The sequence below is a fragment of the Ambystoma mexicanum genome, chromosome 7p (genome assembly GCF_040938575.1).
Source record: "Ambystoma mexicanum isolate Mex_15411 chromosome 7p, UKY_AmexF1_1, whole genome shotgun sequence".
Taxonomy (NCBI): Eukaryota; Metazoa; Chordata; class Amphibia; order Caudata; family Ambystomatidae; genus Ambystoma; species Ambystoma mexicanum.
This window is the reverse complement of record NC_090939.1, coordinates 717712908-717857086: the sequence shown is the minus strand read 5'-3', so window position 1 is coordinate 717857086 and position 144179 is coordinate 717712908. Positions and strand designations below refer to the sequence as shown.

Here is a 144179-nt window from a genome sequence, read left to right as displayed (position 1 = left end):
TTTGGTACTGCAGGTATCATGAGTACTTATTCACTTTTCAGAAGAAGCCCCCCGGTCATTGCTATGGCCATCAGCCCCCTCCTTTGATGACTGTTTTTGTGCTGTACAAAGCTTCCCTATTTGTTCAGCTAACATTTTCACTTGGGCCTTAAGGCACTGGAACCTTTCCATCTCTCTAGAATCCTCTCTCTGTGGCCTAGATCGATATTGGTTGCTTTCTCCCTGATTGGATCTATTCTGATACCTCTCAGGTGAGTGATTTCTATTGGGATAGTTTCTGAGCTCTTGATTCATTTGTGGAGGGGAGCGGGGTGCACCCATCCTTTGGTTGTAGTCCCCTGGTGGGGAATCATTGTACTGACGTGGAGTATAATTCATGTTCTGTCTCATGTCCTGTCTTTCATGTTGTGGGTACTGGCCCCTATGTTGATTCCCATTATCAGCAAATCCACATATCGGGGTCTATCCTGATTACCATATATCATGGTGTTGGGATCAAATTTGCTCTGTGTCCCCAATATCTGGTAGGGACCATCATTTCTTTCATCTTGATTTTGTCTCTGATTATGGTTCATACCTGACATATCAGGCCGGGGCCTATCTCCAAAATACCTAGGACTGATCTAGCTCTCCCTATTACTAGGATCATGTGATTGAAACATTGGTGCAGAGTGTGATGACCTTTGTTGATTAACCCTTTGTTCAGGTGCTGAATTATTTTTACCTGGACTTTGAGCAGATTCAAGGGACATCTTGGCTGACCTGATTTCCATCAATGTTGCTGAGGGTTCTTTAGATTTAGGTCTAGTATCTTTCATGTTATCACTTTCTCTACCCTGACCATAAAGTACCTCATATAGTTTTGTGCTTTGATGCACAATCCACGCAAGGGACTTGTCACGATCAAATTCACGAACCAATTAGGATATGATGTCTTTCTGTAGCCCATAGAAGTAGGCGGTTTTAAATTCATTAGAATTGGGGTCAAAAGATACATCAAAGCGAGAAAATGCTCTTTTTAAGTCTTGTAAAAACTGGCGATGGGATGTATTAGGCCCAGCAGTAAGTGTGTAAGCAACTTTCTTTGTCTCCTGTAATGACTGGAAAGGAGAAAAATGACGCCTAATTTCTTTTTCAAACTCCACCCATGTCAAATTCTGCTGTTCATTTAATCCCCTTATGATGCTGGCCGTCGGAGCATCTAAAGTTAAATGAAAATATTGTCTGTACTGTTCCTTAGGTATCTGGAGTGCTTTAAAAATGTCATGAACCGCTTCTAAGTGATCCTCAATGCAGCATTTCCCTCCTTTTTTAAATGGTTTGATCAGAGCTTTAATAGATTTCATTATTTTTATGGGGCTACTTGTTGCAATGCTTGGAATTGCACTACTTGGTGACTCAATCCTGGTTCCAGGTGTATGGGATTGGTGGCGGTCCCCAATGGGAGTATCAAATCCCCCAAGGGCGCTGCAACCAAGTTCAGTCACTGGAGCACTAGCTCTTTGGGCAGAACTAGAATTCACCTCCACTCCATTGAATGTAGTACCCTGCCGCCTCTCCTGGGACCTGGAAGGCACATTTGCTGTTCTAAGTCTTTGCACTTTTTAAGGAGCCTGTGTGCTTCATTTTGCAGATAGTTGTTTTCATCACTCATTTTATTTATTACATCCTGCATGTCGCACATTTGCATTTGGAATTCATTGAATTCTTTGTTTCTCTTGTCTCTTTCTTGAATCATTTTAACCATTTCTTGCTCTGCACCTTGGAGATCACTTTCTTTTTCAAAACTTTCTTTTTGTAAAATCTGCATTTCTGAAACAATGTCATCTTTATCCTGTCTAATGTGATCCACTAAGGCTTTTAAGTGTACCAATTCTTGCTCACTGTCTTCAAACTGTTTCTTGCTTTTGGACAACTGAATATCAAAATCTCTACATTTTAATTGCATGTCTTTCTGACATCCTTCTAATTCTGTTCTTAACATCTCCTCTTTTTTACTTGCCCCATCTAAGTCAGTCTTTAACCTGTTAATTAGCTGGGTATCATTTTCTTGCATTCACAGGGTCCTATTCAAAATAAACCATATTTTGGCGCATAGCCGTATTAAACAGTCTTTCTCTGCACTTTTATTGGCTGCATTCAATAACCTTGTAAGGCAGACCTGAATTATGCTGCCTTCTGCAAAAATATTGTCTAGTTTTTCTTTCTGCACCTCACTCTGAATGCGGTCATGCCATTCTGAGGTACTGTTTGATGACCACGTCCCAAGTGCAAACAACTTTGCCTCTAAATATCGCACTAGGTCTGAGAATGTGGTTTCCCTTTGTGACATTCTGAAATTCGTTTTTGGTAACACACTGTTATTATGAAATGGGTTCCCTTTAATGTACAGATGGCAGTGTGAGACACACTTGCCACGCCCAGTAGTTGCTCTATGATCACTTTCCCGGCCTGCAATGCACCATAAATATGTTGGGTATTTTGTATAGATTTGGGGTCTAGCTGTATTTTCTTACCGCCAAAACGAAAATAATTCAGTAATAATCACTCTTTGCATTCAGATTAGATTTGGTATATAGTTATTGGTGGTATTTCTGGTGAGCATAATTCCTTTGTTTTATATGTGGCCCCAATATCCAGAACCCCTTATTTTTGCTTAGTTTGTTCGTGTGATCACTAGAGAGGCCTCAGGCTTACATTTCAGGAACACCACATTTTCAATTGGAGTGCCACCATGGGCTGTCCTCACTGACTTATCTACGGCAGCAAGCTAACATGTGGTATTCATCACCAACTTATCTACATCGGTGAACTATGTCCAGGGCCTCTCTTTCTGCTGACTCATGTACCTCCAGCAGCAGGCTATTTCATTATATTATTATTATGTTCCGTTCAGAAAACACACACTTTTATACTGAATGGAATCGTGCACACAGCTACCGCCAAGTCTTATTTTTAGCTCCCTTAAAAATGACAATTGCACTGTCTAAACATCTCCCCATATTATCAGTACTGTAATGGTAGATGCACAAAGAAAGGAGAAAAATAAAACACACTACCCGTCTGCTTTCAGATATTTTTGTGTATTATAAAAATTGCATTTCAACACGATCTTACTCTTTTTACAGAAATAAATGGAAATTGCACAGTAACAACCTTATCTGTAACAAAATGAGAAGAGAGCGGCGACAACATATTCAATTTGCAACATAAAACATGTTGATAAAACACTGGAGTTCCCTCTTCCACTCTGACTGAATAGTTTCGCACACATACACACTGCCCCCACACTCTGTAATATAATTACCAAGCCTGTCCAGCATGTGAAATTCTTCGGCTGGTCGCCTTCTGGAAGTGGTTCAATTAATTCTTCTTAAATCACCCCAGCAAGGACGAGCATCTGCCGTCACTCAAACCGGGGCTTATTGACTGGAATTCCCAGTCTCTGCAGCAGTGCACTGGTATCTGGTTTTTCAATCAGGAAACTCCCCAGCCACCAGCCAGGTCTTTCTCCGAGCTGTGTAAAAATGTCTTCTCCCTCTCTTCTTCCCTGAGGTTCATTAGAAAAGCTCTGTTACAGCCTACCAAATGAGTTCAACCAATGAAATTCATCCATGTCCTACCCTCCTTCTCTTGAACAATGGCTTGGCTTATACAGTTGCAACTGTAACTAAACTGATTTCCTGCTTATTCGAGTCTTTGCTTTCTGCAAATACTGTGGACAGAGCACAGATAGAAGCAAAGAAAAAAAATCTGGATGCGCGTTTAAAATGACTTTCAGAGCCTATCATTTTCCATCTCATTTTGCACTGGAGAACACATTATATTATTAATGAGTTAGAATCATTAGTATTGTTAATGAGGTTAGTTCATTAATCCTCAAATGTGTCTCCTGCAACAGAGGAATTTCAGGTGAGAAAAAAAAACATATGCTTTTAACTGTGAAAAAAAAGTATTTGCATTTTAGATGTAGAAATCGTTTTTGACCGAATAGCCTGTTTTCATTTACATGTCCATGTCACACTGGCAACACATGTCTTGCTGTACCGCATTATAGCAATGCACCAACCCATGCAGTGGTGCTGCATGAAAAAAATTGCTAAATAATCTTACAGTGTAAAAGCCTTAATATTGTATTTTCTGATTCCACAGATGGCGCCCGAATAGGGACCCTCAAGATTGACTTTGTCTCGTTGAAGGTTGGCTCGGCTATCGGACCGGGATCGGACGGTGTCAACAAAAAGGCCCCTCTGGACGAGAAGCGAATTCCTCGACAGAACAGCATGATCCGATCCCTGAACTTTGAGCTGTAGCCCGAGACGACGTCTTGACGAGGGTCCATATATCGAGGTGGGTAAATTTGCCGAAATCACCAGACACGTCGGTCCTTAGATTGTCCGTAGTAACTCGAGTAAAGAGTAGAGAAAAACATATGCGTCGACATATGACGAATGCCGAAAAAGCACTGTTATATGATCAAAATAAACAATTGGAATCAGTTAGGAACACGGACAGAGCGTTTCAATTAGGCATTCAGAAAATGTACCCTTCGAAAGATTTTCACACGTCCGATGAATTGATTAACAAATTTTTGCATGAACGAAGGCCCGATGCCTCTGCGCCACCCCCGTACGACCCTCCTTCTGGTGCTTTGCCTCTTTCTGTCGTTATTCCTCCTCCTATAGTCCCCCCGGTCCTTCCTATTGTTCTTCCTGTTGTTCCTCCAGTCGTCACTCCTTTGCCTGGCCCCTTGCCTCCACCTATTGACATTCAGAATGTGCCTACTCTTCCTCTTCCAAGTGATTCCGCATCGCTTGTAGTAGACCAGGGAGCGGGATCAAGGGTTGTGACTCGTAATACTGTGTCCCCAGATAAAAAGAATGAATTGATTGCTCGGGCTAAACATTGTATGGAGAACGGTGAACAAGCTGATGTTTTTTCTACACTCAAAAATCTAAAAAGTATTCCTGAGAAAAATGTTTTTATTGAAGGGTTAGGAATTCATTTAAGCCTAATGTGGAATAGATTAAACGATGTAGATCTCCCACAAGGGTTACGGGATTTGAACACCTTAGCGTTGTCTAGGGATACTGCGGAGAAAGTACATGAGCATGTCAAGAGGATTTTTGTGTATAGGAAGGAGTTAGAAGAGTTACAGAATGAAGATGCAGATGGTGATAGTTTTAGCGCTATATTCTTACAGAAACGGTTTTCTCCTCGCCGTGAATTGGTAGGTGAGGAAGCGCAAATTTGTACAAAGGATGCGATAAGATGGATTTCGGATATGTCGATAACTCCAGATGAAGTTTATGACACGTATAGTCAGTATACGTTAGAAATGCAAAAGAAAGTGATACAGGTTATGGTAGAATACCTGGAGGATAAATGTGTAAAAAAAAAGATTTGTTGTCCCGCAGAATTGTTGGGTGTTTATAAGAGAGCCTTTTCGATTGATACCTCTTCGATGGCCTTAGCGCTTGATTTGGCTCTGTTGCTTAGTAAGCGTTCGGAGCTACCTACTTCTCAGTTGCCTATGAGAGAGGTCCCTCCGACATTTGAGATTGCGGCCGATGCTGCACGAGGTATAGTCGCTGTGGACATTCCTGCACATTATGTATCGCAGTTTGTTCACGTCCCTTTCTCGAGACAGGAAGTGAACACCATAAAGCAATCTATTCCTGATATAAGAAAGAATCTGACGGGGTTCTATAAAGAAATGGAGTCAGTCTTACAATCATCGGTATTCACCTTACGCAATATTGATTCATTATTTCCCGTACTCCTGCCAGTTGATTTGTGGAAACAGATTAGGACTGTAGATTATGTACCTGGGTTAGGAGATACATGGGATAATATGGTTAGGCTCGAGAGAGGAAAACCAGCTGGCGAGAGACCGCCTCAAGTGATATTAACTTTGCCTGATAGGATTATTGTAAAATTGAAAACCATAGTTCCTGAAAAAAGAATTATTTGGGACAAGCTTACGGCCTGTGTCCAAGGAAAGTACGAGGGTGCTACCAAGTTCTTCAATCGGTTCGAACAGGTATTTTCAGATTTCAGTGGACAAGACTTAGGCACAGAGTCAGGGAAAAGGCTGTTTGTCGACAAATTTGTACGTGGATTGCTGCCTGACATCCAGTTACAGATTATGTCCTCCGAAAGCGCTTGGCAGGCGAAGTCTCAATCAGAAGTACTGCACAGGGCTCAGTACTATGAAAATCGTGTAAATAATGAAAAGGAAAAACTTGAAAAAAGAAAGGGTGACCTGAAAACAAAAGTACTATTACAACAGATTGTTAGAAGCCCTTGAGGGGGTAATACGCAATTTAGAGGTCAATACGTTCTACAGGGAAGTACGCCACTGGCTCCGGTAACCATTAACCAGTGTGCCTATTGTCGACAGGAAGGTCACTAGCGCGCACAATGTCCGACCTTGCAGCAAAGGTCATTTGGGAACATGGGTAGAAGATCCAGAGGTCGCCCTGGTGTAGGGGGCCCTGGCAGAGGCCAGTTTGCGCCTCAATCATTCTTCACAGGATAAACAAGTATCGAGTGTGGATAATAGAAACATTTTTGATCATCCTTCTGCCGCGTACCTCTCTGAAGAACTTCCTTTTGATGACATTCTGTTTCGTTAGGATTGCCCGAAGCAGGATTTGGAACCAACGCCTATTCCCATTCATCAGAAAGGTCCCTACGTTGAGATGGCGGTGGGAAATAGGAAGCATCTATTTTTAGTAGATACGGGAGCACAAAAGTGTTCCATTGACCATTCACGGGTTCCAAACATTCCCCTGTCAGGGAAATCCAACGTTTCCGTAGGGTTTTCAGGTACGCCTGTAGTTTGTCCAGTCTCTTTGCCGGTACCGATAACAGTGGGTCCTTTCATGGAGCAGTGTCCATTTCTACTTACTACAAACTGTGGAGAGAATTTGCTGGGGTTAAATTTGTTGAAGGAATTGAATGCAGTAATACATTGCTCCCCGGATGGAGTTCGGTTAACAATTTCACCTCAGCAATCACTCGCCTCTCAGTTCTTGACTCGACCTTTACCGCCAGAATTCAGTAACATTCCGGAATGCTTATGGGCAATTGATGATAATGATGTGGGCATTCTTCAAATTGAACCTGTTAAAATTTTTCTGAAACATGGAGTAAAACTGCCTCGCATTCCACAATATAAAATCTCAGTTGAAGGCGAACAAGCTTTGAAATGTATAGTTTTTGACTTTACACATCGTGGAGTAATTGAGGAAATTACAAGTAGTTTGTGTAACAGCCTGATTTTGCCAGTATACAAAAGAGGTGATAATGCGATTCCTTTTCGGTTTATAATTGATTTGCGTGCTATTAACAAAATTGTGGCTCCTCAATTTCCCATTGTATCTGATGTAACTACGATACTAACTATGATTCCGGCTTCTACCACTCACTTTAGCATTGTTGACCTCAAAAATGCATTTTTCAGTATTCCTATACACAAGGATAGTAGGTATTTGTTCGCGTTTACCCTAGGTGGACGCTCGTTCACATTCACTCGTGCACCACCAGGGTACACTGAGAGTCCGAGTATTTATAGTAGAGCATTGAAAGAGCAACTCGATACTCTCGAGTTGCCTACTACTTGCATGTTACTACAGTATGTAGATCTCCTCTTGGCTGCTGATTCTGAAAGTGCCTGTAAAGAAGGCACCATGTTGTTGTTTTGTTATATAGCAAAACATGGCCATAAAGCTTCACTCAAAAAATTCCAATATTGTTGTCAGGAGGTCGCCTATTTAGGCTATCTCCTGTCAAAGGAGGGGAGAAGGTTGACACCTGAACGAATAAAAACTATTTCTGGCATGTTTGTCCCAAATACGCAGAAGGAAGTTAGAGCCCTGATAGGTATGGCTTCTTGTAGATTGTGTTTCCCTAACATTTCGTTAACGATTAAACCAATGCTGGCTTTGACAAAGAAGGGCATTTCTTTGCCATTGCCATGGACTTTGGAACACCAGACAGCATTTGATTTACTCAAAACCGGGCTGTGTTCGGCACCGGTTTTAGGAACTCCAAATTATGAAACGGCCTTTGTGTTGTATGTGCATGAACGTGATGGATGTGCTTTGGCTGTGTTAATGCAGGAACATGGAGGGAAGAATTGGCCGTGCGGCTATTTCTCATCCGTCCTTGATCCTGTTGCATGCGCTTTGCCGAGATGTTTGAGAACTGTCGCTGCTGCTGCGTCTGTAAAACAGAGCGAGGGAATGGTCCTGGGTCATGCGTTAACCCTAATGGTACTTCACTCTGTGGTTGTTCTATTAAATAGAACTCAAACGCAACACCTTACTTCTGCACGATTGACAAGATACAAATTGATCTTGTTTGCTCCCCACATACAAATTCAGAGGTGTTGTGTATTAAATCCGGCTGAACTTTTACCTGTCCCGCAAGATACTGTTGATGGTGACGAAACGTCACACGATTGCCTTTAGACTACAGAACAAGAGACTAAAGGTAGAATCGATTTGAAAGATACGCCTTTGAATAGCCCACAAGGAGAGCTATTTTGTGATGGCTCTTGTTTCAAACTTCCGAATGATACATCCACAGCTGCTTATGCCGTCACTACCTTAAGCACGATTGTGGAAACCAAAAGAATTATGCATAATTCCGCGCAGGCTGCAGAAATTATAGCATTAACTCGAGTTTGTGAACTTTCTGAAGGGCTTACAGTAAATATATATACCGACAGTCAGTATACCTTTGGGGTAGTTCACAACTTCGGTAGACTTGGGAAAGAACGATGTTTCTTGACCTCACATGGCACAAAAATACGGCACAACCCTTTAATAGTGCGATTACTTTCAGCGCTCGCACTCCCTGTTCAGTTAGCCATTGTAAAATGTACAGCACATCAGAAGGTTACAGATGATGTAGGAAAAGGGAATGCTTTCGCTGATCAGATAGCTAAACAAACTGCCACTGATTTTAGTTCAGAAATGTATGCTGTAAGGGAAACTGTAAATGTCTGCACCTTTGGTGAAAGTATTGATTCTATAAAAGACATTCAAGCAGATGCTACTGTAGAGGAGACCAAGAAATGGGTTGAGGGTGCAGGGAGATTGGATGGTGATGGGTGTTGGGTGGACAATGTTGAAGGAAAATGGTTACTCCCTGACGCCTATATTACAATGATGGTCATTATGGCTCATGGTCCGACCCATGTCTGTGCGCGTAAATTGACTAAAATGTTACACATTGTATGGGCCAATGATAAAATCTTCAAAATTGCGGAGTGCTTTGTCCAAGGGTGCATGGTCTGTTTGCAGCACAATGTAGGAAAAGGTACCTCGACTCCTACAGGAAGTTTCGCTCCACCTTCTGTTCCTTTTGAGGTCATCCACTTTGATTTTATTGAGATGGAACGTTGCAACAATCTTAAATACTTGTTGGTTGTCATTTGTGCATTTAGCAAGTGGGTTGAAGCCTTCCCTGTTAGAGATGCAACGGCCATAACCACAACAAAGACTCTGTTGAAAGAGTTCTTTCCTAGGTTCGGGCTGCCGAGAGTCATCTGGTCGGATAATGGGCCACACTTTATCGCTGCTGTAATCCTACAAATATGTGAAGGATTGCAGATTGATAAACGGTTCCATTCGGCCAGACATGCCCAAAGTGCCGGATTAGTGGAAAGGCATAACGGCATTATAAAGAACAAGCTCGCTAAGATGTGTGCTGGCACCAAGTTAAAATGGCCGGACGCCTTACCGATTGTGTTGCTGTCGATGAGAACAACCCCTCAAACAAGGACTGGTCTCTCTCCCTTTGAGGTGGTGATGGGGAGGCCTGCTAATATTTGGGGTATGCCAAAGAGTCGCTCATTGCAGGATGTAGAGAATGTGCTTCTTTCAGATTACTGTAACCAGTTGACTAAAAATCTATTTTCAATTTATCACCAGGTGCGAGAGGCATTACCTGTACGGTACAAAGGTCCCGGTCACAGTCTACGACCGGGGGACTGGATCCTCACGAAAGTTTTTGAAAGGTCGTCTTGCCTTGCACCTCGGTGGAGGGGTCCCTACCAGGTCCTGCTAGTCACCCAGACTGCGGTGCGGGTAGCAGGGCGGAAGAACTCGATACATGCAACGCACACCAAACGGATCCCGCAGCCCGTGCCATACGATACAGAAGACACAGAATCCCTTTCCAATGCTGTAACCAACGTGCCCGAAACAGCAACAACCAACAAGAGAGTATCGGAGACCGTTCCAGAATTCGTAAGGCCAGACAAAACGGCCATCTTGTTTCCGCACTCTCCAACAGTGGTACTTCCGGATCATCCATTTTCTGATCACATTTCCGTTCACTCGCCACCTCCAGTGGAAAGTGATGACACACTGCTTTCTGATCCTTCAGCACCGGAAATTGTGAAATATAATTTACGTCCTAGAAGATATACGTACGGCACGGTTTGACTGTGCGATTGGAGAAATCATTTGAGGGCTTGCATTTTAGCCCGACTATACGAAAGGATTCTGTTGGCTAAGGGTTGTGGGAAAGACATTAAGAAGACGCGCGACTGGAGTCGCCAGCAAACAAACAATTGTTGTTTTTTCGATTGAAGACTATGATGCCTGCACCCGCTACCGCTCGTACCGAACTTTTAGATAAATATATGACTAGCAGAGACAATGAGCAAGCGTGTAAGGGGACCCCGAAAATGTATTGTTGCCTTTTTGTAATAATAACTGGGTTTTTAGTAACTACTGGTTTTGGGTTGTGGTACCTGGAGGAAGCATATCCGCTAGAGGACTTTTTACCTGTTGAAAATGTATCTGTTATACCCACTCCTTCCGTGCAATTGCATACCTTGTCACCTAGAGATTCTTCGCATAGACGGAACTATCAGAATAATACTCTTTTGTTAATAATGAATGCCACTCATGCAATTTTTAATAGGACCAACTGCTGGATCTGCTCGCATTTACCGCAACATGGGGATAAGGGGCTAGGTTGGTACATTCATCCTTTACCTTTGACAACTGCTTGTTATGCTTCTCTTAGAGCACTATTCTTTGGCCGTTGGAATGACAGCATCTCAGGGAACTTTGAAGGTACAAATTTGAATAGTTTTGAATAACGTGTTTTGATGCCCCTGGGATGCTTGCTTTTTGCAAATAGGAGTAAGCCAAACGTTGCTTCTGTTAGGCCCTCTGATAGATTGTCTCGTCCTTTTCAGTCTTTGATCTCTTTCAAAATGGCTCCTATAGGCAATAAGGATGCCACGCCTCCATCTTATTCTGTTAACCATAGCCCCAATTCAGTTTCCTTCTGCATACAGAGGAATGTAACACGGTCAATGGGTGATTTTAGAAGTTGCACCAATGTTGCAAATTTGACTAGTGAGAACAGACCTCTGTATGTAGGTGAACCTGTCTATTTTGTTTGCGGTAATGTGCCATTTCCATGGTTGCCCAGGGATTGGCAAGGAACTTGCTATTTAGGGATTCTATTACCTGGGGTATTTATTGCCAGTACTGCAGAATTTTCGAAGGCTCGTCCCCGACGAGATGTGAAGGGGGACACTCCAACACGAACTCTAGGAGACATAATGAAATCCTTTGTGCCATTTTTTGGGCAAATTATGAATTCAGAAGATATCAGGGGACTAGCGAGAGTACTGGAGAGAACCATCAACCGGACCACTGACATACTCTAAAATATGACGTTAGAACAGAAAGCGATAAGATTAGTAGCTCTTCAGAACCGGATGGCATTAGATGTCATTCTGGCTGAGCGTGGAGGAGTATGTAAATTAGTGGGGTCCGCTTGCTGCATTTACGTACCAGACTCCTCCTCTCCAACGATCTTTAGGGCGATCCAAAATCTACATGTTCTTAGTTCAGAAGTGCATGTTCCTGAGGGAAACTGGGAACTTAGTGCATGGTTTTGGGATCTCCTACGGTCGTGGGGATGGAAATTGCTTTCGGCCTTGCTGATTATCTTGGGTAGTTTACTGTTCCTTTGTTGTTGTATATAGTGTCTCCCTGGTATATGTTCGGTATTAGGGGGATGTTTCGCGCAAGCAACAAGTGTATTAGGGCATAAAATACATGCCCCAGATAAGGTTTCCAAGGAGTACGTGTTGAAAGAAACTCTAGTGTCTGACCTAATGGCAATAGATATGTCTGATAATGATTTGGGGTGTATAGACGTTGAAATGTGGAGTTAGTCGTAAAGTGATCAGAAGTAGTTTAGCGCTTGGCATAGGCCAAAAGGAGGGTTTGTCAAAAACTGATATAATATTGTTTCGTCCTCATTGTATATGTTGGCCTATGCCCAGTCGCTTTGTGAGGAAATCCGCATCGCAAGGTCGTGACCTTAAGTTAATCAAGCCTCCATTTTAGGTTAAAACTGCCATTTTGGTTCGTCGTGCAAAGTCACCCTGTGGCCTAAAATGGCGGACCTGTGTTCTCTTGTTCTTACTTTAACCTCTTCAACCTCTGTAGGTGAGTTAATGTCCACCCTGCCTGCAGGCTACATGTTAGGGTCATGTAGACCTTGTCCTTTGTTGACCTCGGGATCAGGGGATTCTTTGAATCGATGATGTTAACCTACAAGTATACAAGAACGATAATGCTATTTAAAACATCATACGCGAAACATCTGTTTGACCTGCATTGAAGCGAATGTGTAAAGAGTGTAAAGTTAAACCCAGAGAACAATAGTATTTGTTAGTAAATGTATTATGAAGTAAATCACATGCACGAGATATGTAAATTAGGAATGAACCTGGCGCGAACCCTAGCCCAGTACATGATTAACTCGTAAGAGGCTGGACATCGTTACGAAGAAACTGTATAAATATGCTGATGTCCAGCTAGCAATTCCTGTTCACTGCTCACATTGAACCTGCTGGTGTTCTCCGTGGTGTACTGACGGCCAAATAGCTATTTGTGTACTTTGTTTTGTAAACTGTTCAGTGTTGCAATAAAGATTCTGGGAATCTTTACAAGCCAGTGCTGGTGTATTTCTCTTTGCATGGTGTAAAAGCCTTAATATTGTATTTTCTGATTCCACACAGGGTTAGCGCGGTCCTTTGCGCCGTATTGGGAATTTCAGTGGCTTTTCCTTGCGGAAGGGGCGTTCTTGGGGGTGCAACTGGCGCTGCGGGATGTTCGCTGCGCCACGGCTCCAAATGGCTTGTGAAATCCATGAATATGCGGTGCGCCAGAATGCTGTTTAGCGCACATGGCTGGCGCACACTCCCTCTCGTGCACTGTGCCGAATTCTATGAATTACCCCCTTCATGTTTTACTGCCATTGAGGGCAAAGTCAAGATGAGTTCTCTTACATGGTGGTGCTAGGGGTTGGGCAAGCATCTGTGCAGTTGCAATAACATATTTTCTTCTTGTGGCAGAAGAGTTTTACTGGCATTGAGGGCAAAGCCGACAAGAGAATGCTGTTTTATGGGGATACTGTGCGTAATAGTATTGGCCACGCACAGTGTTGGATGGTACATTTGGGTATGAAGACTTAGGATCAGCCCCCTTGTTTCGACGATATGTGAAAGATTTAAGGTTTAACTAAAACACACACCTAGTGCAGTGCTCAGCGGGCCTCTGCAGCAGTATGATCTTCATTGCACATGTGTGGTGGTCCAGTCCTATCTGGAGTGTGGCGCAACAATGCTTTATTGCCTGAGCTTCTGTGTTCTGTGTGGGCTTAGCATGGCTTGCAGGGGGTCCCACATTTTGTGTTATGCACACTGAATATAGCGTTATTTGAACTTTTGGAAAAACGAATGATGGTACACAAAGGTAGTATTGGTTGAAGGCGACGATAATTTAAACGTTTTTAGTTTTTCCCTACCATCACCAGCTTAAGAGCTAATTATTTGAAAGGACAATCGGTCCTAACTGGAGCCTAAGAAAATAGGGGCAGTTACCTCCCAGAAACGCTGGGTTGCTAGACAAGTTTGCGTATCTTTCCACACAAGGCAGCCAACAGCCAAAGGTCTCATCATAGTGTGGCGTCCCTAAAAATAGACACCCCGTAGTGTTGAGTTATTGGCATGAGGCCACACGATGACGTCATGTCCAATATCCCAAAGTGTTCTTGTCAGAAGACACGACATATCAAACGCAGATAATGCATTAATTGGCTGTGGAGGGAATGTGTTAATTGGTGATCCGAAACAGACAAGGGCGTGTACTTGTTATCATGAATTTGTTGGATCATTTTTTAAATTTGTTTCATTGTAGAAACGAAATACCCTGTTCCAGTGAAACCCTGACACTCCATACGTTCCAATGAAGCTTGAACTATAAAATATATACGTTGCAGGAGCTACTGTTTGCAGTGGGATGGGTTCCTTTTATATTTATTTTGCCAACCAACAGGATCAACACAATTGACCTTGGCCCGTTTGATGGGTCCGTGGTTAGAGAGTCGGAAATTTATGTCTATTAATTATCCCCTGCTAGTTAATTGTCAGCATCGATTAAAGCCCCGTCAGCATGAGATGATATTCCCGTGGGGCACAATAATTGTATACTGTACAACGCCTAAGTGCTAAAACGTAACAGAGCCATTGTCAGTGATATGCCTCATCAAACTTTTATATTGTACAAGAAGATTCGCATCAAGAGGAGCATTCATGAAACAGAGGCGCGAGCTACAGGTCACCGCCAGGTGGCGCTGCATGAACTCTAATTTTATATTCCCAGGTTTTCACATGGAGCACTTACAGAGATGGCGTCTCTCTATCAAAATATGCACAAAGAAAATATAGAAACCCCAGGTTATACACATGTATGTCCATAGATATTCAGTAAATAAACAGGTGTTGCCATTGCACTGCACCTCTTTATTACCAAATATTGTTGACGTTTTCATAGCCGTAGGCTACACCTTGGAAAACCTGCACGCCTCTACTGCGTACTACAGCCATACACATCAGAATATATATATATACATATATATATATATATTCAGTAAAAAAAACTTGTTAAAGGGACATTATGGTTAAGTTGCGCTACTAAAAACCTATGAAATTCAGTAAAAAACTTTGTTAAAGGGATGTTATGGTTCTAAGTAAAACCGAAAAACACCTGAAATTCGCCAGTTATGGTAAGTTAAACAACCATAACCCACGCCACCACTGTGCACTGCTAAGACTAACACCCAGGACATCAAAGATGACATCACAAATGTCATTGATGACATCACTGATGACATCACATGTCTGGCTCCCCCTTTATTCCTTTACTGACATATCTACGGCACATGGTTTTCTTCAGTAGCTGATAGGAAATAACAATTGAAAAAGTACTATATTTGTAGAGTTATCCCTCACGTATGTTCTTACAGTAATTCTCTTAGGGTCCAGTCATATCATATGAAACATATACATAAGGGAAGACACAGGCTTGAAAGACAGCAATGGTTTCTGTGCATGAAGATAATCAGTAGGGTTAGCCGCACTTTCTGATAGTTTTTTTTTATTACTATACTTTCCCTGCATATATTCATATTTGTATACATTGTACTCACACTACTTTCTTTAGGGTGCAGTCACATTATGTGATACATAGGGTAAGTTGCACCTTTGAAACAGAATAATCATTTATCTACAAAAAGATAATTAGTTAGGTTATGAACACTTTCTGCTACTGCTATTGTTTTTTTGCTTATTTCACTTTCCATGTATATACTCATATTTGTATGTGTTGTTATTTATTTGTGTTTTGTCTGTAGTAAGTAGGTTTTATTAGCTACCTATTACATGTGTAACAGTATGCAAAACTGTAATAAGAAAGTAGTTATCATTTCAGTATTGAATATCGCAAAATTATGTATATTACACTTCCATCATGTATGCTGCTCACAATGCGTATGTTTCTACATGAGTACTTTAGTATACTTGATAGAATTTATAATAGAATGTATTTATATCAATGTATTGATTAATGCACTAAGTAGCTCATGATATTTATTCAAATGATCCTCGACACTTTTTTGTGAACATTATAATAAGTATGCATTGCACAGACTTTTTATGAAAAGTAAATGCACATGTGATGTCATCAGTGATGTCATCGATGACATTTGTGATGTCATCTTTTATGTCCTGGGTGTTAGTCTTAGCAGTGCACAGTGGTGGCGCGAGTTATGGTTGTTTAATTTACCATAACTGGTGAATTTCAGGGGTTATTCGGTTTTACTTGGAACCATAACGTCCCTTTAACCAAGTTTTTTTACTGAATTTCATAGGTTTTTAGTAGCGCAACTTAACCATAACGTTCCTTTAACAAAGTTTTTTTACTGAATTTCATAGGTTATTAGTAGCACAGCTTAACAATAATATCCCTGACTTTATGTACATGTAACATGGAACATACTGCACCCCCTCTACTGAATTTGATGTTCGCAAACTCTTCCTATGTCCACGGACAGACGCGGACAACAGCAGCACTACCCAAAAAGTCTGGGGGGTATCTTTAATTGTTATATCATAACATATAAGCACTGCACACATTCACAAACCATCAAACATTCACATTATATGTAGTAATAAATAAGAAGTGTAACCCATATATATAACAGATCAACCATTCATTTAGATACAATATGTTCTAAAATGGAATATACCAAAAGAAGAAAGATAGGCTTCCAACATGATTACCTCACAGAAACTCCACAACCAAGAGCAACAGCAGATCTACAGAACAGTAGGAACACACCTTACCAGAAGCTAGTAAGTGTACTTCATTTTACTCATATATTTCTAAAATGCCTGTATTAGATACAAAAAAAGTGATATAATTTTTTTTTCCTCACAGAAATGTCTAGTACTCTGGAATGGCTAGAGGAGCATTTCCCACGTGAGGAAATGTCTGAAGATAGTGAACCTAATGGTAGACACTTTTCTATATAAACCAATTAATAAATATGACTTTATATACATTTAACATATACATTTTTTTGCACAGACCATACAAACATTCAAAATAGTAAACGAAAAGAAATATTGGATAAGACTCTCCAGCCGATGGAAGAAAACATTGACATACTCATGGAAAATTTCAACAATTTAAAAAACCTTGTGGAGGATCACTTGAAAGAAAAAAACTAGATACCATTGTCCCACATGTACCTGTCCCCCTCACCATATCCCAGTCAATTATCCCCAAACCCTCTCCATGAACAAAAACGTTTTGATGAGACTTCCATCCCTTCTTTACCTCATATGAATCCTCTTGAAACCCCCAATTCTCCTGTGTTTGTCTCAGTTTCTGCTTCACCTTCTCTGTCATAAATTTAACATCCATATATAATAAAGTAAAAGTATTATATTGTGTCCTAATTCATTTCTAGTTTTTTTTAAAAAAAAGCATTTGAGGTATCCGCGGACAGCGTGGGTGTCCGGAATGTCCATAAAGAAACGAAAATGGGGGCGTCCTAAGTACACTATACCTGTCCGTACTGTTCACATGCAAGTTGAAACTGTTCTAAGAACACACCTGGTGTGCGGGATGTCCGTAATTAATCAAAATGGAGGTGTCCTAAGGACACAATACCTGTCCGAACTGTTCACTAGCAAGTTGAAACTGTTCCAAGAATACACGAGATGTCTGGGATATCCGGAATTAACCAAAATGGAGATGTTCTAAGAACATTATGCCTATCCGTAATGTTCGGAAGGAAGTCCAAACTGTTCTACGAACACATTCGGTGTCCGGGATGTCCGCAATCAAACTAACCCACGCGGTGTCCTGAAAAGTTCATTAATAAACAAAATGGGGGTGTCCTGAGGACGCTAGACCTGTCTGTGCTGTTCGTAGGCAGGTTGAAACTGTTCTAAGAACACATCAAGTGTCTCGGGATGTTCGTAAATAAACAAAATGGGGGTGTCCTCAGGATGCTATGCCTGTCCGTATTGTTCGCAGGCGAGTTGAAACTGTTCTAAGAACACAGGCAGTATCCTGAAATGTTCGTAAATAAACAAAATGGGGTGTCCTGAGGACACTATACCTGTCCGTACTGTTCGTAGGCAGGTTGAAACTGTTCTAACAACACATCAAGTGTCCCGGAATGTTCGCAAATAAACAAAATGGGATGTCCTGAGGACGCTATGCCTGTCCGTATTGTTCGCAAGCGAGTTGAAACTATTCTAAGAACACACGCGGTGTCCTAAAATATTTGTAAATAAACAAAATGGGGGTGTCCTGAGGACGCTATGCCTGTCCGTATTGTTCGCAAGCGGATTGAAACTGTTCTAAGAACAAACACCTGTCCGTAACTGTTCGTTTTGCTTGTGTCGCACTTTTAATTAGTTTCAGGGCCCGAACAGTGTCCGTAGAACACCAACACGCATGCGCAAAATAGTTTCAGTGCATTTGGTTTCCTGCGGACACCCGTTCCCTTCGCGGACATGTTCGTGAAGCCATCATGTGACCGCGCCCACGCTGAGCGTGTGTTCTGACTGTGGACACTGTCCCAGACAGTAATCCTGACTTTCTACATACTTTTTGGGACTTTTTGAACCTTTTTTTGGTGTTCGATCTGTCCGCGGACAGCGCGGGTTTCCGCGAAGCGTGCCCATGCACCCCTATAAAAGGCCACACCCCAGAGCTCATCCTCATTGTGTTTCTGGCTATCTTACAGATCACAGTACATTTTTGCTTCCAATTTTCCAGATTTATTTCTGAAACCTGATGGCATCCATGGCTGCACTACTGCCACCTGGTGCTACATCTGCCTCAGCCCCACCCCCACCCCCTCCACCACCACTACCTCCCGAAGGGCCTGAAGAGGGGAACAGGAGTGAGGATGCAGAGGAGGATAAGAGGATGAGGAGAATGAGGTAGTGGAAGTCCCTACTACCAGCACTCACCGTGAGTCTTGGGTGTGGCGGTTATTTACCATTCATGGTAAGGTACCTAAGGCGCATGCGAACAAAGTCACCTGCAACCAGTGCAAAATGGTACGGAGTCACGGGAGGCCTGGTTCGTACAGCTTTGGTACGACTACTATGAAGTGACACCTAAGGTCGTTCCACGGTGGGGCCGTTCGCAAGGTTGTACCTTGCGAGGAGCATAGTAGGTTGACTTCCTCTACTACATTCTCAGTTTCCGATCCTGTCACCACAAGGAACACTCCTGTGGGACAGCGCATTCCTCCAGCTGCCTCACAGGCCATTCGCAATGCTGATGACCCTTACCTTTCGAGGGTCACAGTTGTGTGTATGTACTGCGACGCAGTACTCTGCAGGGGGGAGAGACTTCGAAGTGCTTTTGAGACTCTGGTCTCAGAGCACGAGAAGACCTGCTCACTCCCTAAGTAAGGCCCACCCTACATCTTCCTCTCTCCACCCACCCTTTCTTATCCCCATGGTTGGTGTACCCCCTTTACCCTCCTTTTCCGTCCTCTCCTAGTGTGTCAAAATGGGATGTCCTGAGGACGCTATGCCTGTCCGTATTGTTCGCAAGCGAGTTGAAACTATTCTAAGAACACACGCGGTGTCCTAAAATATTTGTAAATAAACAAAATGGGGGTGTCCTGAGGACGCTATGCCTGTCCGTATTGTTCGCAAGCGGATTGAAACTGTTCTAAGAACAAACACCTGTCCATAACTGTTCATTTTGCTTGTGTCGCACTGTTAATTAGTTTCAGGGCCCGAACAGTGTCAGTAGAACACCAACACGCATGCGCAAAATAGTTTCAGTGCATTTGGTGTCCTGCGGACACCCGTTCCCTTCGCGGACATGTTCGTGAAGCCATCATGTGACCGCGCCCACGCTGAGCGTGTGTTCTGACTGCGGACACTGTCCCAGACAGTAATCCTGACTTTCTACATACTTTTTGGGACTTTTTGAACCTTTTTTTGGTGTTCGATCTGTCCGCGGACAGCGCGGGTTTCCGCGAAGCTTGCACAAGCACCCCTATATAAGGCCACACCCCAGAGCTCATCCTCATTGTGTTTCTGGCTATCTTACAGATCACAGTACATTTTTGCTTCCAATTTTCCAGATTTATTTCTGAAACCTGATGGCATCCATGGCTGCACTACTGCCACCTGGTGCTACATCTGCCTCAGCACCACCCCCACCCCCTCCACCACCACTACCTCCCGAAGGGCCTGAAGAGGGGAACAGGAGTGAGGATGCAGAGGAGGATAAGAGGATGAGGAGAATGAGGTAGTGGAAGTCCCTACTACCAGCACTCACCGTGAGTCTTGGGTGTGGCGGTTATTTACCATTCATGGTAAGGTACCTAAGGCGCATGCGAACAAAGTCACCTGCAACCAGTGCAAAATGGTACTGAGTCACGGGAGGCCTGGTTCGTACAGCTTTGGTACGACTACTATGAAGTGACACCTAAGGTCGTTCCACGGTGGGGCCGTTCGCAAGGTTGTACCTTGCGAGGAGCATAGTAGGTTGACTTCCTCTACTACATTCTCAGTTTCCGATCCTGTCACCACAAGGAACACTCCTGTGGGACAGCGCATTCCTCCAGCTGCCTCACAGGCCATTCGCAATGCTGATGACCCGTACCTTTCGAGGGTCACAGTTGTGTGTATGTACTGCGACGCAGGACTCTGCAGGGGGGAGAGACTTCGAAGTGCTTTTGAGACTCTGGTCTCAGAGCACGAGAAGACCTGCTCACTCCCTAAGTAAGGCCCACCCTACATCTTCCTCTCTCCACCCACCCTTTCTTATCCCCATGGTTGGTGTACCCCCTTTACCCTCCTTTTCCGTCCTCTCCTAGTGTGTCGTGTGTAAAAAAACAAAAAAATATATAAAACAACAAAAATAAAAAAAAAGGCTCTTTTCAGAGCCGCCTTTCACAGTTTAAAAATAGAAGTGGAAAATAAATGGAGCAGGGCCTTGTGTATTTTTTAGAAGTCCGCGGACAGTTCACGGACATCTAAAATTTTGGGGTGCTGCCCTATCATAACCATTGCACTTTTGTCTGGGAGGAAGTGGTGGCTCTGAAAAGAGCCTTTTGGTGGTGTTTGTGTTTGAAAAACTTGAAATGTCAACACCTAGTACAAAATGGATGTCTGTAATTCCAAAAAAGGTCGAAATGCATTTTTTACATTTCTCAGAAAAATCTGATTTCTAGCATAAGTAAGATGGACTCCATCTCTGCGAAAAATATATGTGCTACGAAACATAATATTTTCATTGTGAAAAGAGGACATGCCAACATCTCTTAGAAAGGCACAAACAGCCTTATTGACATTGCACCTCTCTTTCTCCATTTGTGGACCAAATGAAGAAGAATGCAGCCACATTTGTCTCTGCGCAATCCAAGAAAAAATTACTTGAGAATTTAGAAACATGTCCATGACCTTCCCAAGTCCTTCTTTCATTGCAAATTGCAAAGAAATTCCAGACACATGTCCTAAACTATTCCCTCCACAATGAATGTTCATTATGTCTGGATGATGCCCTGTCTCCAAAGTAGCACAGAGAGGTAGCAAGTCCAACCACTTTATTCCACGTACTCCATGCCAGTGCACTTCCACATGTGGGAATCCAAGATCTACAGCTACTCCACAGCTTTCTGCATGCACCTTCAACCAATGTATCCACGAGACTCCCAAAATCCAAACAATATGTTTTCTGAAACACACAGCCATAGCTATCTGTTCTTCTCTCAGGAAAAAGAGTATCTGAAAAATTCTCTCCTGGCACAACACACCCACTGAACTTTACTAACCAATCCCTTGCTCTGCTCATTCTCATTTGCATGCCTCCCCACCCCAAAATCCCCGTATGTAACACGCGATGTCCGCGTACTACCGCCATGTCCGAGGACATATCGTAACATGGACAGCACTTGTACCATTTCCACTTCACTCTCTGTGCCATTCCTTCATTGGATATAGCTAAGCAGTCACACGACCATCCACCAATCACATCCAAGACCTCTGCATCTAACTCCATCATCATAGATCAGCACTTCAAATGTACTGTTAATCACTCTGAGTACAAGTGTCATATCATTGGAAAGCACCAACTACAAGAAATACTGTAAAAGTCTCCAAGATTTCTACTTGCAGCTCCATGCATATCCATATGCATGAACACAAACTTCAGGTATGCATATTTTCTGTATAGTACATGTACAATTCTTATACATTCATATAAACAGATTAACTGACTTTTAACTTGTATAACCTATAAAATGAACTTACTGTCATTTTTCCCATCTGCTATAATCAACTGTCACTTCCAAACCTATCTGTTATTTAATTTCTTTTTACACACACATTTGCAAAGCATGTTGAACATATTTAAAGTAAAATATAAAGACTGCACATAGTCAAACAAAATTGCATGCACACACTATGTTCAAATATCAAACAACAATATTTGTACAAAAATATAAAAATCTAAATTAACATCAGTGCTATAAACACACAAAATTACTAATTTGTTTCCTTTACAATTGCAGTGAAGACCGCTCCCCTGAAAAGCAGCAGCAGAATTTGAAGTACAAACACCAACTAAGAAGAAACAAGTTAAATACCACCATAATATTTTTACTATTACTCAAACACACTGTGGAGTTAATTCATGCTATTTCTGCGCCTAAAAACAGAGATTGTGCACCATTTTCGACAAACAAATGACATAACTCAGCCCCTAGAATTTTAATATTATACAACAAACAACTGTTTTAATTCTATACCATTAGATTTACTATCTGTGCTTCTCCTCACCACTAGCTTACTTTCTACTGTAATCTGAACCCCAGTTTAGTAGCACATAAATTCAAGAAATTCCCAACTAGTTGTAGTTGCCCAATGCACAATCACACACCATCACATACATCTTTATCATCATACTCAGACACTCATGCACACAGCACACATACATTGCAGAACACCCCAACCCATACCTTCTTCATTTTTTTTAACAGACCCTAAAGAATGCCTTCCAAAAATCAAGTCCGTAGAAAGCAACGCAGAAGTAGAGCAAATAAAAATAGAAGTGTCCAAAATAAGCATCCATCTCTAGCAGAATTTGTACAAAAAGTTCAAACAAAAACAGATAATACAGGCATTTAGCGAAACAAAACAAGCTTCAAGTACAGAAACTTTGCCTCCTCTATCAAAATGTAAAACGAAACACAAAACGATTAACAAGAATTCAGCTAACAGTACTTTTAAAACTGTTCCTATAAATCTTGATATAGTACCAAGTAAGCATACCAAAAAAAGTATTTTAGCAAAAATGTTCCGCCACAGAGTCCTTCAAAATCTTATAAAAACAGGAGAGAAATCATGCACAACCCTTAAAACTCACCGTAGGAAATTAATCTTAGAAGCTTTGATAGACAGTGCAATCCTTCTCAAAAGAAAGTTATTTATTTTAGTGTTAAAATGAAACCACTAACAAAACTAATGACTAAATTACAAAAAAGACTTCTCATTAACGAAATGTCAACAAAAATAACTTCTTAAATATCTGTGGAGGTGAGTGGAGTCATACTTCAAGCACAGAACCATATTTTAATGAAGAAGCATACAAACAAAAGCAAACAAATACAATTGCCAAACGTAGCAGTGGACGAGGTTATGAAAAAGTTAATAATACCATAATGGAACAAGAAATACTGCTTACAAAAATATCCCCAGAAAACTTAGAATTATCTCTCAATTCAACTGAACCAGAAAGTCGAGTATACAAATGGCCATGCACGTCAATGTGCAACATTCCCAAAAAATCTTTCAAGTCCTTATGCCAATTCCTCAATCAGTATGTGAAAGGCAAAGACAAAATCAAAATTAAACTATTGCAAAATATGGATACACATATCCATATGCCATTCATTGGCCTGCATTTCAGGACCTACTTGCAAAACCACCTTCCATCATATCAAAATGATATCAGAACATCATTCAACTATAAGAAATCTAGCCTATAAACTGTACTATGCTAAAAGTCCTGCTTTAGCACTAGCCAATTTAAATAACATTCTTCTACATGGTACAGCAAAAGACCTACTTGAAAAAATCGACAATATCCAGAAAAAATATTTTGGAAGTGAAAGCCACTTACAGAATGAAATAGCTTTACAACAAATTAGCAACAATTCTATGCATGGCAACCTTCTACTACACACATACAAAAAAGAAATACTGAAATTTAAAAGTACATCCGCTGAAGTACCAAACCATGTGTGTGTATGTTGCCGCAGAACGTTTTATAAAAGTAACACAAAAACTGTAGACCTAACGTACAAAATAGAAGACAATGAAGATTCTAAATGGTTTGAATTAGCTCTCTACCTTATAGCAGAAAACAAATACGAAATAACTGACCCCTTAATACTTTGCAGTTAGTGCACTATAAAACTTGACAACAACCAAACTCATTCCCGTGCTATCACAAATAATTTGGAATTATTCCCACTACCAAAACCCCTACAAAAACTCAATTTATATGAGAGCATCATAATTCAAACAGTGCACCCCTTTCAAGCAATAATACGCCTTCAACCAAAAACAGCAAAATTACCTCCCTCTGAATTAGCGAAAGGCATTTGTGGCAAAGTAGTGTATTTACCATTAGATCTAAAACAAAATGTGCACACTCTGGGAGTGCAACCTCCAATGGAGCAATCTTTAATTATCTTAGTAAATGGTGTACCTACAAAAGACAAAAAAAATGTGGCAACAACTGGTAGATATACATAAAGTTAGACAAGCCTTGCAATATCTAAAAGACAATAATGAATACTACAAAGAAATTAATATTGAAGAAAACCTGAAGGAAACCACTGAAATAATTCAAGAGTCACCAGAAACTAGTCAATTTGAGCTTCTAGATCCTGCTACAGTATCCAATACTTTAGACCATTATACAATTCATCCATTGCACTCTAATGATACCGTAGAAGATGCACTAGAAACATACCAAATGCGACAAACAAAAGGATCACCAATCAGCATATGGGAAAAAAGTATAGAAGCACGTGCTTTTCCTCTACTCTTTCCTACTGGCAAAGGAGGAAGGTACAATGATAGACCTATTTAAATAACAGCATCACAATACTGCTCGTTACGGATGTATTCTGAAGATCCCAGATTTAGACAAAATGTGGAATACATATTCCACCTACTCTTTGAAAGTGAACTAGCAACTCTATGTTACGGAGTTGCACACACATTAAAATCAGGAACCCACTTTCAAAATATGTCAGCTACACAACTATTACAAAAGTGCAAGAAAAAGATGAGGTCTTACAATCAAGTATTACAAATCTATTAGCAAACATGCGTGGTACTAAAGAGTACTGGTTCCGACATCATGGAGATGTTCTTTGTATGATAAGAAACCTTGGCCCACCCACTTGGCTTGTTACATTAAGTTGTGCAGAATATGCATGGGAAGATTTACATGATTTCCTACGCATATCAAACAAAAACAAAACAAACATAGATATACTAACACCTGGAGAACTTTATTTGTAATAATAAAACTGTTCCTCCCCTCGGAGAAGTGCATCACTTCTTTTGGAGAGAAGAATACCAAGCCAGAGGAGCACCACATATCCACATGCTTCTGTGGATTAAAGATGCTCCTAAATTAGGTCAAGACAATGATGCCACTGTGTTACAGTTTATCGAAAAATATGTCACTTGTGAAATTCCATCAAAAGCAACAAATAGTGATCTTCATGCACACATTTTCAAAGACACAAATGTGGCAAATATTGTCATCGCAAATACAAAACAAAGGGAACTACTACACCAAATGCTGCTTTGGTTTCCCTAGACCAGTTACAAAAACAGGTCAAGTGAACAACTTCATGTCTTCAGTTAGACATACTGTTAAAGGTAAATCACCTAAAAATACATATTACATAAAAAGAACAGAAGAAGAAAAATATATCAATGATTACAATGCAATCATTGCCCTCTTATGGAATGCAAACATAGATGTGCAGTACATTGCAGACAATTCCACCGCAGTTGCACGATATGTTACAGCATACTTAACCAAAGCAGAACTTCAAGACCTCTGGAATGACCTGTCATCAGACAAAACACTGTCTCAGAAATTATACAGCTATGCTCTCCCATAGAGAATGTGGCTCCTATGAAGCAGCAGATCATTTAACCGGTACTGCTTTGTATGGAAAATCTGAAAATATAGTATGGCTAAGTCTTGGTCCTGCTAAATCTAGAAAAAGAGTTCTGAAATCATACGATGACATAGAAACAATAGCCAAAAATTATCCCAACAGCCAAGACATTTTGAAAAACAATTTGCTGGACACATACTACCCAAACAGAAGTACCACTTTGGAAACCATGTGTCTATACCACTTAGCCCAAAACTTCACATACAAAAATAATATAAAACCCGATGAAAAGAAAGGTAGATACAGAGTGACAAATTGTGAAGGCAGCTTAGTAAAACTCACCAGACCAAATTTAATTAATCATATCAAATTGTCATTAAAGACTCCTCAACATAAAGAACTATATTACATGTCCCTGTGACAACTCTTTAAACCATGGAAAAAAGAAAAAGAAATACTAGATAACTATGACTCCTACGAAGATGCTTTCAAAGCAAATGAAAGCATTATAACTGATGTAAACTTTACACACTACAAAACAATGTTGCACAATGAACAGCAACATGAAGAAGAACTCCAGGCCCAACAAGATAAGGACACTCCTGACAGTAGTCAACCTTCTGTAACAGGAAGCCAAGATCACTGGGACAGCCACTAATAGCAAATGAGGCAGAATTAGCTATGACGGAAGTAGAAAACACTATGTGTCAGTATGAAGATAAAGAAGACTTAACTATACTACAATCAAAACTAAACAATGAGCAGCGTAGCATTTTTCAAGAAGTAACAAAAGAAATTGCACATGGTGTACAACATGAAAATAAAGAATGCACCTGCCAAAATTATAAACCTATACTACTGTACGTCAGTGGTGAAGCTGGTTCTGGCAAAACATTCTTAATCAAAATCATCAGCAAATTCCTTCAACAATTGACAAACAACAAACTGTCAGCCATTTTCACTGCCCCCACAGGTTTATCTGCCTACAACATAGGCGGTGTCACTTTACACCGATTACTACTCCTGCCAGTAGAACACCAAAACAAATTAGACTATTACAAACCTTCTACAGAAGCTGCAATGGAACTACGCACAGTATTAAAGCAAATGAAAATGCTACTAATAGATGAAGTGAGCATAGCCTCCAACCTAATGTTGGCTTTGTTTCACCTCAGATTACAAGAAGTACTCAAAACAAACTACGAACAGCTCTTCGGAGGAAAACACATTATTGTTTTCGGAGATCTTCAATTGACACCATTGAAAGGTGAGCCTATTTTTAAAACCTTAGGACACAAACTCTGCTGTAAAACTGTTGTCAGCATAGGAAATGTCAACCTTTGGCAACATTTCCAATACAGAGAATTAACAGAAAACATGCGGCAATCTGCAGATCTCACTTATGCCAACATCTTAAAAAGTATTAGAGTTGGTATACTATCTCAAAAAGCACAAGCAATATTGAAAACCTGGCACATTCATGCACTTCATGGCAATAATGCATGTGCTATTAGCGCCACAGACAAACCAGACGTACATGGTATGACACTACCCATGTGTGAGCAAGCAACAACAAGACTAAATAGTTTAGAAAATTCAATCTCCAACACAGCTGGATTGGAAAAAATATTAAAATTATCCTTAAATTGTAGAGTAATGCTTAAACGTAACCTTGACGTGGATCAAGGACTAGTTAATGGAACACTGGGTACAGTTGTTGGCTTTCAAACATACCCACGTGACAACAACATTCCGTTTGTCAATATTCTCTTTGACAAACTTTCAGAAGTGAAAAGGATAGGATGCTCAACAGCTCGATTCCTTCTCTTCAAAGACATGTATTTATGCAGAGAACAATTTTCTCTAACTCTTGCATACGCAGTCACCATTCATACATCACAAGGTCTTACCCTAGACAAAGCATTGATAGATATTGGTAACACAGTCTTTAAAGAAGGCATGACCTATGTAGCAGTATCACGCTTACGTACACCTGATGGTCAATTTCTAATCAACTTTGATGCAAGTAAAGTAAACGCTGATATTCCTTGCATTTTAGAATACAATAGACTTTGTTCACTAAACACCCCATCTAAAAACATATCCTGTTCCACAAAAAGTAAAACGTTGTAAAAGAAAACTAAATCAAACAGAAATGCACCAGGATGTCACTGCAAATCCTTCAAAGAGAGTAAAAGAAACTAATACTTCATCAAGTACCACAAACAAAAAAGAACCTATTAGGGAAAGCAAACCAGGTACTTCTTCAAAGAAGGAAGACAAACTCCAGAAAAAGCACTCAGATACAGAACTACCTGGTTCATTTAAACTTTCAAATATAAGTGGTATAAGTTGCTACGCAAATGTAGCAATGAATATTCTATTTCAATTACCACCAATTGTTGACAACATTTACTTACACAGTACAGACCAATTGTGTTTGCAAATGTTAGTACTTCATAGAAACGCAACAAACAATCCTAACAATACCTATAGTGTTCATGGAATAAGACAACAATTGGACTACTGTGCTGGAATGGTGAAATTCACTATAAACTCACAGGAAGATCCACAATAATTTCTAATGTACTTACTACCAGTACAGGAAAACAAAAACATACCTATAAATGAAATCTTCCAGATTTCATACATGTGGAAACATACATGCACAACTGCAACAATGTGACACAAGAACAAATCCCTAATGAACTCTTCGTGTATGTATCAATACCTAATTGTCAATCCGTTCCATTTCATGCAAACCATGGTAGATTATGTAGTACCTGCAATTCGGATAATCGCTCCACCTTACTAATACAAACACATAGTAAATACGTAATACTAATGCTTCTACGTTACAATGCAGATGGTACCAAAAACAACTGCAAGTGGACTGGATTCACACATGGTCAAGTATCACTTGGTAAGAAAACCTTCACAACAATAGGTATAATCTACCACACAGGAGCCACAACCAATGCAGGTCACTATACTGCATATATAAAAAAAAATGTGGATGGTTCGAATGTAATGATAGTACCATTACTCTAAAGCAGAGATTACCAGCAAACCTTACAAACGCTTTTTTATTCTTCTTAAAACCAAAATGTATTAACTAATCTGTACTTAAACATTAACAAAACTTCTATTAAAAAGTTATAAACTGTTTGACTATGCCAACAGCTATCTAACTGCCCCAAGATTCTACAACAACTAAACAGATAAATGAATACCACTAAATGATATCAAACAATAAACAGTTAGAATACACCAACTGGTATCTAACTGCCCCAAGATTTTACAATATCCAAACAGATAAATCAATACCACTTCATTATAACAAAAAATAGACAGTTAGAATTTGATAACAGGTATCTAACTGCCCCAAAAATCTGCAACAAGCTAACATATAGAACATTAGCCAGAAACAACAAGTGAACACCGAAAACAAACAAGCAAATAGACTGTAGCATAACAAAAAAAGGGTTTTTTTTTAATCCAACATGGATTTTTTTTCTCCAACAGACTCAATGATTTTAGCAACAAACACAGAAACTGAGCAAATTACACAGTACACTGGTTTGTAATCTACTAAATATGAGGGTAAAAAAAATGTTGATTATTCAATGTTATAAGTCGTTACAAAATACCAATACTAACATGATCTTTTCTTTTATCGCAGAAATTAACAAGAAATATATGTACTCCAGTTACTAAACCAAACAGTAAGTATATCATAATAAGTACAACCATTACAGCAAATCACACCCATAGTGACCTATAACTTCAGTGCTTATAAATGTGGTCTTGGCCATGCACCCAAGACTCTAGGCCCTGGCCACAACCACCGCAGCATAACACACCCATAGTAGCTTATAACTTCAGAGCTTATACATTTGGTCTTGTCCATGCATCCAAGACTCTAGACCCTGCCCACAACCACCACAGCATATCACACTCATACCGGCGTATAACTTCATTGCTTATAAATTTGTTCTTGGGTCCCAAAGTTATAAGCCACTATGTGTGTGATATGCTGCGGTGGTTGTGGCCTGGGCATAGAGTCTTGGGTGCATGGCCGTATGACCCAAGACTCTATGCCCTGGCCACAACCACTGCAGCATATCACACCCATAGAGTCAAACATTTTAACTATGCCATATGGGCACTTTTAATGTCCGCAAACATTATGAGTGTCCTTAGAACATTTTCAACTTGCCTGTGAACAGTACGGACAGGTATAGCATCCTAAGTACACCCCCATTTCGTATATTTATGAACATTTCAGAACACCGCGTGTGTTCTTAGAACAGTTTCAACTTGCCTGCAAACAATACGGACAGGCATAGCGTCCTCATGACACACCCATTTCGTTTATTTATGAACATTTCAGGACACCGCGTGTGTTCTTAAGACAGTCTCAGCTTGCTTGCGAACAATATGGACAGGTCTAGAATCCTCAGAAAACCCCCATTTTGTTTATTTACGAACATCCCAGGACACTTGATGTGTTATTAGAACAATTTTAACTTGCCTACGAACAGTATGGACAGGTATAGCGTCCTCAGGACACCCCATTTTGTTTATTTACAAACATCCCAGGACACATGTTCTTAGAACAATTTCAACTTCCCTGCGAACAATATGGACAGCGTCCTCAGGACACCCCCATTTCGTTTATTTACGAAAATTTCAGGACACGACCTGTATTCTTAGAACAGTTTCAACTTGCCTGCGAACAAAACGGGCAATCATAGCGTCCTCAGGACACACCCATTTCGTTTATTTACGAACATTTCAGGACACCACTTGTGTTCTTAGGACAGTTTCAGCTTGCTTGAGAACAATACGGACAGGTCTACCGTCCTCAGAACACCCCCATTTCATTTATTTACGAACATCCTGGGACACATGATGTGTTGTTAGAACAGTTTCAACTTGCCTACAAACAGTACGAACAGGTATATCGTCCTCAGGACACCCCCATTTTGTTTATTTCCGAACATTTCAGGACACCCGTGTTGTCCGCGGTCAGAACGAACACAACAGGGGTGCCTGCCACCTAAATAAATACAACATTTAACCCATCTCTTACTCCCCCAACCTCCCCAAACAGTCTTACACGCCAACACAATTCACTAAATAATATTTTTCCACCAAGTTTCACCGCGCTGTCCGTGGATGTCCGTGAATGCAAGATGGCGGGCGTGCCCATGAAATCTGACGCACCACATGCTCTCAACCACCCAATCAGCGAACACGTCCAATGTCCGCAGACACGACGTGCCTCGCCCAGCCAATCAGGACTCTGTCCATGGAGCGAACAGGGAAGTGTGTCCGCGGACCCAACATAGATATCACACATTTTTTGTGACCTACTTTTTGGTCATTTTAAAAAAAACTACACAGATTTTCACCAAATTTACAAAAGCACGCTTTCAGGACCAAGCCGCTGCTCCTGGTCCAAATTTGGTGAAAATCCGTCCTGCGGTTTGGGCTGTAGCCGTGAGCAAAGTTTTTTCCCCATTCAGTCTATGGGAAAAAAAGAAGTTTTGGGGCCCACCCTATAACTTTGCCCCCCCTGGACCAAACCTCACCAAACTTTGCAAGAAGTGACCCATGTACTTTCTTTGCAAAGTTTGGTGAGGATTCGTCCAGGGAGAGCGAAGTTATAAGCAACCCAAAAAGGGCTCTTCCTATGGAAACAGCAACTTAACCATAACTACACAGCCACTACTGTGTAGTGTAATATATATATTACACGGCCACGGTAGAGGGTGTGTAGTTATGGTTAAGTTGCTAATCCCATAGGAAGAACACTTTTTGGGCGGCTTATAACTTTGCTCCCCCTGGACGAATCCTCACCAAACTTTAGAAAAAAAGTATATGGCCCACTCTGAATTTATTTGCAAAGTGTGGTGAGGTTTGGTCCAGGGGGGGTAAAGTTATAGGGGGGTCCCAAAATGTATTTTTTTCCCATAGACATATATATACATATTTTTGTTTTTTTTTGTTTTTATTTGTTTGGCTTATAATATCAACCTTTCAAATGATCAATCATAGGTTAATAATGCAAGTGAACATACATATTTACAACAATTATAATCATCACAGTTCTCATACTACAACTAGGGAAACTATGTCCTACAAGTTGGAACGAAAACTGAAACGATAGCTAAAATAGTTCATGGTTTGTGATTTTTAGAAAATGCAATAATGTGCTTTGAACAGAACATGTGTTATTATTATCCACATTAAACATTCTTTCAAACAGTGTATATTCAGTTTAGATGGCAAAATTAGGAATTGATTGGCAAAATTGATTCAAGAAAATGAACTAATGCAATTTTCATTGCAAGTCTGTGTCTAGTAAAAATCTGTTGCCATACACTCTCAAGATCCAATGAACGATATATACAGAGTGTATTTTTGAAATAGAGGTGATGTTTTGCTATCAATGCAGGGCAAATCATTATTAAATGTTGTAACGTTTCTTTTTGCGTCACATTAGAGCAAAATCGACAGTAGTTCTGATCTGTCGGTATTTGGCCTTTTCTGGCTAAGATGTCATTGGTATGCCATAGATTTAGCCTGAACCATAGATATTCACTCCGAATTTGAGGTGATGGACATTTAACTAGCTAATCTGCCCTTACGCCAAATCGTTTACAACCAAACATAGCAATATTGAAATCTTTATAGATATCACATTTCTCTTGGTTGCGGATCCAATCTTGTTCAAAGAGTTTAGTCTTAGCACGATTTGGATTTGCTAATAAGAGATCCATAGCTATGGATGCATCTGAGAGAACGTTCAAAATATGGGTGCGCCATTTACAAGGAAAATGAGATTTAGATTTCAAAAGATGGTATTCTGTTATGCTCAAAATGTTATTTGCATCAAACCCTAACATACATTTATGCAATAGTAGAGACATTTTCCATAAAATGTGAACATACAAAGACAAAGAGCCCAGTTCATAATCTATTAGCGGTAGAGGGGTGCATTGTGGCAATTTGAGAACTTGTCTCCAGAATCGACCTTCAATGAGATCCCAACTTTTTTGTTCCGTTACTAATCTTGTGCCATAAAGACGAATCAGCACTACCTTTTGTTTAAAGATCATCATAACATGGGTGCAGGAACATTTTCCATATTTATGAATTAGTATTTTCGTTCGAGAGACTAGAGTACATAGTTTAAAATCTAGGAGCTTAAGATCTAGGCCATGCTCATAGATGGCATTAGACATTGACTGGTTAAATGGTATACCCAATATTTATATTGGGACACTACTAATAGTTCAGAATCTTGCAGTAGCCATTTGTACTTAGGGGTTTTCTTCTTTATACTTCTGTTACAAATCATTATGTGCGTTTTAACTGTTTTTATTTAGGTTGTTCTCTTGTGCATATATGGCAAGTCGATCAAGTAGACTTTGTAAACTTTTAGGTGTCTGAGACATAAGAACGAGGTCATCTGCTTAAAGCAACCATATAACCTGCTGTAAACTCAATTTCGGCGCATCATGTATGATGTTTGAAAAATGGTCACCCATGTTCAGGATAAGCAGGTTAATCAAGATAGAGGCCAGAAGGCAGCCCTGTTTTAAACCTCGCTTGGTTGGTATACATGAGGAAAGTAATCCTCCAAATGTTAGTCTCACTTGTAATGTAGTGTTGGTATGAAGATGTTTTATTAATGAAATCAGTGAGTCAGGGCATTGCTAATGGGTTAGTTTGTCAGATAGTAGCTGGCAATCAATGGAATCAAAGGCCACCTGGAAATCAACAAAAGCCAGATATGAGGGCTGTTTCGGTGTGGCATACTGAGATTTAAGCATATTTAGTATGACCATATTAAGTGACGTACCCATGCCAGCTACAAAACCCGATTGAAATGGGTCTCTCATTTGGGTTTGCAAAGACCATGCATTTAAATCCCTCAAAATGATTCGACTAAAAATCTTATCGGGGGCATCCAGGAGGGCAATTGGTCTGTAACTGGATGGTACAGTTCTGTCCCCCTTTTTGTAAACGGGTAAGATAATTGAATGTTTCCATGATTGCGTAAGAAGTTGTGTGTTATTTACATGAGTAAAGATGTTATATAAAATCTCAGCCCAAATCTCGGTATGTTGTTTCAACAAGAGATTTGAGAGCCCATCAGGGCCTGGAGCTCGGGAACACCACGCTCTATTTATGAAGTATAGACTATCTTCTTTGTCAAAACTGAGATGAAATTTTGTAATTACTGGAGAGACACTGAAGTGTGTTGTTGCATCTGGAAGAGCACATAGTTGCATGAAATATGTTATCCAATCACATTCTTTTACTCTTTGTGATTGTAGTGCAACTTGATGTCCTGCCGAAACCTGGTTAATGGCTGACCATATTTCTGATGTATTTTTGTTTTGCAAGGCTCCTAACATCTTGGCCTCATCTGCCTGATAAATACGGGATGTTCTATCTCGCAGCCAATTTTTATATCTGGTTGTTAATTGGGAACAACAGCACAAACATCAACTGGTAAACTTAAGGCCTTGGGTTTTTCTTGATGAAACAGTGTTTTCCGCTCTTTTATGTGTTGGTTAAAGACATGTAATTTTGGTTTGTTATTTGAATTGAGAGAGGTAACAGAGATAGCAGGTTGAAAAAGCTGCATCAAGTCATAGTATACAATTTCTTGATGTCAGATGGTTACTCAATGATTTCCGGGAAGTGGCTGACCAACGTAATCTATTCCAGTAGGGATTAAGTGTTAAGTATCCTTGCGTTTGATTGTTTATGATAGTGGGTTGAGGATGTTCCTTATGCCAAGTCATAGTAAGCATGTCATGATCACTCAAATCTGTTATTTGTGAAATAAGAGCAGAATCAACATACACATAACCATAATCAATATTAGCAGTTTCATGACTTCTATGCCATGTAGGTTTGGGTGGAATGTCTGCTGAGAATGTTCCGTTCAATATTTGCAAATTGCGAGTTTCAACAAAATGATGCCATTTAGTCAATCCCTCACTGGATTTGGGAGAAGCAGTTTGTAAACAATGCAAATTCAAATCCCCAGCTAATATAATTTTCGAGATGGTTGGGTCAAGAACAATAAGATCCATCAAAGAATTTAGATCTTTAAAGAAAAGTTCATCTGATATACCCACAGGATTCCAGTAAAGATTGAGTAAGGCATATGTAGTACAGAGGTAGCAAAGTTTTGTCATTTGCATAAAAGCATTAGGTGAGGCCCAGGCCTCAAGCATCAAATGCGAGCTCAGTTTAGCAGCATGCTTGATTGGCCTCAATAAGATTAACATCATAATTATCCCATATGGGTACAGAAGTAAGCCATGTCTCCTGCATAAATACAACATCAAAAGTGCCAATTTCAGTGGAACAATTGTTTATCAGATGTTTAAAACTGCGAGGGTTCCAACTAATTAGGGTAACTAGCCCAGTTGTAAGAGAATGATCTAGTTAATGCTGGTTGGTATTGCATTTACATGCACATTTTGTTCCTAGCTGATCCGGGTTAACATGATGCGGCTGCGATGGTGCTATATGAGTAGGGTCTGATGATGAGATAGAGGATGTAATGTGTGAATCATTATTAATAGACATACCAGCTGATAACAGGAAACCCATACCATAAAGCGGAGTTTTTGCGAGCCATATAGTGTTTTGGACAAGTCGTGATTTCATCCAAATTTTAACTGAATTTAAGTTTTTTTCATGAGTGAATTGAACCAATTCTATGTCTGAAGATACAATCTTCTAATGCCGGAACGTCAGAAAATATTTCCATAATCAATTGTCAAATTATCTCGTAATGTGTATATGGAAGGGGGCGACAACATAAAATCAAGGAAAATGGAGCTGGGCGTTTGAATGTCAATTTAGATTGGGTTTTTGATGTAATGGGAATATGCTGGCTTGTATCAGGCTTTGTTGGCAAGGGACTCCCGTTAGAGTTGATGTTTGTCAAAGCAGTTTCTATAAGACGCAATATTTCAGGTGCAAGAGAAAACAATGGGGTAGCTTGTCCTTTAACAGACATAGACAATGGTTTGGGGGGTTTTACAAGCACTGGAACGTTGTGGGCAGATCAACACTCAAGGTAGAGGAAGGAACTCTCTGAAGAGATGGACAACCGGAGCCTAAAAGACTGGCTAGGTGTGGCTGCATAACGGAAAATTGGGTTTTTTGAACTTCTGTCTGGGATCCCGTACTTTGGTTCACAGGTTGCACAACTGGGGCTCTAGCCACAGAGAGGTAAATATATTTTTGGGATGGACGAGCAGCAATGTATGCATCTATCGGTCTTCTAATTTCATGACGATGATGTTCATCAACTGGCTGATCAGGTTCTTTGGCAAAAGACGCAACTTTTGTAGAGTCACAGTTTATTTGTGTATGGTTTGATTAAACTTTTTCAGCACGGATTGATTCAGATACTGCTGCAACTAGATCATCTAGGGGAGCATATGGTAATATATCTATGCTAGATCTGCAGGTAATGTTTTTTTTGGCATGAGCTTGTAGAGCACACTTTTTAGTCACAGCTTTACAGGTTAGCGTTAGGGCTCTCACTGATTGATTAATCGATTTGATGAATTGTTTAGTTTTTGTTGATGATTTTTTTGTAAAAATTTGAGGTTTTTGGTTTTTTTCGATTGTTGATTGGCTGCTGGTACAAGGTTACCTCTTGGAATGGCCGAATCATGTATGCACTTTTTTGTGCGAGCTGACAATATATCCTCGTCAGTGTTGGGACTATTTACCAAAGTGAAACTCTGAGGGTCAATATTTTCTTTGTGAATAATAGGCAGGATTTGTGGTAACACTGCATCAACAAGTTCACATATGCCAGTCATATCAGGAATCAGATCTTGCACTCCTGTGAAAACGATGGTTTGGCATGCTTTAGTTATCATAACAGGTCACGGTCGTATGAAGTCGGAATAAGCACGGGCCTCGGAGCTCAACATTTTGTGAGTATTCTCTTGCCATGATAACATTTTTTTCTATTTGTTCATTCTGTAAAGAAAGCTTTCTATCAAGAGTTTCAAATAATGTGGCCATCAAAGGTATGGCAAGATTCATTGCATTAAGGGTTATTTCTAATAATTTAGGAGAGGATTTAAGTTGACTGTGGGATTTCATGCCTACAGAAGACTCACGTAAGTGGCGCGGAGTGGGGGCAGAGTATGACACTGCCAAGGACGAATTTGGCTGGCTTGAATCAAGAAAAAGATTAGGTGACCCAGAAAGATTTTAAAAGGACACAGGAGCTGAGAAGCACAAGCTGTTTGACTCCAAATCAATCACGGCCATATCACTAGTTTCGGGTTGTATCTGATCAACAGTCTCAAAATGGTTTGGAGCAGACAAAGCATTACGCAAGAAGACACGATCAGTTAATGAAACATTTGTATCCTGGTTCACTTGAGAAGAGGTTGCGATTGGTAGCTCCAAAGATGTTGGATTTGTAGGTAAGGAGGTCACATTAAGCGAAGGGTTCTTCGAGCAGAGAGATGTGTTTTCAGCAGGCAACAAACTTGTAGGTAAAACTGATGAATCAGAAGTCGAGCTGGCTAGAGTAGCCACCTGAATGTCCGTTATGACAGTTGTTGGACTAATGTTCGTATCCGACTCCTGATAATAGGAGCATATGTCTATGTTTGTGACAGATTTAGACAATGTTGCAGTTGATTTCTTCATAGAACGCGATGTTGGAGTGGAACATGTTGATTTATGATATCTTTTTCTTACCGATGCAGCAGGTGATTTGAGAAGTGCAATAAAGGGATGAGGCGAACACGGGTAAGTAAACTAAAGCGTAAGCTTTATTTCAAGCAGGCCCGCACAGGAGCGTCCTTCAAACACAATGCCCACCAACCGTCTCTGCTCTGCCTCACGCCCTTCCATATTAGAATGTCAACACAGCGAGAGGCAGAGATAGACGAGGCAGGCACGAGACAGAGAGTTCACTAATAAACATCCCTACATATCTCCCCCCTTATAACAGGAACAACTAAACAACAGAAAGTTATCTTATTACATATTTCCAACTTTTACCAACTTGTTTAACAATAATAAATTTAAAGATAAATTCAATGTACATAGTCACCCAACGAACCTGTTTTTTTACTTATTCTTCCTTTTGAGGTGACACTCTTGCTTTCATTACACATTCTGGCCTCTCCACTCGTGTTCACAAGAATGACATTCTGACAGTCCCCATCCCCAATCTTGGACTGATCATTCAAATTATTACAGCCATTTCCATCACCATCCATAAATTGATGTTCCTCACTTGCTTTCGCCAACCTTCCCTTCGACCATACTTCACCTCCTTCCATCACAACTACTCCATCTCTAACAGCAGATATCCTCTTTGGTCCCAGAAATTTACTCTCTGTACACTTTTCCACAAACCTAGGATTCTTTACAAACACTTCCTCTCCTACACTCCATTCACGTGCTTTCACCTTCTTCCTCATATCAAAATGCTCTTTGTTCCTCATCTGTCCTTCTTCAATCATCCTCATTATCTCTTCCCTATTAACTTTAACTGTTTTTGCTAACCCCAGCCAACCTGGACACACCTTAGTGCCAGGTTCTCTTCTTTTAAGAGATACAAATGGAGCTACACCATTTATGGAATGTGGAGTAGTCACATAACTCCATGTTATGTGTTTCAAAACTTATTTCCATGGTTGTCCTCTATTCAATGCCATCTGAATACCACCTTTCAAGAACCTGTTCACTCTTTCTACCAAGCCATTTGCCCTGGGATGGTATAATTCTGTTTTTGTGTGTCTTATACCATAGCTTGACAATGTTTTCATTCTCGCTGACACAAACTACACTCCATTATCTGTTACCAATTCAGAAGGAACACCCTCTCTCGTAAAAACTCCCTCCAAAAATTGTATTAAATCACTCGCAGTCACTTCCTTCACCGATCCCCACTCAATCCATTTAGAATGGTAGACCACTAGTACCAGCAGATATTTGCAATTTTCCCCCAGACCTGCAATAGGCCCCATGATGTCAACAGCCAATTTCATCCACGGTTGACTTGGAACAATGTTTGAAATCATTGGTGTTTCACATACTATTTTACACTTATCGCTGGATTGGCACATCACACAATTTTTTACTTTCCTTTCTGCCATTTTGTCCAATCCTGGCCACCAATAGCTTTGCCTCAACTTTCTTTTCATAGCTCCCTCACCCCGATGACCCTGGTGAGCCAGGTCTATCAAGATGCTCCTTATTCCTTCCGGTGGAACACAAAACTGTCCTCTCCACAACTTATCATTCAACCAATACAGCTCATCTTTAACTTCCCACCATACCTGAAAGTTTTTATCTAAAGTTTTCTTATCTGGCCACCCTTCCACAGTCCACAGTTTCAACAACTTCATGTCCTCATCTTTTTGCTCTTCTTGTAACCAAACTTTCTGTGTTACTGCACTCTCAACATCTGCCACTACCCCTTCATCCAAGACATCCGCCACTACCCCTTCATCCAAAACATCCTCAACTTCTTCCTCCCTTTCTGCAGGTAATCTGGACAAATAATCGGCCACTACATTCTTCTTCCGAGGCAGGTAGCTCACCTCAAAATTGTACATCTGTAAACCTAATCCCTGTTAGGCAGAAACCTGTGCAGTTCCCTTAGGGACCACTGCAAAAGATTTAGGACTACAGGTGGTTGGCACTAAACCCAATTGGTAGCAGTCTGTAACACCCAGATTTACCTGGTAGCTGTGGCTGAGCAGTCAGACTTCTCTCAAGATGATTTAGGCAGTATATAGAGTATACACAATAGGTACAGAGATACAGTAGCACAAGCAAACACTGACCAGAGCTTTGGTGTAAAAGTATATAATTATTTATTTAAAGACACACTTGTAAATTACACTAGCACTCAAAGAGGTAAGTCATTTCAACACACAGTCACTATTATATATATACAACCCTGATTACTTATTAGACAAGTCTTAATGAGAAACACCACTTATTTTCAGATAGAGGTGAGTGCTTAACATAAGATGGCACTCTAATAAGTTATAGAAAACGGGAGGGAAAAGGCAAAGTTATGAAAGCACACAAATTTCAATACTTTTCAAAGAACCACAGTGAGGCAGGTTAGGCAAAGTCTACTGGAGAGCAAGGAAGTTCAAATGCCAGGCCCACTCTTAGAGAGAACAAGCGAAATGTGTCCAGGATCACACAGTGGGGTTATGCCCAAAGAGTCTTTGTAGATAGTCCATAAAAGATTGAGATCAAGTCAGGAAAAGTTAGTTAACAGGCCCCAGGCTAACCCAGGTTAGAAAATCGAGGATTTACTGTCACCCCGAACGATCTGTCGCAAGGGAAGCCAGGCGGGACACAGTACCTGAAAATGGAAAGAACGCTCCAGTGGGGGCAGTTGTTCCTGGCAGTGAGTGCAAGTCGGTATTCTGTCCAGAGGAAGAGGAGGTCTCGATGTGGAGGAAAGCTGAAGGTAGTTGCACTGCCAGGGAAGAAACCAGCCGTGGAGTTTCCCGGTTACAAGGTACTACCCTTTTCTTCGCGGTAGTGGTAAACCGTAGTATTCCGGTTGCCGGGGTGCTTGGCACTGGTAAGGCGGCCACGAGATGGTCCAGGAAGGTGAAAAGACGGGCAAACTGGTTATCCCCACCAGTCAAAGGAAGAAGACTCTCCGGGCTGGAGATCTCCTCTGTCGTCGGGAAAAGTGGTGAGACGGTTCAGCAGGGCTCCACCGGCGGTGTCGTCATCTGCTGGTCGGCTTGGCTTCTCCCTCCTTGGATTCTTTAGGTCCTGTGGCGACTTCTGAAGTTACAGTCTCCAAAGCCCTGCTTTTATGCAGAAAACCCCCATTCATTCAGCCTAGCTGTCACTCAAACATGCTAAGTGGTGAGCCGGGCGGCTACCACTTGGGCCATTCACACAAGAGTGTGACTTGAGTTGCCGAGGCAACTCAGTCCAGGGTGCCTAAACCCCCTCCCACATCCCCTGTGGTACCCAGACAGAGTGGCACCACTTTTGGAGGCTTCTGTGGAGAAGACCGCCAAAAAGTGGAACAAAGGGCTCGACTTGGGTTGGAGTCACAGAAGCGAACACAAACGCCATTTTGGAACCAAGTTTCGGCAAAAAAATACCAACCGGTGAATTTATATTCATTTAATAAACCGGCGGTATGTTCGAGGCTATTTTAAAAAGTGGTAGCCTCGAACAATGGGAAAATCCCATAGGAATATATTTGCGGTCGAATATAAAAAGTAGTCCCCACTGCCACCAGCCAAAACTTGGTCGGGGGGACTGGACAGTGCCCCCTCGAACAACAGACCCCGGGGCAATCGAATTGCCCCGACCAGTACGTCCACAATATGATGGTTTGTACTGGTTCTGTTCACAATTTAAGACTAGTAAAGCCAATGGTGACTTTACATGCCCTGGGAGACAGCAGTCAGTCCAAGGGTATGGAGTCTATGTTTGGGGGTCGCTACGACACCCCTGGGTTACGGCACTGAGGGTGCAGTGTAACCCACATACCAAAAACACATGAAGCCCTATGGGGTAAAGGACCCATAGCCCATAAAACACATATAAAGTCAAAGGAACACCTCAAATCATGTCTAAGAGTGGGAGGAAAAGAGTCTCACTCTTAGCAGGAGAAGAAAATAAACCCCAAAAATCCAGCAAAGCTGCTGGGGGACTCACTAGGTTTGAGAAATTAGCCTTTACAGAGAATTCTCCCTAACAATTCCCACCTGTTAATTCTAGGGGATCCCATTGCCCACCTGGAACCCTCAAACAGCTGAACCATGGGCTTGTGGTCAGATCTCCCTACAAATGTTCTCCCCCACAAGAAATATTTAAAGTGATGGATAGCCCAAAACATCGCCAGTGTTTCTCTCTCAATAACAGAATAGTTGGCCTGAGCACCTCTCAGAGAACGTGAGGCGAATGCAATTACTCTTTCCATATTATCCTTGTTGTACTGTACAAGAGTTGCACCCAAGCCAATACCATTGGCATCCACCACTAACACACACTTGTCATAAGTCAAAAACTTTCCAATTGAAGGTGCATTTATTATTGCTTCCTTGATTCTATTTAGTGCTTCTTCACATTCCGTGCTCTATACATACTTCACTCCCTTTCCCAGTAGTACTCTCAAAGGCGTTGATGTACTAGCAAAATATTTTACAAACTTGTGATAGTATTCTGCAATACCTAAGAAGGATCTTACTTGTTCCTTATTTTCTGGTCAGGGTGCATTCCTATTCGCTTCCACCAAGTTTTCTTTAGGTTTCACACCATTCTCATCTACAACATGTCCCAAAAACTCCACACTCCTTACATTTATTCTGCATTTGCTTCTTCTCACAGTCAACCCTGCTTCATCCAACCTTTTCAACACCTTAGAAAAAACTTCATCATGTTCTTTCTCTGAGCTAGCATGTACCAAAATAACATCCTGGAATATTATTACATTTCCTACTCCCTCCAACACAGTCTCCATTACTCGCTGAAATATAGCGGCAGCCGATGCCAGTCCAAATGGCATTCTGCAATACTTAAATGTTCCCAGCAGGGTTAAAAAGGCTGTCAGTTGTTGGCTCTCTTCAAACAATGGCACTTGATGATACGCTTGTGATAGGTCTATCACCGAAAATATACTGGCACCCTCGAGTGTTGCAAACTTCTCTCCGATATTAGGGAGTGGGTGCCTTTCAACCAGGATATTTCTGTTCAGATCTCTAATCTAATTTCACCATTGGACTTTGCTGCCACCACCACCGGTGAAAGCCATTCAGAGCTTTCTACTCTCTCAATAATACCTCCTTGCAGAAGTTTTTGTATTTCCTGTTTCACCTTCTCATACAGGTGATGCGGTATGGGCCTGACCTTATGCACCTTTGGCACTGCCCCTTTCATGGGGACAATTTCATGCTGGAATTCTTTCAACATTCCCAAATTTTCTGAAAATACTCTGGGATAATCTTGTTCCCATTTATCTTTTACTTCAGCAACAGATATAGGACTTTCAGCATTGGCCTGTATCCTTATTCCTAGTTTCCTTTGTTCTGCCCACCCCAACAGGGAGGATCCTTTATGTGTGACGTACACATCAGGCTCACAACTGTGACCTTTGTATTTTATGGATGCTTGGAACTTCCCCAGTACTTTGATTTTTACATTACCATATGCATATGGTTCAATCATGTGTTCATCTAATTGTTCCAATTTTCCTTGTACACATCCTTCAAATGTCTTCCTAGATATGAGAGTCCATGGTGAACAACTATCGAACTTCATGGTCACCACTCTCACCTCGATTAAGAAAACATCCGTCGGTCCCTTTCCACTGGGATACAGTTCAGCAACTTCCAAAACATGTTTCCCTTGAAAGGGGAAGGTATGGCTTTCTTCTTGCTCGGGAACTCCCACTTCTACACTATTGACCTGCCCCACCTCCTTGCACACTCTCGCAAAGTGACCCCTCTTCTTGCACTTTAAGCAATTATATTCCTTGCTGGGCAGAACATACTGGAGGCGACGTGATGATTGCTGCCGCACTTGAAACACTTCATTTCTCTGAATGTATTGGGTCTTCTTGAGCTCGAATTCTTGACTGCTGCAACTTCACCTGCTGACTTGTCTGCCTTCATGTTTATCATATATTTGCTTGTCAGCTCCATGCTTCATGCCTTTTCAACCGAAGCTTCTAGCGGAAGATCTCTAGACAATAACCTCTCTTGAATCTTGGGACTATTTGTGCAACGGACCAGCTGATCCCTTATCAGTAAATCAGTGAGCAGACCAAAGTCACATGAATGACTCAATGTTCTCAGTGCGGCTATGAAATTTTCAACTGTCTCTTGTGTTTCTTGCACTCTTTTGAAGAACTTGAGTCTTTCAAATGTAGTATTTTTCTTAGGTTCAAAGTGGATTTCCAGTTTCTTTTCAGCTATGCTATATGAGTCAGCTTCTCCTTGACCTTCCTCTGGTGGCTCAGGCAGACCATCGTACACACTACGTCCTTCAGCACCTAAATTGTGCAAGAGAATAGGTTATTTTCTAGCAGAAGCAAATTTGTCCCCTCCAATTGCAGTAAGGTACGTGTCAAACAGTTTCTTCCACCTATCCCACCTAATAATAGGTGCGCCTGGTTCTGGTAAGAACGGTGGAGGCGCTGCCATGCTTGCTGCAGCCATGCTGGATACTTGTTATACGCACTTTATTTAAATTTGACCTGCCTCTAGGAGCTATAATTCTCCCACAGCTTTAACAAGAGTCTTGTATTTTTGCAGGCTCTGTGCTCTTATCTTTGGCAAATAATTTGACTGGAAAAATGTCATATGTGTGTGCACTGTTTTGGTGCTGGTAGCCTTTTATTTACACCAAGGAATAAAACTTATCATAGAATTCAGAGAGTTCCCTGTGTTTCCGAGGTTCCTTACTCTGGTTGCCGTTGTACAGACTTAAATAGGACCCCTCTCACTGGATCGTGAGGTCTTCAAGGGTTAATCTGTCACTTTCATTCTTCTTGTTATCAGCGCATGCATCGCTTTTCAACCTCCTTCTTCTCCCCTCCTCCCCCTTCTCCTCACCTCGACCGAAGAATTTGAGGATTGGCAGGCAGTCAGGAGCAGTCCTTCGCTCCAATGTGTTGATACAAAGGGAGGAAGGGGGCAGGGCAGCTTCTGGCGCCTAACGCACACAGGCGGCACCTCCCCCGATCCTTCGCAGGGGGAGGATTTATTGCAGGATTCAGGCTGCGTGTGTGTGTCAGCGCTGGAAATAGCTGATGGTTCCTCTCCACTCCGGCATCCGCAGACGTGCCCTCAGTTGCCCGTAAGCGCTTACAGCTGCTGGCAGGTGGGAGGGGGGCCCCTCGGCGTCCTCCTCTTAAGCGGGCCTGCACTCACCTCGTCGCCATTAAAGGGATGTGGTGAACACAGGTAAGTAAACTAAAGTGTAAGCTTTATTTCAAGCAGGCCCGCACAGGAGCGTCCTTCAAACACCATGCCCACCAACCGTCTCTGCTCCGCCTCTCGCACGTCCCCATTAGAATGTCAACACAGGGCGAGGCAGAGAGAGACGAGGCAGGCACGAGACAGAGAGTTCACTAATAAACATCCCTACATGCAGCTTTGGTTTGAATGAGGGCCGGTGGAGGCATACCAGTTCTTAAAGTAAAAATGCCCCGAAGCATTTGAATAAAACATCAGAAAGAAAAGGAAACAAAAAACAGACTCAAAATCCACCAGAAAAGCTGCTTACGGCTTGCGAATGTACCGTTGGAGCAAACCGACACGACTGCAACACCGTGACAAACGCGGTCAAGCGGTACTTCCCAGGTACTTCACTCAGTTGGGCGCGCGTTCCAGTATTTATAGCTACACGTCAAAATAGTGCGGAGCTTCACTTGTAAGTGAACACATGTGCTCAAAATAGGTCCTAAATAATAAAATACAAAGGAAATACTTTAGTACAGAGTTTACAATGATGAAGAGGAAACTGGAACAGTCTTGTATATCTAGGGTGACCAGATTTCCAAAACGAAAAACCGGGACGACCAACAACATAAATGGACTACCCCATGGCAGCCCACCAATTACCGCCCCAAGCCCAACACGCCCCCACAACCCCCACCCAATCATATTTCCAGCACTTCTCCTTTCTATTAACTGTATAGGATCTCATTTGTGCAGTTTTGTCTGTGAATCTTGGCATGTTGATTCAAAACAAGCGTTTTCTCTAATTGCTATTACATGGCTTGATGTACACTCCTTTTCAAGCCAGTCTCTGTGGTACAGTCAGTAAGTGTTGAGGCTTGTGCCTGAAAGGTTGGGGGTTCGAGCCAGCCCTCCAACATCAACATTCTGAAACTGTTGTGAACAAAAGTTTCAATTTTTAATTACCGTAGCCACCCAACCTTGCAAACCCCGAGGGTGATTTTCCCGGGACCGAGGGCGATTTCCCCGGACTGTCCCGGGAAAACCGGGACGTCTGGTCACCCTATGAAATACCATTGAACGAAGTCTAAATAGCACGATCCAAATGGCAACAAGCAGGAAGAGCGGTCAAGAGGAGTCAAGAAGTACTTCCCAGGTACTTCACTCAGGTATATTTATGTTACAACCGAAAATCACTTCTGCAGATATTGTGAATTCAATGCACCTTCACATGGTGTTATTGAATTTTACTGATAGGTCAAAATGGATGTGGTGGAAGTAAAATAGATGCAGTGTCATTACAAGCTGCCTCATTAAAAGTTCTGCAATAATTTCACATTACATATTCATGGGTCGCTTTGTCTGTTCACTTATATTGACGATAGCCCACTCCAAACCACATATGTTCTTTTTCATGTGCAACATCAGCAAATCTTTGAATGTATACAGATATCTCTTGCTGGCACAGCTTTGTTGAGTCATCAAACACACATACATTGTTGCCCAACTCAATGGAACTCATTTGATCAAGTTCTATTAAAGAAAGGCTACATTGGTGGCCTATAGGATGCAGGCATAATGTTATTTTGAACTGCAAAATTAACTATGCGCTGACTTTGCCCACACTGCAAAAATACACTTTGCACGGTTCCGTGAATCAGGGTTTGTGTCGGCAGTGCAGCCACTTTTCAGCTGTGCAAATTCACTTTGAACCAGGCAAATATTCCATGAATCGGGACTAGTAACTAAGGCTCCTATTACAACTTTACACTTGCACAATGACATGAATGGACAAATCCTCTGTATAGAATGGTGAATATGGTCGTGAAAAGGAGCGGAATGGTAAAAAGAAAAAAAGAAAATTAGCGGAACACCGTTCCTGACCGTTCCCGCTCACTTCCATCACTGGGTTAAGTATGCTACACATCAAGAAAGGCAGTCACGTTCTTCTAAATTTGCCTGTAAGCAATGAATTTTATTTCAGTTCATGAACAGTATATTAAAAATCATTGGTATTTTAGATGTTCTCTCATACCTGGTGGCAGAGACATGGCACCCCATGAATTGCAGTCAGTCTGGGTTAAGCTAAATACAAAGAAATATTGTGCCAAGAAAAATTAAATTGAGGTATTGAGAGAAATTGATTTATAACCAATCATGTATTTACTAAAATAACGTTACTACGCTTGTCTCACCCTCATCGACTAATCAGATGGAAGTGAATATCTGGGGGAGGATCCCGTAGGCTGAAACCACAAGACCTCTAAGAAGCCTTCTTACAAGGGTGTGATTGGGCCACATACTGTCATTGCACGCAGAGGTGCGTTGTTCTAAAGGAGACAGGGCATGGTGGCACTAGGGCACCATCCAAGCGCTGGTTCTGGGAAGCTTCTTGCCATCATTATGATTTAATGATAGGGCACAGAGGCTTCCCATTATTCAATATAGTCACTTATATTGTTCACTGAAGAAAGAAACATTTTAAATTACAAAAGAAAGATTTTCCTTATGCTGTACTACAAGTCCTATACATTCCTGTGCGCCATAGAGAGAGGTAATGGTCAAGCTGTTGTGCCCTCTCCATGAAAAGACATTTCCCCTCCCGCCACATCTTCTTTTCTTGCTGCTGCTTTGCGAAGGAAAAGCAAAGCATTCTGCATATATTCTTAAATTATGGCGAGATGTGTCATTTGGTGGAGACACCATTACCAAATTACACTCATTTTTGTAAAACTTGTGCCTGTTCAGAGACACCACCGACCAATTTACTCTTTGACATGCAGGGTTGCATGCCCCGCTGAGGGCCACCATCGTGGAGCAAAATCTCAAATTCACACTAGTAAACACACGCTGCCCTTGATCTTCTCCCTGAGAGGGAATATAGGAAACAAGTCCCCACATACGTGCAATGATCTCCCATGCCTGTGCTGGGTAAAGGAGGAAAGGATCAGTTCCTTGTAAGATGACAGATTGTTTAACAATAGGACTTAGAGACACAGACATATTTCAGTAGCAATGGACAAAAGAAAATGGAGGAACATGTTTAGGAGGGCTCTTCAGTTGAATAGTTTTCTCTTATTCAAATAACCAGCTGGATATCCAGAACTATTGTAACATGGATATGGACCCTTTCATGGATACCGCTCTGTCAGGAGCTTTGGGAAAAAGAAATGCGTGCTTCTCTAAAGTATTTTACATGCCACAGTGGAAAATCAATTCCAGTGCTGTGTCCGAAGTCCAAGCTCCCGGTTAACAAACTTCTCCTCGCAGGTAAAAGGCCCACATATTTCTACAGGAGAAAGGTGTGCCCATCTAAAAAGGCCAGGAAAAAGAAACACCTAGAATGCAGTTATTGTGTGCTGTGTTTTACCTTCTACATTGCCACACCCTGGGACTTCGACTATACATGATGGGGGTACTGACCCCGCAAGAGCCCTCAGGATGGGAGGAGTTATTAAGCTCTGGTGATTGGGGTAGTTGAGATTTACCTGATACTAATGATGTCCCCACAGGCCACCCCACCCTTCTGGACCCCCTGTGATGTTCCCTTGTGTCCCGCCTTCTCGCACACAGGTGTTCCCTTTTTTGCTTGATTCTTCTACCCTTTTCCTTCCTAGTCCCCTCCCTCCAGCCTACTTCTGCAGGAGTCTGTGCTGATACATTCTGGTCTCACTATCACCGTCTTGTGGCCAATGCTGGATTTTACTTTTATGGACTTCATTGATTCACTGTGCGTCACCCTTAGGGGTGTTGCTAGGTCTGAAAAAGATCTGGGGCTACGCTAATTTTGGGACTGTCGGGACTGGGGCTCGCTAGCCTTTGTTTTTGTAACCCCTGAGCTTCTATCTGGGTCTACAACAAAAAGACCCAAGGCTATAGCCCCCTCAACCCCCCCCCAGCAACGCCTCTCACCCTTTCTCATAGTGGCCCTGAATCATGCTGTTCCAAACTTCATCTTGTATCCAGGCTTGCAATATTATGTGTTACTACTGACTTTTGCAATTGTATTCACTATCCCCTCTTGCTTACCCACTCTTTTTGACTGCTTACTCTCTGTTCTCTCCTCCTTTCCCTTTCTCCCTTTTCCTATCTCCTCCACTCCTCCCCTTACTGTCTTCTATGCACTTACTCTATCAGCATTGTCCCTGGACCTAGTATGATAGCAATCTCGTCTGTCTCCTCCCCCTCTCCTTACTTGCCCCCCCCCATTCTCCAGCACTATCTGAAATGTCATCAGGCCTAGTACGATAGTCACTTGTTTTGTTCCTCCCCTCCCTTTCTGCACCCCTTTTTCTCATCTTTTGTTTTCTTTCTGGATCCACCAGAAATGTCGTCAGGCCTAGTACAGTAGTCGCCTTTCTGTTTCCATTTCCTTCCCACTCTCCCCCTCCCTTTTCCTTATCTATGTCTTAGCTCTTGCATTATCTGAAATGTCGTCAGGCAGAGTACGATAGTTAATTTCACATCCTTACTGTTCATGGCCTGTAAGAATGTCATTGTATTTTCCCTTGTTCCCTACCTTGCCTTGAAGCGCTTTGAAACACATTGTGTATGGGTGCTATATAAATAAACCATCATTTCATATGATGATGATAATCATTTTGACATCTCAGATGAGGTAGTATACGTTCCAAGGGATCCTGTTCAGGATTAAGCAGGGCAGTCAGATCCCAGCAGAGTTTACAATGCTGCAAGTTACCCAATGTTTGAACCCAAGTTTGTTCTACACTCTAATTCTATCGAGTGGGCTACCCATCCTCATGTGGACGATTATCTACGTAATCATATACATACTAGGCTAGACATCAGTGCTTGAGGTAGAATGCACTCAGAATTATCCTGCCTGACAAATGTGCATGCATCCCTATGGTGGACCCTAAAATATATTTTTAGCAAAATATGGCAGAGATCACAATAAAGGCATGGATAGGGCTTGGATACAATTCTGAGATAGGTTCTTAGACACTGTACATCCTCTGGAAAAGATTATAGACTTGGCAAAATCTGGAGGATAATGTATGTTATGTTAAATGTTTTTATACTGTGCACTGTCACCACCTGCGTGGCCCTTTGGCGCTCTGGTCGATCTGTAATGCAAATGGGTAAGGGAGGGGTGTAAGTTAGATGGACTGAGCGGGAGGAAGAGCAAGGGGTCTATGATGTGCTGTTGTCAGCTTCAGTCCGGTTTACACCATTCACTGAGCGTTGGTGTGTTTTTCGGTTGGTAGCCGTCATGTGCTGTGGTGCGAGGCTATTTGTGGTTTGTTTTGTTGTTGCAGTGTGGTGAAGGTTGTGTGGTTTGTTGTGCTGTAGCAATGTGGTTGTGTTTAGTTCAGAGTTTGAGAAGTGCATGCAGAAGGGTGAGTTTTTTAGTAGCTTTTGTTAGTGGCAGTACCCTATCCTCTTCCCCACTATTTTGATTGACTGTGGCCTATGTCTCTTCCCCTGCCGCATATTCTGGTGTGCTACATTTACCACTATTATGTTATGTGCACATAAGTGGGTCCTCAATGGGCAATTCCGTGGCAGTACTTTTCCACCCCCAGCATTCAAAACAAGTGTAGCCCATATCCCTTCCCTCTTAGCTCACCCTGAGGCACAGCTAGCACTACCCCCATGGGCTCCTCAATCGGTACACCTCTCTCCCTCCCCTTTTTTATCTAGGATCCTCTATCTGAGGTTCAATTAAGTAAGGCCCATTCCTCTAACCTTTTTCCAGTTTGACCCTCTTTCAGGACGGGTACACTGGGGCCTCCATCTGCTTTAGACACCTCTCTACTTCCCTGCACTTCCCTCTGGTCCAGCCTACTCACCAGTCCTTTTCAGTTGTGTGTTAATTTGGGTGTGGGTGTTGTTCATTCGTTTTTGTCCCTTTCTGAGTTGATGAGCCAGGTTTTTAGAAGTTTTCAGAATTTTAGATGGTCCTTCATGGTTCGTATTTTTCTGCGGAGGGAGTTCCAAAGTTTTACGTCTAGGCAAGAGAATTCTGATCAACCATGTTTTTTCCTTGTGTATGGTTTAGGTTCTAGGCGGATATTGTTGTTGGATCTGAGTGTTCGGGTCAGCTGTTGGATAGTGATTTTCTTGTAGGCCATAGATTGCTCTGTGTGCTCTCTGCCAGGGAATTCCTCTAAACACCTCCATGTATAAGAGGCTGTCTACTGTTCGGTCCTGGCAGCTAAATTGGTTTACTTTTACACTTACTAGGGATCCTGTGAAGTGTCTGCTCCTGACCTTCCCTTGTTATGTCTCCCCTCTTTCTGTGGACAGTGGGTTTCAAGGGTGTGGCATTCAACCTTTAGGGTCTTAATGAAGGGGTTGACATCCAATTCTGTAGAAACCATCTTTTATTCATGACAAATTTAAAAGATCCGAGTGGATGGGCCCAGAGAGCCGTGTTTTGTGTAGGCAATGTCAAGTGCTGAAAGACTCAAAAGTTTCCTCTTGAAAATAAACCATAAACTAAGTACAATGTCTAACTCAGTTTGGAATACATTTTCAAGAGGGTCAGTGCCATGTCTGGTTCTAATCCACAGAATAAATGAGGCCTTCCTTTTGGGCAGCATTACTCAAAAGAGGTAGCTGAATATGCCAGCATGTTTCATCACTTGATAAGGAGCAGACCACCATCAAAGAAATATGTCATCCCACTTAGGTTTTGCCCAGGGCCATTAAAGGGTGGGGCTGTGCCACTGCCTATCTGGTAGAATTTAGGGCTCTATTGACCCTTCTAGGGGGTGAGGACAATCCTCAGCTTTTGAGCCACATTATGCACTGCTCTCAAGAGGGGGTAAATTCTTCAGAGGCGGTATCAATACGAGGAGATCCTCTTCAGCAAGATTTAATGGTGAGTATCCTTTCCCTTCCTACTACAATGATATTTGGGTGCACATATAGAATTTCCTTCCAAATTGGTTCCGGATCATAGAATATCCCTGGGTGTGGCAGACTTTTCAGGGGTTTCCCACCACATTTGTATTACCTTCATTTCAAATCAGTCTTCCCAGAATTATCTGTTTTTCCAAGTTGAGATTTGGGTCATTTTCCAAGCAAAAAGAGAGCTGTTCCAAAAAGGTGCTATGAAAAAGAATCAATATTCTTCAGGATAAGCATTCTTTTTACATTGTGAGAAAAAAATAGGAGGGCTTTCAGCCAGTGATAAACTTAAGGGAATCAAACACATTTCTTCTTTAAATTAATTTCAAGATGGAAAAAACCTTATCCAAGAGGTCTTGGTGACTGGATGGTCCATTTGGATATCAGGGATGCCTATTTATCAGCACCTATATTCCCTTCTCTTTGCCAATTCATCCGATTTGCTTGGGGAGGAAAGATATTTCGATTAACCGGCCTCCTGTTCTGTCTGTCCTTCTCTCTGAGGTGTTTCACAAACTTTACGGAGTCAGGGCATTCGGATACTTGTTTATCTACCTGACATCCTGATGATGTCCTCCTCCAGGGAGAATGCTCTAAGTCACTTTTAGATGCCCTTGAATCTCCTTCAGGGACAAGGGTTTGTTGTAAATAAGGACAATTCAGATGCCATTTCATCACAACAAGTGACCAACCAAGGCTTTAGTGTACGTAAACGCTATAATGGCATCTCTTCTGTAGCTTCAATCCAAAGTCAGGGACATAAAAGAAGAGTTACCTTCGGCATTACAGCATCCAGTCCTCTCTATGCAATATCGGGTGAGCATCATGCTGTTGACTTAATTCTAGCCATTGCAGGTATGGTTTCCAATCGCTCCGAAATGTGCTTCCAGAAAACACTGCTCCTTCCTTATGTCTCACAGTTGCTATACAACCCATTAAGACTCTTTCATCCCTTGATCCCAGATGGAACATTGGTGACTGACATATTCCTATGGAATCCTGGATCTGGCCACATGGAAACATGTTTCCATTTGGCCATTTTGAGGTCACCAATGTCTTTCTGGACACGTGGATCCCCCCTTCGACCTCTGAAAATGAAGTGTTAAATGTCCTCTGTAATTTGGCCTTATTGCTTTTTTATGATTATAGGCCTGCCATTTCTGCCTAGCATCAGAGAAGGCAGGGTAAAACCTTTAGGCAGGTTAGCATTGTTAGCATATCGTTCGCAGCGTCCACAGGAGCAGGAGCTCCTTTCTCCTGGCTGCCGGAGCAGCCCACAGCCAACGTGCTCGCATCCCATTCCAGAGGTGAGCGGGAGATCTTTTCACCGCTACCCATGAGGGTGGCCCCTCTCACCCACAGCAAGGCCCCACTCCTGAAAGCCTATGCCATCTGCATTATTGCAGATCTGATCCGCTGAATGCCCGCATGCCACAGCACCCCGATGCCGACCAGAAGAGCATACAATGCCAATATGGCCGCCATGACCACACCGCAGCACGGTTGCTGATCCCTGACCTGATTGGTCCTCCCCGCCCAGCGTATCCACTTCTCTGATCCTGTGGGACCGGCAGGCGTGAGCCGGCCCACAACAAGGCGCACACTAAGGCGCCTGTCCTGTGCCTGTCCCTGCCTGAACACTGCCCACTGGCCAGGAACTCTGCCCGTCAGCCACTCCACCGAAGGTACTGTACAAACTGTTTCCTGATCGCCTACTATGTCGACCTCCATCCAGCCTGACCTGCAAACTTCCTCATAACACTAATTCTAAACGTGCGCGCCATAGCGCCTCGTGTACTTATGCATGTACTATCCTAATCCCACTCGCATTTGCTGACTCCCCCTGTGCATTCGCATACTGTGCTTCAGCCACCCCCTGCAAAATTCGAATCTACCCACTATTTAATATTCTGTTATACCTATGGTCCCATTCCTAGTTGTGCCTAAGATCTTGCCCCACCTGTATTTATGATTCTATTGTGCCGTGATTTTGTTGCCCACACTGCATTCTGATTCTAGTTGTGCCTCAGATCTTGCCCCACCTGTATTTATGATTCTATTGTGCCGTGATTTTGTTGCCCACACTGCATTCTGATTCTAGTTGTGCCTCAGATCTTGCCCCACCTGTATTTATGATTCTATTGTGCCGTGATTTTGCTACCCACACTGCACTTTGATTCTATTTGTGGCGTGTTGAACGATACCCTCGCCATGCCTCATCCCCAATCCACCAACTCACCAGCTGCCCCACTGGCATTCCTCTCCAACATTCCTCCCACTTACTTCCTACCATCATTCTTCACTGAAAGCATCCCCACAGCACGTCATCCCCCACCCAGCATAACCTCCTACACTAGACCCATCCACATCAGGAACCAACTCCTAGGTCTCCGTTCTAGATACCCCAGACTCACCCACCAAGCACCTCCCATCACTCTTAACACGCCTAATACGCCAGCCCTTACAGTCAAAACACCCTTACCCAAACCCGCCATGCCGCACCCCATCCCGGCGGCACCACTCAACACCACCCCTACCTCAGCCCAACACACACACAACCTACAGTGTGCCCTCATTAATGCTAGATCCATCCCCGCCCATGCCACTGAAATTCACGAACTCCTAATTAACTTGGACCTCAACATCCTAGCCATCACCGAGACATGGCTGCACACCGCTGCAGGGCCAGCCCTCAACCTTACTATCCCACAGGGGTACACCATTATCCGGCAAGACCGCCTCTCCTCAGTAGGTGGTGGGGTTGCATTCATCCTGAAAGATCACCTCGAGGCCAGACAAATCACCTCCAATCTAGGTGACACCATAGACTCTCTAGCTATAAATATTGCCCTCTCCCCGAATTCCACCATCACCTTCAACCTAGTCTACCGCCCGCCCGGCCCACTAATAGAGTTCCATGAGAACCTTGTACACCGCCTAGCAGAAAACCTAAAACTCACCTCCAAAAGCATCCTTCTAGGTGACCTTAACCTGGGGTATAACGACAAAAAGGACAAGCCAGCTAAATCTCTTGCACTAGCCTTAAAAGAACTAGGCTTCGACCAAAAAATAACCTCACCCACACACAACAAAGGCCGTATCCTGGACTGGATAGCCGACCACAACTGTCACATCGACATTAGCTCCATCACCCCGTCTCCTTGGTCAGATCACCACCTCATTCACTTCTTCATTCCCGTCGTATCTAACACAAACAAACCTAACCCCATCCCCCCAGCACTGGCAAGATGTGTAAAAAATCTCACTAAAGATAAAGTTACACCCCACCTTCACATCCTCTCCACAGACCTCAACTCATCTGACCCGTCAGAATTAGCAGATATCTACAAGAGCACCATTAGCACCGCCATTGACGCCATTGCCCCCTTGCAGACCAAAAAAGCCAAAACTATCAAACACTCAAATACCTGGTTCTCCACTGAACTCAAAGAACTCCGCTCACAGAAAAGAAAAGCACTAAACTCCTGGCAGAAATCGCCTTCCCCAGCCACCCTATCCTCCTACAAAAAAATCACTGCCCAATACAAAAAAGCCATAATCATAGCTAAATCAGTCTCTTATAATGATAGAATTGCTAATGCAAGCTCCGAATCCAAAGAACTCTTCGCCATTTTCAACGAACTCACCACACCGGCCACCAAATCACAAGACATTGTTAAAGACCAAATCTGGTGCAACTCCATACAATCTGCCCTGTTAAATAAAATTGAACTCCTACAAACAAAAATTAAGGAGCACCACAAAAACCTATCACTGCACCTCAAATCTCCCACCACCTCGAGCCACATGCCCACCCCTAGCTCGGGGACCCCATCCACCAAAGCCCCCACCACCCCGTTCAAATTCAGGGAAGTCACAGAACACGAAGTTATTGAGATAATGAACAAGATCAAACCATCCAATTGTAAAGGAGATCCCTGCCCCGCCAGTCTGATCAAAGACTGCACTGAAACACTCGCCCCCTTCCTTAAATCATTCATTAATGCCTCCTTCAATACCAATACTGTCCCTGACAGTCTAAAAGAAGCCTGGGTGCGCCCGCTTCTAAAAAAACCCTCCCTCGACCCAGAAGTAGCCACCAACTACAGGCCCATCACCACTGTGCCTTTCCTGCTCAAGATTCTGGATAAAATTGCCTACACACAAATCCAGGATTATCTCGAAACCAACCATATCCTAGGCAAAAGACAGTCAGGCTTCCGACCAGGTCACGGAACAGAGTCAGCCCTACTTGATCTGAAAATACAACTTGCAGGCACTATGGATAAAGGCAAACCGGCACTCCTTCTCCTACTGGATCTATCTGCCGCCTTTGACCTTGTCAACCACGATATCCTAGGCATGCACCTAAAAAATGAAGCACACTTCTCCCCGGAAGCCATTGCATGGGTGGCCTCATTCCTAAATGGCAGACTCATGAAAGTCTTCTCAGACACTGCCTCGGCAACCCCTACTACCATCCACTGCGGCGTCCCCCAAGGCTCCTGCACCGCCCCCACTCTCTACAATGTATTCACCCTTCCTCTCTTCAATGACCTCGACTGTCGTAACATAGCGTACACCAACTACGCAGACGATACGCAGGTACTACTCCCGCTAACTGGGACCTACGAAGAAGATGCGACAGCATTAACCAAAATCTACACAGCCATCCAAACTTGGATGGCGGCCAACTGCCTCTGCTTAAACGGGGACAAAACCGAAATCCTCATAGTAGGGACCAATGAAATTCTCAACAAACTCCCCCCCCAATACAAATCCTTCAACATCGACAACTCCACCATCACAGTCTCTAAGACTGTTAAAACCTTAGGTGTTCACCTAGATGCCTCACTATCTATGACTCGCCAGGTCAACGCCATAGCCTCTTCCTCAGCACTCACCACCAAGGTGATAAATGCTGTCAAGCCTTTTCTCTCCACTAAAAACTGCCTGTCCATCGCCAGAGCCACTATAGGTACAAAACTAGACTACTGTAATGCCCTGTTACTAGGCACCTCTGCCCACAACCTAAAAAAACTCCAAATCACGCAAAACAACGCGCTCCGGGCAGCGCTGTCCATTCCAAAAAGAGAACACATCTCCCAAGCAAGGAAAGATGCTCACTGGCTACCCGTGAAGGAACGCATACTTTTCAAAGCCATGACCATCACACATAGATGCCTCTCCCTGGATGCCCCACCCTATCTCGCAGAAAGAATCACACCGAAAGCCTCCATAAGACCCACCAGAGCTCACCGCACCAACATGATTGATGTCCCCACGTTTCAAAGATCCAGGGCGGGAGGAACCAGCTTCCAACACCTCGCACCTAAAAACTGGAACTCCTTACCTACCTCACTAAGGAACGAAAAATCATACCACACCTTCCGTAAAAACCTCAAAACCTTCCTATTCCGCTAAAGTCCTCCACATGCACATTCATGCTTGCATTGTAACCACTGCATAGCATAACCTCTAAGCTCAATGTTTATTACCATTGTGAAACGTACTCTGTAACTCGGTTTACATCTGTAAACATATTCCTATGTTTGTGTTCAAGACTAAGCCTGCTGTAACAGCGCCACGATGCCCCAGGGCAGTTTTGTGCGCTTTATAAATGCAAATAAATAAATAAAATAAATTGTCTGCAGGCTCCTTACAATGTTATCTTTTAAAGGTCCATCAACCCAAGTATGTGACATATTCGAATGTAAATTCGGTACTATGACTTTTTCAGATTTGGCTCCCAAAGAACTTTCCTTGCAGAACTTATTGGGCAGGTTATTTGCTCTGCTATATATAATTTAATTCCAGCAGGTCTCAGATGTAAGAGCATTTGATCTGGTTGTTTTTTCTTTCACACCTGGGGTGTATGCTTCACCATCTTCCGCCAGACCAAGAAAGGTTGTAGGTTGGTAGAAATCCAAAGTTTCATGGCTTTCTAAACTTTTGTTCACTCTGTTGCCTATGAAGATGTTGCCAGAGATTTGAGGAATTACACTTCTTAGTTTCTTTTTTCCCTTGGAAATCCTCATATTTTAGTGTTCTCTCCCACTGTAGCTGGATGGGTCAAGTGGGTGATCTCTCAAGCAGGTGTTCATTTGTGTTCCTTTGCCACTCATTTTACCAGGGGTGCTGTGGCCTCTAAGTCTTCTCAGCAGCTGCCTGTCTGAAGGACATCGTTAGAGCAGCAGAGTGGTCTAATGAATCAGTGATTTGCACGTTCTCTTGCAAGCCATTTGATCATGTTTCTTGTAGTGTATTGTCTATGCTGTGAACTGGCAGAAGTGCAAGATTCCGTGCCCTGCCAATAAATTGCGATTTGTGTATGACTGAAAGTTGGGATTTTTTTTAAAGGCATGGGGTGGTTATTATCCCACCATGGGATACAGGCTCCTCACTGTGGTACGATTATCTTTAGCTTCATTCTCATAAAGTGGCCCGATTTCCTTTTAGCTGCTTGGGATGAGAGCTCTGGAAATGATCTCCGGTTCCAAGGATAAAACAGAATTAAAGAAAGAGGAGGGAGAGACCTATTTATGAAGAGGACACAAGAGATGGTCTCTTAGCTCTCTCTATAGAAGACATGTACACGGGCTAAATTGACATTTCTCCTTACATGTTAAGCTCTGCCCCATTGCCACTACACTTTGGACTGAGGCCTCCAGAAATGTCTGCAAGCGAGGGTGGATACTTCTCTAGGAAGTCATAACCATTGGATTGTAGCAAGAGACTTGAATGCCACCAATTCCCTGATAGGATGTACTATTTAATGAATTGGGGGCCCCACACTCAGTTGATTACTTGTACTAGCACCTATGAACAGTTAAAACTCAGGATCCCTACGGGTGAAGACAACTGATTAAAGGAGAGAGAGAGGCCACACCTTTACTTTATTCGGGGAACATAAGGAGCATTGCTGGAAGAACATCAGAGCTTGCGTCAACTGAAGACTAGAGCCCTGAACACAGGCGTGCAAGGAAACGGAGCACAAACTATGTAACTATATAGACTAGCAAAGTATAATAGTTTATTACATTGCAACATACAAACTAGTACCATGTTCGTTCCCTACTAACCTTCTTGCAGAAACTTGAGTCCACCGCCAAGATCCTGATATTTACAGTTCACATTCCGATGATAAGAAGGATACTGATTCTTAAGAAAAAGATACAAGTCAGCCTTGACTGGCCCTGTGAAGGACAGCTTGCTCTGCTGCAGAAACACAGTCCCACTGAGCCCCTTTTCTATTTTTGCTTCAGTCCATTAATGACTCAAATGCTGATCATGTGACCTACATCCTCCTGGAAATGTCCAGCCCTGTCCATAACCTGGGGTTCCTATCTCCTTCCTCCTATGCCAGTAACCTTCCAGTTCCACGTTCTCACAATAATCCTCCTTCAGGTGTCTAGACTTTGAGACAAGTCGTGCACCAATGCCTCAAAATCAGGGTTCAGGGTACTTAAATTCCAGCCACCTAATGTCTTGCTGCCATATTGTTAGCGTTTATTCACTCTAATAACTGAGATCTCATGTAGCTCTACTGACAACCCTATTGGATGCAATCTCATAATGTCATTTATTAGAGAAAATATATTTCTATTCTAAGTCTCCACGCAGTAGGAAAAAGTCCAAAACAACACTGCATTGGAGAAAGCATAAATCAGTGGAATATAGAAGCCAGAGAAAAAAGTACAGATAAACCATAAATATAAAACTAGCCTCTTACACTGAAGAGAGTTCCATTTCTGTGTGGCTTTCTTTAGTACTCCTATTGACGTCTTTTACATCTAGAGGCATTTCCCCAGTACTGAGGTTGTTCATCAAGCCTACAGAAGCCCTTAAGCCTGTTTCGAGATATCAAGCCCCCTTTGAAACCTCTATCAAGCTTTGTTATGCGTCATGCACCACAAATCCTTCTGAGCTTCAAGCCCTGCTTCGCTTATCGAGCTCACATGAAAAGTCACTTCAGACCTCCTCTTCGAATCAACTACCCTGAGATTGAGCAGGTTTTACCCACTCACTGCATTGAGAACCATGGACTGAACCTTCTGTGTGAGCTACATTGGAGTTGCCTTTTGAGACCGTGGAACAAAACAAATTGAACCACGGATGCAGTACCTGAATTCCACAAAGCCATCGATCCATCCCCATTTGTTGATGCACAGCACAATGCTGAAATCTCATCAAGCTCGTCAACTTTGAACCACAGCCCGAAATCATAAGAAGCCTTAAAAAGATGTGCTCATCTCTGTCCAGCCTTCCAACAATGACCAAGGTAATGAACCAGTAGAAATGACGCCCTTTAATAGGCATTCTTGGTGGTATCCTGACTCCCTGGCATTTAATTTGGGCTCTAGGTCCTATTTTCTGGTATACAGTGATTATAATGAAATACAAATATTGAAAAACTTTAATAATGAAAAATAAATAACAAAAACAATTCGAATTTTGTGTTAAGCATATATATGGTAGGGTAAGGTATGAAAAGGGTGGTAGGGTAGTAAAGCTAGGGCAACAGGGGGCTTGTGGACACACCCCAAATTTGAAAAAAAAGAAACACATTAGAAATGTTTTGGTTATTTTTAATTCACTAAAAAAGTTTTCGTTATGAACACATGGAACCCTATTTTCCCAATTTACCAAGACATTTGGAAAGTTATGCTTTTTTTTTTTTTTTACAACGTTTGCCTATTTGTTCCCACCAGCAGTAATTCCCTATACAGTCTGTTTGAGGGAAGTAATAAGACTACATTCACTGTCTATTTCCATTTTAAGGGGCGGGTTGTTGGTGTTTGTTATAACTGTCTGTATTTTAAGTAAGGAAAGTGTGTTTATAGAATCTTTCTTGGACATTATTTTTGCTTACTGCACTATTATTATGTGGAAGCTTTCGCTGGCTCATAATTCTGGAAATGATCTCCTTCACTTGGCACACATTACCAATATAGAGATTCAAGGTTATGCTATCCACTTGTATCTGTCTTACCTTTATGTCTAAAACACCTCAGAATACAGTTGCTACATGTTTCGGCATAGTATGTAGAGGCTTTTGCTCTTTTTTCCTACTTCTTCTGGCCAGAATAAGAAATCTTCAAAGATGTATCAACCTGAACGGTTTAAACCCAGAGTTATGTTATGTTTATTATTTATAATGCGCAAGAGTACCCAAGGGTATCAGGGTGCAGCATTTACAAGAATTTTCGAAGCTTAGTTGCAGTAATCATAAAATATACATACAGACAATGAGGTAAACCAATGTTATATACAAAGCAGCAGTGAGTCAGATAGGAATTATATACATGTAAACAGGTAGGCATACGTGGTTACAGTGTGTGCGGGTAGCGCAGCATTTAGTAATCCTAGTCGGCCTCCGATTGCAGCCATGAGACTACCTTGGAACGGAAGTTCTGGTAGGGCAAGTCCATTCTGAGGTTTGGAGGCAAGGAGTTCCATAGTTTGGCTGCTTTCACCGGGAAGCTGTTTCCTCCTATGGTGGCGCGTTTTTAGTTGGGGACGGATAGGCAGTCTTTATATGCTGTTCTAACGGGTCTTAGAGAGGACTGTCTGTGGAATCTATTGATCAGGTATGTTGGGGCAGCATTGTTAAGAGATTTGTGGGTGAGTGATGCCGTTTTTAAATGAATTTTATCTTTAGTGGAGAGCCAGTTGTTCTGTTGGCTGATTCCTGTGATATGTTCTCTTCTAGAGATGCCCAAGACTGCTCTGGGAGCATTGTTCTGGAGGGTTTGTATCTTGCTGGTGGTGGCCTTGGACGATCCCAGGTAGAGGGCGTTGTAGTAGTCAAGGCAGGACAGTATGAGGGCTCTAGCGAGTGTAAGGCAACTAGTGTCTGACAGAAATGGTTTGGCTGCTCGGATTAATTTTCATGTGTATGCCGTGGAGGATGCTAGGGGGCTCACTTGTCTTTTGAAGGAAAAGTTGGAATCCAAGTAGAATCCCAATGTTTTGACCTCCTGTCCGACTGTGATGTTGTTCCCGTCAATCATAAAAGAATTGTAGGGCAGGCCCAGTTTCCTTAGGCTGGACGTGGTACCTAGGATGATGAGCTCTGTTTTATCATCATTCAGGCATAGTCCATGAGTGGCCATCCATGCCTGGATGATGATGTATACCCTATTTAGCAAGGCCAAATCCTTTCCATAATCTCCAGAAAGCGGAAGGAGGATCTGGTATCATCTGCATAGCTAGTGTAGGTGATACCGAGATGATCCAAATCATCGAAAAGGGGCTTGGTAAATATGTTATACAATGTGGGGGAGACACAGGAGCCCTGTGGTACCCCAGAGGTGATCGGTACAGCGTCTGCTGCAGCAGTGGGAGAGAAGACCCTCATGGTTCTGCCATTAAGGAATGATGTGATCCAGGTGATGGCCTCAGTAGAGAAGTGCGCTGAAGAGTGGAGGTGTGTACATAGGACAGAGTGATCGACCAAATCGAAAGCTGCAGATAAGTCGAGGAGGAGGAGTAGGGCAGCTTGTCCATTGTCTCTGACCATGTCGATCTGGGCTTTTAAGTCAATGAGTGCGGTTTCAGTCCCGTGTTGAGGACGGAACCCTGATTGTCTGGATCCTAAGAGGTGGTGATCTTCCAAGGGCTTCTGTATTTGTACATAGGCGACCTTGTCCAAGATTTTTAGTAGGAAGGGAACGGTCGTTATGGGTCGGTAATTTGTGGGTATGGCTGGGTCAAGTGTAGGTTTTTTCCAGTAGTGGACGTACCCAAGATTGATTTAAATTGGTGGGGATGGAGCCAGTGGCGAAGGAGGCGTTGATCAGTTTCGTAATGAAAGGGGAGAGGTCACATGCAGCGTCTTTGATAAGCTGTGCTGGGCACAGGTCTCCCTGGCAATTGGATGGTTTCAAGGACAGGATGATTTTTTCAACTTCAAGTGTGTTGACTTTGGAGATCTTGAAGTGGGTGATATCTGTGGGCGTGAGCTTGTCTGGAATTTTCAGAGGGAGAGTGACATTGAGGGAGGCTTTTTTGCTGGAGATTTTACTTTGGAGGGTTGTGATCTTATTCGCTAGGGCACTTTGAATTTCTGAACACCAGTTTTTATCTTTAGTACAGTGTCAGGGGGTACTATGGCGGTTTCTACTTCTTTGAGGATAGAGAAGAGTTCTTTCATGTTGGATTTTGCTTGGGATATGCGAGAGTCAAAGGAGGTTCGTTTAGCCATATACATTTCTTTTTTGTAGAGTGCGGCTAGTTTGGAAAGTTTGAGTTTGTTCGCGACTGAGGGGGATTTTTTCCAAGTGACCTCTGTTTCTTTTCTGCTGCCTAAGGTTTTTAAGGAATGTGCAGTCTCTCATGGTTTATCACCTCACAGATGAGTCTCCTATTAAATCCTGTGAGAATCAGGCAATTCTCAGAGTAGGCCATTTTGACCAGTCCCACAACATTCTCAACCATTCTAGGCTTTGAAAATCCAGAATTGTGCTCTCTCACTCTACCTTTCGTCCTACCTTACGTCCTTTTGCCCTTCCCATGATGAAATGACTACTGCACTGAAGCAGTACAAGGATGAGTGGTGGTTTCTAAACGCTTGCTCAACCCTACACCTCGAACAGCAAAGATCTCAGGCATATAGGTGGAACAGGCACAACATGAATACTATACATTATTTGCTTCTTTATGGCTGCATGGGCCGGGGACAGGCTATACTCTTCAAAAGGGTGCAAGCCAACATGGAACAATCCCAAACGACAAGAGTAGGCTAAGTGACATAATAAAGGAAATGCCTGTTCAAGGTTCTATGAAAATAATATTTGAGTTAAAATAAAAGGACAAACTATTAAAAGCGTATAATAAGCAGACTTTGGGAGAAAAGGGCACAGTTAGATTTGAAGAGCAGGGGTCTATGTGAAAATCGTCTTGTAGAAAAGTCAACCAGGTTCACAAATATGTCTATAAGGTGTAAAATGGGGTCTTTATTATTATTACGATCACAGAACAAGCCCAGGAGGACAGAACCACTTATGTATACCTTTTTACTTTCAGGGTCTTTACAGTTTCCAGCTGCTATTCCAAGTGCTTTCTGATGCTTCGAGCCAGGTTCAAGTTGGCAAAATGGGGTTTAACAATGTGGTGCAATTCAACAAATAGCAACTGCTCATGGCTCTAAGTAGCTTTGGACAGGTAGGTGAATTATAATCAACATAGCTTTAAGGCTGAACTGGGTCTCCATGTGAGGAAAGCAGATTCATCTGCAGGGCTGAGCTGGCTCGGCTGGAACTGGCAAAGCAGTGTGATTCAACAAGTGGCAGTGGCTCTGTGTAGGACCAGAAGAAGGAGTCTGGCTCACCGAGGACATTTTAAAGACTTTTTTTATTATCAAATAATAATGAAATGAAGGCCTTACTCTCCCTATCACTACAGGGAAATTTCCAACCTTCCAAAACTAGAGTAAGGGTGCTTGTCTGCCATCAAAGTTCAAAGAAAATGTCCTCTGTCCAAACACTATTTCTAACTGTCCCTAACACTGTAACAAGTAACTAAATAACATCAGAATGTTCAGCTTCTAGTAACTTACCTTTAGCCATACTTCATGGGTTTCTTCTCAGGGTTATTCCATGAAAACAAAGTCCTTGTAATTCTGAAAAGTGGGAAAATTCAATAAAGAAGATTTCTCCAGTTTCATTCATTGTCTCTTATAAGCCTCTTTAGGTCTTGTTATAGGTTAAAGGGTTTAGTCGCTTTGGGATTCTGAATCGTTCCTGCCTCCTTCTACCCCACACACTTGTTTTTCAGTCTTTTAATAATATTGTTGTCTTTTTCCCTTTGAATCCTCAAGATTCATTAAGGTTCACACTGACTGTGAAAGGGTGTTCTTGACCCTCTGTATGTACTATGTACAGCAACTTCGGTGGACTCTCCAAAGGCTTAGACTTCGGGTTTCTCAGGTCCCCGTAACCAACCTTAATGATTACTTTGGTTCACTTTCTTACTGTTTCTGCTAGACTCCTGGTCTAGTTGGACCACTATAGTTAATGCTCTTATACTTTCTTGCAAGGTTTGTACTTCTGCTTTTCTCAGGATCTCATAAGTGGCTTTCACATTCCAATCAATCAGTCTCTCAATGTATCTCTAATATTTATGTCGGACAACACTCAGGTTCTCTCCCCAAGACCTATAGTTCGGGTTTCTCAGATTCCCATCATCATTGTTCTTCTCAATGTTTCTCATATTGCATTGCCAACACTTTTCAATCTTTATATCATACAATTTCCGTTGGCTTCCCTCATATCTCTTTTCAGTGTCTCTCATAGGGCGCTGTCCGCCCTCTCCAATCTTTATATCAAACAACTCTTGTACTTTTCCCAAAGTCCATACTTCGGGTTTCTCAGGTTCCTGTAAATGGCATTGTAACTCAATTCATACAGTTCATTCAGTTCAGTTGCCTCCTCCAATCCTGAACCACTTAGATACCTTCTCTTGAGCTGGGCTCGTTCACAGGGCCTGGCATCGAGATATGGAGGTTTCACCTTTTCTCATTCACTACTTTCTTGAGTTTATCACAGACTTGTTCTCTGCATCTGTTCACTACGGTAGACTCTGCACATATCTGCAGATGGGATGTGTCATTCCTCCAGGTCTGACTGGTCTCGGCATTGCTGTGCAGTCATAGCCATGCCACCAAGCAGGACGGTCTCTGTGACTCTGTCCCTGCAGCGGTTGCTCCACAGATCACTACACTGGGCTCATGGCCTTCTCCATGGGATTTCGCTAGCTCTAAGGCTGCCGCTGGCTCCACGGTTCCATGGCACTTCGCCCCTCAAGCAAGTACCAATTCAAAGGTCCTCCTCTGAGAAAGGTTCTCTCCTCTCTATTCAAAGATTCTCTTTGTTTTTTATACATCACCCTAAACAAAAGGGATATGTCTTTCCTCTTTGACTATGGAGTTCAAGCGAGAGCCAACATTACCTGAAATCAAAGAGATTGGGGAAATGTAACTACTTGGTAAATTCAGAACAGAAGTATTCAAAACAGAAGTAACAACTGTTTTTCCAATTCCCATGTAGGTAGGTAATGCTCTCTGGACTGGGAGACCCTTATCAGAATACTGAGAGACTACTTGTCCCCAAGAGGAGAGTCACTCCCAGTGAGGTCCCCCTTGCCCACACTCCCTAACAAGGGTCTGGCTTAGTGGGCTCACCTCCCTACCCTCAAAGTGGGTGGCTCCTCCCTTTGTGAATGGACAAATACCCTAGATTCATCACACCCCTGTCTTGTTGAAGCTTGAAGCAGGAGGCAGTGTTCAGATCAGCATAGTTTGAAGGCGCCCAAAGTGGCTCAAAGTTCAGTGGAAGTCAAAGAAAGCTTGATTGGCTCTTTGCAGTTGCACACAGGTGCCTGAAGCCCTTGCAGTGAGACGAAGAAGCACACAATTGCAGAGAGAGCCGAATACAGCATCGGTTGGTCGTTGGAGTGCTGTGGCACACTTTACTCTAGTTCCTAGGGAAAGGTGAATCTGTCTTCTGCCCTTCCCGGCCAGAAAAGTTGACAGCAACACTTGCAGGCTGCCTCCTGGCGACCTGTGTTCCAGGATCAGGCATTCGACCTGCAGATCACTTTAAATACTTCCCATAAGCTGTTAAGGAAGGATTGCCACCCTTCTTGAACACCATTGACTTCAGGCCGATGGATGGGGACTTTGGGCAGCCCTTAGTCCAAACATGCTGCAATATAATCTTCTTCAAGACGGTTCCAAGATGATTCTTCAAGATGAGAGTGTCAAAGATGATTAAATTAAGGGAGGGGTCTTACCCCCTTATATAGTCACTTTGCCATAGTGGATTGGCCCAGTCTAAGTCTTCAAAAAAGGGGCAATCCTTGCTGATGTAAAAGGGGATATTTCTTGTGATATCAACTCCCAGAGTGCGTTGTTTACATAAAGTTAACATGTGTCTCAGGAAGGAACTCAGTGCCGTGGCCTGCCCAAGATGACTGCCACCTCCTCAACAGGAAGGTCGTACATTGTCCTTTCTAAAAACCCATGTCTGCCTCAGATCCAAAAGTAATTATCTCACTTGTTTGACTTCTCAATAGTGTTGCCAATGCCCCTTTGAAGCTGACATCCCTCACACCACCCCTAAATGAGGTTCTCCTGGGAAAGGTGTAACAGATTCTCAGAAGAGAAAATAGAACATACTGGAGAAGGTCTACTGTCAGGGTCTTAAGGGCAGAGACATGCCCACAAAGCTATAGGGAGAAGAGTGCACAAGAGACAGGAGTGTAAGGAGTCCTGAAGACAAGGATGCACAGGCAATAATTTCAGACAGACAACAAAGGTAGTGAACAGAAAGGGGCAGGGAGTCCAAGTAAGACAAACACATTAGGTTTCCACTTTGGGTGTATGCAGAATGGGAAAAGAGTTCTCCACACAGTCAGGGAAACTGTAGCCTTCTGAACTGGTTACTATTACAGGGCCCCACTCTGAATGCTCACGGAAAGGTGAAGCAGGAGTGAGTGTCTGTGTCTGGACCCTAAGCAAGAACAAATAAACAATCTTCACAAGACAGAAGCATGTACGGGTCCAGCAGGAACTGAACAGTGACTGCCTCTTGAAACAGGACCCACCACTCTGTAAACAATATGGCATGAGTTACAATAGTGAAATGCAACTAAGAAAAGTCTCCCTTGCTACCCTGTGGTCTCCCATGCTACACCTAGAAAAAAAGATGTTTTTAAAAACCTTTTTTGTTTAACTTTTTTTAAAAATGTAAGCTCCTGGGCTGTGGCCAGTGTCATGCTTCTCTTTATTTTTTGGAGTGGCTGACTTTCTTGTTCAGGCCTCTCAAAAAAAAAACAAACAGGGTTCCACAAGTGTATCACTTTGAGAAGTGATGGTAAATAAGAAAGAATAGGAATAATACATAATTTGTCTTTCTGGAATTCTATCCAATAATTGCCAGACTCATAAAGGTTTATTTCCAGGCACACTTCAGGTGGTGAGTCACTGATTTAGCCTGTTCGTAAACTCCTCAACTCAGCCTTTCACCCTTCTGAGGTCTATAAATGAGAACCAACACAGGTTGGGTGATATTGTATGTATAAGCGCTTAAATGTAAGTGCTATATAATAACATATCATTATCATTTGGCCTTGAATGTCTACATGCATTCACAGTAATTTGGTCCTATACACACTGATATTAACGATACATATGGTGATCCATTCTTCTATCGCAACCAAAGTTCTCGTAGTGTTCTTAGGAACAACATGTGATGTTCCTTCCTGTTTTGTCAAGCGGCGAAAGGTAATGTTCCATTACTTCTCGTGATGCCACTTCGAGGTAGGGGGTCAAATGACATCATTTTCTGTGATGTCATCAGAGGTCAATGGTCATGTGATTTCACTTCCACTACCCATGGTATTTTGGTGAAATGACGTCCCTGGAGACTGGAACTGCAGTATGGAAACTAAGGACCGGAATCAAGGAACAGGAGACTCAACTATAACCCAGGAACAAGAAAACTCAGGACTAAGATAACAAACTCTGAACTTCAGGCTGGTAACAAGGAGTACAAGGAATGTTAACTCTGCATTGGAATAACAAGGGCATGACTGCAGACAGATAACAAGGGAACTCAGGACTAGAATCTAGGAAATTAAAGCTAGGTAACACAGACTATGGGCACAGAGCAAGGAACTGCAGGCAGGGAACAAGAGAATTGGTAGAGAGCAAGGGGCTGCAGGCAGGGAACAGAGGACTTAAAGCAGGCGATCAGGGATACAGAGGAGGAAGCACAGACGTGCAGGGCAGAAGGCAGGGGACTGCAGGCAGAGCAGCAGGGGTGCAGGGCAGGGAGGACAGGGCACTGGAACAGAGGCTGGTTATCGGGAACAGCTGCAACAGGGCACAACAGAAACCAAGGATCAAGGCATGAGAAGCTGGCAGCAAACTCACTTCAAGACACTGTGCTCCAGCAGGCAGCTTCTTAAATACTGAGCTGCTTTGTGCTCAAGCAGGCTCGTTAGCACCACACCTGGAGGTGATCTGTCTCCTCCCTCTCTGGGCCTGGGAACATGAGAGCAGCACTGTTCCCCAGGTCTTCTGGTGAATGTAGTTCTAAGACTACTGAATCAGAATAGCTAGGTAATGAGAACTGCTAAAAGGTGCATTATGGGAGGTTTAGTTTAGAAACTAAATAAGGAAGTAAAGAGAGAAATATGAATAGGTATTGTGCGTGCAAGATTCTGGTGATGAATGACTCTCAAATAGTCTACAACGGGTGCCATTTGATGTTCCAGTGACACATTTGTGACATCCACCATGTTGTGTGGGTGGAACTTCAGGTCAAGACACACTGCACTCATGGGACTTCCCTGCAGGTCCAATGGAAGCCAGGTGGAAATAATAAATCACATCAGATTGGGTTTTGGCAGTTTTAACTGAAAATACTCATCTAGCATTATATCAAAACCACATATAGCTTTCTATATATGTGTAGATATTTAGCCAAAGCTCTGACACCAGACAAATGAGGTTATGCAGTTAAATGTCATTTGAACATGGGTGCCAGTACGTTTAAACACCCATGGCTGAAGCAATACTTTTTGGTTTCAGCAAGCTGTTTTAGACAGGCACTTGTAGTGTGACTGTCAGTTGCCAAATAATATCATGTTGTAGTTGCTGGTGCTTCAGTAGACAGGGCTCACTGAAGTACACATGTATGAACAATGCTATTTAGAAAGTAGCATTTTCAAAGGATGGCCTGTTTACCAGAGCCCTCTTTCTGGGACAGAAAATCGCCACCATTTTTCAAAAATCTAAACAGCTCAGGGTTGCACACCCTTGCAGAAGTCATTCTGTCACACTTTCCCACTCCAGTTTACAACAGTCTGCTTGTAGAGCTCACCCTGATAGCTGAACAAACCCAACACACGCTGCATCTGTTTTAACTTCTATCCAGTTAACCCTTCAATTCTCCAATCTCGTCATCCTACAGAATTGTCCATTGTGGCTCTTTGTACATTAATGGCTAGCCACGGTTGTCTCTCAGTGCACCACCTCCCTGTAAAATCCTCACAGCAGATCAATCTTGATGTGCAATATTCCCACAGCATTACTCACCCTACTGTACAACTTCTCATAAAACCTTCAGATTTGTAGATGTCCTATCAACCATTCAAATGTTAATATGCATTACTCTGGTTACAGTCCATGCCACTGTAAATGCTATACTGTTTAGTGCCTTAGCAGTGACAAGGAAAATGTTGCAATGTTCTATCAGCCATGTATTTGTCAATTGGTATTACTGCTCACAATCAATGTAATTCTATCGACAATAGATGTGATTATAAATGCAATAGCTTTCTCCTCGCCACAATGCTTTCCAAGCACTAACATGGTCTCTGGGCCTGGTCTGGACTTTATAAAACCACACAAATAAAGAAATGTTTGCAAAACTAATATTACAACCAAATTGAGTTTCTATTCTATTCTATTCTATTCTATTCCGTTCTATTTTATATTTTATTATATCTATTTGACCTTTGTAGAGTGTTGCCCTTTGTAATTTACATATGATCCTTGCTGACACATTTACATTTTAGTCACATTCATGATGATAATGCCCTTTTGCTGACCCATGACATGCTTGCTTTTGATTCGAGAACATCCCCATAGCCCACCATGTGTCTTCTAGCTAGGCCTTATTGGCTATGCAAGTGCTTCTAGGCTTTTGAGAGCTACATGCATGGGGATGGCAGTGCTCTGGGTTGATTTTTCGCAGTGTGTTCCAGGAAGACTGACTAAGCAGTAGCGTGACTCTATTCAGAGTTGACTTCACCTGAACTCTTTTCCCCTGATTGCCCGATTACTGGGTTACCTTTAGTTCCAATGCTCTTCCATTCCTTTCTTTTGTCTACGGCCCTTCAGATGACGTTGTGTTAGATATTTTGGGGCATTGTTGCTGTTGTTGTGCATCATGTGATCTCTCTGAAACTTTCAATTGCTCCTGTAGACTTCCCATCACAGCCCTTGTATTTTTAATCAGGGTCACAACAGTTGATTCTGTTATTTCAAGTAATTTCTTTCCCTTTTTTAAAGCTCTCCCATTCGAAACTGTATTGACATCCACTGTGGGATGTAGATCAGCAGGGACCCTCGCATCCATCTGTCTCCTTTTGTGCTTCTTTGGGATCTTGTGTTTCCATCCTAATCATGGCTTTCCGCCCTGTAAGCTTCCTCATTTCCTCTCCCTCTCAACACCAGTTGAAACATACCATCATCCTATCCCACCTGTGACCTTTCCAAGTCACAGGTGCCCATCACAAGACTCTTTCATAAAAGTTCCCGCCTACTATCCTCAACCAGGTTTATCCTCAAACCTGTGCTAACTCGTCTCCAAAATTGTTGAGACAAAATCATACATATAGAGTGGGTTCTCAATCACTCTTGAAACTGTGTCCATTGGTCCGGCTACACTTGGTGCCCCTACTAGACTTTTCTGAGCTCCCTCTATGCCTCCAAGCAGAGCAGACACTGCACACTTGCTCGCTTGGAAGCAGCAATGTCTCCCGCTCCCTACTATTCAGACTGGGGATGCTTATGTAATTTAAAACTCTGGGCCCCATGTCTTTAGGAGTGGAGGCCACAGGTGCTTTCCATTCACTTTCACTTCCCCTCTGCCTTCCTTTCTGCTTCTGTTCCATCCACAGTTTGCACTCACAGCCTACACACCTTCAATCCAAAAGGCAGGGAAAGAGGAGGCTTGAGTAAAGCGGAAAGCGTGATAAATGCTGGCGGCAGAGGGAGTAGTAAAACGAAATGAAATCATTCTTCCAGTGGGGAAAAAACTAAAGAATAAAGGTTTGGCCGTGCTTTCAGAGGTTCTGCGTTGAAATACTGAATTTAAAACAACACGGCGGAAAACACTGAATTTCTTTTAGTTAAACTTCCACTTTTTTAAAATTGTAAATGTGGGAAGGTGTGGGGGGGCCGCAGGGCCCTCATACTCCGCCTACCTTAATGTATTCCCTTAGCCAATCCCTATTGGATGCATTTTCGGTCTCTTTATTTTGGCTTTTTTTTGTTGTTGAAGGAATGCCGTTTCATGTACAGAGCAAACAAAGGCGGAAATTAAGTCAAGCAAGAAGCACTATGCAGTGGCATCCCCCCTCCCCACATATTGTGTAGCTCTGGTACACACGCCCACCCTCTGTTACGCTTCTGTTCCACCTGATCCTGTTGGAAAGAAATGCCCGTAGATCACTGTGGCTGGTATCCAAGGGAGGACAGGGCAGGTCCACAATCTAAAAGTTCAGACCCACTACCGCCGCTTGGTGACCCTGCGGTAGGGCAGACTCAACTTTTGCACTGCCAAAAGCAGGACAGCAGAAAAGATTAGGCAGGCAGTGCGGCTGCATAGAGAAGTAATATTACAGCAGTGATGTTACAGCCATAGACAGTGCTGCTCCATCTCGCAAGTGAAGAACCAGGATAGTGCATCAATACATCAGAGCATCAATACTCGGCCACCAGAAAACAGAGGGACACTCATTTTCCAAGTTCCTGGGGCATAAAGAAATGCGTTAGAGTTAGGTTTAAAGGTGTTGCGCCTCTCTTAACAGAGGATAGGGGGGGTCATGGGGCTTCTGTTTCTGTCTAGCTCATCCCCTCTGCCCCCAAAAACCACTTAGTTTTTACACCAGGATGACATTGTAATGTTGGCCTAAAACCAATGGATTCAGAGAGCATCCACTTACTTTTTACAACAACAAAAAACGGGCAGATTCCATAGAAATCCATTGTAAACACTGCCATCCATGCATAAACACCAGGCATCATTTACTCATTTTACAGTGCAGAGTGCAAAAGGGAGGCGTAAAAGCATTACTGCCACCATTTTACCCCTCCATATTGCACTCCCTAGTGCAAATGATGAGAATTGCCTGGGGGCGACCTGCTTGCATGTATGTATAAACGTAAACAATCCCTTCAGGACACTTTATGCAAAATTATAAAATGACGTCCAAGGTGCGCAAGAACAGAGGGGGTAGGGCTCAGCAACTGTATTGCACATGCAGCCGTTTTCATTAGTTAATTATGAGTGTAAAAAAGCTTTTTCCCATTAACAGCTATTGCTATAATATGCCTGGACGTTACCATCACTTGCTTTAGTGCTCACCTCATATGACATGTATCACTATCTTACACAATGTATTGCCACCAACAGTCCAAGCACTTACACCATCACCAGGGATTGCCATTAAATCAACATGCACTAAGTTCATTACCATGAATTTGCATACAACGCCCAGATAGTCCACTGCAATCACCAGACATTGTGAAGCTGGTGTGGCCTACGACAGACCGTCACACCCCCCGCCTCCCACCCTACAGTGTGATAGCACACCCTGCTCGCCCCCCCCCTCTTCAAGGAACATGCACTTCACAGAATACTGTGCTGTACTGAGTGTATACTTTTGGATCAGGGGTGTTGCTAGGTCTGGAAAAGATACAGGGTAATGCTAATGTTTGGATTGTCGAGACTCAGGGCTAGCTAGCCTTTTGGTCGTAGCCCCTGAGCTTCTATCCGGGGCAACAACCAAAAGACCCGGGGCTATAACCCCTAAGCTGCCCCCCACCCCAGCAACGCCTCTGTTTTGGATCAAACTTCTTTGCATGCTAAAAGACACAAAGACACATGCAGCTCACAGTATTTGTGTTCAGTTCTGATGTTCTCTTCAGATCCCCTTTGTCTGCGTGACAGCAGTGGGCCTTGGTGGCTGTGCACAGTCACAGGTACTTCTTCTTGATGAAAGCATTATTCATGTATCTATCACATTCGTATTGGCGCCATGAAATGTGGCAAAGATGTTTTCCTGCTGGCCTATGGGTGCCACATTTTGTTGTTATGATGATGACAGTAGGTTATTTATAACTTATTTAATACCCAGAGGTTTCTAAGCGCGGACCTGGGAATCGAACCTATGGTGCTCCATGTCGTCTTGCTGCCTAGGCGAGCACGTTGCCCCCAAGCTACCCTCACCAGACTATCTGAGCACAGGCTGGCACTGCCCTTTCCAGGCAGAACCGAGCTCGAGCAGGGGTCAGGATAATTCAGCCATCATCATTCCGAAGAAGGGGAAGTGTGCAAAGACTTCCATAACTTGGCTGGGGAACCTAGCAAAATAATTATGACAATCGTTTGCAGTAATAATTTCATCATATAGGTGAAGGGATTCCCATCTTGGAATGATCCAGGACACAGCCAGGGAGATGATTTGCGAAGCATTAACCTAATAACTGTATAATACAGGTTCCCTCATCCGAGTAACAGAATATCAGCTTGAAACTCGGGCAAGGGAAACGAGGGACACAGAAGAGAGGCAGAAATACCCGAGAATGCAGAATGGGAGAAGATAGAGACTGTGAACATGGCACATATACATTAGACAAGTTCATCTGGTAAGAAACCAGGACGTTGCTCATTTTGAGCTATGGGCCTGGCAATATCCAGTGCACAGGCCAGGGGTGGTGTCAGTTTATGAATAGCTTAAAATTATTTGTGAAATATAATTGCACTTTTTGAGAGATGCTTTAAAGGGATGCTCAGGAGCAGAATGATACATTTAAAAGGTATTTGAGATTCAATCCCCAGCATTTCTTAAATTCGGAATGTCTTGTAGATGGAAGGAGGAAGGGCCAGAAGACAGTGGTGGCTGGTAAAAAGTGGTAGATGAAGCGCTGGTCCTGCTGTAAGATTGCCCTAGATTCATTGGCAACGGGTCTGCAATGTAATACTCCCCAGATATTTTGCACTACGACTCCCATGAGCCCTCACCATTGATTATGCTGTGTGGGGCTGATAGATGTGGTAGTCTTGAATATCTGGAGAGGGAACGGTTGAATAGTATGGTAAACTAGAGCAAATAAAAGAGCTTTTGGTTGGTTTGGGAGCTGAATAAAGGGTCATTTCCAAATGCTCATGTGCTCCACATCAATTGTGGATGCAGCAGTGGGTGAGTCTAAGAATTCTGCTGGCTTCCGGCTGCTACTCCTAGCATTATATCTGGCTTTATGCCTGGTGCACTCAGCAGTGTTCCCTCAATGCAGACCAAACTCTTTCACAGACAAAACAAGGTACTTTTGCTAGATGTGCATTCCATGTTACAGTATCAGTATTCTATATATATTCTCTATTCTCCTGCTTTCCAGTCTTTATATTCCAGCCATAAAATTCAATCCACCAACCTTTACTCTCCCTCGGAGATCCTCTGCATGGAGACATTGCCCCTTCCACTGGGAAATATAGATATGCAAAGATATAGGTCATTAACATTCTATATGTACTTTACTTCCTCACCTTTCCGTTTGGATAAATATTTAAAACGTGCATTTGATGAGAAATGGTCTCTTGTATGTATGCTATGCTTCTCCCCCCCGGCTTTTTGTTAATAATGGCATTCTCCTGACACTGACCCCCCCTTATGGCCTGATGAAGGTAACACGAGTGGGGTGAAAAGCGGACTGAATACTAAGTGCCTTTTTATGATAACGAGCAACTCTCCAGTGATCAGCTTTAAAGCATCCCTGCATCGCAGCACATCTACATAGCATGTAATTAGGACTCCTTAAGAATATCATAGCTTTTTCGTGTGCCACCCACTCCGACAACCCACCTCCCCCTGCCACATGCCTCCACACATCTATACTGCAGAGTCCAAGCCTCCTTGGAAAACACCTCCTCTTCTAAAAAAATACAGTCCATCCACGTTTCATTGCAAACTTTGTTAAATAGCCTTTCCATTAATTGTAAATGTGAATTCTCAGCAGTGCACACCAGGACCTGTGAATTGATGTTATCCAGACTATTGTACTTTGTAGGAAGAGGTTTTAATGCACTGGAAAATGGCACATTACTTTAAGGAGTCACTTACATTGCAGAGAAAAAAAAAAAGGAGGGCACACACCCCTGGAATACATTGCAAACTGAACCCAAAACAATAAACCCAGACCACCAACATGCCTCGATACAAGAAAGACAAAGAAACAAGAAAGGAAAAAAACAGAAACAGGAAGGAAACTGCATCCCAACAGAATGGAAACTACCCACCAGTATTCACAACATCCAGAAACCCTGTGGGGACACCACTAAACAGATCAAGGATACAGATCAAGAAAAGAGCAAACACAGAAAACACCTCATGCTACCTCTCCGCCTCTGACTCCACCTCAATGGAAAACAAACAACGGACAAATAACCCATAAGCAAGAACCCAATCAAACCTGGACCCCAACAGGTCACCAAATCAAACATCTCAAAACACACCACATAACAACTGGGAAAACACCTTCAGTCAGCCTGCAATAAGATTCAGGGGCAAACTTGAATCCATAACCATTCACACCTCATACATAACCATACTCTGGAAAAAGCCCCATGTACAAACAAGCAACCTGCCACCACAGACCGTAACTTAAAAAAACACATCTGTCAACCTAATTGAGCTCCTCAATGAAGAGACACAGCACCCAACCACAATCTAAGAAAAAACCTCACCAAAGAGAGAATCCAAAGAAATTAAAACCCAACAAATACCACCCTGGCTGGGGCTCATGAAATGATAGTCAACAACTGACAAGGGAAAACAGACACACTGCACTGGAGCTTACTCAATGTAAGATCCATGGGGAAGCACAAATGCAGAAATATATGTCATCCTAAACAAAGGCAGCAGTGACACACTCTTTGTCACGGAAACATGGCTATCAGACAACTACAAGACAATCGCCCACAAAGCCACACCAGACAATTTCAAACTAATACATGCCAACAGAGAAACACAAAGAGTAGGCGGAATCGCAATCCACGCAAAGACCACATCTGCACCACACCACTCCCCTCAACGGACATAGGAGAATGTGAATCTCTCCCCATCAAGATCAATCTCAATGACCAAGCCAATTTAGTGTTCCGTCTGATCTATGGACCACCATCCTACAACCTGAACTTTGGTAACAAGGCTCACTGACTCCATCGACACGCTTTCCACCTATCATGATAACTTAATCATCCTGGCAGATTTCAACATCTGGTTGAAAAGAAAGAACGTAAACACAGCAAACACACTCAGTGCTCTTCTGGAAACACTCCACTTCAAGCAAATAGTGAACAAATCCATCCACAATGCTGGACTCACCTTTGAGGCAATCTTCTGTAGAGACGGACTCTCTACCACCACTTCACCGGTACCAATGATATGGACTGATCACCACCTGATACCATTCTCTGTCAAACTTCCGACCCGCATACTGCTCGGAAACATGATACTGCATGCTACTAACAAAATAAACTGGAAGTGTCTTCACCTGGAATCCTTAACAGAACTGCTGGAATAAACTCAACCAAACATCGCAGAACTGAACCGAAAGACCCCTGACTCAGTGGTAAAAAAACTTGACGCTTGTTCCCTGAGGCCATAGACCAATTGGCAACAACAAAATCTTTCAAAGCCACTGCCAAATAATGGCAGCAAGGTGGTTCACTGAAGAACTGAGAGAACTAAAAGAAAAAAACGCAAACTGGAAAAACTATGGAGAAACCATTACAATCAATCTGACAAAGCCAAATACCAATGACAACTCAGAATATACAAATCAGCAGTCCTCAAAGCAAAAATAAAAACATACTACGCCACTAAAATCCAATCGGCACCAAACCCACAAAAATAACTCTTCAAAATCATCAAAGAAATCAAAAACCTTACATTCTGCAAAAAAGGCATCATTCCATCACAATCACTATGTGACAACATCACCAACTACCTAAGAACAAAAATAGAAACAATCCAACAGACCAAGGAAGCAAGCAATGGAACTATAAACACAAGTACAACCACGAAACCACCAGCAACCTGAGCACCACCAACTGAAGCAACACTCGACCGATTTTAACCCATGTATGAAGGAGTTTTCTCCACAATAATAAATGACACCAACCTCGCCGAATCCCCAAGCGACCCATGTCCCCCAGGCATCTACATAGAAATTCTCAACCAGAGCATCCCAGCATCTCACGTCCGGCTGCAGATGAACCTATCCAAAAACAAAACAATAGTCCCAAAATCTTTCAAATCAGCTTAGATCAAGCCATTCCCAAAAAATGAAACAGGAAGCACGGAAGACCCCCACCAACTACAGACCTATATCTAATCTATGGGTGGACATGCAAACCTTGTTTGGTAGTAGCGTTGGCAAATGGTTTGAACCATTAATTTTCTGTTTGTCGATTTGAAAAAAAGTTAGCAACTCTTGGTTCGCCTTAACATATAAGATTTATTTGTTGGTAAATATCCAATCAGCCTAGCACGTATGCTAGGTGCATGTGAGAAACAAGCCAACACGTGTTTCGACCTAAGTCTTTATCAAGGCATAGGGCAAGTGGTGGATGGTCCTTATTAGGGGCGCCTGGGCCTGAGTTATTTGAGCAATGTCCGTTCAGGTAGCGGCTGAGTAGCCAATCTGATTGTTGTCGGGTTAGTTCCTACTCAGCCACTACCTGAATGGACATTGCTTGAATAACTCAGGCCCAGACGCCCCTAATAAGGATCATCCACCACTTGCCCTCTGATTGGCTACTCAGCCGCTACCTGAACGGACATTGCTCGAATAACTCAGACTCACACGCCCCTAATAAGGACCATCCACTACTTGCCCTCTGCCTTGATAAAGACTTAGGTAGAAACACATGTTGGCTTGTTTTCTCACATGCACCTAGCATATGTGCTAGGCCGATTGGATATTTACCAACAAATAAATATGTTAAGGTGAACCAAGAGTTGCTAACTTTTTTCAAATCGGCAAACAGAAAATGAATGGTTCCAACCATTCGCCAGCGCCACTACCAAACAAGGTTTGCATGTCCACCCATATCTACTATCATTGGGGAACTTTGGAGTTTTTGGCCCCCAGACAAACCATGTTATAGGCTGCAGGAATATTTGGACAAATCAATCTAACCACCTAGTTGCGCAGGGGATCATCAATTCTTTTTTTTTTTAATTGAAATTTAGCAGAAATAAATCTACTTTTTTCAAAATTTTAGTTTTTTAACAGAATTTACAAAACTTTTACAAAATCCTTATCGTTTACAGCAGTAAAAAAAATAAAAGAACATTCTTAGTATATTTACGCATCATGACAAAGACCTGCTATGTTCAAAAAAGAAAAGAAAAGAGAACCAAGGGCAAGTCAGCTCACTTATAAATCGAATCATCAGCAAAGATGTTTTAGCAAGACCTTACAATGTACATATTACTCTATCATTTTCTTGAAATAGTGCATTGAAGTAATTTGCCAAGGCTATAATCAGACTCATATTGTTAGAATTGAGAAGAAAAGCCCATCTATGTTCAGGCTGCACATTAGCGACAAGGAGCATATGTTTCATAAACATTTTGTTTCTCAGAGAAATCAGCCCTGAGCACTCAATTATTAGATGCTCTAATGTTTCCTTTTGTATTCGATCAACACAGAATCTACAAAAGCTTTCTGACTCAGGGATTTGTTTTCGTTGGGCCAAAACAACGCGAGTAGGCCACAAATTGAATCGCGTTCTTACCATAGCCATACGTATATGTGGTGAAGGAGATTTAATCAGATACGGGGCAACAACTCCCATACTCTTGTCAACGTAACCTTTAAAGTGTTTATACTGTAGGCATAGTGAACGCGTGAGAATCCAATCGTGAAGATAGATTTTCTGTTTAGCTCTATCTGGATTCATTATGAGCGTTTCCAGGTCCACATCTGCCATTGCCAATACTTGATACACACATTTAGTCCAATTCTGAATAAAAGCATGATTTGACGTAAATACATAGGATGCTAATATTGCAAGGATTGATAATGCATTAGTATTGACAAGGCATTTGCGAAATAGGGCACATATTTGCCAATGGTATTTAGCACCCAAGGATATCAGGCCCAGCTCATATCGCAAACAAGCTCCCGGCGTTGACTGAGGTACCCCAAGAATCTTTCTCCAAAACTTGGCTTCTAGTTTGTCTAGGGCGATAGTTGACATTATTGGTCTTGATTCTAACCCATACAATAGAACAGGGGACACTTTTTGTTGCCAGAAGAGAATTGCTGGAGTGATAATAAATTTACCATACTTATATAATATTAGTTTGGTTTGCGATATAGCTGATGTTAATTTCTCTTGTAGTATCTGTGTATGAACTAGTGCAGAATTATTTTTTTCTAGAGGTAGACCTAAGTATCTATAGTAAGGTACAACATCTAAAATAATGTCCTTTACTCTCCAAACAAATCGATTTCTGCAAGTCAGACTTTTAGAACATACTACAATTTGTGATTTCTTGACATTCATTGTTAGTTCATTTTCATCAAAATATGTAGTTCTGGCCGATAAAAGTTTTTGTAAGCCTATAGGGGTCTTAGAAATGAGGACCAAATCATCTGCATACCATAGTGCCTGAATTGGGGGGTGTTTAACTTTGGTGAGTCTGAACAAATATCATTGAAAATGTCTCTAGCATCATGAATAAAAAAGTTAAATAGGGCCGCGGCCAAAATACAGCCCTGTTTCAGACCTCTCGCAGTTTTTATAACAGCTGACAGTAGACCCGTGAAGGTTAACCGAACTTGTATGGAGGTCGAGGAATGTAACGAGTAGATGATGTCTATCAGAGCCTGGGGGCAACAAGCTTTAGTCAATTTCTCAATTAGTTTAACTCGTGAGACAGAGTCAAAAGCTGCATTTAGATCGATAAACGCAAAGAACAGTGAAGTATTTGTATTCTTTGCTTGCTCTTTTAGGGCATTGATTATCATTAAGTTGACTGATGTCCCAAGGCCTGGCACAAAACCTGTTTGATTTCGATCGCGTAGATTAAACAGTTGCGACCAATTATTAAAATCTCTTAGGACTAGACGGTTAAAAATTTTACCCGGGCAATCCAAAAGGGTGATCGGTCGATAATTCGATGGTGTACCCCGATCCCCCTTTTTGAAAATTGGTACTATAAGCGATGTGCGCCTAGAATTCGGGATTTTCTTTGTGAGAAAGATACGTTGAAAGATGTTATTCAGGATGACTGCCCAGTGTTTGGGATACTGTTTTAGCATATAGTTGTTAATCCCATCGGGTCCTGCTGCTCTTGATGATGATGATTTCAGGATTAGTTCTTCAATAATTTCCTCCGAGCACTCCAAGTTCTATGATGAGGTATCTTGTATGTCATATTTAAATGAGTCGAAAGACTTATCCGCATATAGGGCTGTAAAATGGGCAGACCACTTGAACTCAGATACTCCATTTGCTTGTGAGATAAGTTGGTTATCAGTTGTGTTTAAGTTCAGTAATTGCCAAATTTGAGCTGAGTTTTTATTTGATGTAGCCACCAAAAACGCTTCTCCATCCTGTTGGTAAAGTTTACCTTTGAACGATCTAGCCCACGTTCTAAAGCGAGATTTAATGGTCTTACGGGCTTTAATCTTCTCCATCAAGGGCAACCTATTGGTAGCTCGGAGGTCTTGGCGATAGAGTTTTTTTGCCTGCTGCATCTGTTGGTTAAATGCATGATTATGTTTCTTCTTAGTTGGTATTTGAAACTTCTTGAATATTGACAAGGAGTCTACATATGATTGCGATTGGGATAATATCGGTTGTTCACACAATATCGTATTGTATGCCATTAAGGACTTTGGAGTCCACCTGAAGCGTGTCTTGGCTTTATTTATATTTAGCTCCTGTTGCATCCAAGAGCGTTTTTGTTGGATTTCCTGATCAGTTCTCGGCCAGCTAAGCATTAGCATGTGATGGTCGCTTACTGATTGTGTTATTATTTCCAGGCTTGTTGCTTGCATAAAAAGTGTATTTGACAGATAGATATAGTCGATTGTGCTAGTAGATGCACCTCTCTGCCAGGTGAAGTGAGATGGAATATCACCTGGCAGTGAACCATTGGCCATTCACATGCCAAGGTGGGTCATATACTCGTTCCATTTGTTTACTTCTTCACTTTTCCTCCCGTTAGTTGTTTTGATGCAGTCAAGATTAAGATCTCCAGTAAGAATAATTGCTGTACTTTCATTCGATTTTGCAATCAATTCAAATAATGACGTCAGGTCTCTGTAAAATAGGGCATCTGTTATTGCTACCGGGTTTCTACATAAGTTGATTACTGCTAAGGTCTGGCCATCAATTTTCATTTTGACTAGTTGCATATAGGGATTGGGGCTAGCCCATTGATGTAATTCGATAGTTGAGCTCACTTTAACCGCTACCAATAGACCTGCCATTGGGCGACCCTTTTGGGCCGTAATTGCTGGAATAAAAACTATCTCATGATCATCCCATATTGGTAGAGTGGTCATCCAAGTTTCTTGCAAAATCACAATATCCACCTCCAGAAGTTTGCTGTTTTGGTTTTGCTGCAAATGACTATGACCTCTCGTATTCCAACTTATAAGTGTGATAGAGTTCACATGTTTTTTCGGAGGATCATCTAGCAATGGTGGTTATGCTTGATCATGAGAGGGCCGTTCGATGGAAATTTTCCGTTCTAAAGAGCAGAAAGAGCATTTGCATTGACTTTCACATAGGTTTTTTGGTATCTGTGTTTCACAGGAGGCTTCAAAGTTCTTTCTTTCCGGATCTTGAGCCAAGAGAAAGCCCATTTCGAATAAAATCATCTTTGCTCGCCTTAGAGTATTTAGAACCAGGCCAGACTTCATCCATAATCGCACTACTGATAGGTTCACATAGCAAATGAATTCCACCTGATCGATGTCAGCCGATGTTAGATCTTCTAGTGCTGGAATATCATTAAAGATGTTAAGCACACTAGTTCTAGAAAGATCATATTGAGGGTGTGGTTCAGCTCGACATTTCAATATGAGCGTATGATAGTTGTTAAAACTATTTTTTTTTGTTTTAATATCTGATTTTTGTAATTGAGATTTTAAACCCTCTGTAGTTTGTTGAACTTTTATTGATTTTTTTTTTTTTTTACTGAACTAGGAATCTTATACCATGGTGTCGATTCATTCATCAAGGTATCATTGTTTGAGTGTAAAGAGCTTGGCTCTGTAATAGGTAATTGAGAGCTACAGTTTGGTGCCGGCGCATACTGTTTGAAGTATGCTTCCACCGCTGATTTAATATTCTCCTTCTGCTCATTCCTTACCAGAGCTTGCTTTATTTCTTTAACAGAATCTGGTGAGAAACAAGCCAACACGTGTTTCGACCTAAGTCTTTATCAAGGCATAGGGCAAGTGGTGGATGGTCCTTATTAGGGGCGCCTGGGCCTGAGTTATTTGAGCAATGCCCCTTCAGGTAGCGGCTGAGTAGCCAATCTGATTGTTGTCGGGTTAGTTCCTACTGAGCCACTACCTGAATGGACATTGCTTGAATAACTCAGGCCGAGACGCCCCTAATAAGGATCATCCACCACTTGCCCTCTGATTGGCTACTCAGCCGCTACCTGAACGGACATTGCTCGAATAACTCAGACTCACACGGCCCTAATAAGGACCATCCACTACTTGCCCTCTGCCTTGATAAAGACTTAGGTCGAAACACATGTTGGCTTGTTTTCTCACATGCACCTAGCATATGTGCTAGGCCGATTGGATATTTTGTTTGTTTGTTTGTTTGTTTATTTATTTGTATAGCGCTCCTGACCCAGAGGTATATGGGCGCTTAAGCATCAGGTTACAGGCAAAGGTGGGAACATTTGTACAACTGTGCAGCATAAGTATAGTTACAAAATCAGGTATGAAAGCAGTTATAGTAGAATTAGTGACATACATACATACAGTGCTAGTTAATTGTTAAGTAACCAGGTGATGATCTTAGTTCTGAAAGGTTGAAATGTAGGGGTAGATTTGATGTCCAATGGAATAGTGTTCCATAATTGAGAGGCTAGAACTGGGAAACTGGATCCACCGGCTCTTTTGAGGGAGTATTTGGGCACTGTCAGTTGTAGTGTATTAGAGGATCTGGTGGTTCTAATATTCTGTCTTAAGATGAATTTATCGGTTAAATAAGGTGGGGCCAGGTGGTTAAGAGCTTTGTAGGTGAGGCAGATAGTTTTTAGGTCTATTTTTTGTTGGATGGAGAGCCATTTGCATGTGATTCTTGTGGCTGAGATATGTTCTCTTCTGGGAATATTAAGGGCGGCACGGAGTGCATTGTTTTGTAGAACTTGCAGTTTATTGACAACCGTTTTATTGGCACCTACATACAGGCTGTTGCAGTAATCCAGTTTGGATTGTATTAGTGCTCTGGCTAGAGTAAGGCAATTGTTGGGGGATATCAAAGGTCTGCAGGCTCTGATTAGTTTCCCAGTGTAAGAAGTGGCTGAGGCGGTCATATTAATTTGTTTGGCGAGGTTGGTGTTAGTGTCGAGATAGAAACCAAGAGTTTTTACACTTTTGGCAGTGGGAATGGTGTTGCCGTCAATGATGAAGCTAGAGTAGCTCGGGCTGAGATTCCGGATAGTGTTGGGTGAGCCGACAAGGAGCAGTTCAGTCTTGTCATCGTTCAGGCAGAGGCCATGTGTGGCCATCCATGCCTGAACGATGGAGAAGACTTCACCGATCCTGTTGGCGTCCGCGTTGTAGTTGCCTGATAAAGTGAGGAGTATCTGGGTGTCATCTGCGTAGTTGGTGTAGGTGACACCCAGATGGTCCAGTTTATCGAATAGGGGCTTTGTAAATATATTATACAAAGTGGGTGAAACACACGATCCTTGTGGGACACCGCAGGTAATGGGAATAGGGTCGGCTGCTGCTATGGGTGAGAAGACTCGCATGGTCCTATTGTCCAGGAAGGATTGGATCCATGTGACCGCCGAGTGGGAGAAGTGTGCTGCCGATGATAAGTGGTTGCACAAGATTTTGTGGTCAACCAGGTCAAAGGCAGCGGAGAGGTCGAGGAGAAGCAGGATGGCAGCCCTCCCTTTATCTTTGATTTCGTCTATCTGGCTCTTGAGATCAACAAGGGCCGTTTCCGTCCCATGTTGGGGACGAAAGCCAGATTGGCGAGTACCTAGTAATAGGTTAGTTTCAAGGTAATCCTGAATTTGTAAATAGGCCACTCTGTCAAGAATCTTTAGTAAAAATGGGACAGTGGTAATGGGTCTATAATTTGTGGGTATGTCTGGGTCGAGGGTCTGTTTTTTTAGCAAGGGTAGGACCCAGGATTGTTTCAGATTACTTGGGACCATGTTGTTAGAAAAAGACAAGTTTATTATTTTGGTGATGAAGGGGGAGAGATCCCTGGCAGCATCCTTGATAATCTGTGCGGGGCAACTGTCCCCCTTGCAGTTCGAGGGTTTCAAGGATGCTATAATTTTTTGTACTTCAAGTGTGGTAACCTTTTTGAAGGTGAAGCCTGAGCTAGTGGCGGTGAGTGGGGGATGGGTGGGTCTGGAGGAGGGGTCATGAGTGAGCTGTTGCCGTTTGTTTTCAATTTTAGTTTGGAGCCCTGAGATTTTGTTGGCAAGGGCGTTCTGGATCCCTGTGCACCAAGGTTTATCCTTTGTGCAGGTATCTTCGGGAGGAGTGGGGTTTTCTAGTTCCTTTAAGATGTTAAAGAGCTCTTTTGTGCTGGAGCCTGCCTGTGAAATCCTGGAATTAAGAGATTCTTTCTTAGCACGTGTGATCTCATTTTTGTAGTGGGTGGAGAAGTTGGTGAGGTTAGTTCTATTGTCTGCTGAAGGCACCGATTTCCATAGTGATTCAAGTTTGCTTTTTTGTAGTCGGAGAAGTTTGAGCTCTGGGGTGTACCATGTATTCAGGTGCGCTTTAGGTTTCCCTTTACGCATTTTTAGTGGGGCAATGGTGTCGATAGCTTTAGCCATGGAGTCATTATAGGCGTTGACCATCGAGTTTAAGTCAGTTGTGGTTGGTAGGGCGTTCAGAATGGGGGTCACCAGAGGCATTAAGGCTTCAGCTGTGATGTTGCTCTTTTTCCTAGTTTGGCAGGCCGGAGCAATAATAGGCTTTTTGTGCACTAGGTTGTTGATATTAATGTCAAGGGGGAGGAAGTGGTGATCCGTCCAGATGAGCTGTACAGGGTCCTTTAGGGTAATGTTGCAATTGAGGGCGGTAACCCAGTCAAGGATTCTGCCTTTCGAGTGGGTGGGTTTGGAGCAGAGTTGAAGGAGGCCATGCTCCTCTAATGCCGTGGCCAGGGCAATGGCACGGGTGTCAAGAGGGTCATTAAACCCGAGATTGAAGTCTCCCAGTATAATCATTTGTGCTGAAGGTTTGGAGCTTTCGGCAACTAGGGAGGTGATATCTTCCTCAAAAGAGCCAGGTGGACCCGGGGGTCTGTAGATTAGGTGCATAGTGATAGTACTCTTCGGGGAGGTTTGTAGTTTAACTGTGAGGTGTTCACATGATTTGAGTAGAGGAGAGGAGCCTAGTCTGATATCGAGTGAGGACTTTATTTACCAACAAATAAATATGTTAAGGTGAACCAAGAGTTGCTAACTTTTTTCAAATCGGCAAACAGAAAATGAATGGTTCCAACCATTCGCCAGCGACACTACCAAACAAGGTTTGCATGTCCACCCATATCTACTATCATTGGGGAACTTTGGAGTTTTTGGCACCCAGACAAACCATGTTATAGGCTGCAGGAATATTTGGACAAATCAATCTAACCACCTAGTTGCGCAGGGGATCATCAATTCTTTAAACCGTCCTCCAAACCTTAACTATATCTAATCTACCCTACCCAGTCGAAGCTACTGGAGAACCAAGCTATTCAAAATCCCACTCAACCACATAGAAACTAACAAAATACTCAACCCATTGCAAGTCGGCTTCAGACCCATGAGAGGAACAGAATCAGCACTTCTATCCATATGGGACAACCTCAAAATAAATGCATATGTCTGCACATGATCTTGCCTCATACTACTGGACATATCAACCTTGTTCGACACAACCAGGCACACAACCCCAATTGAGAGACTGGAGGAAAGTGGTGTAAAAGACTCAGCTTTACAATGCCTAACATCTTTCCTCACTAGCAGAACCGAAAGAACTTACCTACTGCCATTTACCTCTAACACCAAAACATCTTCTGTGGCATACTACAAGGATCTAGCCTCTCCCCACTCCTTTTAAACATCTACATATCCCCCTCAATGAAGATCCTTCGAAACCACGGACTGACCGCCTGCAACTACACAGATGATACCCAACTCATCATCAAGATAGCCACAACCCAAGACCCATACAATACCCTCAACAACTGCCTCGCCGGCATATGCAGCTGGATGACAACCGAAAACCTCAAGCTGAACCTGACCAAAACAGAAATAATGCTCTCACCCCTAGTAGACAATGCAACAGAAACACAACTGAACTGACCACCTGGCATGGGAACCCAACCAGAAGTATCAGCCATGATAATAAATCTGGGAATACTCCTGGACAACGGACTCTCACTAAAACCATAAGTCAATGCTATAACAAAGAAATGCTTCTACATCCAGCAACTACTTGAAGGGATCCTCCCCTGTCTCTCCTTCCCACAAAGAACTCTTGCAATCATGTCAACTACGCAAACAGCTTCTACCTTGGAATGCCAGAATGGTTCACTAAAAAAACTCCAATGCATCCAAAACACTGCAGCAAGGATACTCCTGAGACTAAGCAGAAGGGACCACATCACACGACCGCTGAAAAGCCAACTGCCTCCTAGTAAAAAATGCATTAAATTTAAAGCCCTCTGCATCACCCACAAATCACTGCATGGACAGGCAGCCAAATTCCTCCAAGTTAAGAGCAACCTCTACCAACCAGGAAGAAACCTAAGATCAAGCGACAACCTCCAAATCGAAACAAAACAAAACGAAAAAAGGAATTTCGAAGGAACCACATTTTCACGTCTGAATGCCTATCTATGGAAATCAATCCCAAAGGAGATAAGAATGACAGAAGACAACCTTACCTTAACATGATATGGACACTGCCGGCAATATCAACGGGGACAAAAGGTAATCCAATGACAATACGGATTCCAGAACCAACAATAAAAAACACAAACTGTACTAACCACTAACCTTCCCCGCTCCTCTCCCCTAACCAGCATACCCCACAAATACCTTACTTGATCTATTGGATCAGTCCCACCTCACACAAACACACAACCACCATAAAAACGAACTTACGCAAACAAGCATCCCAATTATATGATATGATAGGTTATTTACAATGCGCTTAATACCCAGAGGTTTCTTAGCGCGACCCCAGGGATTGAACTTGTGTTGCACTGTGTCGTCTTGCTTCCAAGGGGAGCATGTTGCGCCTGACCTATCCGCCCAAGAACGGACGTTGCCCTTCCGGACACAATAACCCCAGTGTGCACGATTCAAACACACCTAGAAAGTCGACTCGCACAGACACCAATTCCTCCTGGTTCTACTAGCTCCAGTAGAAAAACACAACCTCTAGCCTACTATTTCTTCCCTCACTAACCCACCCAACTCACTTTCTTACAGAACCATGCGAGCGCCTGGAGACCATGCCATGGTATCGGTAAGTCAACTTAACATAACATAAAATAAAATTACATAACAATATAGTCTGCCATGATCCGGGAGGACTTGATTGTCTATGTAACATGACACATGCAATTATTCCCATTGCCGATAATTTCCTTTTAAAATGCATCATCTGGTAGCATTTTGTCCCATTTCATTTCTTTAAAGAAACAATTTTGTGAAAACGTTGAGCCATCATTTGCAGCAACGCCTCTGAGAGAGGTTTGTTTACAAAGGTAGAATATTGTTCCTAATTTTTCTAAAACTCACATTCGGAGAAAATTGCCCCAACCCAGGCTTGAGAGTGGAGAACAGTGAACCCATTACCCAGAGTACACTGGGCCAGAAATGCTTTGAAAAGTCACCATGTTGCTTCTTTGTGTTGACCCAAATAAGGGGTCAAGCTCTTCCGGTCTCTTTAAAAGTTTATTTGAATCATTTTGACATTTGTATAGTGTACCGAACCCCGGGGCATCTGGGCGCTGGTTTACATAAAGGCAGCGATACAAGCATGAGGTGAATGTCAGGGGTGTTCTGCTCCTTCCCCCTGAGGTCTGACACCACAGTGCCTTGAACCCCTGACTTCTAGCAGCCCGTGAATTCGCAGCCCAGCACGCCGGTTGGCATATGGTTGTACAGAAATGGATTTCGTACCAATGAATCCTGTAAAAATACTGTATGTTCACACTTTTGTACTTTAATTTTCTTGGGGCTTTTGGTGCCTTGTGAAGATCATGTTCTACAATGTGTTAACTCTGTTCAGCGTTTCAGTGCTTCTGTCCCCGATTCATGTAAAAAAAAGAATATATATAATAATAATAATAATAATAAGAAGAAGAAGAAGAAGAAGAAGAAGAAGAAGAAGAAGAAGAAGAAGAAGAAGAAGAAGAATACATTGGGCCTCATTACGAGGTAGGAGGTAAGGGATTACCGCCACCGGTAAGGGTGCTGGTTCCGGTAATCTTTGACCTCCATATTCCGAGGTCTCTTAGCGGGTCCCTTCCTTAACTCCTGGTCTGACCAGGTGTTAAGGATGGGACCCGCTAAGGGACTTCAAAGCTAATAACGGTACCTCACATTGCGGTACCATTATTAGCTATTTCCCCATTCCCATTGAGCCCTATGGGGGCTCAAATGGGAATGGTTCTCAGAATGGGGACTTACCGGGCCCTCCAAGGTTGGAATGACCCGGTAAGTACCCATTCCGAGAATCCGGACCCGGTATGCAGTAAGGGGGTAGCCATGGTGCTATAGCACCATGGCTACCTCCTACCTCGTAATGAGGCCCATTGTATTTTATATAGCGCTTTAATCTGAAGCACTTCACATAGGACATATTTACAGACATTACTATTATTACCCAATCGAAATTGGTACTCATTCATCGACCTAGGAAGGATGAAAGGCTGAGTTGGCCTTGTCGGGATTCAAACCTGCGACCTGCAGATGAAACACAAATCACAGCAACAAGCATTTAACCCGCTGAGTCATCTTAACCAAATATTACTTAATTATATACTTATTATGTTGGGTGTCCTGACCCACGTTTAAGCTATCATGCTACAACATTTGGTGCTGTGGGCTTAGAAAATTCAAGATGGCGGAAAACCCACATGTGCGCCGAAATCCAGGAAAGCTGCGCAGTTTGTGCGCACACCAAAATGGTTGCCTCACTTGCCACCCACCAGTGCAAGAATGATAGGCCGGGTTGCCATGAGGGAAATGGGTTGCCAAAGGAAAAACAGTAGCGCCGGTTAGCTTCAAAGCGCTTTAAAACCACCCTGTGTTTCTCTGAAGGCAGGCTCAAAATGTCTATTTTAAACATTGCAACACATCTAAAAACTCACTGGACACCAGCAGACATTTGGTAGAATGGAGTGTTGTGTGCCTACAAAATCTGGGAAATGAAGAGCCCAAAACAATGCTTATAACAAAACTGCTATGGAGTCAACAGTTTAAGTTGCACTGGATTTAAAGACACTAAAATCGAAAATGTTTAGATTAAATGAGTGACCTATGTTTGGTGTCACATGCCTTTGTAACTGTTGAAATGTCATAGTTTTGCACTTAGAATCAGCATTCTAGCTGCATGTGTAAAATTGCAAGTTAATTTAAAAAGCAACAAAAAAACATGACAGTTAGCTGAAAGTCTGGCTTAAGGAACTTGATTTTGCTTGACAGCTACCCCCATCAGGAGTGAAACCTGAGTCACCACTGTGTTCCCAGGCCTATCTGCCTTTTGCTGGCCACACTAAGGATATACCATCTCTCTGATAATTGAATTAAGGGGAGCCCCCTACTGAATACAGGAGCTCTGAACAATGTAACCCCCTTCACCCAGGCAGATGGTTTATGGCAGGAGTCGTAAATGGTCGTAAAAAGTGGCTTCCTCCTGAAGGAAAGGGGAGGAGCACTGCCTGTGAGAGCAAGCTGGCTTGGCAGAACTGGAAAAACCAGAAATTCAACCTTGTGCTGAGGGTAAACCACACCCCTTTGGAGCCAGAACATAACTTTAAAAAGATGGATCATTCATAGAGCGGACATGTGAAAATTTTATAAATGATACCATAATTCTTGTGATTTTTCTGCCCACAGTTTAAGAGGTTTTTAGAACCGGTGGTATGTTCAGGGGGGTTTTAGCGGAAAAGTGGATATTACTCTAAATGTATGCATGTTAAAAATCTGAAACTTCATCAATTAATGTCCCTACTCCCTGCGCACATGTATGTAAAGTGGGGTCAAAGTCAGAAATGGCAAAATCAGTTAAAAAGTGAAATATGTGCCATTTCTGAATGCAAGCTCCTAGAAACAGCAGATTTGGGACTGAGTATACCTCATGTGATATGTGACATGGGTATGTAATTTCAAACAACTGTGTAACTGTGAAATATGTGTTTTGATCATATATAGATTTGGGTGCACAGATGACAGGGGAGTTTTTTCAAGAGATCATAAATGTCTGACATCACTCTGACACAATTTAGCTCCCCCAATCAGGGGAGAAATGAAAGCTGGACCAATGACAAGTGAGAGGGGCAGGTTTAGTTATGACCAACACACACACCCACTTGCAGAACATATAAATGGACTACTGAAACTTAGGTAGAGACCTTCAATTCCATCTGCCGCTGGAAGCTCTGCCGGAAAAATCCATACTTACCTCCATCAAACTTCAAAGAGCCAACACTTAGACTCCAAGATAAACAGAGACTTCAGAACCTTAACCAAAAAGGTCACTGCCAGCAAGAGTATTTGTCAGCAGGCCTAAAAATCTTTTTGCAACTGAACTCTTCAGACAGCGGGCTGACGCCGTCTGAATTTTGCCAAGAACTTTTGCAAGAACCCGGTGACAGAAATATCCAAAGAGAAGGCAGGACCCGACCCAGAGAACCGGTGCCTAGCAGAGACCAGGCCATTGTATCCAGAGTGCTGACCCCGATGCTGTGAGCAGTTCCAGAGACCAGACGCTGTGCCCAGAGACCGTCCGAAGTCCAGACCTGTTGCCCAGATCGTGACAAAGCCGCCTTCCTGTTTAAAATCTCTTGTGAGTACCGCCAAACTGTACCAAACCAAAGCTCTTAGTTTAAATTCATCTAATTCAATCTATTTAACCTAAGTAGAACTGCCTGATAGCTCCAAATCTGTCACCTGTCATTCTAGCTGCAAAATCTGTCACTTGTCATTTTGAGCTTTTAAAATTTCAAATCTGAAAAACGACCTTCACAAAATCGCTCATATCTCCGCGACCGTTTGTCTTAGAGACTTGCAGTAACTTTCATTTGGAAGCTGAGATCCTAGGCTTTCCTAGGACCCCACAAAGATCGTGATAGTCCTTGCGGTTCCTCTGTAATAGCGCTCGGCGCATCCGCGAATTTTGCCGCGATTTGCAAATTTCTCCACGTGTAAAAAGACAGCAGTTTTGCTTTTCCTTGCCAAAAACTTCGTTTACCTGCTAGTTACTACTAAAGCATTGTTAAGGTGATCCTGAATTCATAGAGAGTAGCTATCACTCACCCTGAACCTCTGAAAGGGAATTAAAAGCATTTTAGCATACTTTTCACTGAATTGCCAGCACATATCAAAGCATTTTGCCTGTGTTTTAAACTTCTGTTGTCTAAGCTTGCTGCGGTGAACTGAATCACATTTGATTGCATTTCTGAGAACTGTGTGTTTTCCTTCCATTTCCTTGCCTTGCATCAAGGGGGGGAGGGGATTGCCAGAGAAAAGTGATTACATTGTTTTGTTGAAATCATATTGAGTATTTTCTATACTGCATTTCATTCATTCAACCTTGCATTTCCTTGAACCCTATAAAGCATTCTCTACCACATTATACTTCTGTACCTATTTACCAGTGTGCTACCTTATCCATTTCATCTCAACTCCTTATTGATTATAGAGAAGCGTGTTAGTGCCAGATTCTCTGTTGTTAATCTTTATCATATCAGATTAAGTGTGATATTCAATTATTAATTTATTATAAAGTGTGATATATATATCTATTGTTTAAATTATCAAATAAACCTTTTAAACTTGCAAAACAGAACTACTTCTTGGCTCAGTGGAGTCAGGAGGATTCCAAGAGAGGGGTGTTATATAGGGGTAGTCATCCAGAACGCATGAACTGGACATAAAGATATATCAATAAGGGTTTTCATTCAGTATTATAGACTAGGCGTTGACTTAGCTGTAGTGTTGAATTGAATCCTCTTACAAATATAAACATTATTATATTGTTAATTCATTATATTATTATATAGTTATATTATTGCATTGCTATATATAAATATATAATAATCACTTTTATTCTATCATACTTTTTTTAATCTCCTTAGCCAGACATGGACCTCCTGCCATTATCCTCGTGAATTACTTATTAAGTCCATCATGATAGGGCATTATTTAGTAAAACGTTATGTGTTCATAATAATTGTGACAACCCCTTCCCTTTTAAAACGGATGAATATGAAGACATGGAAACAGCTAAGCAATGTCCTGGTTTGCGCCTCATGCGGTGCGCACAGATTCCCGGAAATGCACACTGAGGGCACTGTGGCACATCAATAAAGGAAACCTTCTCGCAGTGCTGCTGCAGAGCACAGAAGTGACGCACCACCCCGCCAATCTGTAAATGTACATGGCTGGTGGTGCCACTGTGCTAACAGCTGATAACGATAGCGTGGCTACTGTTTGGGTTGTTTCAAAGGGAGACAGGCTGTATTTGGACCCCTACCTCCCAGGTGTCCATACTGGGATATTTACCCCCACCCCAGGCCTAATTGCTTGTTCACAAGCTTTGATAAAACAATACATGCCCACTGACAATAGGTATTGTCTCCCTGAGATGGGGCATGCCTTCCATGGAAAGGTGGGAACGCCCACTTCAGAATGCATGCCTGGTTGACTTCCAGGAATGGACAGGGATGCACTCTTTAAGTGCAGAGAGCAGAAAGGTCCCCACGATGGCCAATCTTTAGAGATGAGGAAAAAGTGCAGACAAGGCAAACAACAATGTCCCTGCAAGGGAGTATTTGCCAGAAATCATCAGCTCCTGCAGGAGTCAGAGAACTATCATCTAAAGACAGCAGCCAATTTAGATCCTAATTCATGGAAGTTTTAGCAGGGTGGAAAGTGACTTTGCACTGGTGCAAACCAACTTTGCACTTCCAGCAAACATCCTGATTCACAGAATGGTGGCAAGTGCATTTGGAGTGCAAAAATACACTTTACATTGGTGCAAAGTCACTTTGCACTGCAAAAATACATGTTGCGCCGGGCCTAATTCAGATAGCGTTGGCCCTAATTCATGGAACTTTTAGAACGGTGCAAAGTGACTTTGCACTGCCAACAACACCCTGATTCACAGAGCGGTGCAAAGTGTATTTTTCCAGTGCAAAGTCACTCTGCACTGCAAAAGTACTATTTGCACCATGCTAAATGGGCCTAATTCACAAAAAAGCACTAAAGGCCCGATTCATTGAATTGTTTGCTCGGTTCAAAGTGACTTTGTACTCCTGAAAAGTGATATTGCACTGTGACACAAACCCTGATTCATGGGACTGTGCAAAATGTATTGTAAATGTGCAAAAATCCCCCTAAACTGGGTCGGGAGGCCTGTCCGATCCTACTCTTCAAAGATGATGCAGTGTTATTGTCCAACTCAGTGAAAGGCCTCACGACCACCCTGAATGCCTTCGTAGAGGAATTCCCTGAGTTACTCCTGGAGATCAATATGGGAAAAAACAAAATGTTGGTATTTCGGCCAAAAATTCACAAAATTAAAAAAAATACTGGATCGTCATTGACAACACCCCCTTGGAACAGATCCAACTATTTGATTACCTGGGGGTGAGGTTTAATGACCAAGGGAATTGGCCCTTACAGATGGCGAAATCCAATATGTCACTGGAAAAATACAGTGGGGGGTGTTTTAAGGTTCTTCTACTCACATGGGCAAGGCCCAATCACACCAGCAGTAACAATGTACCAAGCCCTGGCCAGGGCTGCAGCAAAGTATAGGGTGGAAATTTGGGGCTACTCCGACACTATGAACTTCGGTAGGGTAGACAGATCCTGTCTGAAAAAATATTAGGTCTGCTGAAACTATGCCCGAGTGTGCCCGCTTACCTGGAATTTGGCCTTAGACCGATTGAGAATGAGGTAGTTTTTAAACCGGTGAAGTATTGGCTGAGATTGTGGTTGATGGCTGAGTTGCAGGTTTATCGGGAGGCGACCACACAACTCATGGAGATAGAGGGAGTTAGATCCCTGCCGTGGTTCCAGCACATCAAAAAAACACTTGACAAGGTTGTAGATGGGAGACCTATGGCTAAACCCCAAGGGGGTGACGCACAAAGATAGAGGCAAAGCGAAAACGAAGAAACAGAGATTAATAGAGGTTGAGTTGGTAAACGGCTTCTTGAAACTGGCCATGGGCATAATCTACCTGTCTAACAAGCAAACGATGGTCTTTAAGAAATACTTGAATTATGCCTGGCCCCCTCTGGCCCACGCCCTCTTCATTAAATGTAGGTTTGCCCAAATGCATCTGGCTTCTCCACCCAAACATTTTTTATTGAATGGAAATGAAACGTGCCCAGCCTGTAGCATGCATAGAGAATCTTTGAACCACTTCTTGTTTTTTTTTGCCATAGCTACCGGGTAGCACGTTGTAAATTCATAAAATCCCTTTGCAAATACCCATGGAATACGGCGCATAAGGCAAGCCCTCACACTTTTTAAAAGTAAAAGTGGTCCACTGTGTAGCCAATTACCTTGACCTAGCCTGGGGTGTAGGAGCAAAAGCGATGAGAGATGAAATTGTGGATTAAGGTATGCCAGTTAATCCCCATTGATAGTAGTGTACAAGCACCTTAACTAACTGCTGCCAATGGATTAGTAAAATCTGCCTTGAACGAAGCTAATGACCCTTTTAACATAGATATGTTTTACTTGGAGTAATGAAATCAGTCAATATCGTTTTATAAAGCAATAGGGGGACTTTTTATAAGCTTTTTGTGATATCACTGTGAAACCCCCGCGACCAGTATTTTAATTTAGATTTGTAGGTTATTGTGAAATATGAAAGCCATTACTACAATTTAATTTCTTTGCATTTGCACATTCCTAACTCAGCGACACATGTTTAATTGCACGAACAATAAACAGTAGAGGAGCAATTACTTCAATTTAATTTATTGCCCAAGGGCACTCCCCTATTTACCTAAATGTGCACAACTGGACGAGAGAGATGAAATACAAGGTTACGTGGAAACAGGTGCAGCAAATATTAAACACAGCCACAAGTGTTGAAGCTTACGCACGGCTTAAAATCAATAGAGGGACACACAACACAATGGGCCTCATTACACGGATGGCGGTAAGGGTTTACCGGTACCGGTAAGGGTACCAGTGCCGGTAAACCCTTACCGCCTTACTACGAGGTCCCTCTGTAATAGCGCTCGGCGCATCCGCGAATTTTGCCGCGATTTGCAAATTTCTCCACGTGTAAAAAGACAGCAGTTTTGCTTTTCCTTGCCAAAAACTTCGTTTACCTGCTAGTTACTACTAAAGCATTGTTAAGGTGATCCTGAATTCATAGAGAGTAGCTATCACTCACCCTGAACCTCTGAAAGGGAATTAAAAGCATTTTAGCATACTTTTCACTGAATTGCCAGCACATATCAAAGCATTTTGCCTGTGTTTTAAACTTCTGTTGTCTAAGCTTGCTGCGGTGAACTGAATCACATTTGATTGCATTTCTGAGAACTGTGTGTTTTCCTTCCATTTCCTTGCCTTGCATCAAGGGGGGGAGGGGATTGCCAGAGAAAAGTGATTACATTGTTTTGTTGAAATCATATTGAGTATTTTCTATACTGCATTTCATTCATTCAACCTTGCATTTCCTTGAACCCTATAAAGCATTCTCTACCACATTATACTTCTGTACCTATTTACCAGTGTGCTACCTTATCCATTTCATCTCAACTCCTTATTGATTATAGAGAAGCGTGTTAGTGCCAGATTCTCCGTTGTTAATCTTTATCATATCAGATTAAGTGTGATATTCAATTATTAATTTATTATAAAGTGTGATATATATATCTATTGTTTAAATTATCAAATAAACCTTTTAAACTTGCAAAACAGAACTACTTCTTGGCTCAGTGGGGTCAGGAGGATTCCAAGAGAGGGGTGTTATATAGGGGTAGTCATCCAGAACGCATGAACTGGACATAAAGATATATCAATAAGGGTTTTCATTCAGTATTATAGACTAGGCGTTGACTTAGCTGTAGTGTTGAATTGAATCCTCTTACAAATATAAACATTATTATATTGTTAATTCATTATATTATTATATAGTTATATTATTGCATTGCTATATATAAATATATAATAATCACTTTTATTCTATCATACTTTTTTTAATCTCCTTAGCCAGACATGGACCTCCTGCCATTATCCTCGTGAATTACTTATTAAGTCCATCATGATAGGGCATTATTTAGTAAAACGTTATGTGTTCATAATAATTGTGACAACCCCTTCCCTTTTAAAACGGATGAATATGAAGACATGGAAACAGCTAAGCAATGTCCTGGTTTGCGCCTCATGCGGTGCGCACAGATTCCCGGAAATGCACACTGAGGGCACTGTGGCACATCAATAAAGGAAACCTTCTCGCAGTGCTGCTGCAGAGCACAGAAGTGACGCACCACCCCGCCAATCTGTAAATGTACATGGCTGGTGGTGCCACTGTGCTAACAGCTGATAACGATAGCGTGGCTACTGTTTGGGTTGTTTCAAAGGGAGACAGGCTGTATTTGGACCCCTACCTCCCAGGTGTCCATACTGGGATATTTACCCCCACCCCAGGCCTAATTGCTTGTTCACAAGCTTTGATAAAACAATACATGCCCACTGACAATAGGTATTGTCTCCCTGAGATGGGGCATGCCTTCCATGGAAAGGTGGGAACGCCCACTTCAGAATGCATGCCTGGTTGACTTCCAGGAATGGACAGGGATGCACTCTTTAAGTGCAGAGAGCAGAAAGGTCCCCACGATGGCCAATCTTTAGAGATGAGGAAAAAGTGCAGACAAGGCAAACAACAATGTCCCTGCAAGGGAGTATTTGCCAGAAATCATCAGCTCCTGCAGGAGTCAGAGAACTATCATCTAAAGACAGCAGCCAATTTAGATCCTAATTCATGGAAGTTTTAGCAGGGTGGAAAGTGACTTTGCACTGGTGCAAACCAACTTTGCACTTCCAGCAAACATCCTGATTCACAGAATGGTGGCAAGTGCATTTGGAGTGCAAAAATACACTTTACATTGGTGCAAAGTCACTTTGCACTGCAAAAATACATGTTGCGCCGGGCCTAATTCAGATAGCGTTGGCCCTAATTCATGGAACTTTTAGAACGGTGCAAAGTGACTTTGCACTGCCAACAACACCCTGATTCACAGAGCGGTGCAAAGTGTATTTTTCCAGTGCAAAGTCACTCTGCACTGCAAAAGTACTATTTGCACCATGCTAAATGGGCCTAATTCACAAAAAAGCACTAAAGGCCCGATTCATTGAATTGTTTGCTCGGTTCAAAGTGACTTTGTACTCCTGAAAAGTGATATTGCACTGTGACACAAACCCTGATTCATGGGACTGTGCAAAATGTATTGTAAATGTGCAAAAATCCCCCTAAACTGGGTCGGGAGGCCTGTCCGATCCTACTCTTCAAAGATGATGCAGTGTTATTGTCCAACTCAGTGAAAGGCCTCACGACCACCCTGAAGGCCTTCGTAGAGGAATTCCCTGAGTTACTCCTGGAGATCAATATGGGAAAAAACAAAATGTTGGTATTTCGGCCAAAAATTCACAAAATTAAAAAAAATACTGGATCGTCATTGACAACACCCCCTTGGAACAGATCCAACTATTTGATTACCTGGGGGTGAGGTTTAATGACCAAGGGAATTGGCCCTTACAGATGGCGAAATCCAATATGTCACTGGAAAAATACAGTGGGGGGTGTTTTAAGGTTCTTCTACTCACATGGGCAAGGCCCAATCACACCAGCAGTAACAATGTACCAAGCCCTGGCCAGGGCTGCAGCAAAGTATAGGGTGGAAATTTGGGGCTACTCCGACACTATGAACTTCGGTAGGGTAGACAGATCCTGTCTGAAAAAATATTAGGTCTGCTGAAACTATGCCCGAGTGTGCCCGCTTACCTGGAATTTGGCCTTAGACCGATTGAGAATGAGGTAGTTTTTAAACCGGTGAAGTATTGGCTGAGATTGTGGTTGATGGCTGAGTTGCAGGTTTATCGGGAGGCGACCACACAACTCATGGAGATAGAGGGAGTTAGATCCCTGCCGTGGTTCCAGCACATCAAAAAAACACTTGACAAGGTTGTAGATGGGAGACCTATGGCTAAACCCCAAGGGGGTGACGCACAAAGATAGAGGCAAAGCGAAAACGAAGAAACAGAGCTTAATAGAGGTTGAGTTGGTAAACGGCTTCTTGAAACTGGCCATGGGCATAATCTACCTGTCTAACAAGCAAACGATGGTCTTTAAGAAATACTTGAATTATGCCTGGCCCCCTCTGGCCCACGCCCTCTTCATTAAATGTAGGTTTGCCCAAATGCATCTGGCTTCTCCACCCAAACATTTTTTATTGAATGGAAATGAAACGTGCCCAGCCTGTAGCATGCATAGAGAATCTTTGAACCACTTCTTGTTTTTTTTTGCCATAGCTACCGGGTAGCACGTTGTAAATTCATAAAATCCCTTTGCAAATACCCATGGAATACGGCGCATAAGGCAAGCCCTCACACTTTTTAAAAGTAAAAGTGGTCCACTGTGTAGCCAATTACCTTGACCTAGCCTGGGGTGTAGGAGCAAAAGCGATGAGAGATGAAATTGTGGATTAAGGTATGCCAGTTAATCCCCATTGATAATAGTGTACAAGCACCTTAACTAACTGCTGCCAATGGATTAGTAAAATCTGCCTTGAACGAAGCTAATGACCCTTTTAACATAGATATGTTTTACTTGGAGTAATGAAATCAGTCAATATCGTTTTATAAAGCAATAGGGGGACTTTTTATAAGCTTTTTGTGATATCACTGTGAAACCCCCGCGACCAGTATTTTAATTTAGATTTGTAGGTTATTGTGAAATATGAAAGCCATTACTACAATTTAATTTCTTTGCATTTGCACATTCCTAACTCAGCGACACATGTTTAATTGCACGAACAATAAACAGTAGAGGAGCAATTACTTCAATTTAATTTATTGCCCAAGGGCACTCCCCTATTTACCTAAATGTGCACAACTGGACGAGAGAGATGAAATACAAGGTTACGTGGAAACAGGTGCAGCAAATATTAAACACAGCCACAAGTGTTGAAGCTTACGCACGGCTTAAAATCAATAGAGGGACACACAACACAATGGGCCTCATTACACGGATGGCGGTAAGGGTTTACCGGTACCGGTAAGGGTACCAGTGCCGGTAAACCCTTACCGCCTTACTACGAGGTCCCTTTGTGGGACCCTACCTTAACGGCCGGTTTTACCAGCCGTTAAAGATGGGACCCGCAAAGGGACCTTGGAGGTAATTACGGTATCGCAATTTGCGGTACCGTAATTACCGCCTTCCCCATTCCCATTGAGCCCTATGGGGGCAGAAATGGGAATGGGGAAGTGCCATGGTGAATGGGGAATTACCGCCCCCACACACCTTGGAATAGGGCGGTAATTCCGTGATTTACCATGGCGGACTCAGTAAAATACCGGCGGCAACCATGGCGTTAATAGCGCCATGGTTACCGCCGCCTGTGTAATGAGGCCCAATGTCAAGATGGATAAGTCAGTAAATACCATCATACGCCACATGGCTTTTAAGTGTTATTTTTTATTGTCGTTTTGCATCAGATGGGATTTGCCCCAGTACTATCTCAACATCTCTACAAACATGCATATATGAATAACGCTGAAGGGTAAGGGAACTCTTTGATCTATGACATTATGTAAAGTGGGACAGGACAGGAGTCATGGGACAGATAGTGTAACGCATATATATATATACAATTTGCAAATGAACCCAGTCTCAATTCTTTATGGGAATGGTTGATGTGTATGCAACATGTAAAATTCCCTCATGCTTTTTAAAATCACTAAGAAAATGCACTAATTGTTATTTTTGAATGTTTCTTTCCCCATTCGTTATATATTTTTCTCCAATTCCTCATTTTCCTTCCTGAACATCCCCCCAGCCCCCAATCTCGTCCCTCCATTGCCAATTTCTGGTCCCATTGGCGATTTCCTCATGTTTTTTGTACTATTGTTGCTACTTTTATTCTATGTTGTTTTTTTAACATGATCATATGATGAAAATATGATGGTTTATTATATTTGCCTGTCATGTTTTGGGATTTTTGCCCCATGGGGGTGTTAGACGTTGTCCCCATTGGGGGGTTGTCTTTTATCATTATTTATTTATTTTTATTTTGCATTCATATTCTGACATTCTCATTTTCACTATACCGTTTATATTTTTGGTTTTACAATATGGCATGCATGTTTACTTTGTTCTTACTCATTTGTTCACTTATTGGAGATTATAGATATGCCCTGATTTGAAAAAGGCATAGTCAATGCCGAAACACGTGTAATTGGAAAGGGACAGTAAACAAAACTAATTGGATCACCAACACATGTGATTGTGGAACTTTGTTCATACATAATTGTGGTGCAGCAAGAAGGTGGACTTTTTATAAGTGTTACACTTTTTACTATTGTAACACATAGTATAGGGACTCCAATGATTGTGTTATTCCAGCATTGTGTTGCACATGATCCTGGTACTGTCTTTTATTGTATTACAAATGTTATGGAGAATGACGATAAGTCGAATAAAAGCTATTTGATTATGATGATGTCATTTTGTAAAAGGGTCAGATTTGACCGATTTGTTGTTTCCAAAAATTGTACAGTAGCAGTATGATGCAGGACTGTACATAATGCCTTACCATTCTCAGGATGAGTATCGAAAAGCGTGTTTTCGGCCATACAAATGGGGAAATGGAGCTATATAAATGACAACTACAATGCAATACAATACAAATATGTATTTATGCCCTATGGGGGCTCAAATGGGAATGGGGAATGGTTTTCTGAATGGGGACTTACTGGGTCCTCCAAGGTTGGAATGACTCGGTAAGTCCCCATTCAGAGAGACCGGACCCGGACCCGGGTTTGGAGGCAGCCATGGCACTAATAGCAGTGTTATACATAGTGTTATACTAAAACTCTAAGAATGTTATGCAGAAAATGTACACATGTCTTGCAAAGTGTAGAAAATCCCACATAAACACCACCGAATGTGCCAGAATATGCAAGTAAAGTAGAATTAATTGACTGTTTCTTAGAGGCCTGTTTGGAAGGATAGGTTATCACAGGGGTTGATGCTGACCGACATGACTCGGAAATCTGTTACTGAAAAGATATTATAGAGAAAGACATGAAATTGAGAAAATCTCTGAAAACACATATTGAAAATTATTTGACATTGGTAATAAACATTCCTGATTCAAGGAATCAAGCAGCGCATATATGTTTTAACTCAGTTAAGCTGTGCTTTCACATGTAGAAGCCAATTCCAACAACAAATCACATTTGAAGGCTGCATTTCAGGCCGCAAAATTACTATGGAAAACTTTTCTGACAGAGTAGAAGTGGAAATGTACAGTTTCCATCAGCTAGACCAAAGTTAGAAAATCAATACCACAAGTAGTGTTTTCTAACTTGAAAATGGGTATCTGTGGGAGAACAATGTCCAATAGCTTGCAGGCTGAAAATACTCATTTAAACCAGAAGGCTGTTACTTTGTCACAAACTGTTACTCCTGAGTGCCTAACAGAAAACATGCCTCATATAATGCCTTCACCTCAGTAAAATGAAGTAACATACCTTGGGTTTCTCAATTGACTGTAATAACATTTTCCAGCTCGAGACATCTTTAGTTAATGAAGTTCTTTGCTGCATGGAAAATAAAGGAGTACATGTACTACTGAACTTTGCGAAAGGAATGTGTATGCGTTGTGATGCATAAAATGTGGACATCGTTGGGGGGCATCCAATGGAAAGGGAACCATTCATGCATCTGTATAGACTGGTTATCAAGGATGGCATGGCAAACATGAATCACAGTCCATAAAAATATACGATACAAGCTTGATGAAATGTTCACTGCAGAAACTACACACGCTACAAGACTGACTTTATTTCCTTTAATGTCCCAAAACACATAAACCTAAACAGTATCGTTTTTAAGAAATCTGAATTTGACAGTAGAGCTAAGAACTTGAAATTATTTTGAGAAGTAGGGTTGACATGGTCTCTCTCCAAAACTGGAAGTATCAGATGCTACTGCTTTGAATATTGAGGGCATATAATCTACAATCATGATCAATTATGATGCAACAGTTTCAGACTCCTTATATGAACGTAGGAAAGCAGGTTCTTACCCCGAGTGTGTTCTGGCCTGGACTGTTTTCAATGCAACATTGCAAGATCTGCCACAGCATAGCCAAGCAAATAACGTACATATGTGTTCGCCAATCATACCAGCTACCAAACAGATTGCTCAATTGAGTTGCATTTCTCGACATATCTGGACAATATAACGGAACACATTTGTGAACAGATTCAACATGTATTGTGACATCATAGTTGGTTCTCTACCATCCTGTTCAGGAAGTAATAATTTCTTAACAGTGTCTTTGTAATCAATTGGTCTATGCCCTGGTGAACTGTGCATATCTATGGCATTACTTTGAGCTATTAATCCTTTTGTCGACAGATTCCATATACTTGAGATGTGTAATGTCTAGTATAGCGAAAGCACTGTACAACAAATGATCACAGACAAATATATTCGGCATGCCAAAGAAACACATAAACACACACTCATCACACAGCATGTCTGCTACCTGGAATTCTTCTTCAAGAAGCATAGATGTGCAGAAATTCTTAAATAGTAGAGGAATAGTAAACCAAACGTGTGTAGAGCTGTGATATTCAAGACTTGATGGTAATCAGAGAGATAAATGCCATATCATATCAAGTGAAATTTGTCTGAAAAAAAGGAAGGAGTTTGACAATGTTCAAGGACAGTCTTACCCAACATTTAAAAAAATGCAGGATTACATGGCAATGGTAGAAACTTTGCTGCAAGTGATAAGGCATGTTACATGTGCAGACTGAAGAGCATACTTTTTATTAGCAGATGCAACCTTTATGTATTTTTATGTATTACATGGTCAGAATTCCCTTTGGATGATAGCATAATATTTGGCAAAAATAAGCATTTACAAAGAATCTGAGCTTTCAATAAGGAAAGGGTTTCCATAAGGAAACCGAGTTGTGAGCTAAAGTAGTATTCAATTTTGCTCTCTTGGAAGCACTGAGACTCTTAAGCATCAAAACCGTGCTTTGAAGGTTACTTGAGATTTAGTAGGCATACCACAACATTAAAGGGCACTTGCATGCAATTTTAACAGTGCCAGTACCTAATCAGATAGATGAACATATATTGAACATGGTCGGGACACAGGAACAAGCATCATTGCACAAACATCGTTCCCACTCCACAGAAGCAGTAACCAGAGAGAGGATATTGCAATAAACATATTACTTATTATCATTACATTAATAGGAAATCCATTTTCATATGTTTGACCTGAACTTTTCCACTTTGCAAACAAAGCGGATTTTAATAAGGGTACCAAAAAAGATATTGGTCAGCTCCATGTTCTTGGTATTAGATTGTATGATGAGGCACATTTCTGAAACATAGGACATCACTAATTTAGAACAATCCTGACAGAAGGTCCTTACACAGGGTTGTGTTTAGGGTATTACTAACAACATATAAAAGGTAATAGGTTGGTATCTCCTGAACAAGTCCATGTATCACAAAATTGACTTGTTCAAACAGAAACTGTCTCCTGAAGTTTTGTTGATAAAATAGCAATCTGAAAAATACATTAATATAGGCAATGCTGGCAGCATGGACCAAAGAAGTACAGTATTCTTTGTATGGTAGATTTGGTCAGTTGAATTATAGGTCCAAACCTGTCAGTGCATTGAGTAATGTTAAACGTGGCGCCAAGGGCTAATTATTCAAGAATAACTAGGCATGTGGGTGGAAAGCACACACAAGAAACATCTAGTAAGTGGGAAACTAGTACTACATCCAGTGAATGAAACTAAGATTAGAGTCAGTCATCATAGAATAAAAATTGAATTATTTGTATGGGTCCTCCTTATTGTTCCATGTGTGTGCACCACGAGCTCAGGTCAAACACTAAAGATACTAACTTAAGAACACTCTGCATTGTGAAAGCTTACATATATAGTACCAACAAAATATGATTATTTTCTTTTGAATGCAGTACATCCATGCATTGCTTAAACCGGTTACTTTACTAAACAAAAAAGACTTCCAAGGATATGCGATGTCATCGACAATGCCAATTGTGAAGTTATCTTTGATGTCCTGGGAGTTCGTCTGAGCAGTACATAGTGGGGGTGTGAGTTATGGTTGCATAGCTTACCGTAATTGTTGCATTCCTTTTGTTTTTTGATTTCGTATTGCAATGATTAACGTCCCCTTTAACAATGTTTTTCATCTGAATTTCCAAGGTTTTTATTAGGGTAAATGTATCATAGTGTCTCTTTAACAAAGATTTTTCTCTGAATATATATCTATATATTTGTTTGGTGTACTTAGCATGGACCAATTAGTTAAATATAACTGAAAGAACACATACAAAGTCCCTTAAAGTGTATTGATACTTTAAACATTAACAGGGTAATTCATAGAATTTCGCAGAAAAGTGTCGCAAGCGGCTGGCGCAGAGTGTCCGCGTGCGATTGTCTGCGCCAGGCACGTGCGCTAAAACCGATTTCCGCGCACAGCGTATTCATGGATTTTAGGCTCCCAAACCAGCCGTGGCGCAGAGTATCGCAGCGACCCTGCAGCAGCGCCAGTAACGCCCCCAAGAACGCCCTCGCGCAAGGAAAAGCCATCAAAATCGCTAAATCATCGCAAAGGGCTGCGCTAACCCTGGACCAGTTTACAGGGCTGCCAAACAAGGAACGCAAAGCGGGTAACGTGCATATCAGGGGTACGCGTGAAGTTATACACGCGATTAGCCAGGGTGCCAGGGTACGTGTATTTCAGGGGTGCGCAGGAAGTTCAACACGCGATAGTCCAGGGAACGTGTATTACAGGGGTACGCGGGAAGTTCAACACGCGATTGTCCAGGGAACGTGTATTACAGGGGTACGCGGGAAGTTCAACACGCGATTGTCCAGGGAACGTGTATTACAGGGGTACGCGGGAAGTCTTACATGCGATTAGCCAGGGTACGTGTATTTCAGGGGTGCGCGGGAAGTTCAACACGCGATAGTCCAGGGAACGTGTATTACAGGGGTACACGGGAAGTTCAACACGCGATTGTCCAGGGAACGTGTATTACAGGGGTGCGTGGGAATTATCACACGCGATTAGGCTGGGTGGGTCCTCACAGGTGTTCCCTGTACACCCTCCACGGCCCCTGCAGGCAGCCCACAAAACAGGGTACTACCCTGCACACCTGCTCATGTCCCCCTGCACCCCCACCCCCCAGCCACCAGGGGCACCCACCACCAGGCCCCCACCCATGTCTCCTACCACCCCCACCCCCCAGCAGTGCAGGGGCAGCCTCCACCAGGCCCCCACTCATGTCTCCCAGCGTGCTACGTGTATTCCGGGGGTGCGCGGGAAGTTCCACTCGCGAATAGCCTGGGCGCGTGTATTTCAGGGGTGCGCGGGAAGTTCCACATGCGAATAGCCTGGGCGCGTGTATTTCAGGGGTGCGCGGGAAGTTCCACACGCGAATAGCCTGGCCGCATGCATTTCAGGGGTGCGCGGGAAGTTTTACACGCGATTTCAGCAGGGTACGTATATTTCAGGGGTGCGCGGGAATTCTCACACGCGATTTGGCTTGGTACGTGTATTACAGGGGTGCGTGGGAAGTTACACACGCGATTAGGCTGGGTGGGTCCTCACAGGTGTTCCCTGTACACCCTCCACGGCCCCTGCAGGCAGCCCACAAAACAGGGGACTACCCTGCACACCTGCTCATGTCTGACACCACCCCCACCCCCCCAGTCACCAGGGGCACCCTCCACCAGGCCCCCACTCATGTCTCCCACCACCCCCACGCCCCAGCAGTGCAGGGGCAGCCCCCACCAGGCCCCCACTCATGTCCCCTATCACCCCCACCCCTCCAGTCACCAGGGGCACCCTCCACCAGGCCCCCACTCATGTCTCCCACCACCCCCACCCCCCCAGTCACCAGGGGCACCCTCCACCAGGCCCCCACTCATGTCTTCCACCACCCCCACCCCCCCCAGTCACCAGGGGCACCCTCCACCAGGCCCCCACCCATGTCTCCCACCACCCCCACCCCCCCAGTCACCAGGGGCACCCTCCACCAGGCCCCCACTCATGTCTCCCACCACCCCCACCCCCCCAGTCACCAGGGGCACCCTCCACCAGGCCCCCACTCATGTCTCCCACCACCCCCACCCCCCCAGTCACCAGGGGCACCCTCCACCAGGCCCCCACTCATGTCTCCCACCACCCCCACCCCCCCAGTCACCAGGGGCACCCTCCATCAGGCCCCCACCCATGTCTCCCACCACCCCCACCCCCCAGCAGTGCAGGGGCAGCCTCCACCAGGCACCCACTCATGTCCCCTATCACCCCCACCCACCCGCCACCAGGGGCACCCTCCACCAGGCCCCCACTCATGTCTCCCACCACCCCCACCCCCCAGCAGTGCAGGGGCACCCTCCACCAGGCCCCCACTCATGTCCCCTATCACCCCCACCCCCCCAGTCACCAGGGGCACCCTCCACCAGGCCCCCACTCATGTCTCCCACCACCCCCACCCCCCCAGTCACCAGGGGCACCCTCCACCAGGCCCCCACCCATGTCTCCCACCACCCCCACCCCCCCAGTCACCAGGGGCACCCTCCACCAGGCCCCCACTCATGTCTCCCACCACCCCCACCCCCCAGTCACCAGGGGCACCCTCCACCAGGCCCCCACCCATGTCTCCCAGCAGTGCAGGGGCAGCAGGCAGTCAGGCAGCAGCAGGTGGGAGCGTGCTCGGGCTCTGGGGGGCAGTAGTTCGGCCTTCCGGGCAGGAGCGTGGTATTCCGTGTGCGTACGCGTGGCCAGCTTGGTACGGAGTGATTTGGCACGTGAAAATCCTGCACGTCAGCGTGAAAACTGAGGAAAGGCCCTCAGCGCGTAAGCGCGTCTGTGACGTGACCCGCACAGGTGTTTCCCACACAGCACGTGATGACAGAGCACACGTGGAAAGACTGCACGTCAGAGTGTAATCGCGTGTGATTGGTGGAAATGGCCCTACACGCAGAAGTGACAAGCATGTAATTGGTGGAAATGGCCCTAGCGCGTACACGCCGCGTAAGTGACGCTGGACGTGTGGGCCTGTATAAAAGGTACGTGTAGAACACGTTTTCCTTGTACGTGCTTTTCGTGGAGAGCGAGTGGGTGAATTCTGTACTTCTTGTCGTTTCACACGCGATTTACTTCACGGCGTTTCAAGTTCGTATTCCCTGTTACCTCTGACAGCTTTTTCTCTTTTTTCTCTTTTACTGGTTTACCTGGGCCTGTTCCCTCAAACAGTGTTCCCTTCTACTGTTGTCCTGTCTCCTCAGACAGCGTACAAATCTTCTTTTGGCGGGGGTGTTGCCAACCAAACGTGCTCCTTTTACACGCTCGTTTACCAGGCAGACGGTGAGTCACGCACGTATCTAACATCTGTGCTTGCCCCGTGTGTAGCCTACCCCTTCAGAGGTCATTCTAGGCTGCGTGTGACACGCATACGTTCATTCTTGTGTTACTAGGTGCCACAGCGTAGTGCAGGTTTTTCTTTCTGCACACGTGGTCTAGGAGGGGTTGCGTGCACGTCATCTCCCTTTTTTGGGCCTCCTGTGCGTTGCGTGACCCGTCATCTTTCCCCAGGGGTTACAATCAGCCTTGCTAGAGCACTAGGGTACAATTACCATCTGGTACCCAACCCCTTTGACCCCCAATTGCCCAGGACAATAGTCTACATCCACTCCCATACGCACATTAACATCAGTGCCATGGCTGGGAGGCGAGGATTCCGTAAGGGTGGCAAAGGTGGAAGAGCCACAAGTGGTGGCCGTGGTGCATCCGGTAGGGGACGTGGTTGTAACTTGCAGGGTGAGCCTGTCCCCCCATGTGTGGAGGACCAGTCACGGGCACCCATAATCCCCCCCCTCCCCCCCTCCCGTTGAGGCTGATGTGGCTGACACCATCCATGCTCAGCCCTTGTTGGACCAGCCCATTGTGGCACCAGACCTGGCTGACTCCATGGCTGACTTCCAGGTCAGCAGGGCTACGACACGTGCGCTGGTGCACGTTGATGCCATCATGCCACGTGGATCTGGGGCAGCAAGGTCATCTGCTGCACCAAGGAGGCAGGGCGGAGAGGCTGCAGGGGCAGCTGCGGCTCCATCCACCCCAGCCCTCACATACCCAGCCAGGACAGTGTCGGTCCTAGTCCATGCTGCTGACATTCCCCCTGACACCATCACACTAGAGCCAATGACTGCACCAACTCCCATGCTGAGTGTGCAATCCCACACTCCTGATACAGAGTCCACCAGGGCTCCTGCCCCTAGTGTCCAGAGCGGCGCAGGACACTCAGGATCACCACCACCTTCCAAGCGGAAGAGGAAGAGTGCTCGTCCGGCACAGGCTGATGCCCCAGACACGGCTACACAGTCCGGCCCGTCCAGGAAGCCCAGCTTCACGGATGACGAACTGAATGCACTTGTCGAGTATGTGTCCGGACATGACAACGAGATGGTCATTGTTGCAGGATCCAAGACCACACCTGCACAACGCCAGGCACACTGGCAGACCGTTGCGGACATCGTAAGTGCCCTTGGAATCGTGAGGCGCACAGCCAATGATTGCTATAAGCGCTGGAATGACCTAAAGCGCAGGGCAAAGAGTAAGCTGGTCTCAAGTCATGCCGCAACTCTAGTGACTGGAGGTGGGTCTCCAGTAGTAGACATGGAACTCACTCCACATGAGTCAGTCGCTGGGACCTACGTCACAGAGGAACAGATCCAAGGCGTGGGAGATCTGGCTGATTACGAGGCATTGTCCGGTGAGTGCACATGCATGTGTGTGTCATCCATGTGCATGGTGTGTGTGTGAGGGCTTCTGTTTGTGTGCCAGGTGAGAGTGTGTGCGCCTGAGTCGTATGGGTCAGCCATGTGCTTCATGCAATACTTCCTGCGCAGCTGCATTTGGCCATAGCAGTATCCCTTCTGCCAACAGTAGACATCTAGCCCAACTGCACGCCAGTTGCCCTTGAAGTGTCACCGTGCCACAAAATTGTTGCTTATTTTTCACTGTTCATTCAGTCAGATTGTTTGCATTCCCCCACTTTCACTAGCCATGTCGCTGTCCACTAGTCACATGTCTGACATGGCAATGGTGAAGTGGAGTGACTTTGTTACCTGGATATCATTTGTACACACATGTCCCTGTGCAATTGGACCATTTCAGACTGGCAGCTCCAGGTGAAAAATCTGACCTGTTAGAATTAGAAAAGCAATTACATGCGGGAACTGGACTGAATGAATAGGTGCTGCCCTCCTCTCCATCTTCACTCAACAGCAATGGTACATGCCATCTGTGTGATGGCATGTGTGTTTCACCTGGCAATCACAGGCCAATGTGTGATGCCACTGCCAGGCAGCATGCAGAAAATGTGTCAATTTTCCATCTTGGTGTCATCAGTGTGTGCCATTTGCCTACACTTCATACGCAGTGAGGGTGCATGCATGGGAGGGTTTTAGTCATGTGGGACATGTGTCAATCAAGTACTGGTTCTCTTGCTTCTCAGCCCTCATTGTGTGCCATGGTGCTAATGCCTGTTTCCATTTCTTTGTTTTCATGTCTTTGCAGGGGAAGACGCACCTGATACTGCTGGGGTTGTGGAGATGGTGCAGACCCAGGAGGGGTCCGAGGGCCGACCAACCACCAGTGAGGGACGTGGTGTGGTGGTGGGGGAGAACCCACAAGTGCTGCAGGTCGTGCTCTCAAGGGGTGTCTCTGGCTGCACCTCCCCCGAGCTGTACTCAGGTGTTGATTCGGATGAGACCTACGTGCCGTCGCAGGTGAGTGTTCCAGGGAGGGATTCTGTTCTGTCTCAGAACTCTCCATGGGGATGTCAGTGTTGGCAGCTACGCCTTCGGTGGTTACGGATGCAGGGTCACACTCCGCGACATCTGATCCTGTTCCTGGGCCAGCAGATCAGAGGGGGAATGTAGTCCTGCAGCCTCAGGCAGCGCAGTTCGCCTTGCCCCAGACAGGTGCGGTGCCCGCCGACGTGGTGGCCGTACGCCACCCGGCAATACCGCATGGGAGCAATCCATTTACGGTATGGCAACCCAACAGGCTGCATCATCCGAGATGATGGCTCAGGCCATGGATAGGGTGGCCACTTCCATTGTCCCCCCAGAAAGGCTGATGGAGCGACTAGAGCAGGCAACCGACTCCATCTGCCAGTCACACAGGGAGGACATGTTGGGGTCCAACAGGGACAGGCGGGCGGCACTGGCGACTCTGCAGGAGGCCATCTCCATTGAGTCCCAGGGCCACAGGGAAGCCCTGAGGCAGGAGCTCCTTCACCTCAGGACGACTCTTGTTGAGCTTGAGGCTTCAACACACCAAAGGACAGAACAGCAGCTGGAGCGTCTCACCCGTACGCTCTCAGCTGAGATGCAGGCAACGAGGGCGGAGGTCCGGGCATCCCGTGAGTTGTTGCATGGGGACCTCCGCACACTCATCCTCCAGAACCAGACCTACCACACCCGCATGCTTGCAGCCATGGAGGAGCAGACTAGGGCCTTGCGTGGGCTGCCTCCCATAGTGCAACCACCTCCGGATGCAGCTGCACAGGGTGATAATAGCGACAGCAGTGATACTCCCACAACAGGGTAGCGTGTGGGCCATGAGCCCATGGAGGTGTTTTATTTTCCCAGGATCCACGCAGGTGGGTTCTGGTGTGCATCCTGTCCTCGGACCTCCTGGGTGGCCTCCCCAACACCCCCAGGCCCATCAATGGCCATTTTTGATTGTTTCTTATTTTTATTTTTATTGTTATTTCTTTTATTCCCTATTTTTTTGGGACGATTTGTTGGCTTCCGTGGTTCCTGTGGGCATACACTGCATTGTGGCTGGGCACATGCAGGCTTGTAATGTATTTGGTTCAGATGCTTGGGTTTGAGTCACACACACCCCTCCTGCTTCCCGTTTCCATGGGCTTGCAAAGGGTGTGCCCAAGTGACAGTGAATTACACAGTGACGTTGGACTCCCATGAGCTGTGTGGGCAGTCTGTAGTCAATACTGTGTATACATTCCTAGTGCATATTGCTGTTGTGTTGTACACTGCATGTTGCATTGATGTGTAACTCATCTTCTGTGTCTACCTCCCAATTTGCAGGTCCCTTCCTCATGTCTACACAAGGACCTCTAGTCTGGAGATGGGGTCCATGTTGGCAGCAGTGCACCTACAACTCTACATGGCGCCAACACTGCACAGTTGGTAGTGGTGGGAGTGCAGGCATTTCCAGGTGGTGAGACTACTAATATGTAACATTTGTGATGTCATGTTAATGGTACTACGTGCTCAAGTATGTTGTTGGTCCGGCATTGCTGTGAGCATTTCAGGTGTTGCAGGTTTCTAATAGGGACACTGTACATAGTGAGACTAGTGTCATGTTGTGGGGATTACTTTGTTTACCTGCAATTAGCATGACATGGCACGGTGTGTCGTGTGGCGGTGCTGGGGTTGGGTTGGCTGACATGGCACTGTCCTCTTGTTGCATTTTGCAAGTGGGTAATCATTTTAGCTGCTTGAATGTGTAACTTCACAAAACTGCATTGGTGGTGTCTGTGTGGGTAGGGATGCACACATTGTGACACTTCCATGTGAACAATCTCAGGCTGATATGGTATTCATGGTTCATTCTCCAGACATTCAGGATCAGTGTCAGGTTGAGTCATCATTGATTGTCAGATGGAATGTGCCAGGGCAGTGTGCACTCCACAGGGGTGTGATATCTATGTGAAGTAATTAGCCACTAGCTGTGTACGGGCTGCCTCCCCCCGTGCCCTTTCCCCATCCCATGCGCAGCGGCTGTGCATGTGGTTGGGGATGTGGGGCCACCACCATGTCCACGGCCAGGCCCCGGCGTGTTGCAACATTGTGCAGGACACATGCTGCCACTATGATCCTGCACACTACTGGGGGAGCGTATAACAGCTGCCCGCCAGAACGGTCAAGGGAGCGAAAGCGTGACTTTAGCACTCCGAATGTGCGCTCCACTATGCCCCGGGTCGTAATGTGGGCTGTGTTATATCTTACCTGGGGTGGCGTGGTGGGGTTCCGAATTGGCGTCATCATGTGGGGGCTGAGAGGGTAGGCACTGTCCCCTGTGGAGGTGGTGATTGGTATCATTGGTGGGGTTGTGACCTTGCTCAGTATCCAACATGCATGCATGTGCAGTGGCATACATACTCACCAAGCAGCCATGTATCGCCATGCCGCCCAGCTTCTAGGTCCCGGCTTAGGGTGGACATTCGGTAAATGAAGCTGTCGTGGGTGGAGCCGGGATAGTTGGCATATACTGAGGTGATGATTCCCTTGGCATTACATGCTACCTGCACGTTGATGGAATGCCAGTGCTTGCGGTTCCTATAGATGTGCTCAGATGCCCTGGGGGGACGTAGAGCCACATGGGTGCAGTCGATGGCACCTAGCACTTTGGGGAATCGTGCCACACCGTAAAAATCCAGGGCGGCAGCATGCCTTTCTGCAGGTGTTCTGGGCAGGTATATGTGCCTGCGGACTGATGGGCGTGCAGTCAAGATGTTCAAGACCTGGTGTAGGCAGCGTGACTGGGTGGCCTGTGACACCCCACCCACTATGGCACTTGTCCGCTGAAATGATCCAGTGGCTAAGAAGTGCAGCACATTGAGGACCTTCTCCAGGGGGCTGAGTGGTTGGGAGCACAGGGTGGGTGATGTGAGGTCATCCTCCCACTCACTCACCAGGTCCAGTATAATGTGTGGTGGAAACCTGTACCTCCCAAACACCTGGTCATCAGGCATCCCGAAAAGGCTGGTTCTGGGTGTGAATATTCTGGCCCTGACTATCCTCCTCCTCCTCCTTTGGTAGCCCACTGCCACTGCTGCTAGGAACGGTATGTTCATCCTGGCGTCTGAGCTTGTTATTGTTAAAGTGCGTAAATGTATGCTTTGCGCGTGTTCTAGGCGAGCGTGTGACCCGCGCACCCCTGGAATCCAGTTCCCAGTCCAATAGCGTGTGGAAATTCACACGCACCACGGGATACAGCGTGTGACCCGCGCACCCCTGGAATCCAGTTCCCAGTCCAATAGCGTGTGGAAATTCACACGCACCACAGGATACAGGTTTGCTGACGTACTTGCGTGTGTAAGTGCCCGCGCACCCATTAAATACACGTACATAGGCCAATCGCGTGTACGCGCACTTTTGTCCAATTACACGCGATGACACTCTGACGTGCAGTATTTCCACGTGTGCCCCGTCATCACGTGCTGAGTGGGGAACACCCGTGCGGGTCACGTCACAGACGCGCTTACGCGCTGAGGGACTCTGGTCCAATAGAATCTCGTATGCGTGCTGACGCGCTTACGCGCTAAGGGCCTTTCCTCGGATTTCACGCTGACGTGCAGGATTTTCACGTGCCAAATCACTCCGTATCAAGCTGGCCACGCGAAAACACACGGAAGACCACGCTCCTGCCCAGAAGGCCGAGTTACTGCCCCCCAGTGCCCCGAGCAGCCTCCCACGTGCCATCTGCTGCTGCCTGCCTGCCTGCCTGCCTGCTGCCACCGTGCCCTGCCATTTGGTGCCTGCACATCAGCCATCTGCAGGGGTCCAGTTGCTGTGTCCACCCCTGCTGGAACTGAAGACTCCCGACTGGGATTACATCGCTCCACAGCCCAGCCCCAGGACCCAGTTGCCCACCCACACCTGCCTCTGGGGTTGCCATGTCGGGCACTTCCACATCTGGCACCAGTGGCAACCCCAGGCCAGAGGGGCAGAGGGGCACCAGCTTCACTGACACCGAAGTTGGTGTCCTGGTGGAGCATGTCCTGGGGCAGTATGATGCCCTCTTTGGACCGTCCCGCGCCAGCAAGGAAGGACGGCAGAGGATCTGGGCCGACTGTGTGGTTGCCATCAACGCGGAGGGGGTGGCAACCCGCGACGTCCTGAAGATCAAGAAGCGCTGGGAGGACTTGAGGTCCAGGACCCTTGTGAAGGCCCGGCGCCTCGTGGAGGGGGGCCGGGGCCGCATGAGTTCCATCCAGATGAGGGTCCTGGAACGCGTACGCCCAGCACTCCACGCCCAGATCCTTGAGAGGGAGGCCCGTCTGGAGTTGAGCGGTAAGTGTCCAAGCATTACTGTGTGAGACAGGGCATGTTGCGGTGTGCTGGTTCTATGATACTTGCCTGTATGTGTGCCATAGGCCAAGTATGCATGTATGTGTGCAGGGACATCATGGTAATGCATGTGCGACCAGTGATGTGTGACCCACACGGTTGTTGCATGTGTTCAAATGCCGCATGTGGAGCCCTATGCAGATTTTGAACATGAGAGCATGCCAGTCTCTGTACCTGGACATGGGTGGGGGTGAGGGATGGGTGCTGATGCCAGGTACATATATGGTAGCCATGTCTGTGTGCCTGACCTGCGTGTCTGTGACTTGTGCATGCCATGGATGCATGACACATGTGTGTGACAATGCACAGATTCAGTGAAGCAGCCAAATTACCCTTGTATCCGCTGTGTTTGGTGTGTTTGGGGCCAGATGGATGTGACTGAGGTGAAGTGTGTGCATGTGATAGGCATGAGCCATGATGCATGTGAGTTACATATCATTGAATGTTTCAAGAGTCCATTGGACATGCATGGAAATGTCCATGGCATGCACCATGCCTGTTACTGTGTGTGTTTTGCCTGGACTGACCCATGTGTTGTGGAGGGACATGATGGAAGTGTACTTTGACAGTGGTGCTCATCTGCTATTGCTTCCTGTCTAGGGGACCATTGTACAGTGCCCTGATGCTTGTGTTCTTTGTCTCCCTCTACGCAGCGGCTAGTGAAGAAGAGGGCGGAGACGGCACTGTGGAGCAAGGCGGCGGGGATGCACCCACGGCTGCAGCGGAAGGGGTGGGTGAGCCCCCACAGGGGCCTGCTACGGTGGGAGACGGTGAGGAGCCATCCAGGTTGGTGGTTTGCACAGAGGAGGAGGAGGCCGCCACTGGGGCACACATGCGGCCTGGTGGGGGCATCCCTGCTGGTGCAAGTGGTGCAGTCCAGGGCCAGGGGCAGGAGGCAGCACAGGTCACCGTGGAGGGGCCTGTGCATGTCGCTGTCCCTGACCCTGTGAGTACACCACCATGCACCAGCAGGGATGCCCCGTCCCAGGCCCGTCCGCAGGTAGAGGGGATGTCCATGTCACCTGACTCCCCTCCACCTGCGGACGTGGGAACCCCTGGCCGTGTGGAGAAGGTCCTGATTGGGGTCGCGATGCGCACTGCTGTGATTCGTGATGCCGTGCGTGCTTCCCGGGAGGACGACGCACGTCATCACGAAGTGCACCGTGCCGACGTGGCCCAATTGGGATCGGCCATGTTCGGGGGTTTTCTGCATGTGTTGTCCAATCTGGCGGCCCTCTCCTCCTCTGTGCAGGCTATACACCAGTCGTTCTCCTTGCCGTCTTCCGGCCCAGATGCCACCAGGGCCCCCTGTGGACCTGCCCCGACCAATGCAGCCAGCTCGGTGGGGATCCCATCCCTGCCACAGTTGGGAGTCGGAGGTCCAGCAGGGGTGGACAACACAGCAACTGGACCCCAGCAGGTGGAAGATGTGACAGCATCATCAGGCAGGGCACGTGCACGACGGCGTCGGTGGTTTCCATCAGCCTGGATGCCGTCGTGCTGGCAGAGGCAGTGGCGTCGGAGGCAGCAGCAGGCTCGACGTGGGAGGCATCATGGCTCGGGGCCTTCAAGATCAGAGGGGCAGGCATCGGCCGGAGGGCAGGGCAACCCTGGGATGGTGGTGTCTTCCGTGTGGGAGCAGTTGGTCCAGCGGATAGGTGCGGAGCGGCAGCGGGCGGAAGAGGAGCGGCTCACCATGGTCAGGGCGGAGTTCTCCATGCGTCGGGCGTTGAGGCGGGCTGAGTGCCTCGAGGAAGCTCGCAGGGAGTTTGAGCTGGACATGGGGTTATCCCTGCGAGACCTCGGGGCCAGGACAGAGTCCCGCCTCCAGGACATCGACATGGAGTTCGATGATGCCCTGGCCAACAACATCACCGAGTGAGCCGCAGGACTTGCCCGCTGCCTTTGTATATAGTTATTTAGTTAGTTAGTGTTAGGTTTCCTTTATTAATTTGTGTTTTTTTGGACCGCTCGGACAATGGCCACTTTTTTGTATATATTATTTTCATTAGGTAGTAGTAGGTTTCATTTATGGTGTTGGGCTCATGGACCCTGGAATTTTCGTGTATATAGTTTGCTTTTTGAAGAAACATTTTTTTTATTAATTATTGTGTTCACCATGAGGAAATGGTTTTTCATTATTTTACTTCCACATGATTTTGCTTTGGACAACATTTGTTTTTGGATTACTTTGTTTTTTTTATTTTTACATTTGTTCTCGGACATGGACCATTTATTTTGTTATCCCCATTGTTGTGTGTTTGATTTTTTTACTTATTTTTCATCTTTAATACATGTTCTTTTTAACTTTCACTTGTGGTATTTTCTCATTGGTTTCATACATGTCATGACGACTGGGATTACATCGCTCCACAGCCCAGCCCCAGGACCCAGTTGCCCACCCACACCTGCCTCTGGGGTTGCCATGTCGGGCACTTCCACATCTGGCACCAGTGGCAACCCCAGGCCAGAGGGGCAGAGGGGCACCAGCTTCACTGACACCGAAGTTGGTGTCCTGGTGGAGCATGTCCTGGGGCAGTATGATGCCCTCTTTGGATCGTCCCGCGCCAGCAAGGAAGGACGGGAGAGGATCTGGGCCGACTGTGTGGTTGCCATCAACGCGGAGGGGGTGGCAACCCGCGACGTCCTGAAGATCAAGAAGCGCTGGGAGGACTTGAGGTCCAGGACCCTTGTGAAGGCCCGGCGCCTCGTGGAGGGGGGCCGGGGCCACATGAGTTCCATCCAGATGAGGGTCCTGGAACGCGTACGCCCAGCGCTCCACGCCCAGTTTCTTGAGAGGGAGGCCCGTCTGGAGTTGAGCGGTAAGTGTCCAAGCATTACTGTGTGAGACAGGGCATGTTGCGGTGTGCTGGTTCTATGATACTTGCCTGTATGTGTGCCATAGGCCATGTATGCATGTATGTGTGCAGGGACATCATGGTAATGCATGTGCGACCAGTGATGTGTGACCCACATGGTTGTTGCATGTGTTCAAATGCCGCATGGGGAGCCCTATGCAGATTTTGAACATGAGAGCATGCCAGTCTCTGTACCTGGACATGGGTGGGGGTGAGGGATGGGTGCTGATGCCAGGTACATATATGGTAGCCATGTCTGTGTGCCTGACCTGCGTGTCTGTGACTTGTGCATGCCATGGATGCATGACACATGTGTGTGACAATGCACAGATTCAGTGAAGCAGCCAAATTACCCTTGTATCCGCTGTGTTTGGTGTGTTTGGGGCCAGATGGATGTGACTGAGGTGAAGTGTGTGCATGTGATAGGCATGAGCCATGATGCATGTGAGTTACATATCATTGAATGTTTCAAGAGTCCATTGGACATGCATGGAAATGTCCATGGCATGCACCATGCCTGTTACTGTGTGTGTTTTGCCTGGACTGACCCATGTGTTGTGGAGGGACATGATGGAAGTGTACTTTGACAGTGGTGCTCATCTGCTATTGCTTCCTGTCTAGGGGACCATTGTACAGTGCCCTGATGCTTGTGTTCTTTGTCTCCCTCTACGCAGCGGCTAGTGAAGAAGAGGGCGGAGACGGCGCTGTGGAGCAAGGCGGCGGGGATGCCCCCACGGCTGCAGCGGAAGGCGTGGGTGAGCCCCCACAGGGGCCTGCTACGGTGGGAGACGGTGAGGAGCCATCCAGGTTGGTGGTTTGCACAGAGGAGGAGGAGGCCGCCACTGGGGCACACATGGGGCCTGGTGGGGGCATCCCTGCTGGTGCAAGTGGTGCAGTCCAGGGCCAGGGGCAGGAGGCAGCACAGGTCACCGTGGAGGGGCCTGTGCATGTCGCTGTCCCTGACCCTGTGAGTGCACCACCATGCACCAGCAGGGATGCCCCGTCCCAGGCCCGTCCGCAGGTAGAGGGGATGTCCATGTCACCTGACTCCCCTCCACCTGCGGACGTGGGAACCCCTGGCCGTGCGGAGAAGGTCCTGATTGGGGTCGCGATGCGCACGGCTGTGATTCGTGATGCCGTGCGTGCTTCCCGGGAGGAGCACGCACGTCATCACGAAGTGCACCGTGCCGACGTGGCCCAATTGGGATCGGCCATGTTCGGGGGTTTCCTGCATGTGTTGGCCAATGTGGCGGCCCTCTCCTCCTCTGTGCAGGCTATCCACCAGTCGTTCTCCTTGCCGTCTTCCAGCCCAGATGCCACCAGGGCCCCCTGTGGACCTGCCCCGACCAATGCAGCCAGCTCGGTGGGGATCCCATCCCTGCCACAGTTGGGAGTCGGAGGTCCAGCAGGGGTGGACAACACAGCAACTGGACCCCAGCAGATGGAAGATGTGACAGCATCATCAGGCAGGGCACGTGCACGACCGCGTCGGTGGTTTCCATCAGCCTGGATGCCGTCGTGCTGACAGAGGCAGTGGCGTCGGAGGCAGCAGCGGGCTCGACGTGGGAGGCATCATGGCTCGGGGCCATCAAGATCAGAGGGGCAGGCATCGGCCGGAGGGCAGGGCAACCCTGGGATGGTGGTGTCTTCCGTGTGGGAGCAGTTGGTCCAGCGGATAGGTGCGGAGCAGCAGTGGGCGGAAGAGGAGCGGCTCGCCATGGTCAGGGCGGAGTTCTCCATGCGTCGGGCGTTGAGGCGGGCTGAGTGCCTCGAGGAAGCTCGCAGGGAGTTTGAGCTGAACATGGGGTTATCCCTGCGAGACCTCGGGGCCAGGACACAGTCCCGCCTCCAGGACATCGACATGGAGTTCGATGATGCCCTGGCCAGCAACATCAACAAGTGAGCCGCAGGACTTGCCCGCTGCCTTTGTATATAGTTATATAGTTAGTTAGTGTTAGGTTTCCTTTATTTGTTTTTATTATTTTGGACCGCTCGGACAATGGCCACTTTTTTGTATATATTTTTTTCATTAGGTAGTAGTAGGTTTCGTTTATGGTGTTGGGCTCATGGACCCTGGTACATTCCTGTATTTAGTTTGTTTTTTGAAGGGACATTTTCTTTTTTTCATTATTGTGTTCACCATGTGGAAATGGTTTTTCATTCTTTTGCTTCTACTTGATATTGCTTTGGTCAACATTTGTTTTTGTATTCCTTTTTCGTTTTTTGATTTTTACTTTGGTTCTCCAACATGGACCATTTATTTTGTTATCCACATAGTTGTATGTTTGATTTGTTTACTTATTTTTAATCTTTAATACATTTTTTATTTTTACTTCCACTTGTGTTATTTTGTCTTTGGTTTCATACATGTCATGATATGGGTTTTGACATTCACTTGCAGCCATTGTGTATGTGTGTGTGACGGACATGTGTTCATTTACATACTTGCCATTGGGGTTGTGTCATGTAATTGCATTCTCTATGTGGGTGGATGCAATCCTTGCCTGGGTGTTTGTGCTGGGTATGCTGCCCATTACTGCCATGATTGTGTATCGTCAGGACCTGGGGGCAGGGGGACATGGGTGGGGGCCTGGTGGAGGGTGCCCCTGGTGACTGGGGGGGTGGGGGTGGTGGGAGACATGAGTGGGGGCCTGGTGAAGGGTGCCCCTGGTGACTGGGGGGGTGGGGGTGGTGGGAGACATGGGTGGGGGCCTGGTGGAGGGTGCCCCTGCACTGCTGGGGGGTGGGGGTGGTGGGAGACATGAGTGGGGGCCTGGTGGAGGGTGCCCCTGGTGACTGGGGGTGTGGGGGTGGTGGGAGACATGAGTGGGGGCCTGTTGGAGGGTGCCCCTGGTGGCGGGGGGTGGGGGTGATAGGGGACATGAGTGGGTGCCTGGTGGAGGCTGCCCCTGCACTGCTGGGGGGTGGGGGTGGTGGGAGACATGAGTGGGGGCCTGGTGGAGGGTGCCCCTGGTGACTGGGGGGGTGGGGGTGGTGGGAGACATGAGTGGGGGCCTGGTGGAGGGTGCCCCTGGTGGCGGGGGGGTGGGGGTGATAGGGGACATGAGTGGGTGCCTGGTGGAGGCTGCCCCTGCACTGCTGGGGTGTGGGGGTGGTGGGAGACATGAGTGGGGGCCTGGTGGAGGGTGCCCCTGGTGACTGGGGGGGTGGGGGTGGTGGGAGACATGGGTGGGGGCCTGGTGGAGGGTGCCCCTGGTGACTGGGGGGGTGGGGGTGATAGGGGACATGAGTGGGGGCCTGGTGGAGGCTGCCCCTGCACTGCTGGGGGGTGGGGGTGGTGGGAGACATGAGTGGGGGCCTGGTGGAGGGTGCCCCTGGTGACTGGGGGGGTGGGGGTGGTGGGAGACATGAGTGGGGGCCTGGTGGAGGGTGCCCCTGGTGACTGGGGGGTTGGGGATGATAGGGGACATGAGTGGGGGCCTGGTGGAGGGTGCCCCTGGATGGTGGGGGGTGGGGTGGTGGGAGACATGAGCAGGTGTGCAGGGTAGTCCCCTGTTTTGTGGGCTGCCTGCAGGGGCCGTGGAGGGTGTACAGGGAACACCTGTGAGGACCCACCCAGCCTAATCGCATGTGTAACTTCCCACGCACCCCTGTAATACACGTACCAAGCCAAATCGCGTGTGATAATTCCCGCGCACCCCTGAAATACACGCGCCCAGGCTATTCGCGTGTGGAAATTCCCGCGCACCCCTGAAATACACGTACCCTGCTGTAATCGCGTGTGGGACTTCCCGCGCACCCCTGAAATACACGCGCCCAGGCTATTCGCGTGTGGAACTTCCCGCGCACCCCTGAAATACACGCGCCCAGGCTATTCGCATGTGGAACTTCCCGCGCACCCCTGAAATACACGCGCCCAGGCTATTCGCGTGTGGAACTTCCCGCGCACCCCTGAAATACACGTACCCTGATGGAATCGCGTGTGGAACTTCCCGCGCACCCCTGAAATACACCTACCCTGATGGAATCGCGTGTGGAACTTCACGCGCACCCCTGAAATACATGCGCCCAGTATATTCGCGTGTGGAACTTCCCCCGCACCCCTGAAATACACGTACCCTGGCTAATCGCGTGAAAAACTTCACGTGAACCCCTGAAATACACGTAGCCCGCTCCCCCAGGCCCGATCGCGTGAAAAACTTCACGCGAACCCCTGAAATACACATAGCCCGCTCCCCCAGGCCCGATCGCGTGAAAAACTTCACGCGAACCCCTGAAATACACGTAGCCCGCTCCCCCAGGCCCAATCGCGTGAGAAACTTCACGCGAACCCCTGTAATACACGTAGCCCGCTCCCCCAGGCCCGATCGCGTGTGGAACTTCACGCGCACCCCTGAAATACACGCGCCCAGGCTATTCGCGTGTGGAACTTCCCGCGCACCCCTGAAATACACGCGCCCAGGCTATTCGCGTGTGGAACTTCCCGCGCACCCCTGAAATACACGTACCCTGATGGAATCGCGTGTGGAACTTCCCGCGCACCCCTGAAATACACCTACCCTGATGGAATCGCGTGTGGAACTTCACGCGCACCCCTGAAATACACGCGCCCAGTATATTCGCGTGTGGAACTTCCCCCGCACCCCTGAAATACACGTACCCTGGCTAATCGCGTGAAAAACTTCACGCGAACCCCTGAAATACACGTAGCCCGCTCCCCCAGGCCCGATCGCGTGAAAAACTTCACGCGAACCCCTGAAATACACGTAGCCCGCTCCCCCAGGCCCGATCGCGTGAAAAACTTCACGCGCACCCCTGAAATACATGCGCCCAGTATATTCGCGTGTGGAACTTCCCGCGCACCCCTGAAATACACGTACCCTGGCTAATCGCGTGAAAAACTTCACGTGAACCCCTGAAATACACGTAGCCCGCTCCCCCAGGCCCGATCGCGTGAAAAACTTCACGCGAACCCCTGAAATACACGTAGCCCACTCCCCCAGGCCCGATCGCGTGAGAAACTTCACGCGAACCCCTGTAATACACGTAGCCCGCTCCCCCAGGCCCGATCGCGTGAGAAACTTCACGCGAACCCCTGTAATACACGTAGCCCGCTCCCCCAGGCCCGATCGCGTGAAAAACTTCACGCGAACCGCTGTAATACACGTAGCACGCTCCCCCAGGCCCGATCGCGTGAAAAACTTCACGCGAACCCCTGTAATACACGTAGCCCGCTCCCCCAGGCCCGATCGCGTGAGAAACTTCACGCGAACCCCTGTAATACACGTAGCCCGCTCCCCCAGGCCCGATCGCGTGAAAAACTTCACGCAAACCCCTGAAATACACGTAGCCCGCTCCCCCAGGCCCGATCGCGTGAAGTTGTACCCTGCTGAAATCGCGTCTGAGACTTCCCGCGCACCCCTGTATACACGCACACGTATTTTTTGTCAGCGGGTGTCCGTGTTTGTGGGTACCCCTTTGCACGTCATTTGTCCTGGAGGGCCACAGTATAGGACATTCATCATGGCAGTATATAGGTGCTATTTGTTGGCGCACCTTTTGGTGCACATTTCTTACAGCCGCAGAGACGCTACCGCCTGCTTTCTTGTGGCGGTCGTGTTTGTGCCAGTGCGCTGGTTTCAGCGTGCGCTTTTTTGCCCTATTCTATTCCATGAATACGTGTTGTAGGCGAGCGTGTGGGCGTTCCGCACACTTGTGCCCTGTACTTCCCCCGTGACGCCCACGTTTTTGCAAGTTGTTCCCCATTCCGAGTGTTACGCCCGTGTTCCGCCTACTTTTGTTGCGTGTGCCGCGCTATGTGCGAATTTCGCTGTGGCCTGTGCGATTTTCGCTGTGACCTGGCGCACGCTGTTAGATGGCCTGTGCGCCAACGTGCGCGGCGCACTTTTTTATCGCACATCCGCTGGTTTTCTCACGCACGGCCTTCCATGAATCGACGTGCGCTGCTTTTCGTGCGATTTTCGCACTTGCACTGCGATTTTCGCTATTCCACTGCGATTCGCACGTTTTTGCCCACTTGCGCCGCGCTAATTATTCCATGAATCGGCCTGTTAAGCTTTAAAAAGTCTTGTCAGCAGTAAACATATTAGCACATTGCAAGGATTAAGGAAATTGCTAATGGGAATAAGTGACAAATGAATGTGGCGCAGATGCTAAAATCGAAATGAACATGTATTAGACAAATATATATTATATAGTTAAGGTGATAGCCTTGAGTCATAGGAAATCCACAATTTCTATTGCTAATAACTTTTGACTTGCAGGACAGATATGGCTGATATTTTCCAAACAAAAGTTTTGTCATAGGCCCCTCCAGACTGAACATTTTGGGAAAGATTTGTTAAAAAATAAAAAATATATTAAGAAAGCAAAATAACACTGTTTTCGGCCACCTCCCATTCATTTTCAAATAGAGAAAAAGTCCAAATTTGGTAAAGCCAAAGCGCAAAAACTGCTGGGCGAATTCGGACCAAATAATTTCCAGGACAAGTTTGGGGTTATTCTGTCCAGGAGTTTTATAAATATTTGCTGGGGAAGGCTGTGCCCCCTGCTCCCAGAAATTGAGCTATATATCCCATGGTACATAGCAGCAGAGAGGCTATCCAGAAATGAAAAGCCACCATTTAATTTTACTCGATGCAAGCCATTACCATGGAACAACCGGGGTAATACGAAAACAAAAAGTGCTCAAAAAGCTATTTGCAGGATGAAAAAGGATGAAATTGCATTGGGCTAGAGGTGGGGAGAGGGAAAGAGGATACCATGTGAAATTGAAGAGTTGGGGGTGGTGTGCGGAGCCAGTTAGAGTTCAAACGTTTTTGGATTATCAGGGGAATACCGGGGGAATCTCGTGGGATTCCCACGGCTACAGCGGAAGAAGCGCTTCAGAAAGAAAATGCGTCACATGAACAAAAGAGTGAAAGGGGGTAATGCGAGAAGGACCAGAGAGATTAAAAGAAGCTGAAGGGAGTGTGGGAACCATCGAAAGAGGAGGGGGCACTTGGTGAGTGCCTGAGAGGACTGAGAAGAGGTTTTGATTTCCAAGAGTTTTCAGATTATCAGGGGAACACTGAGAGAGTGTTGCAGGCATGGGCAGTTCATTGACTCTGTTTGTGTAGTTCACTGCCATTATCAGGTGAATCCCATGGGAATCAGGAGAGAGTGAAAGAAAAACAATGGCTAGTGTGCCCCAAAGAAACCTATTGGTGCAACATGCACAGTGACCTGGATATAGGCCACGGCAAGTGGGCCTCAAAGAAGCCTATTGGTGCAACATGTACAGTGTGCATACCGAAGGCCAGTGCTAATGGGCCCCAAAAAAACCTATTGGTGCAACATGCACAGTGGCATGGATATAGGCCATGGCAAATGGGCCCCAAAGAAGCCTATTGGTGCAACATGTACAGTGGCATGACCGAAGTCCATGGCTAGTGGGCCCCAAAGAAATGTATTGGTGCAAAATGTACACTGGCCACAGCTGAAGGCCATGGCTAGTGTCCCCAAAGAAACCTATTGGTGCAACATGTACAGTGGCCTGGCCGAAGACCAAGGCCAGTGGGTCCAAAGGAAGCATATTGTGCAACATGTACAGTGGCCTGACTGAAGGCCAAGGCCAGTGGGTACCAAAGAAATGTATTGGTGCAACATGTACAATGGCATGGAACGAAGACCATGGCTAGGGGGCCCCACATAAACCTATTGGAGCAACATGTACAGTGGACACAGTCAAAGGCCATAGCCACTGGTCATGGCCGAAGGTCATGGCTGGTGTGCCCCAAAGAAACATATGCAACTCTAGAAATTCCATTAAACCAACTTTAGTTAAGAGAGAGTAAAGGTGATCATATTTAATGTGAACACAAATAGCAACAAAACAGTTTCAAATTCTGCACTCGCATTTGAAGCAAGTCCTCCTGTTGTGAGCATATAACAACAATGATGGCATCCCAAGAATCTGGCCACTGGCCACAACCATCACAGTAGTAATATGTGTATAGTAATTATAGGAACTGTAGTGTAGTTGAGGATAGTGGTTATGGAATATGTATTTGTTTATACTTGGTATGGTTACTTAGTTGCAAAGAGTAATGAAGCTGGAATCTGTGGTTCATTTTCTGTGGAAAAAAGACAGTATAATTTGTTAAGCAGGATTGTTTAAGAGCTTTAATTGCATACAAGTTTACATATACATTAACTTTTTTTGACCCTCTGTTGTTGTACTGACATTAAATGATCATTAGGAAATTGGGAGAATAAATTCAATACAGGATTGAAAAGAACCTATTACGATGATGTGAGTGTAGGTGTGATAGTATGTTTGTTTGAAGTATGTTGTCTTTAAGGGAATGTTTAAAGTAGTTAGATACCTGTTGGCGTATTCTAACTACATTAGACTTTAGAAAAGGTTTTGAAGTAACAAGAATTGTGATGGCGCATTTGAAGTGCATTGTAATGAAGGACATTTTTGAAGTAGTTAGATACTTATTAGCGTATTCTAACTGTTGATTGTGCTACAGTTTAGTGGGTACATTTGGGTTGAAGGAATATTAAGTAGGCACTTGATAGGTTTGCTGGTAACCTATGTATTGGAGTAACGGAGGTGCCGTTACATTGAAACAAACCACTTCTTTTTTGACACATGCAACCCTGAAGTGTTTGTGACACCAGTGTGCTATATTATACCTACTGTTTTGATTTTTTTTTTTTACCAAGAGATACTTGGCCATGTGTAAAAGTAGTCAGCCTACAGTTATTTCAGATACCATCTGCATTGTACCTTAGAAGCATAAGTATGACATATTGGCTATGTGAGTTTATTTTTATGCTGGAATGATTGTCTGAATTGCAAAAAGGGCAGAATGTGCCATGATTTGCATTCTGCAGAAGCTGGTGAAATGGATTGGATTCACAATTTGGTATGTGTACATATAGAAATTGTTTGTTAGGGATATGTATTCTATTTTGTATTTTATTTATTTGTATTGCACACCTGGCCCTGGGGCATCTGGGTGCATTTCCTAAGAAGGTACATGGTTACATAGTTACATAATACATAAGCAGAAATTGTTGAGGAAGGTACAAAGGTGACAGTGACAGATACATGCACCATTACTTAAGCAGATACATAGGTTAACAGATGAGGTACATTATTTAAGCAAGTACAAAAGTTGCAAGGGAAGGTACAGTTGCCCTCGGTAAGGTTACAGTGATATCGTTAAGAGTGAGATCTCTTGTGAAACATGGCTTTAGAGCATGCATGTATATTTCCACATGTATGAAATCTGCAAGATTTCATTTATAGGGATGCTTTTGGTTTCCAGTACGTGTAGTAAGTACATGATGATTTCTTGAGGAACCTCTTGTGTATTTATGGTACATTTTACCATTCCTGTACAGCAGTCCAATTCTAGCCTTATACCCGAGACACTGTAAGTGCTGTCAGGATTATTTGTAGCATTTCTATGAAGGATGAGCATTTGCAACAGCAACTCGTCTGAGCAGTTTAAGTAAATGTTGTGAACAATTGATGGCAATTGGAAGAGAAGATTGATTGTTACATTTGCATAGCAATTTACTCCAGTTGTGTTGCTAGACAGTTTGTGGTTGTATTATTTGATGGAGAAGGAGTTGGTTGTTGTTTCTTTAGCGGTATTGTTGGGAGATCTGTTATAGTTTCATTTTGTATTCATTTGCTTTTTAAAGGTTTTCTTTTTTGAGGTACAGGGTATATACCTAGATGGGGGTGTACAGTGCACGCAGCCTGTTGTATTCTAGGATGCAAGGAATGTCAGCGTTGACCTTGTATGCACCAAACTTAATTAGGAATAGACCACTGAGTGTACAGAGACGTGAAAGTGCTACGTAACTCATAGCTTCTTTAATGACTATGCTGCCAATGCCAAATGTCTTTGAAAAGAAGGAAACGTCTTATTATGCGACAAATGTCTTTAACTTCTGCAGGTTTGTCAAAGTAGCTGTAGGCAAACTGAATGTTGTTGTCTTGTGGATATGTTTGTAAGCCAACAACTGTACCAATTGCTCTATTGACTAAACCATTGTTCTGCTTCAAGGTTATGTTTTAGGATTACTACCCCGCCATTAACCTGTCTACAAACGAGCTACTTTTCCCGTGTGGGACTTTGACATATCTTTGGAGAGTGAGAGGACTCCTGTGAACTCAGTTCTGCTGACTTTCCCTTCATTTTTATCAGGTACATTTGTCTTTGGTACTTTTTACCTGACTGTTTATGTGTAGTGCACTTTTCTCTTTTTTGGAACCACACCGCTTGCATGCCCAATTAATTGCACATATGTTCTTTACCTTGTCCATTCAGACTCTATTCAAATTGATGTGGATAGTTGTGTACAGCCTAGAAGGTGCATTACTCTATTTAAAATTGTAGGATTTTCTCTGTGTTTTTTGAAATGACATGTTGTAATTTTGAAACTGATGATCTCCTAAATGTGTGTTATTTCAGATTATTCTTTCGCTCCTGAAGAAGGGGGTGTCCCCGAAACGCATAGAGCCTTTCAATTCATCAAAAGAATATTGATTTTGGACACTTCTCTTTAGTTTACTACAAGAAGATTTCATTTATATATCGATGGCCTGTTTGTAATTCTGATTTGATTCCTTTTGAAATTCATATGTGAACCAGAAGCCTCTGGATTGAATCTGTTTTATAAATATTTTTGCTTTTCTGTATTTATTCATCAATTTTGAAGTAAAAATTTGAAAGATTTGACTGATTGTGTATCAGCTTTAATGGTCTGCAGGGGACGGGAGTGTCTTTAGTTTTAGACACTTGTTTTTTGTTTATGTATTACAATTACTCTGAAGTTTAGGCACAAAGTTAATATTTTCTCCAATCCAGCTGTCTAGTCGTGCTGTTGTTTGTTGACACATAGGGAGTGTCATGCCGTGTGCTTCAGGTTTATTTGTGGAGTTGATATGCAGTATGGGTTCCTTTTCTTTTTTTAACATTGCCTCATTGAATTGATTACAGCTTGCAAAGGTTGGCATTAAGGACATGCATTTTATATTTTTTTGAGTTAATTGTTCCATGACATCAACAGCAGATGTGTTTTTCCCATATAGCTCATGGATTAGTCTACTATTTAAAATTGATTTAGAATCTTTAGTAAGCAGGCCAGTTCTAATGCTTTTTAAAAAGTTATCATAGGTGAGGTCTGCAGACTGATGCATGTTTTGAGTTAGTTCTCTGTAGTGAAAATGTTGCCAGAGATTTACATTTACTATGCTGCCGAGTGCCTTTCAGCATTGTGTGTGTGTCGTAATGTTTTGATAATAGGTTTACCTTTTACTGATGTTAAGTGTAGGAGATCTCTGAAAACAATAACATATGTTCCTGCAAAAAGTCCTTTGTATTCAGTTTTTAGGACCTCTTGCATTCTGAGGTGAATTAAAGCCAACATTAAGTTGGAAACCATGCTTACTTCATCAATTAGGAGCACTTTCATTTGCTTCAGAATTCTGCGTACTTCAGTAGCAGCTTCTGCTGATAATTTGTAGTATTTTAATTTGTTTCAGTGTTGTATTGGAAGGAATAAGTTACACCTCCTATATTGTAGGCAGATCAACCTTTTGGGGCTGTTACAACAGCCAAAAGCTTGTTGTGTGTTAGATTTTGTAGATATGTGCTGATTATTTTAATTAAGTATGTTTTACCAGAACCAGCTTCACCACTTACATACAGGAGCAGAGGTTTATACGTTTTACAGGTACAACTTTTAGTTTCATGTTTAAAGCTGTGTACAATTTCTTCAGTGATTTCTAGATAAATGGTGAGTTGTTAATCAATAAGCTGTGATTTGAGCACTGACTAGTCTTCTTCATTGTCCAACATTTCTTTGTATTGTTTGAAATTGACAATTGTTATACTTCTTTCATTAGCCTCGAATGCAGCTTCAAATAAGTCAAAGTCACCTAATAATTCTTCTTCTTTTCTCCAACATTTAAAAAGTTGGAGTAGGGCCATGTAATACAGTTTCTATATTTGAAAGATTTAAATGATAACTTTATATGATTAATTAGGCTAGGTTTGGTAAATTTTACTAGGCTTTCTTCACACGTTGAGACTGAATATTTGTCAGTTATCTCATCTTTTGTGAAATTAGTTTTGTTGGAGTAGTTTTGGGCTATGTTGTACAGGCACATGTTTTACAAAGCAGTACTTCTTTTGGGAAGTATGTGTCCTGCCTGTTGGGATCATTTGTGGCTATTGTTTCTATCTCTTGTTAGGATTTGAGTATTCTTTTTCAGGATGTAGCTGGGCAAAGGTTTAGCCAGACAATGCTTTCAGATTTGCCATATAAGGCTGTACCTGTTAAAGGGTCTGCATCTTGGTAGCACCCACATTCTCTATGGGAGAACATTTTTATACCAAAGGTGTAAAATGTTTGTGGCAGTGTTTTGTCAAATGATATGTCCTCCCAGAGGTCTTTTAGCTCTGTTTTATTCTCAGCTTTGGTGAGATAGGCTGTGACATCTTGCAACTGCGGTAAAATTGTTTGCACTGCGTGGTATGTCTATGTTTGCATTCCACAAGAGGGCAATTATTGCAAGTGTAAGATTTTTGTATGTAGGTCACTATCTGGGGTTTCTGAAGGTAATGTATTTTTCAATAAATTGTAAAACAGTGGCATCACTGTCATGGTCACATTTGGGAGCATCTTTTATCCACAAAATAATATGGATGTGTGGTGCTTCTCTTGATTGATATTCTTTACCTCAAAAGAAGTGTTGCACTTCTCTGAGCAGAGGAGAAGTTTTATTGTAGATGAAGTGTAGCATGGCAATAAAGCAATGGTGAAAGTATCTTGATGCATTTACAGGGTCAAGAGAACAGCGTTCTTCTGGTGTTTTTATATCTACTCCATTTCTATTTTGGTTTGCAGTGCATAAGTAACCTTGCATGTCATCCCATGTTTACTCTGCACAACTTAAAGCACCAAGCCATTTGGGTAGGTGCACCTTCCTTAGCATACAACGTACATCAACATGACATTGAAAACCAGTATTTGATTGTAAGACACATGTTTGCCAACAGATTTCTGATACTTGACTGCAAAATTTCATCTTTTTTTTTAAGCAGTTGGGGAGCAGTCATGTTTAAGAAATTAGACCCAGTTTTTTATTTGTGTGCAACTCCATAAAATAGAGTTGCAAGTTAATTTTCGAACAGGAGGTGGAACATGTATTCTACATTTTGTCTGAATCTGGGGTCTTCAGAATACATTAGTAAACAGCGATATTCGTATGCACTAATTTGCGTGGAGCTTTCTTCATATCTTCCTCCTTTTCCTGTAGGAAAGAGTAGAGGAAAAGAACATGCTTTTATACTTTTTTCTTCACATGTGCTCATTGGGGATCCTTTGGCTTGATGCATTTGATTTGTTTCTAATGCATCTTCTACAGGGTCTTTGGAGTATAGTGGGTGCATTTTATACTGGTCTAAAATGTTGGCTGCAGTAACAGGATCTACACATTCAAATTGGCCAGTTGCTGGTGCATCTTTAATTATTTGAGTGGTTTCTCTTAAATTGTCCTCTATGTTTATATTTTTGTAGTATTCAGTGTTTTCTTTCAGATATTGTAGGGAGTGTCTAACTTTGTTGAAGTCGAATAGTTGTTACCAAATTTCATTGTCTTTTGTTGGTAGACCATTAACTAGTACAATCAAAGATTGATCTATTGGTCGTTGTATTCGTAGTTTCTACATTTTCTTTAAGAAGTAATGTTATGTTATGTTATGTTATGTGGCATTTATATAGCGCTCTATATATCATTGGTATGATCTCAAAGCGCTGGCAGGTTAAACGCCCTCGGGGACCGCAGTCCAGGTCAGTTGAGAGAATAAAGTGTTGTAGGGTGTGTGGGAGAACCAGTTATGTGAACAGCTGATGTGATTGCCTGATGGTAGCTGCATCCTAGCATTAGGTGTGGTGGTGGAGATATCAGTTGAATGTGTACAGACTGGTGGGTTAACACCCAGACTGTGTTCTGGCTGTGTTAGGCCTGTAAGACGCTTTTGTGAGCAGCTAGGAGGTTTGTCATGGGATATAGCTGTGCTTTATTAGAGTGATGGGGTGTTCATGGGGTAGTGTTTGTATGTGAACAGCTAGGCCGAATTTTATCGAGAGGTATAGCTGTACTCTAGTTGAGTGATGGTGTATAGTAGAGGGTAAGCGTAGTGGTATGATATGGCAAATATACTACTTTGAGAAAAGCACCTTGGCTATGAAGCCAGCAGTGTGGGCTGCACACCCAAAATCCACGTCAGTGGTTTGTAATTCTTTAAAATATTCAATAATTGGTAACTTAATTAGACCAATAATATCTTGATTTCTTCGTTAGTTGTATTCATAAATGATTATTCTTTCACATTTTCTGTGCAGATGCATAATATGGCCAATGTATTTCAGACATATCTGTCCTTCATCAAGGCCTGTTAGATCCTCTATATAGGTCAGACAATTATAAATCATTGTCCAATCACGACCATTACAGAGGTTTAGGGTGATGACCAGAACCCCCGAGACTTACATATAACTGGCAAGCTCGCCAAAAATACATCCTTCTATTTAACATATTAACTCTGAAAAATAATTTGTGTAAATAGAAACAAACAAGGAAACCATTAATTTCTTAACTTTATTTTTCTAATTTTATAAGACACATTTATATGAATAGGAAGGAATAAAAAATGTATCTGACTTCCTACAGTGTGCAACTCTTTTTAGTTGTTAGTAAAGTAGTGAGAGAGGGAAGAGTTAGTCTCTTTTCTATCTCCTAACCTAGATGGGTGGCACATCAGCACTGACTGGGGAGATTGCATCCAAATGAGGGATAGCTAGTCTCTTTTGTATAGGGATATATAGTAAGCAACAGGCTACTATAGATGTAGAAGCTTAAAATCATTTACTAAAAGATTTTCTGTCTGTGTTTTGTGAAAAAAGTATAGGGTCCCAGGCAGAATGTGTTTGTCCTTAGACTTTTGTGGTATTTAAATTTCCAATAACAGAGTCAACATTATTTCAAATCAACTGACTGCCGTGGTGATGGGCCACTCAATAATTGTACATCCGTTTGTATATACATCTGCCTTGATCGGTCAGTCATTATGTGGTATATATATCTCTTACTCTAAAATGGAGGAGCTAAATCATTTTAGGAGACCTCTGAAATCTGTTGTGGATTTCTTGTTGTTCCTCCGTGTTAGATGCCCCCAAGGGTATAGACCATTCATGTCTGCTGTTCTCACCGCTAGTGGATACAAACCATTATAAGAAGCAATTGAAATCCCATTCCTTGTTAATGCCCCCAGTGAGAGGGCATCTAGTCTTTCTATCCAATGAGCCTCACGTTGGGCTCCTTTTTTTATTTGGGATTAACATGAAATCCTTTCGTATCAAAAATTTCCAATATTTGTAATCTTAGTTGGGACACTGTGTGTCCTTTTTCCACGAAAAGTCTGGCCTCCGCTGAAGCTTGGTTTTTATTCCTGATGCAGAATTTGTGTTCATTCATTCAAAGTCTTGCCTTCCTTGCAATTTCTCCAATGTAATATATCCCACATGGACATTTGATGCTATAAATGACATTCTCTGTGGAACATGTGGCATAATACTTAAGTTTAATTTTCTCACCTGTTCTAGGGTGTGACACTTAGGATCCCTTAATTATATTGTTACAATTGCCACAGGTGAGGCAAGTATATGTTCCTGGATGCTTGTCTGGGTCATTTACTCACTTTATGCCTTTTGTGTTGACTAGCATGTTTCTAAGGTTATTACTATTTTTGGTAGGCAAACACTGGTGGTTGGGGGAAAAGGTCTTTCGTTCTTTCGTCGCTGGTTAGAATACTCCAGTCGTTCACTATGCTTTGCTTGATTGATCTGCTCTGGTTGAGTATTTTGAGACAAATATGAGATCAGGACTATCTTATTTAGGTGTGTTAACCAAAAGAGTATCACAATCCTTGGTATTGGTTTTGGATAATGCTCTTTGTAGGATGTCATCTGGGTATCCTGGTCACAATGCTTCTCTTGTAATGTATCTAGATGTTCATCACATTCATTCAGGTCGCTCACTTTCCGTTTGACACTGAGCATTTGTCCATAGGGCAGATTCCTGAGAATATTGGGGGGATGGAAACTCATTCTATGGAGTAAATTGTTCCTGTTGGTAGGTTTAGAGAACAAAGTTGTACTACATTTTGAACCCTTCATTCGAGTTCGTACAGCTAGATAGTGCATGTCAGCATTCCCAATCTCCATAGTAAATTGGATTCAACCATCCATGCGGTTTAGGTATATCAAAATTCTTCCAGCTCTTTTCTATCCCCATGCCATACTCCAAAGATGTCATATATATATCAATACAATTTTTTAATGTATTTCTTCCAGTGTTGCTGTTCGAGTATATGGGAACTTTCGAAATGATACATAAAAGTATTGGCATATGCCGGTGTCATTGTGGCTCTCATTGCTGTTCCTCGTGTCTGGAGGTAAAAAGCCTGATTGTATTCAAAAGAGGAATGAAGTGTGATAAACTGCAATGATATCATCAATAATTCTTTACTAGCTCCTACTGATTCCTTTTATAAAAGTAACCATTCCACAGCTTTTTGCCCTAAGTCATGAGGGATACTGGTGTATAGGCTATTAACATGGATGGTAAAGAGAATGCCATTCTCAACTCGATCTGACTCAGAACATGCAAAAAATGAGTCATATCTTTAATATAGGTTGGGGTTTTTGGATAATAAGCTGTAAAAAGTAATCAAGGTAAGTACCCAAGGTTTGCAGTATACTGCCTGTTGCTGCTACTATGCAAGTCTATCGTGGAGATTATTGAGTCTTTTGTGGATTTTTGGAAGTATGTACAGGTGTGGCATTTTGCGATAGGTTGTGAGTAGAAAAGATTTGATTTTATTGGCTATCTATTCCATTTCCTCAGCCATTTTGAGGAGGCCTTCTAGATCTAGTTTAATTTCCTTTGTGGGATCATTATCCAATCTAGCGTATGTGCTTTGGTCAGATAGTGGTCGCATACACTCCTGATTACATTCTTCCGTGTCCATAATCACAAATCGTTCTCCCTTGTCTGTGGGTCTCATAGTGATGCTTGTGTCTGAGAATAACGTTTTTATTTGAGAAAACTCACCTCTGTTCAGATTGTGATATTTAGGACTTTTGAATTGGATTTTATTCCAGTCCGCCAGTACCATTTTATGAAATATTTCTATTGATGGTACACTGATAGGTGCTGAGAATGTGCTTCTTGGTTTAAACTCAATGTATTCTTTATCTTGATCATTAGGTTTTGTCGAGACTGGAAGTTCTGCAAAGAATACTTTAAGCTTAAGTTTGCATTTTAGTTTATGTATATCTACATGTGTATTACTACTGTAGGTTGGTACAAACTTTAAGACTTTTTCTAAAGTTTGGGTTTTGTGACTAGACAAAGTTCTTTTAGATACATTCACCACTAATTCTGTTGTATTTGAAACCAGGTTAGACTTTTTCCTTGCCCCCTCCTCATCTTTTTCCTCTTTGGTTTTGTTCTAAAAAAGAATAAGCACAATCATATTCATAGAGGTAGCTGTTTTTCTTGTTGTTGTGACCGAAGTACTAGCTGTTTGACTATTTCCTGATGGATTATCACTGTGTTCAGCAGCTTCTGATCCTGAGCTACTGTTAACCACTGATGTATTTTTAGGTCTAGGGCCACAACACTTTAAATATACCACTTTGCCACAGTGCCTTTAAGTAACTTAGATGGCGGTAATTTGTCTGTTTTCGGTTGAAGGCATATTGGAGCTTGAAATGGGTGTACTGTTTAGATTACATTACTTTCATAGAAGTTATGTTGTTAGAGAGCCTTTGGAAGTAGGAATATTTCTAATTCACTCATGATAGCACTTGACAGCATTTGGTTATTGTCAAGCTTTCTTTTGCAGTATGTGCAAACTATTGAGGGGTCAGTTATTTTTTAGTTATTTTCTGTTATTAGATATAAAAATAATTGGAATCATTGGGATTCTTCATTGTCCTCTATTTTGTAGGACATATCTACTATTTTTGTGCTCTTTTTATAAAAATCTCTGCGACAACAGACACACACTTGGTCTGGTATTTCAGCAGATGTGTTTTGAAGCTTAGCTATTTCTTTTTTGTATGTGTTTGTTAGGAGGATGGTGTTTGTGTGGTTTTCGGTAATGTTTTCTGAAGTTACTGAATTTTGTAAAACACCTTCAGTTCCAAAATATTTACTTTGGATGTGCTCTAATTTTTGAAGGAGTTATTGGGCTGTTTTATGTAGGAGAATGTTATTTAAATTTTGCAGTTCTAGAGCAGGGCCTTTTGCATAGTATAGTCTATGCACAAGATTCCGTATAGTGGAATGGTGTGTTGTTAACATTTTGATGTGGTGGAATGTGCTTTTGCAAGCAGTTCCTAAAATACAGGATAATGAATCTCCTCAAAGTCCAGAGTGGCTGCACACTGGACAATAGTCCATGGCTTGTAAAGTTTTAATTTTACCTTTGTTTGTTAGTTTTACATAGTGACTGAGGAATTGTCGGAAAGATTTAAAGGATTGTTGGCGTACTCTACACATTGAGCTGCATGTCCATATGTACACTGGATGGTTTGTTTGAGTGAAAGGAATATTTGGTTGAAAGTTTTTGGGGATGTTTTTTCTAAAAGGGTTTCTTTTTCCATAATGGTGTCTCCTACTATTTCATACTCTCGGCCATCACTGTGTATGGCATTTTTTTGTTTTTTTGTTCTTGATTATAAGCCTCTTCATTGAAATATGGTTCTGTGCTGCTTGTGTGAATCCATTCACCCTCACAGAAGTTTGAAAGGGTATCTATATTGACATTCCGCATGTTTATAAGTATTTTTTCTGATGTATTAGTTAATTTAGTTATTGGTTTCATTCTGTTTAAAATCAATATAAACAATGTTCTCTTTAGTTTCCTGCAGTCATTTTTAAGTGTAGATCGTGACGTTTTAGCTTTTGTTACAAGATTGTGAAGAGCTCTATGGTGGAACATTTTCTGTAACAATATTTTTTTGGATTGGTTTATAGAGGCTACAGTAACACTGGTGGATATAGTGTTAGGTTCATTAGTAGGTCTGCTTTTTTCTTTGTACATTTTCTTTTACTTTAGTTTTTGAAAGAGGGGACTTACCTTTTTAATTGCGGCTAGTTTCATTTTGTTGAGTGAGGTTACTAGCATTTTAGTTTTAATGTTTTCTATACATTGTTTTAGAGGTGAATGACAATGTGGATTGCTTTTATTCCTATCTGCTGTATGTTCTCTTTGTTTATTACAGAGCTGCTTTTTAGTAGGCATTTTGTTGTGTCTGTTGGGAAAAAATAAAGTTTGGGTTTGAAAGTTGTGGAATGTATATGCATGTGTGGTGCATGGGTGTGTGGGTGTGATTGTAGAGATGAATAGAGTGCTGTTTGATTATGAAGTGGCAGAATAGGTGTGGTTGGGAAAGTTGGAAGAGTAAGAGTCTGTAGAGTTGCGTTGGGCTTAGGTTAGTGAGGAAGGGAGTGTAGGGTATTTTGTGGAGATTTGGGGCCTGACAGTATTTTATTACCGCCGAAAAAAATAACTTAGCAACAATCACTCCTTGTATTCAAATTGGGCCATGTACAACAATAATACAGTGGACATGCATTATTTCAGCACCCAGACATGCATATTTGGTATGCGTGGTTGGTATGCGTGGTTGGTGGTATTTTGGTGAGCATAATTCCCTTGTTTTATTTGTGGCCCCAATGTCCAGAATCCCTTATCTTTGCTTAGATTTTTCGTGTAATCACTAGAGAGACCTCAGACCTACATTTTAGGAATACCACATTTTCAGTGTTAGTGTTAGTGTGCCACCATGGGCGATCTCACTGACTTATTTACGACAGAGAGCTATATGTGGTAATTTTGTGGTAATTTCCACTACCTTATATACGGTAGGGAACTATGTTCAGAGAGTCCCTCTTCCCGTTGGCTCATGTACCTCCAACGAGCTATGCTACAAACAGTCATTCACAACTGTCCATACTGAATATGATCATGCACACATCTGTCTTAAAATGACAATTGCACTGTTTAAAAATCTCCCCACATCATCAGCACTGTATTGGTAAATATAAAACACACCACCCGTCTGCTTTCAAATATTTTTCTGTATTATAAAAGTTGCATTTAAACACGATCTCACTCTTTACAGAAATAAATAAAATAGCACAGTAATAGCATTGTCTGTGATACACTGAAAAGAGAGTGGCGGAGAAAAGAACTCAATTGGCAACATTAACATGTGATTAAGGCACAGGAATCTCCTTTCTTACACTGACTGAATATTCTCGTACACACCCAGCTCCCACACTTATGTAATTACCTTATCTGTTCAGCCTGAGTTTTCTTCAGCTGTTCTCTTTCTGAATGTGGCTCCCTTGAAGATTAACCCCAGTGAAAACGAGCGCCTTTCATTCTCAAACCGGGGTCATTGCCTGGAACTCTCAGCTTTTTCAGCAGAAATGCTCCAACCAGGAAAAAACAGGTCCTTCTCCCAGCTCTCCAAATCTCCACTGTTCTCCCTCTCCCCACAATGGCTCATTTTTATAGTAATACTTTGTAACCAACTGATTTCCTGTTCTTTCGAGCCCTTTTGCTTCCTGTAGTTATGTGGACAGATCAGCAGAGAAAACGAAAAAAAAAAATGAATGTGCGTTTAAAAGTTCACTTTCAGAATAGGCCTAATTCTGCAGTGGAGACACATTTTTATTAGTGGGTTATGTTAAATGAATTTTATTAGTCAGGTTGTTTATTAATAATGTTAGTTATTAATTTTCAAATGTGTCTCTTGCACCATAGGCATTTCAGGTGAAAAGTATTGTGCATTTTTGAATGTGCACGTGAAAATAGATTTGCATCTTATATGTAAAAATCGTTTTTGACTGAATAGCCTGACTTTACTTATATGTCCATGTTATCCTGGCAACACATATAGCAATGCACCATAGGCATTTGGTGCTGCATCAAAAAAAAAATTGCTACCTGTGCAGTAGTGCTGTACTCTGTGCTGTAACACGCCAAATATCCTTACATACCCTCCTTTTGTTTTTAGAATTTGGCTACGATCCAAGGCAATTCCTAAAAACAATTTGTTCTTTTTCTTCTTTTCACAATATAGCAATCCAACAAAATGAATATTCATGTGCATCAATGAAAAAGTTGCAATCAACACAGTATTCATCTGAGTTCATTAGTTTACAAAATGTTCTACATTTGCCTTCTCAGTGGAAGTGGCATTACTCTAAGTTTAGATTTTACAAGTCAATTAAAAACAATGAAATAAAACAACTAACCAAAACAAATAATTAATATAACAAATTAAAATAAATAATTAAAATAATAAATACGTGGAACTCCATATGTCAGGACTCTTGTCTGCCTCTGATATGTCCCGACCAGCAATGTTATTTGGTTCATTCGAGTACACTTTCATCTTGGCAATCTTAGATCCATAGGAGTCATCTTTTTTAGCATTCTGGTTATCTTGTCTTCACCTCCACCTGGAGGCAGGCATCTTTTGGTCTTCATCCAGGGGACTCCAGGACTCCATCGTCTCCCGTGGCCTCTGATCCCGGATCCTCCGACCAAATAATGTTAATTTTCTAAATCAAATAGAAAATAAAAAAATTAAGTACATAGCACAATACTAACTTCACCCTTTTGCCAAAAATAAAACATGCTTGGTAAAAATATTTCGTTTTTTTTTTTTTCTGGAATTAAACACAAGATAAAAGAAAACAAGCACACATAAAACAGCATTCAATATTTAATACATTTTCTCTCTGCACACCAACCATGAGCTTCCATTATATATTTATTTATTTATTTATTTATTTTATATTATATATTTTTACATATATTACAGTGTTTATGTGCCATCATAACAATCAACTTTTTAACTTCTTTGTCACTGCCTCCTGATTGTGGGTACTGGCCCCTAGGTTGATTTCCATTATCAGTAAATCGATCCACATATCGGGGCCTATCCTGATTACCATATATCATGGTGTTGGGATCAAATCTGCTCTGTGTCCCCAATGACTGGTAGGGACCATCATTTCTTTGATCTTGATTTTGTCTCTGGTTATTGTTCATACCTGCCATATCAGGCCGATATCCTACCCGGGGTCTGTCCCCTAAATACCTAGGGCTGATGTAGCTCTCTCTATTACTAGGATCATGTGATTGGAACATTGGTCCAGGAAATGGCGATCTTTGTTGATTACCCCTTTGTTCAGGTGTCACATTATTTTTACCTTGGCTTTGAGCAGACTCAAGGGATATTTTGGCTGACCTGATTTCCATTACTGTGGCTGAGGGTTCTTTAGATTTAGGTCTAGTATCTTTCATTTTATCACTTTCTCTACCCTGACAATAGAGTACCTCATATAGTTTTGTGCTTTGATGTACAATCCATTCAAGGGACTTGTCACGGTCAAATTCACGGACCAATTGGGATATGATGTCTTTCTGTAGCCCATAGAAGTATGCAGTTTTAAACTCATTGGAATTTGAGTCAAAAGATACATCAAAGCAAGAAAATGCTCTTTTTAAGTCTTGTAAAAATTGGCGAGGGGATGTATTAGGTCCAGCAGTAATTGTGTAAGCCACTTTCTTTGCCTCCTGCAATGACTGAAAAGGAGAAAAATGACGCCTAATTTCTTTTTCAAACTCCAACCATGTCATATTCTGCTGTTCATTTAATCCCCTTATGATGCTGGCCGTCGGGGCATCTAAAGTTAAATGAAAATATTGTCTGTACTGTTCCTTAGGTATCTGAAGTGCTTTAAAAATGTCATGCACCGCTTCTAAGTGATCCTCAATGCAGCATTCACCTCCCTTTTTAAATGGTTTGATCAGGGCTTTAATGGATTTTATTATTGTTATGGGGCTACTTGTTGCAATGCATGGAATTGCACTATTTTGTGATTCAATCCTGTTTTCAGGTGTATGAGGTTGGTGGCTGCCCCCAATGGGAGTATCAAATCCCCCAAGGGCGCTGTAACCAAGTTCAGTCACCGGCCCAGTCACTGGAGCACTAGCTCTTTGGGCAGAGCTAGAATTCACCTCCACTCCATTGAATGTGGTACCCTGCCGCCTCTCCTGGGACCTGGGAATGCACATTTGCTGTTCTAAGTCCTTACACTTTTTAAGGAGTCTGTTGGCTTCATCTTGCAAATAGTTGTTTTCACCATTCATCTTATTAATCACCTCCTGCATGTCGCACATTTGCATTTGGCATTCATTGAACTCTTTATTTCTCTTGTCTCGTTCTTGAATCATTTTAATCATTTCTTGTTCTGCGCTCTGGAGATCACCTTCTTTTTCACAATGTTCTTTTTGTAAAATCTGCATCTCTGAAACAACCTCATCTTTATCCTGTCTAATGTGATCCACTAAGACTTTTAAGGGTGCCAATTCTTGCTCACTATCTTCAAATTGTTTCTTGCTTTTGGATAACTGAGTATCAAAGTCTCTGCATTTTAATTGCATGTCTTTTTGGCATACATCCAATTCTGCTCTCAACATTTCCTGATTTTTCCTTGCCCCATCTAATTCAGTCTTTAACCTGTTAATTAGCTGAGTATCATTCTCTTGCATTCGCAGGGACTTGTTTAAAATAAACCATATTTTGCCGCATAGCCGTATTAAACAGTCTTTCTCTGCACTTTTATCGGCTGCATTCAATAATCTTGTAAGGCAGACCTGAATTATGCTGCGTTCTGCAAAAATATTGTCTAGTTTTTCTTTCTGCACCTCACCCTGAATGCGGTTACTCCATTCTAACGTGCTATTCGACGACCAATTCCCATGTGCAAACAACTTTGCCTCTAAATATTGCACTAGATCTGAGAATGTGGTTTCCCTTTGTGACATTCTGAAATTCGTTTTTAGTGGCACACTGCTATTATAAAATGGGTTCCCTTTAATGTGCAAATGGCAGTGTGAGACACGCTTGCCACGCCCAGTAGGTACTCTATGATCACTTTCCCGGCCTGCAACGCACCATAAATATGTAGGGTATTTTGTGGAGATTTGGGGCCTGACGGTATTTTATTACTGCCGAAAAAAATAACTTAGCAACAATCACTCCTTGTATTCAGATTGGGCCATGTACAACAATAATACAGTGGACATGCATTATTTCATCACCCAGACATGCATATTTGGTATGCGTGGTTGGTATGCGTGGTTGGTGGTATTTTGGTGAGCATAATTCCCTTGTTTTATTTGTGGCCCCAATGTCCAGAATCCCTTATCTTTGCTTAGATTTTTCGTGTAATCACTAGAGAGACCTCAGACCTACATTTTAGGAATACCACATTTTCAGTGTTAGTGTTAGTGTGCCACCATGGGCGATCTCACTGACTTATTTACGACAGAGAGCTATATGTGGTCATTTTGTGGTAATTTCCACTACCTTATATACGGTAGGGAACTATGTTCAGAGAGTCCCTCTTCCCGTTGGCTCATGTACCTCCAACGAGCTATGCTACAAACAGTCATTCACAACTGTCCATACTGAATATGATCATGCACACATCTGTCTTAAAATGACAATTGCACTGTTTAAAAATCTCCCCACATCATCAGCACTGTATTGGTAAATATAAAACACACCACCCGTCTGCTTTCAAATATTTTTCTGTATTATAAAAGTTGCATTTAAACACAATCTCACTCTTTACAGAAATAAATAAAATAGCACAGTAATAGCATTGTCCGTGATACACTGAAAAGAGAGTGGCGGAGAAAAGAACTCAATTGGCAACATTAACATGTGATTAAGGCACAGGAATCTCCTTTCTTACACTGACTGAATATTCTCGTACACACCCAGCTCCCACACTTATGTAATTACCTTATCTGTTCAACCCGAGTTTTCTTCAGCTGTTCTCTTTCTGAATGTGGCTCCCTTGAAGATTAACCCCAGTGAAAACGAGCGCCTTTCATTCTCAAACCGGGGTCATTGCCTGGAACTCTCAGCTTTTTCAGCAGAAATGCTCCAACCAGGAAAAAACAGGTCCTTCCCCCAGCTCTCCAAATCTCCACTGTTCTCCCTCTCCCCACAATGGCTCATTTTTATAGTAATACTTTGTAACCAACTGATTTCCTGTTCTTTCGAGCCCTTTTGCTTCCTGTAGTTATGTGGACAGATCAGCAGAGAAAACGAAAAAATAAAAATGAATGTGCGTTTAAAAGTTCACTTTCAGAATAGGCCTAATTCTGCAGTGGAGACACATTTTTATTAGTGGGTTATGTTAAATGAATTTTATTAGTCAGGTTGTTTATTAATAATGTTAGTTATTAATTTTCAAATGTGTCTCTTGCACCATAGGCATTTCAGGTAAAAAGTATTGTGCATTTTTGAATGTGCACGTGAAAATAGATTTGCATCTTATATGTAAAAATCGTTTTTGACTGAATAGCCTGACTTTACTTATATGTCCATGTTATCCTGGCAACACATATAGCAATGAACCATAGGCATTTGGTGCTGCATCAAA

The 144179-nt window shown here is 43.5% G+C and overlaps 1 long non-coding RNA gene across 1 annotated transcript; it reads left to right on the top strand.

Annotated features, from left to right (window-relative positions):
- Nucleotides 1–44871: 44871 nt before the first annotated feature.
- Nucleotides 44872–129230, top strand: LOC138525556 (uncharacterized). The gene is made up of 3 exons (XR_011283354.1): nucleotides 44872–45077; nucleotides 128623–128763; nucleotides 129031–129230. It is a non-coding gene; the product is annotated as an uncharacterized lncRNA (long non-coding RNA).
- The last annotated feature ends 14949 nt before the right edge of the window (nucleotides 129231–144179 follow it).